The sequence below is a fragment of the Plecotus auritus genome, assembly GCF_963455305.1.
Source record: "Plecotus auritus genome assembly, chromosome: 11".
Lineage (NCBI taxonomy): Eukaryota > Metazoa > Chordata > Mammalia > Chiroptera > Vespertilionidae > Plecotus > Plecotus auritus.
In genome coordinates, this window is record NC_137777.1 from 15,285,735 (window position 1) to 15,392,285 (window position 106,551).

At 46.6% G+C, this 106,551-nt stretch overlaps 1 protein-coding gene across 4 annotated transcripts; it reads left to right on the forward strand.

Moving 5' to 3' along the window:
- Positions 1-18,641: 18,641 nt before the first annotated feature.
- On the forward strand, positions 18,642-83,503 carry BAALC (BAALC binder of MAP3K1 and KLF4). 4 transcript variants are annotated; one of them, XR_013959328.1, is made up of 5 exons: positions 18,642-18,978; positions 50,224-50,302; positions 55,620-55,787; positions 67,514-67,680; positions 81,211-83,503. XR_013959328.1 is itself a non-coding variant. In XM_080646724.1 (3 exons), exons 1-3 carry the CDS (start codon positions 18,819-18,821, stop codon positions 81,213-81,215), a joined length of 336 nt encoding a protein of 111 aa, XP_080502850.1. In that variant the 5' UTR covers positions 18,642-18,818; the 3' UTR covers positions 81,216-83,503. The 4 variants fall into 4 exon arrangements, 3 of the variants coding, with proteins under 3 accessions (XP_080502850.1, XP_080502849.1, XP_080502851.1); XM_080646724.1 differs by lacking the exons at positions 50,224-50,302; positions 55,620-55,787 and having other exon boundaries at positions 67,514-67,684; XM_080646723.1 differs by lacking the exons at positions 50,224-50,302; positions 55,620-55,787.
- The last annotated feature ends 23,048 nt before the right edge of the window (positions 83,504-106,551 follow it).

The following is a 106,551-nucleotide window of genomic DNA, read 5'->3' on the forward strand; positions in this document are numbered from 1 at the left end:
CAAGTGGCCCTAAGGTTATCCGAGTCCAGCCGCAGTGTCTGGGAAGAAGTAAACAGAAGGCTGGCCCATGGTCACACGCGGCTGGGCGCGGTGTGCGCCGAGTGCTCCTCTGGGGAGAGCCTGCACTGTCGGAAGAAGAATGTGCAGCCCACAGCCGGCGGGTTCGGGATGAATCATGATGCTTTCAGAGGAATGAGACGGCTGTGATTCACACGTGTCAACGTTGATGGGAATATTAAGGGCTCCCTTCCCCAAGAGGGTGAAATAGAAAACTCTCTCTTTAAATATTACATCTCTTTATTAAAAAAATGTCACTTCAGCTCCTCCCCACGGATGCTCTGGGAGAAATACCTGTCAGGTTTTGTATGTGGTTAAGACAAATCCTCCAGAACAAGACTGTGGGGCCAGGAAAAGCACCAGCTCTGTGTGTCCTGGAGCCATCGCTCCCGTGCAGCGAAGGAAGGTGGTGACGTGGTCCTCTGACTGGGTTTCCAACCCTCAGCAGAGGCTCAGGCAGGCGAAGAGGGGCCTGAGTTGTAATCCAGGGGGTGGAAACACGCCATGAGGCCAGCAGATATCAGAGCGGGATCCTGGAGAGGTTTTTAAGGAGGCCTTTGTGCGTTCCTGGGATTTCCATCCACCTGAGGTGTGGGCTTGCCTGAAGGCTTGGGAAGAAAGTGACAGAGCAGAGACTGGAGCGATGCATCGATAAGTCAAGGAGCACCAAGGGTTCCTGGTGGCCCCAGACGCCAGGAGAGAGGCACGGGACAGATTCGCCTTCAGAACCCTGCCGGCACCTTGATTTCAGACTTCCGGCCCCCAGAACTGTGAGCGAATACAGGGGCACTTTGCGCCAGGGGCCCTAGGAAGCTAATACAGAGGCGCGCCCAGTGTGTCTGGAGCAGGGGTGGGCAAACTTTTTGACTCGAGGGCCACAGTGGGTTCTTAAACTGGACCGGAGGGCCGGAACAAAAGCATGGATGGAGTGTTTGTGTGAACTAATATAAATTCAAAGTAAAGGAGCGGAGGGGAGAGCAAGAGAACCGGATAGAACAGCCGGATCCAGCCCGCGGGCCGTAGTTTGCCCACGGCTGGTCTGGAAGAAGGTCATGCGTGAGAAGAGGCTGCACGATCCCCTCTGGCTGGGCTGCTGTGAGCTGCACCCCGGGGACTGAGCCCATGTGGCCATGGGGGATACTCCCAACCCCAGCTAGAACTTACCAATGAAAGAGCATGCAGGCCCTCGCTGTTTGGCTCAGTGGATAGAGCATCGACCTGCGGACTAAAGGGTCCCGGGGTTTGATTCCGATCAAGGGCACATGCTTAGGTTGCGGGTTCATCTCCAGTTGGCAGCCAATCCATGATTCTCTGTCATCATTGATGCTTCTATCTCTCTCTTCCTCTCTGAAATCAATTAAAAAATAATATATATTTTAAAAGAGCATTCAGATGAGTGGAAGGAGCTGGGTTCAGCCTCCCCATCCAGCTGCTGGCAGCTGTGTAACTGGCGCTCTCTCTCTCTCTCTGCATCTGCAGCTGCTCGCAGGCTGCAGCACGGAGCAGAGGGCCTGTGGTGACTCACACCTACCCGGTGTGAGATGCCACTCCTGCTGTTTCAAGCTTCAGCAGAGACCCCAGAGGGAAAGGAAAATCAGAACATTATGAATCCGTGTGGAGACCTTTGGCTTGTCACCTACCCGCAGACTGCGGAGGAAGAAGCTGGGGGACACAGTGATGGGCGGGGTGTGGCTTAGAGTGCAAGCTGTTGGAGGAATGAGGCGGGTGCTTCTCCCCTTAGGCCCCCCCATCCCCGACTGTCCCCAGCCCCACAATTAGCCAGTGAGATTTTGAGGCTTCAAAGCACCCCCAGGGAGCTCACTCAACAGGTGCCCTCTGGAGTGGGAGGGGGCAAAGGACTGAGACTGAAGCCTCAGTTCAAGCCACCAAGGCAGAGCCTGGTGGGAGTGGCCCCTAGTGGCGGGATGAGGAGAGGGGCACATCGGGTAAGAGGGCTCAGGAACCCCATGAAAATCACAGAACCGAAAAATTGGAGATGTGAAGTAAATGAATTCAGTGATGGGCTTAACAGCGCAATGGAGATGAAAGAGGGAAACGTCTGTGAAGTGATAGATAGCCCAGTAGAAATTACTCAATTTAAAGATGGTTCCTCCTACTTGGCAAAGTTTAACGTAAGTTTATTGTCAACCAATGCCGAAAGGAAAGCCAAATGGCTGTCAACTGAGTCACTCGCCTGAAGCGTCGCCTCATTATGTTGCCAGAGGCTCTCGGAGCCGGTCCCTGCACATCCCGAAACACACCTTGTGCCAGTTATGAATCTATTGTCTCGCAGCCCCAAGGCCCCCTATGCTCTGCCCTGTGACGCTGAGGTGGGCGCTCTGCAAACTGGGTTTCCTTCTAGCTGCCTGGTCTCTTGTGGGTTGTACCTCTAGGCACCAGAGGGAGACTGGAAGGCTGGAGGATGGACAAGGGACTTCATTTTTGTTCGCTCACCATTCCAGCATTTTCCCTGGCCCTTTCACTTGGCAGTTGCAATTTCTGGTCTTCAACTTCTTTCAACACATCCCCTCCCAGGCGAGAGCTGGGCTGTGTCTCTTTCCTGGAGGTCTGTTGCTGTAGCTTTTGGGGGCCCCTCTTCTAAGCATTGAATTCCTGATAACCCCAAACTCTTTGGCGTTTTCTCCTAACCTTAGGGCTGATAGCTGCTTCCTGCATTTGCGATCTCTCTGTGACCTCCGTTTTTCCTTTTAAATTTCAAGCCTTTTAATACTTGTTTTAAATTTTCCGTCGGAACGACTCATGTGGTTTTTGTTTTCCTTCCTGGCCCCTAACTGATACACATTCCTCTGAGACTGAGCATCACGTGTAAGGCAGGCTGTGGGGGAAAGCGGTAGAAGATGAAGTTTGTTCTGGGATCCAGGGCACCTCCTTTCAAGGCTCTGACTCCCCAATACTTTCTGCAATTAACCAGTGCCCCCCGCTCCACACCACCCTGCCAGCCTCAGACTCTTTTCCTTCCATCATCCATACCCTCAGGGCCCGCATTCTGATAGGCAGCAATGCCTCGTCCTGGATTTTGGTAAAATAAACGAATCCCCTATGATGCTATCTAGTTAAGTGTTTCCCTCCCAGATAACCGATTCCTTGGTTTAGATAAACATGCTTCTCCCGCAGGCCTGTCGGGAATGTCAGAAGTGAAGGCGATCTCAGGCCCAGTGGCTGACCGCTGGTTTTCATGCCATAGACATAGCCATCTGGGTGCTCTGTCCACGTGTGAGACCACATGGGAGTGCTTGTATGTTCCTTCTTCCTTTGACACCTTCGCATCTGAGCCAGGGGGAAGGTTAAAGGGACTCACGAATAAGAGCAAAAGCGGACTGATGCCGTTCAACACTGCGTAGTAAGACAAAGGCAGGCTGCCAGAGCCGCCCAGATGCTGTTGGTTAGAAATACAGCAAATCGCCTTAGCCGGTTTGGCTCAGTGGATAGAGTGTCGGCCCGTGGACTGAAGGGTCCTGGGTTCGATTCCGGTCAAGGGCACGTACCTTGGTTGCAGGTTCCCCAGCCCTGGTCAGGGTTAGTGCAGGAGGCAACCAACTGATGTATCTCTCTCACACTGATGTTTCTCTCTCCCTCTCCCTTCCACTCTCTCTTAAAAAAAAATCAATAAAAAAATATCCTTGGGTGAGGATTAACAAACAAACAAAAAATACATCAAATCACTTTTAGCTGGTACAGATAAATTAGTTTAATTTTCTCAAGTAGTCAGTTTAAACAAAATTTGCTAAGGTTTGCTTTGAGTAATTGAATGTAATTTGAGTTATGGGTTGTTTGTAAGTCTTGTATTTTTGATAATGAATAACTATCCCCAAACCCCCTTTCTGTGGAAAAGCATTTTATTTTCTGTGGTTTATTAAGATCCTTATTTTATGTATATTTCCACACTCAGCTCCTAAGCCTACAATTTAATCAGCCAAACCAGTGCCTTAAAATATTTCAAGATAATACATTGAAGTTACAAGGCATATATATGGCAGGTGCTTAGTAAATGGAAAGTATAATAACATTGCATCCATTTGTATTTTCCAAAAAAGGTCATAACAATATTTTTCATCCCATATATTCTTTTGAAAATATATATATTTTTATTTCAGAGAGGAAGGGAGAGAGAGATAGAGATAGAAACATCAATGATGACAATCATTGATCGGTTGCCTCCTGCACGGCCCCTACTGAGCCTCAAACCTGGGCATGTGCCTAGACTGGGTATCAAACCTTGACCTCCTGGTTCATATGTTGATGCTCAACCACTGAGCCACACCTGCCGGGCCCCATATATTCTTTAGGACCTTGCCACTCTCCATCAAGAGATGAAGTTCATGTTCCCTCCCTTTACACCTGGTTGGGGTTTTGTGATTGCCTTGACCAACAGAGTATGGAGGAAGTGATGCTCTGATGCTAGGTCATATTGGCTTAGTTAATGGGAACCTCCACGAGAGAAGCCCATTTTTATTAATTATGTTACAGGATTTGCAGAGACCCAACAACAGCTCGCCTGGGACAGGCAGTGTGAGGAACAGGGAGCTGGGGTTTCATCCTCAAGGGAATAGGAAGCCTGTGGAAGCTCTCATCCGGGGGAGCGCAATGGTCAGGTGTGTCTGAGAGAGTTCGTTCACGGAGAGAGGGTTTGGAGTAGGGGTGTTGCTAGAGACAAAGAATTGTAAAGGAGGAGAAATAAGTTAGAGGCTGAACTCAGGGAGGTGCCGTTGAATGGAGAGGAGGTACAACCTGAGAAACATTTAGGTGGTAGAATTGGCTCTGGAGTTGCTTTGGAGTGGAAAGTGGAGGTGTGGTGGGGGCGGTGGGGAGAGTCCAGGGTGGCCCACGCCTCCTGGCTTGTTCAACAACAAGCTACGGTTTCCAGACAGCCTGGTACAGAGGCAACCATGCAGAATAGAGCTCAGTTCAGATCCTGGCTCTGTCAACGACTTAGTATTATAGCCGCGTGTAAGTTAACATCTCAGAGCCTTATTTTTTCATCTGTAAAATGGGATGGTAATACCCCCTCCCCCTATCTTGTGGGTATAAAGTGACTGGCACATGGTCTGTGCTTAAGAAGGGGAAGAGTGCCTGGTCAGTGTGGCTCGGTGGTTGAGTATCAACCTGTGAATCCAAAAGTCAAGATTCAATTCCTGGTCAGAGTACATGCCTGGGTTTCGGACTTGGTCCCCGATGGGGAGCATGCAGGAGGCAGCTGATCGATAATTCTCTCTCATCATTGATGTTTCTATCCCTCTATCCCTCTTCCTTCATCTCTGAAATCAAGAAAAATATTTTTTTAAAAAGAAGTGGAAATTTAGAATCAGCTTCTGCTGTATTCAAAATTAGCTCTTCTATTTGAAATGGGTTCATTTTCTTTGGACCCAACCGATGTCTGACTCTCCCTTGCTTTAGAGTGCGTTCTTCTCCCAGCCCCTCCTGGGTCCCACCTGCAAAGAGTCTCCTGACTGCCCAGCCATGGATTCTCGAAACATTTCTAAATTCCTGGTGAACACATTAAGTTATTATATTAGCTCTTATTATGGCCCCCACTTCCCATCATCTTCAATCACATTATTTTGTGCATAATAATCACTGAGCTGTGACCAGAATCCCAGCACAGCAATGGCTCCAGGGCTCAGGTCTGGACTGGGGCTGTGCTGTGTTCTGACAGGAGATAGCGGCCAAGCCAGTTCAGTTCCTGTGTCTTGTTGGCACTAGGGGGTGCTATCTTTTTAGCTACTATTTTCTTAGTTTTGCTTTAGCTTTATAATGGATGCATTGGCTGTGTTCATACCGTGATGAATGGACAAAAGCTACAGGAATATGATTGTGGAAAGGAAAGCTGGGTCTTTGTGTCCGATTTTCCCTCTGTGGGGACTGAGCATTCATACAGATTCTTAGGCTCAACCCTGAGAGGCCAGGCTCAGTAGGTCTGGAATGGGATCCAGGAGTGTGTGTTTTAGTAAACACTCAGGTGATAGTGGTACACGTGTCCCACAGGCTAGACTTGGGAAAGCAACACAAGTGTTTTATTTCCTTTTTATTTTTTTAAATATGTTTTTATTGCTTTCAGGGAGAGGAAGGGAGATGGAGAGAGATAGAAACATCCTATATAATAAAAGGCTAATATGCAAATTGTCCCCTGGACTGGGAGTACATCCAGGAGTTCAACCAGGAGTTCAACCAGGTGGTGGTGGGGGGGGGGGGTCTGCCCACCTCCTGCGGCCCCTTCCCACGACTGGCCCCTGCCCCCTGATCGGCCCCCTAACCCCCAAAAAGGGGCAGGGCCAGCCAGCCTGGCCTGACCCCACCCATGCATGAATTCGTGCACTGAGCCTCTAGTTAATGATAAGAGAGAATCATCAATCTGCTGCCTTCTGCATGCTCCCTGCTGGGAATCGAGCCTCAAACCCAGGCATATGCCCTGTCTGGGAATTGAACTGTGACCTTCTGGTTCATGGGTTGATGCCCGATCATTGAGCCATATAGGCCGGGCAGCATAGTTTCTTAATCTTCCCACTTGGTACCCCCATCTAAGGGCCTCACTGTGGGGTTTTTTGTTTGTTTGTTTGTTTGTTTGTTTGTTTGTTTGTTTGTTTTTGCAGAGAACAAATCCAGTCTTCTGCCAGATGGGGAAGAACTGCTAAAAGAATACTCAGAGTATGGTAGAGGTTCTGCAGATATAATTTCTTTTTAAACTGTTCAACCAATTTTCCTGGTTTAATGCCAATTCTTAGTTCCCTTGCCTCACCTACACTTTTTTTTAATGGGGGGTATTGTCCTGATAAATTGAAATGCCTCTTTCAAAGCCATCCTGTGTTTTTTGTTGGTGGTGGTGGTGTTGTTTTTTAAGTATTTTTATTGATTTCAGAGAGGAAGAGAAAGATAGAAACATCAATGATGAGAGGGAATCATTGATCGGCTGCCTCCTGCATGCCCCACACGGGGGATCTAGCCTGCAACCCAAGCATGTACCCTGACTAGGAATCATACCGTGACTTCCTGGTTCATAGGTCAACTCTCAACCACTAAGCCACCTTGGCCAGGCAATCAACTCCACTTTTAAAGTTTCCTGAAAACTTGAAGGTGTAAATTGTGTTGGTTTTAAGTTTCCTCACTACTGGCTTAGGATTTAGCTTTCTTCAGGCTCCTAAATAAGTTAAAACTTACCTAAATGGTGTCCAGTCCTCAAATTTTTGTTTTTGTTTTGTCCTCTCCCCATTCCACCCTCCTCGTGGATTTATGTTCAAGACAATCACTTTATTAAGTTGTTTTTGTGGGGTTTCAGGAACGAGTAAAATTAGAATCATATGCTCGCTCACTCATTAACCCACTTAACTCTGGCTCTGACTCCACCCCTCCACTGATATCCCTCTCACCAAGTCACCTGTGACCTCCATGTACTCAAATCCAGCAGGCAGAGTTTCATCTTTGACTGGCGCCAACTCTCAGCAGCCTTAGTTAGAACCGAGTACTCTCTTCTTGGCAGGCTCCCTTCTTGGCTCCTGGAACAACACATCGGTTGGGTTTGCTTCCTGCTTCTCTGATTTCCCCTTCTCAGTTTTCTCCTCAAGTTCATTTTCCTCTGTCCATTCTCTAAAGAGAAGTTCCCTTGGGGCTTGATCTCTTCTCTCCCTCCACACTTACTACTTTCTCCTTAGGGAATCTCACACTTTTGTCTGTGGCACCAACACAGACCTTCCTTTGATTTCTCGGCTTTTCTATCCGATTGCCTACTTATCTCCCAGGCATGTTTAACTTCAAGGTATCCAAAACAGAACTCCTTTGTTGGGAGATTTTTGATTACTGGTTCAATCTCCTTTCTAGTGATTGGTCTGTTCAGATTTTCATTTCTCCCCAATTTAGTCTTGGTAGGTTTTAAGTTTCTAAGAATTTTTCTGTTTCTTCTAGGTTGTCCAGGAATTTGTTGTCAGCTACTTGTCTCTAGTAGCCTCTTATGAACTTTTCTATATCTGTGATATCCGTTGCAATGTCTCCTTTTTTAAAAAAATTCCTATTTTTGTTGAGTTGCAAAACAGAACTCCTGATTTTTCCCCTCGAAGTTTATTCCTTATCAAGCCTTCCTCACCTACGCAGATATACAAGCAGAAATCAGAAAGTCATTCTCGTTTTCTCCCTCTTCCTTGCTCCCGACATCCCAAACACCAGCCCACCTTCCTGACTCTACCGCTGTACTATTTCCACTCTATCCATTTTCTTCCTCTTGACTGCCATCACTTCAGTCTATCAATCACTATCATCTTTTGCCTTGACTATTGCAACAGTCTCCAAACTGGTCTCCGACTTTTCCCCTTGGCTCCCTTAAACCTGCCCCCCAACACAAGGGGTCTTTAAAAAAAACAAAAGTCAGATTATTCCCTTTTCTTCAGATTCTTAAAATCTGAATTTGTTGCCATGATCCACATCAGATACCATGGCTTTTCTACTGGGCATCCTTGTTATTTCCCTGGTTGCTGCTTCTGGGTAGCACAGTCTCCTGCTGGGACATGGAGCCCTAGAGGTGCCTAAGCACAGATCTCTCCTGGGTGTGTGTGTGTGTGTGTGTGTGTGTGTGTGTGTGTGTGTGTGTGTGTGTGTGTGTTTGTGTGTTTCATCTGGTTAGAGTGCCAAGGGAGTGAAATTTATGCCTCATAGAAAACAGCTTTGAGTGAAACTGTTTTCTGGTTTTGCTTCTATCCTCCTCTTTTCTATAGGATTTGGACACAAGTTCACAGAGGCTGGGAGTTTGGGAGGCTGCGGGTACGAGTGGGGCAGGAGGTGAATCTGAGTAACAGCATGGGTGGCACTAAGAACCATCCCTCTTTCTGACAGCTAAGACTTTGCCTTTTGAAGGTTGCTTTTCCTAAATCTTCCTCCCAAGAGACTTTGCAGTCTCTCAAGCAAACAGAATCTTTGTCTCTAGGTGGATACCACCACCTACTTTTCTTTAATTCTGTAATTAGAACCTCCCTCACATTTTTATCTGCATATATACTGAGTGTCCAAAAGAGATACATTGTTTTTTGCTGCATGGGGCTTATTTAGTAAGGTGCTTCTTCTTCTCCTTCTCCTTCTCCCCCTCACCCCCCGCTCCTCCCAAGGATATTTTTCCCATTGATTTTTAAGAGAGTGGTAGGGAGGGAGAAAGAGAGAGAGAAACATCAACATGAGACCCATCAATTGGTTGCTTCCTGCATGAACCCCAACCAGGGCCGGGGCATGAACCCACAACCAAGGCATATGCCCTTGACCGGGAATCGAACCCTCGACCCTTGGGGTCTGTAGGCTCTAACCACTGAGACAAACCAGCCAGAGCTCTTCTTCTTCTTTCTTTAATGGTACTAAAGTTCTATTCTTATTTGAGTTGCTTTGATTTTTTTTAAAAAATATATTTTATTGATTTTTTACAGAGAGGAAGGGAGAGGGATAGAGAGTCAGAAACATAGATGAGAGAGAAACATTGATCACTCGCCTCCTGCACACTCCCCACCAGGGATGTGCCCGCAACCAAGGTACATGCCCTTGACCGGAATCGAACCTGGGACCCTTCAGTCCGCAGGCCGACGCTCCATCCACCAAGCCAAACCGGTTTCGGCTTCAGTTGCTTTGATAAGTGTGAAACCATCTACTTTCTGACCTTTGAGATGGCAGCAATTCTGAGATTCATAAGTGAGTTGCTTGCTGGTAGCTGAGAACTTGAAATGCACATCGGCTAATTTACCTTAGGAAAGGGTCTATCAGAAGATAAAACCAACAATGGCAATAATTTAAATGTTCTACCAGCCCATACAATTTTTACTAGGCCCGTTTCCCCCAGCGCTGCCAGAATAACACCCTATGCAACATAGATAATAAACACAATCAAGTCATTGTCCTATGTTCATTGCTTGTTCCTGGGTTTGGTCATATGTTTACGAGGGAGTTCCAAACTGTGGAGGAACTATTTTTCACGCTATTTCCAGTAACTGCTCTATTTTCCTCAATTCAGAATAGGATTACTCACAGCATAGATACTGCTTGAAATTGTAAGATTTCTCCCAAGGTCCTTAGTAACCTTCATTTTCCCTCCCTTGAGTAGGAGAGCACATGGAACTTTCCTCTAATGGGGTTGGCCTTGGAGAAGACTGCCTGGGCTCTCCGCTTGGGCCAGTGACATACACAGCGACTTAGATGTTTGCAGCCCCATGAGAACAGTTCTCAAGTGGGAGATTGGCATTGCGATCAATGCATGGACTTTGGTGTCATGTAGACCTGGGTTTAAATCCTGGCTTTGGTGTTATGGTTGACATGGGACGAATCACAAGTCATTTAACCTTCCTCAGGCTCAGTGTTCTCATTATGAGTTCCTCCTAGCGTTGCTGTGAAGATTAAATGAGCTGATCTAGGTTCAAAGTACTTACTATACAGAGACTGGAACATATACACTGAGTGGCCAGATTATTATGATCTCCGAATGCATAATAATCTGGCCACTCAGTGTATGTGAGAGTGTGTATGTGTGTGTGTGTGTGTGTGTGTGTGTGTGTGTGTGTGTATGTATATATATATTAGAGGCCCGGTGCATGGGTGGGGTCCGGCCAGCCTGGCCAGGGGGAGGGGACATGGGTGGTTGGCTGGCCTGCCTGCTGGTCGAACTCCTGGTCGAGGGGACAATTTGCATATTAGCCTTTTATTATATAGGATATACACTGAGTGGCCAGATTATTATGCGTTCAGAGATCATAATGATCTGGCCACTCAGTGTAAGTGCTCCACAAATGTTAGCTCTTGGTCATCAGGGCCGGGTGGAGGACCGGGCCTCCCTCTGAGGGCTCCTGTTGCAGCCTGGGAAGCCTGCTCCAGGGCACCTAGGGGCCCGCTGACTCACTGTTTATCAGAAGGAGTGTTTTTGGAGGGATGTCACCCTCCAGTGTCTCCAGTTGGTCCCCCTGGTTGACTCTGGGTGCAAAATGCAGTTGCATCTGTGCAGAAACCTGGTCCTGACTGTGACCTCTGCTTCTCTGCCTAGAGGTGGGGACACAAAGGAAGGGAGAGCTGCCTCCACACTCTTGGAGACCCTCGGGGGTTAACTCTGTCTTGCTCTGAGGGTGCCAGGACTTCAAGGACACTGAGGGAGCAGGCACAGGCAGTCCCGCAAGGTCAAAGGCAGGACAGAAGTCAGACCCTGCTGCCCCAGTCCACCAAGAAATGACAATGACAAGAATACAACGTGTTTAAAGGTTAAAATACTAGCGTGTTCAGAACTTACCATGCACTGCCCCGTCGTCCCGGCAACACCGTGAAGCAGGTTCCATACTCATTTCCACTTCATGAATGAGACTGGAAGACAGAAAGGTGCCTATGATGTTACAGATGGTAAGCATCGGAGCCAGAATTTGAACACAGGTTTGTTTGAGGGGAGAAAGAATGCAAAGAAGACTAACTTCTTGCTTTAATTACCCCCAAACACGGGCAGAGTCAGGTCTACCCCTCTAATGGGCAGTGTGCAGGGAGCTTCATGCAAAGGGACAACTTCCACCTTCAGAAATGCCCTGTGGGCACCTGTCTTCTTTTCCTCAGCTCCTGAGCCACCAGCCCCGAGCCCCGCCCCGCCCCGCCCTCCAGGCAGCATTTCACCAGGTAATTACAGATGAAAGACCTGGTTGTCTGCTCTGTTCATTTTGTTTCTTCCCCCTATTTACTATACTCAGGAAGTCATGTTTTTCATTGAGGATAAGGCAATTACTTTTCTGTCCACGGAAGACTGGCAGAAAGCAGACCGAGCCTCATTTCCACAATAATTTAGGGAGACAGGATTGAGAGGTAGCCTGCCGTCCCAGCGTCTCTACCCCTCTCGTCAGAGCTCCACCTCAATCATGGCAGCAACAGCCCAAATGGCACGGACAGTGTGAATGACTGTGGTCCCTTCCCCCTTACCTGGGAAATGATGAATGAAAGTCACCATCCGTGCCCCCGAGTTTCGCTGTGGTGTGGTCTAACTTTATACATAAGTACAGTGAACAGCCCGCCCCACCTTAGGAGCAGTATAATAAACATGAAAATAAATGTGTATTTTTATCACTTGCCTGGGACTCATTTTGATTTGCAAAGCAACTCTTTGCAAAAGGAAATGAATACGATGTACCACGTCTCGTTAATGATGGGAGGTCCAGGTTCTAATTAAGCAAACAGCAAATCAACATTGTCTGAAAGCACTCTCTTTTCTCTTTGAGAAAGAATCTCAATTATCTGGCCTACTTTGTGCCACGCAAACATTTCTGAGAACCTTCAAAAGCTCCAGGAAACTAGTTTGTCTCCATGCTTCTGGCCACGGTCAGAGGTGAGAACATTCTATTCCTCGTCTTGAGCTTTGCCTTAGAAACCCAAGCCCTGTGCTCTTGGGCTCCTGGCATTGCAAATTAGCCACCTTATGCCAAAAAGTTCCAGCCAAAATCGATTCCATCTATTTCTGTTCTTCTCTTTTCATCAGATTATACACTTACAGATGCCTGCTGAGTCTCAAACTACTCTTCAGCTTCACGTGCTATCAAAATCTTTATGGGTTCAAGGTGAAGAGACAATCCCTTCGTCTTAATGAACGTTGTAAAAGGCATTATTCAAATCCATGGAAAACCATTCCCTTTTTTCCTAAAGAGCAGTAAGACTCCATGCATGCGGACTAGGAGACCTAGGCTCTAGTCTTTCTCTCCCTGACATTTAGAGCAGCGATCGCCAGCTGGTGGTCCATGAGGTCCGAAAGGTTGGCGACTGCTGGTTTAAGGAAACCTAACCTTTGGCAAATTACTCATCCTTTCCTTGTTCCAGATGAAGAGGAAGTGCAGAGGCCAATCTTACTAATCCCCCCACTCCAGTGTTAGAAGATATAGATGATGATGGCTCTAAAGGTCCTGAAGAATATGGAATGCTGTGTGGATGTTTTATCAAAATTTCTCTGGGTTTTCACAATTCTCTTTGGAATCAGTCCTGTGGGAATATGGCTTTCTATTCTCACCTATAATCCGGTCCCCTTTTCTTCTATTATAATGCACAACTGGAAGCTGTTCTGTCATTTTAAAAACAAATTGCCCATCCACCTTATCTTCACCAGATTTCTCCCTCCAGGCCATTTCCAGCAGAAGGTGGCTCACAGTCCCTGGTGAGAGAACACATCAGTTATTCATTACATCTTCTCAGTGGAAGGAGGTATAATGAAATCAGAAACTGGAAACATCAGCAGCAGCTTTTTCCTGGATTTGCATCTGGGGAACGATAAAGTGCCACAGGACGTCAACTCATGCAGAGACAGATTCTGAAGACATTGAAAGAACTTGCTGAAGCCCTAGCTGATTTGGCTCAGTGGATAGAGTGTCAACCTGTGGACTGAAGGGTCCTGGGTTCGATTCCAGTTAAGGGCATGTACCTCAGTTGCAGGACCCCTGGTCCTGGCACCAGGCCCTCTGATCGGGGCACATGCAGGAGGCAACCAATCGATGTGTCTCTCTCACATTGATGTTTCTCTCTCTGTCTCTTCCCCTCCCTTCCACTCTCTCTAAAAATCAGTGGGAAAATATCCTGGGGTGAGGATTAACAAAGGAAGGAAGGGGAAGGGAGGGAGGAAGGAAGGACAAACTTGCTGAATCTCTTTAGAATGAACCCAAAGGAGCAGACCTCTCTTCTCATGAGAATTATTTGGTTTAAAGACTAGTGGAGCCTGACTGGCATGGCTCAGTGGTTGAGCATCGACCTGTGAACCAGGAGGTCACGGTTCAATTTCCGGTCAGGGCACATGCCCAGGTTGCAGGCTCAACCCCCAGTGTGGGGTATGCAGGAGGCAGCCGATCAATGATTCTTTCTCAATGATGTTTCTGTCTCTTTCTCCTTGTCCCTTCCTCTCTGAAATCAATATATATATATATAAATTCTCCCTAGTGGAGGGAGAATTTACTCTATAGTGTAGTTTCACATTTAAATTTCATTTCCCATATAAATGTTTCGTGGTAACATAGCCAATTACTTCCTTTTTTGTGTGTGCAAAATTTCCTCTTTCACCTTTTCTACCTTCTTAAACCAAGTCAAAAACTCATTTATCCTCTTGCCATTTTAATATTTCAGTTTCCCTTCTTTACCCTCTTTGTCTGCAATGCCAGGTGTACCGTACGTTTCCCCCAGGGGATGGAGTCACTCTTCAAAGGCGAGAGATGCATGAATGGGCCTGTGTCAAATGACACTTGCTGACTTTCTTACCCAGGTGTGGGGAGTGGGATCAGATTTTGTGCTTTGGGGTGCTAACTTCGAGCTTTCTTCCTTTACCAGAAAATTACACTTTGTAGATCAATGAGCATGTGTCAGCTAGCCAGGACTGGGGACTGGGGACTGGGGCAGGGTGTGTGTGTGGGGGCGGGGAGGGGGTGCTCAGTGGAAACTGCTTTAAAATCCTCCAGAGAGAGGGCATGGAGCACCATGGGTACTTGCAGAGGTATAGCATTAGGACCAGGGGTCTGCACCCTGTTGCCCAGAATTATTGCTGCTACTGCTCCTTATCTGTATTAGTTTTTCATGTGGAAAAAATGAAACTTATAAGGCAGTGAATCGCTCTTCACTCTTTTTTAGATGACTGGTCCTGGCAGCAGGTTTAGGGTCTGTGGAGCTTGTGTTCTGTCCTGGACACTCACTGCCTCACTGAAGGTCTCCTTCCCCGGCTCAACATAGTTGGGCAGGACCCAGTGATGCTGGGCCATAGAAATAAGCCCTGGAAGGGTCTAGACCACTGCTCCGGTTTCCATAGAAATGAGCCAGGGCGGTACTCACCACAAAGGGTCTTAAAGCCACAGATACATTATTTTGAGAATCCCATCAGGTAATAAATACCACACAGCAATAGCTTTTAAAGGCATAATGTATTGTGTTGCTCTGGATGGCTTTGGCTAAAGCGTTTCAATTCCCTGTTATAAGCTTCCCTCCTTTAGAATCATTTTTTGTTGTTGCTTTGAAAATTGGTGGAAAAAGATGAGCAATTCTTTTGCTTTTCATAAGAAAGGAGGCAAGACTGGAAACAGGAGAGATTGAGTCTGAAGAGATGGTTTAAGATCATTTATTACACTTTACATATTTGTATCTGGTTTATTGCATTTATCCCTGAAGTTTTGGGAGAAAATTCAATACCAGCTAAAGAGTTGTAATGAAAAGAATGCTGAGCCATTAGTCAGAGGCTCCGAGCTCCTGCTAAAACTTCAGCTCTGTGAGAGATAACAACTTACTCCATGACTTTGGGTGATTCTCAATTTGCGATTTTATGTAATAGCAAGAACAGATTCAATGAAAAAAAGAAAAACCCAGATGGTTGTTCCATCAATGATTATATAGCAATGGTGGTGAGAGATCTTATTTGCAGAAAGGCTGTTAGTAGCAACATCATAAAAGAAGGGGAGGGGGGAAAGGAGAGAAGAGAAAAAAGATGAACATTTACCAAATTTCTGCTGTGTGCTAAGCAAATTCACAGACATGATCTCATGTGAAAAACACTAATTTCAGGTATTTCTTCTGCTGCTCCTTGCCCCAAAAGTGCAGCAATAGCTAACACTGATTGAGGCTCTCTATGTACCAGGCACTCTTCCAAGCACTTTTCACATCCTCACACCATTTATCAGCCCCATTCACAGATGAGAAAACTGAGGCACCGAGACCTGGAGGACCTGTCAAAGCTGAGTGCTGAGTATCTTCATCAAGTCTTGGATATACCTGGAGAAAGTGTTAAGTAATGGCTGGAATATCAAACTTGGAGTCAGATGCTGAGACAGAGATAAGACTGGGGACAGGAGAGATGGAGCAGGAAGTGGGGCACTAGGAGTTGGGAAGTGTGAGCACTAGAAAAGCAAATCAGGAGAGGCCTAGCTATTTGGGAAAGGAGACATTTCTTCATGTATCTTTCATCTGATAGAAATGGAAATAGAATAGGCTGCTGCCTCCTAAATCCCCTTACTAGCTGAAACCTCTCTCTTGAGTTCCAGATTGGAAGCCATGTGATCATGAAAACTAGCATTTATAAAGCTACTTTTGCTATATTCCAGGTTCTGAGTTAATTGCTTTACATATGTGAACTCAAATTTCACAGGCATTTCAAATTCAATCAGGACAGTATTCCTCATTGACCTGCCATTTCCAGACCTCTCCACCCTGATACAATTGGCTGCTTTGCCTCCAGCATTCCTCTCCTCCGTGGCTGGCAATCCTATCTACCCAGCTCCTCCAATCCTCCACCATCATTGCCTTTCCATGGGTGTCTCATAATGCTCTCCCAGAACCCACTGCCCTCAGTGTGAGTTTGCTAAAGCTGATCTGATGCTGACGGTAGGGCTTAAAGCCCTCCCAGGTTTCTCACTGCTCTTACTGTGAAGTTCAAATTCCTTTAGCCTACCAGTGGTCGGCAAACTGCGGCTCGCGAGCCGCGGTTTGCCGCTCTGTTGACTAATGAGTTTGCCGACCACTGACCTAGACTCTCAATTCTAATAATTACAGGCTGTTGTTCCTTGTGATTAAACCCCTATCCCAGTGGTCGGCAAACGCATCAGTCAACAGAGCAGCGAACCAAGGCTCGTGAGCCGCGGTTTGCCGACCACCTGTAAAGTCCACCTCCCCAGCTCAGGCACTCTTTCTGTTTGGACTACCTCTGCAGGTGGTGACATCACAAAGAAGCTGCGTATGAAAGGTGCACTTCACCCTAAATCGGAGGGAAGCAGTGGCTCCTTCTGAGATCTTGAGAATGCTGTCCCAGAGAGCTGGTTCTTCTTCTTTAAAACAAAAAAAAATTTTTTTAATTGATTTCAGAGAGAGAAAGGGAGAGGGGGAGAGAGAGATGAAATCAATGGTGAGAGAGAATCATTGATCGGCTGCCTCCTGCACACCCCACACCAGGGATCAAGCCTGCAACCCTGACCAGAATCGAACCGTGACCTCCTGGGTCATAGGCCTACATTCAACCACTGAGCCATGCCAGCCGGGCAAGCTGGTTCTTCTTAAACCGAAATATTTAGGGGGAAAGGAGAAAGGGCACAGGCATCTGAATCCCAACGAGTTGGGGCAACTGGGACATCCTGGATGACTGCACCACCACCACCTCACACGCTGAACCCAGGCTCCCTGCTGCGGCCATCTTCCAAGGAGGAGCAATGCCTGCAGGGGAAGGGCCAGCCTGGGCTCTGGGGTGGGAGCAGGCCCAGCACGCTGGTCTTGGCTCAGAGTCTTAACTCACTTCTGCCTTCCGGATTCGGATTAGTGTCTGCCAGAGGAAAGTCTGATCTCTGCCCTGCACTGGCTTTTCTTCAGCCTAAACTGTAATCATTGAAGTGAATTGAACTATACAGAAAGATTATGTATTCAGTGGACATGTATTGAGGGCCTACTGTGTGCCAGGCAATGCCCTGGACTTGGCCTATTTCCTGGATGCTACATAATAAATGTTGTAGACAATGTGCTCTAGTCTGCATCCTATAATTTCATAGGATATAACGAATAGTATACATATCTTCTGTATATTTTATAAGGTGTATTAAACAGTACACACTACAGCCGATAGACAATGGGTAACATACACAACATAGTGTGTGGGTAAGACATCGCATACTATATTGTGTAAGTTATGGCAGTGTTTTGCCATAACGGGTATTTAGTAAACACAGGTTGGATGAATGGAACATTGAGGATTTATTCTTCTGGTCCTTCTTTTTTAGCCCTTTCTTTAGGGGTGGTTTCCTTCTCACCAGGTGTTTCCTCCTCTCACCACGTGCTCCGGCTTCTTTGGGACAGGTGAATTTGTTTTCCCACCCAAGCCTGAGCTGAGTGTGCACCAGGGAACAGGCTGAGAGCTGGGCAGTGGACCCCGGAATGCCAAGGCTGCCTTGGGGGTTTGGAGGGAAGCCAGCGTGCTCCCAGCCCCATTCAGAGAGGGTGTCCAGATGTCACAGGGCTCCTGTCTTCTCTGGCTTTCTTGAGGACCAAGTTGGGATCAGCAGGTGGCAGACCTGGAAAGGGTGGTGGTGGCAGAGCCTAGTCCAGCTCTTTGGGAAAACATAGGTGCCATTCCCTACGCCCAAACCTGCCAGGACAGGGGCTACGTGGCGTGGCTGCTCCTTCATTCTGAGCGGCAATGCTTTGCCCCCAGTTTGCAGCTCCAGGGGCCTCCTTTCCTTTTGCAGAACTTCCTGGCACCGCCCCGACTCAGGCACTCTTTCTGCTTGACCTAGGAAATGAGGAGAGCAATGGCCACTGCCCCTGAAACCGGTGGCCAGCAAGCTTGGGGGCCCTTCCTAAACGCTTAGCTTCCCTGGATGGATGAAGGAGGAAGGGAGCGAGGGAGAGGGTGGATGTTTGAATGGGTGAATGCACAGGAGCCCGAGAGCCCCAACTCCAGCCAGCGCAGGCGAAACCCCTGGTGGGATCCCCGGGGGTGGAGAGGCCTCCCCTCCGGCGCTCCGAGGGAGAGTGTGGGAGAGAAGGGATTAGGGGGGCGGGGGGCAGGGGGAGCTGAGAGATTGAAGGGAGGAGGCGGGGAAGGAGAGGTGGGGAAGGGGCGGGCCTTGGAGCCGGAGAGGAGGGGCGCTCGGGGAGGGGGCGCAGCGGAGGGCGCGGCGGGAGTGGGAGCCTCGCTGGGTGCGGGCGGCTCGGGCAGCTCGGGGACGCGATGCTGCCGCCGCCCCGGTCTCGCCGGCCCGGGCTCCGCCGCCGGGGCTGAGCCGCCGCCCCAGCCGAGCCGAGCGGCCGCGGGGTGCCCGCCGCGCAGGAGGATGGGCTGCGGCGGGAGCAGGGCCGATGCCATCGAGCCCCGCTACTACGAGAGCTGGACCCGGGAGACCGAGTCCACCTGGCTCACCTACACCGACTCGGACACGCCGCCCAGCGTCGCCGCCCCCGACAGCGGCCCCGAGGCGGGCGGCCTGCACGCGGGTGAGTGAGCTGGTCCTGCAGACCCCGGCGCAAGAGGCCGGGCCCCGGGGACGCGGGAGGATGGGGTGGCGGCGCCAGGGGCTGCGCTGTCCCCCAGAGAATTCGGGGGTGGGGCGAGGGAAGGAGGGAGAGGGGCGGGCAGGCAGACAGTAAGTGCCCGCACAGGCTGGCAAACCTAGGCCCGGGAGCGGGTCCCAGGCGGACCCCTGTGGCTGGGAAGCCCAGCACTTCTCAGCCTCCTCCGGGGATGGGAGGGGGCGGGGAGACCGGCTCAGCGCTCGGCTGGGGCGAGAGGACAGCCCACCTGGCACGCACACCTGCCCACCTGGCACGCACACCTGCCCGGCATTCCACCCACGCTCCCGGCCCCGGGCTCGCTCCGCCCCCACTTGGGTCCATGTCCCCCGCTGCCCCCTGTGTACTCAGCCGGGTCCCTCCTCCAGACATTGGCCCTCTCTCCTGGGACCTAGAGACGCAGCGCCCAACCCAGATTGTCTGGGTGGAGTCCTCCTTCGCGATTCCCCTTTCCTCCCCATTGGGAAGGTGTCCCCTCGATAGCTTCCCAAACCGGAATCCCAGCTCAGGGCAGAGGAAGCGCCCGCTGGCTCCCTCAGGAGCTCTGTCCTGAGCTCACTTTCAGGCAGTTGCTTCACCTCCCTCCCCCTGGGGCCTCAGTGCCTCATATGGGGCCAGGCAGTAAGTGGAAACACTCTTACACAGGTCACCCCCCCCCCACCCGCCCCCGCCTGCCCCCGCCCCTAGCAGGATTCCGATGGAAGGGCATGCAAAGAACTTTCTGGTCCAGTCACAAAATCAAGTTGTTTATAATTATTATTATTATTATTATTATTTTAGCAGACACTAATAATTGTAGGGTAGAGAGGAAAATAGACTTAACTGTTGCCACAGACTGAACTTTAATCATAAACCTGTTGGTGATGCAAAAAGGCAAAAATCTCACTACTTATTACACGGATGTTGTAAAAAACCAGATTAATATTTGGATTAATATGTTTTAACCACTTATTGACTCCTTGATGTTACTGGCATTTTAAAATAATGACATCTAAAATAGAAAATGAGATTACTTTGAAGTATAATGTATACTCTATGGAGGAGGAAAGACATGTGAACTGCTCTTAAAAGACCTGGAATCCTAAACCTACGCCTCCTCAAGAAGAGCTGTCACTTTACTCTTGAGAATCGGTCTATCCATCTTGTAGGACCAAAGCTGTTTCCCTTTTCACGTGAACTTTGTGATTCCCTTCTTTAAAAAAAGCGAGACCAATTATTCAATAGAACGGTTATTTTGTGTGGCTGATGCTCTCGGCAACTCTGCAGGCGACGCGCTGGCTGAATTCAGTGTCAGAAGGAGGATAAGACATAGCGAGCCTTTAAAGTGGGCCTGGGAACTGTTATACGTAACAGCCTTTCCCAAGGAGGTACGGTACCACTCAGCAGAGTCAAAGGCCAGAGCTGCACTCCAAGGAAACATGGTGAAAAAGATCTAGTCTGGAAAAGAACAAAGTGCAGCATCAGGGAATGGTTGCCTTGGTGACTGGGAGTATATGGTGTGTGTGTGTGTTGTGTGTGTGTGTTCCTATTTATGTGTATGAGAGAGTTATTGCGTGCTGGCTAAATATGTACATAGCCTTTTCTCTCCAAAGCTTATTCATTTATTGCTCTGCCATCCTGAGTCAGATCCCATCATGCATCATGAGATCTGGTCCCTGCAACAGGTGGGGCCTGGGACAAGCATGCTCATTTGTGGTACCCTGCCAAACCTCAGGCAGCCCATGAACTCAGTTCCAAGCTTGTTACGGCGGGTGGGGGGGGGGGGGACTTGCTGGCCCACAATGAATGTGTTGTATACGAAGCTGGAATGCATTTTTTCTTGTTTCGATCGACCTTTTTCTGATGGGGGACGAAAGGAAAGGCTGGATTCAGCAGAGTCCAAAAATGTCTTGGTCATTCGAATTTTAAAGCTGGAGAGGGTCTCTGGAGGTCACCTAATTCAAGGCAGATGGGACTCTGTTACATTGCCCCAGTCAAGACATTCTCTCAACTACTTCATAGCTCTTACCCCCAGTTCCCCCTGTCCTCCAAGATCCTTTCTTTCTGAGCCCCTGGCCACTCTCCTTTAGTGTCAAAGCCCTTCCTGATGGTCACCCCAACCTCAGGAGCTCTGAGCACAGGGAGCGAACCCTCATCTCTGTGTCCTCTGTGCCAGCACCCAGGGGAGCATGCCTCCCAGTAGAGGGCCTCCCCCCGCCCCCCGCCCGGCCACACACACACACACACACACACACACACACACACAGGTGTTCGGTAAATATTGACAGAACCGCACATGGTTTCCTCAGTCCCACAAAGGAAAGAGCTCATTGCCTCATCCTTACTCAAAGAGCGATCGTGAGCCTCTGGTTCCCATTTCTGGAGATCACTTCCACTAGTCAGCAGAATTCAATTACGTTTTGAGATTTAGCTGTTCTGTAGGCTGGAATGAAAGACTTAGCTGAAGCCACAGAATCGGATATCTATTGCTTCGCTGTGTCACCGAAGTGTGTCTCTGTCACAGGAGGAAATTAAATTGGTGTGGCGTGAATTACTCCTCATGAAATAGGCTTGCTGGATTGATGCTTACTTCTGTTGTCTTGATGGGGGTCTCCCGAGGAGAAGGGAGACGGAGGTTGCCTGGCTCAGCCATTCTACAGGTTAATCGCTCCCTCGCTTCACTTTGATTTAATCACAAGTCCCTCTCATTACATCCTTAAACATCCCCTTTAATACTATTGTTTTTTCTCTAATTTCTCCAGAGAATAAAACATTTCTCTACAGTGCTTCCACTTTACAGGTTTAAATTGCTATAATAATTGATTTAGTAAATGGGACATGAAAGATTGCAGAATTAGAGACTCGCAGCAAAATGATTTACCTGAATAAATTGAAAAATCAAATAAAATGAATAGCACTTAATATCACCATTAGCTAATAGGTACTGATGACTTAGTAAGGGCCAGGCACTGTATCAGTGGCACTGAATGTAAATCACCTGGGTTCATCCTCAAGCTGAGATAGGTGGGAACTATTATTATCCCCTGTTTACAAGGGAGGGGACATGGTTTAGACTTGTCCCAGTCCAGGACCAGAATCCAAAGCCCACACTCCTGAATACTACCTTCCTGATTAATGGGGGGTGAACTATAAAATTCTTGATTTTACTGTTGATGGGACTCGGAGACTAGTCTGATCTCTCTCTTTTAAAATATATTTTATTTATGTATGTATGTATGTATTTATTTATTTATAGGAAGGGAGAGAGAGATAGAAACTTCGATGAGAGAGAAACATCATCGATCGGGGCTGCCTCCTGCACACCCCCCACTGGAGATCGAGTCCGCAACCTGGGCATATGCCCTGACTGGGAATCAAACCGGTGACCTCTTGGTTCCCGGGTGGATACTCAGCTGCGGAGTCACACCAGCTGAGCTGATGATCTCTTGATAGTCTAGTCTGGTCTCAGACAGCATAGTTTTCTCCTGCAGCATCACTAAGGATGGGGTACCTCTCTGTAGGGAACAAGGCCACCCCGTACCTCCGTGGAGCAATTACCTTTGTGAGAAACTATTCCTGCTGCCTTGTAATTTCCATCTGGCCCTTGAAATCAAGTCTGCACAGACAGCTCTCGCAGTACTTGAAGACTGCTGTTGCATCTCCTCTCACCGTTGGTTCTCCAGTCATTTCTCATTTCTCATTGGTCCTCTGTGAGCTTAACCATATTCCTCCAAACACTGTTTGGTTTGTCAAAGTCTCTCTCAATTCATTGGGACCTATGGCTAGCTCCAAGCTACATATTGATGCCTCACATGAACCTTGGGATTCGTTAAACCCCTTAGGCCTTTCTTTCTAGTCCAAGTTCTATGACATCAGGGACCTTGTGTTTTCAGGGCTATGTACCCAGCACCTGAAACAGTGACTGAAATATAGGTGGCATTCCATAAATGTTTGTTGAATGAATTCTACCCACCCCCCCCCCCGCCCCCCGTAGAATCTTGCAGTTATACTCTTGAGTTCAGTAACCCAAATTTGGGATTTTTGTATTTATTCTTGTTTAAATTAATTGTGTTGGTTTCAGATTAATGTTGAAACTTGCTGACCTTGATTCATTTTGATAGTGCCATGAAGACAATATTCTAGGTCTTTATTTCCCTCTCTCGACAAACTAAGGATAAAAGACATTTGTTTGCTCTTTTGTTCATCCATACACATTTGGCACAAAGATGAGTAAGTTAATAATACAGGGGAGACAGACATAAAGGAACAGCATGAGGGAGAGGTGTGGGTGGAGTAGGGGACCGAGCAGTGTATGTCTGAGTAGTGTGTGTACGGACCCCTGCAGGCCCTCGCAGCCTGAAGAAATGAAGCAAGGCCGTCTGGATTCCTTTCCTGAGGTGGGAGCACCTGTGGAGAGCCCACCTGGGGCTTCCTGATGGCTAAGCCTCCTTCTCCCCAGCTCTCCCTACACACCGGCTACACCTGTGGTTATATCTTCAACAACAGTGCGTAGGCGGCCCGTCATTCGGTCATGCGCCTTTTTGTTGTTGTTAATCCTCACCTGAAGATTTTTTTCAATTGATTTTTTTTAATTTTTTTAGAGAGGATTTCTGTTGTCATTACCTTACACTTGTTTCTGAGATTGGATCTATTATCATTTAAATTCAAATAGCATTTAACTGAGCATCTGCTATATGTGGGGATTTCTATTTTGAATATTATTTTATATAACTCTCTAAAAACCTAAAAACCCATTATTATCACCATTCACTAAGTGAGGATACAGGCTCAGTGAGATGACGAGATTGAGCAAGGCCACCCCGCTAAGAAGGGAAGAGCTTGGCTCAGAATTCAGGTCTCTTGTTTCAAATCCAGGCCAGTGTCCATTTTACTGTAACTGCTGAGCACGAATTGACTTCCCTCCTCCACCCCATCTGCCTTTGGCTTTCTTGAAAATATGAACCACCCGGAGTGGGGGCCTCCTGCCAGCGTTTCCAAGGCTGAGGACTCGGGTCCTGAGGGACCGCCTGCAGCCCCTCCCTGTGCTGAGTGCCTGAGCAGGGCTGGAGGGGATGCTCAGAACATCACCTACATCCAGTCACCTGATGGGCTTTTTACAGGTGAACAGTCTTTGCGCAAAATAACACTTTTTCTGGTTTCACATGTAACGCATGCTCCTTATAGAACATTCAGGAAGTAGAGAGAAGCCCACAGAAGGAAACGGCGCTTCTGTCAGCATTCAAGGCCTTTCCGGCCCTGCGTCTAGGGCGCGTGGTGCTTCTTCGCTGGGGGTCATGTTTAGAGTTGGAGGGTCCTGGGAGGATCCTTTGAATTGCTTAGAAGCTCAAAGCTGGTGGAAAAAAACTTCAGTTTCTCTTTGGGTTTAGGAAAATATTTGAAGCTTGTGAGAGTGAAAGTCTAGCTTGAATGTGGAAGAGCTGGGGGAAGGCCATGTTCAGTTCTGTGTCAGTACTGAGCATCTGTTAGTTGGACTCAGGTAAATGACATACCAGGTAAATGCAAGTTGTGACTTCACTGTGTATCGTTTCCCCGTGTCCCCCCCTTCCTACCCTCCACCCTCCATATTTGGCTCGGCTGTTTATATGCTGCCCTGCTGTCTTCTGGAATTTACCATCACTTTATGGATGTAGAAACACGGCCTGGGTGTGTGCGCGCATGCGGTGTGTGATGTGTGAGTGTGTGTGTGGTGAGTGTGTGTAGGGACCAGCTCTCTGTCTGAGTCCCAGATGCCCCTGAGGCCATGCAGGCTGGCTGCCCAGTGTTCCGGTTGGTACAGCTCTGGGTGTCCCTGTCAGGTGGGATCGGGACAGACTATCTGCCTACATCTTGCTATGTGGCTTCTGTGTAACGAAGCCAAGCCAGAAACCTGGGTAGATTTTTCTTAATCCAGATCCGTCTGCTTGACAGATGGTGCCAGTTTCTCCCAGAATCTGGGGTTAGGTTGTCTGTTGTCTGTTTTGGGTGATGCTGTGGGTCTTGGTCTTCTTCTGACTTCATGGGCATTTTAGTGGAAGGTTGGGCAAGGCCGAGTCAGTGGCTCCTGACCAGATGCCCTTCAGCCTGAATGTCCAACCTGGAGCCTCTTGACCTTCTCCTCCGAACCACAGCACCACCCCTGGGACAACCCAGCCAGATCTGGGCTCTCAGTTCACAGCTTCATACACTTCCCTCCAGTGAGCCAGCTTTGTGACCATAGCACTGGCTCAAACTGGTCCTTCCTTGTTTCTAACAGTATCCAGAACTGTTTATGAGGGACACTTGTGAACACTGCTCACAAGTAATCCTTGTGAAACCTTAGCTGCTCCCCGCCATGGAGCCCAGGGACCAGGACATGCCCAGTACCCGAGTGCCTGGATACTTTCAGAAGCCAAGGGTCCATTGACCTGAATGATCTGGTGCTCAAACCCCTTAAATCTCACCTCGAACCCTGGATGGGGAGCAGATTTGAGCCTTGACTCCTGTCTCCTTGCTGGTTGAACTCCCAGTAAAAGCTCCTCCCCGCCCCAAGCCAGTGCCGTAGTATTGGCTTCTGTGTGTGTCGTCGGGCAGAGAGACCTTCCTTAGTAACAGGTTCTCACACGCATCGTGACCCCCAGTCCCTGGACCTTTTCCGCTCTTTTCATCACCATCTTCCTTGTTATTTTGCTTGGAGACAGTATGTTCAGTGGTGAAGGAAGTAGATGTTAACAACAGACATTTACCAGCCGTGTGAAAGTGAGCACGTTTCTCCGCTTTTCTGGGTTACAGTTTCTACAAGGTGGGATGGGAATCACTGGAGAATGAATGGATTCATGTGTAGGAAGGGGCAGTGTTTCAGTGCTGCCCATCCAGGATCCCCTTCCCTCCTCAGTCTTGCACTGGACTCATCTTTCCAGTCACACACCTGATCCACCCCTCCCCTCCGCTCCTTCCATCCCTGTTTCCCAGCTGCCTGCATTGCTGGAGAGAGCCAGGGTGATGGGGATGTAGGACCTCAGAGTTCTGACCACCTCTTGGAAACTGTTAATTCCTTGTTTATATGCTGTGACAGTCCCCGTGGAATAGCTCCGACACTGTCCTATTCTTCCCCTCTGAATACTAAAACATCAAAACATGTGCTGCGAAGTCACCCATCTTTTCCTCCAATTACCTTATAATTGTATTTCCTTCTGTGGCCTCGGTATTTTAAGAATATCTTTCTCCATCGCCTCTTCAAACCTGCCTGTTTGGATTCTAAGTGCGCTGGCCAGGTGGGTCCTTGTAACCACAGGTGAGGACATCACGGGCAGTGCCATCGGGGCGGCAGCTACTCTGCATCTCCACCGGCCCTGCCTCAGCCCAAGCCCCGTTTTCTTGTACTTGGACCCCTGCAATGGCTGGGTCCCTTCTTGCCCTTGACAGGTCATTCATCATGTCATAGGGAGAACAAGCTTTTAAAAACATATATGAGGTCTTGTCATTCTCTTGTTTAATTCCCCTGGTAGCTTTCCATTCTGTTATACATAGAATAACATTCCAACCCTTGGCATGCCTAACCCAGTCAGTCTCTCTCTCTCTTTCTCTATTTCTCTCTCTCTCTCTCTCTCTCTCTCTCTCTCTCTCTCTCTCTCTCTCTCTCTCTCTCCCTTCTTCTTCTACTCCCTTCCTCCTTCTCTTCCTCTCCTCCCTTCCCCACTCTCTTCCTTCCTCTCTGTGTTCCAGCCACACTGGCTTCCTCTCTGTTCTTTGAACCTCCCACTCAACCCCACCACCTTCCTGTCTCCAGGATTTTGCATTTGCCTGAGTGTGCTCTCCCTCACCCCTCTCATTACATGGGTGCGTCCACCTCACCCTTCAGCTCTCAGTTCAGATGTCAGCTCCTTAGAGAGGCCAGCCTTCCCCAGTCACTGTCTGGTTATTTCTTTCCCAATACCACAGCCTGCCATTGTCTTGTTCATCTGTTGACTCAGCACAGAGTCCGCACTCAGCGAGCATTTGTTGAATGAGGGAGCCCTCCTCACCTTTTGCATCAGGTAGGAATTGTGTTTGGTGGCATGAACAGAAACCGGGCCAATGTGGCTTAGCAAGTAGAGGGTTTATCTTTGCACTTAACAGAAAGTCGGGAGGTGGCAGCTGCACTGCTCAGGGATGCTGGCAAGGAGCTGGCTCTCTGAGTTTATTGCTTTCCATCCTTGGTGTGTGGATTTCATCCTCCAGCTGCAAGATGCTGCAGCATCTTATCTCAGATAGGAAATTCAGAGGAGAGCAATTAACAAAAATCTGTGAAACAATAGCTTTCCCAAAACCCAGTAAGCTTGCTTGAGTCTCCTGGGCCAGGACCATGTTACGTGGCTATCTGGCTGTGAGAGTGAAGGAAATCACGACAATAGCTAGACACATACCACCCTTAAAGTATTGGGTCCTTTTGGCAAGGAAAGAAAAAGAGAACAGATTTTGGGTAGGCTGTGAGAAGGGCATGACAGAGAGGAGAGAAGCTTAGCAGGAGCAAGGGAGAAAGAGGAAAGGAAGTAGGTGAGTGAGGAGGGGAGATGTTCTGCCGAAAACCATGGGGACGTGATTACTGGTATTAAGATTTTGCAATAATAGTCTATACTCATAAAAGGATAATATGCCAATTAGGGCGGACATCTTCCGGACGTCCATCAGGACAAAGCCACAGCGGCTGCGAGGCCCGGGGCTCAGGCCTCACAGCCACCGCAGCCGGCAGTGGCAGCAGCAGCGGGGTGATGGGGGTGGCGCCTTCCCCTGATCAGCCCGATCACCTCCCGCAGAGGGAGGCCAGACTACGGGGAGGGAGCCTAAGTCATCAGTAGGACATCCCCTGAGGGCTCCCGGACTGTGAGAGGGGGCAGGCCGGGCTGAGGGACCCCCCCCTCCCCAGTGCATGAATTTTCATGCACCGGGCCTCTAGTAATAATAATAACTGTGTTGATAACATTTCCATGTGTCAAGTGAGTTCATAAAGGTGGCTATTTGCTGAAAGAAACGTGTTAATATTGAACTGGTTTTAGAAATAATGCAACAACACCCTAAACTTAAATCTTTTACTAGAATGATCTGTTGACATCAGACTGATGTGTACAAGAGATACGTGGTGGACGTTCCTCTGCTTCATTTTCCTGCAGAGTTAATGCCGCAGGAAACTGACGTGCCAGCTGATACTTCGTGGCACCAAATTCTAAAGAGTAGGCACGTTTATGGAGGGTCACCATGCAGGATTGCGCTGGCGCTTCGGCCCGGGCTTCTGTCGGTGAAGCAGTAGACAGTTGGCTAATTTAAGGAGTTGACAATATTTCCTGTGGGCGTTCAAAACTATCACCCTGCTCTTGTCTCTAGGGTTATGGACTTTCAGGCATGAGAAAGCCCAAAAGAATCTGTAGAAAATAATGGGGCGTTTGGGAAACCAGTCGTCATAACAACAAGGCAGGCAGCGGTTACAATGGAAGTGGGATCGCCTGTGCACTGTAAGAGGGACGATTCCGGTTTAAGCACCTCCATAAACGATGAAATTGAGGCCTCATTAAATTATTACGTCCAATAATCACCACTTTACAAGGCCAGCCTTCCTAGCACACGCTCCTATTTGCTTGCCGGGTAACAAGCGATGTGTGCGCAGACACAGATGAACACAGCCTTGCCTCGTGAGCATGGTTCAGTTCATTGCATGCCCAGCATGTGCCAGGCATTCCATAGTTAGTACCTGATTCTGTTATTCCCATTTTACAGACGGGAAAGTCAGAAAGGTGAGGTGCTTGCCCAAGTGCATGTAGGTTGTAAGCGGGGAGAGGGGTTGGGAAGGCAGGTCTAAATTATTCTGAGCCCCGTGGTCTTTCCTCTGCCAGCCCCTTAACTGATCACTAGCTCGTGACCTCTTTGCTCTTCACCTGGTTATTTGCAATGGCTTTCTGACCGGTCCCCCCAGCTCCAGTCATTGCCACTGCAATCCCTATCACACCATTGCCAGGTGGAGATTCCTGAAGCAGAGCTGGGATCACTATTGTGTTCTTCTCCTGCTCAGAGCCTTCCTTCCATGATTTCCCTTTGCCCACTGAATGCAATTGTCTTAGCCTGGCAGTTCAGGCTTTCTCTCTAGCCTCATCTTCCACTCGCTGCCTGCAGTCCGCTCCACTCAGCCGGACTCAGGGCTGCCTTATCCCGCCGCCCCCACACTTCTGAGAGCCCTACAGCTCCTGCACACCGCCTGAGTCACCTGTTCCCTTCTAGCACTCACCTCCCAGGACCCTTATTCTGTTTTGAATTTTCTTGTTTATGGCCACGCCTTCTCTCTGCTCTCACACTGTGTCCACTCTCAAAGACAGTGTCAGGAAAGACTCTGAGATGGACTTTTACTGGGGAGAGTTCTAGGGGACACTGTGCGGGTGAGGGAGGCGGGACAGGGCAGGGGGAGAGTTGAACTGCTGTTGCAGAGGAGTCTCAGCTGATCCCCTGAGGAGCTCTGGAGCTGGGATGGCCCTTCAGCTGTGGCAGTGAGAGGTGTTTTCCCCGACATCACCCAGGTGTGAGATTCAGGCTGGCTCTAGCTAGAGCAGTGGTCGGCAAACCGAGGCTCGCCAGCCACATGCGGCTCTTTGGCCTCTTGAGTGTGGCTCTTCCACAAAATACCACGGCCTGGGCAAGTCTATTTTGAAGAAGTGGCATTAGAAGAAGTTTAAGTTTAAAAAATTTGGCTCTCAAAAGAAATGTCAATCGTTGTACTGTTGATATTTGGCTCGGTTAACTAATGAGTTTGCCGACCACTGAGCTAGAGGAAGTGACTTTGGGTGGGGCCACTTCTCCCCCAGAGGGCAGTTCCCAGAGAGGCGTTCACTCACTCAGGAGCCTTCAGTGCTCACCTCCCCTGGCCGCTGGAGGATCTGGTGTCAGGTCTGCAGGGAGGTCACCCCAGGGGCCTCGGCATCTTACTCATCTGTCAGAGGCACTTGGGGAACATACAGTAAAGGCCCCACTCTGGCGGCTTCTGATGGTAGCGTGGGGTGGGGCCAAAAAACCTGCATGTGGGTGCAGATTGGAATTCCATAGGTCCAGGTGGGGACCCACGACCCTGCTTTTCTAACAGCTCCTAAGTGATGCTGCTGCCGTTGGCCCATGGACCTCTCCCAGGTCAGAAGCTGGAACCCTGTTCTGTAAACGGCCAGATGGTAAACGTTTGAGGCTCTGCAGGCCACATGCCCAATGGCGCTACTACCCAACGTTGCTGTTTTTAGCATCGAAGCAGCCACAGACCATATATCAGTGCCTGAGCATGGCTGTGTGCCAGTGCTTGCTCCTGTTCCAGATGATTCTGAGGGACAGCCAGGTTTAGGAGCCGCTGTCTTTAACCGGGAAGGAAGTGTGGGAGAGAGGAGAGAAGGGGACGTGCAGGGACTAGTCCCAGCCCTCAAAAGCACCTGTAAGTAGCTCAGCATATAGAGCCCTCAAACAGTGTTTGTGGAATGAACAAATCAATGGGATTAAGTACATTTCTCATTTCGAAGGCAGTTTTTAAGGGTATTAAAGTATGACTGGTAACATTGGGTTATGAAGGCATTAGATATTTTATTATGCAAATCATGCTCTCGGCTTGAGTGGGGTTTGGGGAGAAGACAGTATGGCAGGATGGCATCATCAGGAGCTCTCCCGGCTTCGGCCTCGGGCTCCCAGTTGTTGGGATCCTCCTGTCTCTTCATCGCAGGTCCCTGTTGATTCAGAGGTTCCATGGCAGCTGCTGTGGCCCGAGGCGCCTTCCCAGCTGGCCCTCCACACTTGCAAGGATGGGGAGCTGCTGCCAGGAGGCGTGAGGAATCCTTGTGTCCCTGTACCTCGCTGAGCTTCTGAGCTTCACTCACCTTTCCTTAACCCTCGCTCACCGCCAGGGGCTGCAAGGCCCAAGCTGGAGTACTCCACGTTTGGTTGGTTTGGGTCTGGCGGCTGATGAATAGGTTGCTGTTACGATGTTTACTCTTCTGAATCAGGTATTCCTGTGTAGGGACAGCCTTCTAGCCATTACCCAGGCTTCAGAAAACATCCAGTGAACTTAGAGAAAAGGCATCATTTAAAGAGCACTGCCAATGCCCTAACCGGTTTGGCTCAGTGGATAGAGCGTCGGCCTGCGGACTGAAAGGTCCCAGGTTCAGTTCTGGTCAAGGGCATGTACCTTGGATGTGGGCACATCCCCAGCGGGAGGTGTGCAGGAGGCAGCTGATGGATGTTTCTCTCTCATCGATGTTTCTAACTCTCTATCCCTCTCCCTTCCTCTCTGTAAAAAATCAATAAAATGTATATTTAAAAAAAAAAAATAAATACATTAAAAAAAAAGAGCGCTGCCAAAATGTTAACAAAGGGACCCAGGGAGAGTGCCATGCCCGTAAGCCTTGTTTTTTTCTTCCTTGTGCACATGAATTGTAAGTGCAAACACTGACTATAGCATTCTTATAGAATCCCCAAATCCCATGGCCATACGCAAAAAAACAGTGGTGAATAGAACAAAAACTCCTAGGAGAAACTGATTTAAACACCCCTCCACCACACCCACACACCCACACATATGGACATACACCAGAAACTATATCTTCACGAGGATTGTCTCTTCCCAACAGACACCATGGAGTTGCAATTACTCAGAACAATTCTTGAACCCCTTAATTGTAGCCATAGGTATGTTTTAAACATAACATTTCAAACATCTATATATTTAAAAGTTTTAAAATTACACAGACACATTTTCAAACACACACACACACACACACACATACATATATATAAATTGGGAGACTAGTATAATGAACCATCATCCAGCATAAACAATTATTAGCACATGCAAATCTTGTTTCATCTCTATCTCCATTCCCCTTCACCAAATGGATTATTTTGAAACAAATTCCAGAAGTCCTGTTACCTTCATCTGTAATACTTTAGTATGGATCTAAAAGATAAGGGTAAGATTGAACCATATGAAATTATCATTTTTGTAAGTTGAAATGGTGTAATATCAGCAATTCTGTATGTTTCAAACTAACATTTAATCACAACACCATTATCCACCTGAAAAATAATGAAAATTCCTCTAAAACTGTATAACCAAAATTCAGTCATTGTCCAAATTTCACAATGTTCTCATAGGTGTCTTTTCTACAAATGGCTTGTTTGGATTGGGATACAAACAGTGTCCTCACCTCCCCCACCTCTGTTTGGTTGGTATTTATCTGGTTATCTTTCTTTTTGTGATGTCAGTATTGGCTGAGACAACCCATCCATCCATTTTCAAGTTCCTCAGCAGCTCTCAGTCATCATTAGGAATTGCAAATGGCGATGTCCTAACATTTCTCCAACATTTATCAGCTGGAATTCTTTTATAACTTCTTGTGGCCCACTCGGTTTCCCTGAAAAGGTGGCGTAAATGCCTACTTTCCCCTTCAATGATTGCTTCTGGGTTTGCTCATCTAATTGTACAAGTTCAACTCCTTTCAGAGTTCCCAGGTCTTACTGTCATCAGCCCATTATTGCTCTCTTTTCAATGATGAATATTAAGCTCCTGCCTTCTTTTCATCTGGCTCTCTTCCATGTTGTCCCGCTCTCTGCAAGAAAAACAACCGTGGGAATTCTTTACACTTAATTAGTGCATTCAGTGTAACAATAGGCTACCGGGAAATATTATTACTCCAAATGGAGAGCAACCATCCACACCCCCAGTTTTCTTTGGAGAGTTTCTGTTTACACCCGTTGCCCTGGCATCCTATCCAGGTCAACACTCATCCCAGATGTTTCATTTTATAATGAATTATCATCATCGTTGACCCCGTTGTCATTGTCAACAGTTGCATTAAAATGAGCTGGATGCTTTCTCTTCAGGCAGTTCTCCCTCACGGGCATAGCTTTTAGGTTCACAACGGTGCCCAAGAAGCTAACCAAACGGCCCTCCGGAAGAACGGTTATTGCATGCATGTAAATGTATTGATTAAAGAAGAGTGGGAGGTTGAATAGGATAAAGGGGGTCAGAAGGAGATTAGACTTTGGGTGGTGAGCACACAAGGCAATATACAGATGATGTTTTACAGAATGTACATTTGAAACTTATATAATCTTATTAGCCAGTGTCACCCCAGGAGACTTAATTTAAAAAGGTATACAGAAATAAATATAATATTGAAAGATCTGAAAAGAAAAACAACGGCAGGGTAGCTCTGCAGCGTTTCAGGAGCAGAGACTGGCAGGAACAAGTGTTGCTGTGGTTACAGAAATAAGTGAAGTCTTAGAATCAAACACGACATAGAGTGGTCAGAGTTTAAATTCTGGGTCCCTAAAGGACCTCGTACCGAGATGACCTCCTCTCGCCAAGACAGAGCTGCATCCTGTACCCACAAAGTGTCATTTCAGGGAAAAGGAAACAATGGAGATTCTACTCGGATGACAGCTAGACCTCACCTGGGCTGGTGGCCATCACTGGGCTTTTTCAGTTGCCCGGGGAACACTAATTCGAAAGGACATGTTAATAAAAGCTGGGTGACCGTCGGGACCTGTGGAAAGCAGGGAGCAACGTGAGGAAAGGGGAGCCCTGAGGAAAGATTCACTGGAAGACTTTCCACCTCCCCCACCTCTGTTTTCCCTCTCACATCAGAGTGAAAACCTGGCTGAACTCGGGCAACCCAGGCGAGATGGGCTTCCCACTGAAAACGAAGATTTCACACGAGAGAAGAGTTGACTCTGTATCAGTCCAAAGGCAGATTGTCCATACGTTAACGTGCTGGTTAGTGAATCCACTGCACACCTCCAGCTTAGGTTCTGCCTTGACTCTGCTGCCCCTGCTTGAGGTCAGCCTGCTAGCCCAGGATTCTCTTAAGTAGGAGTGACTGGGCTTCTCTGTAAATGATGTTTGTTGTCCTCACTCTGTCTTTGGACATCTGCTCAGCTCCTGTTCCTGCTCCAGCCCCGCCCCTGCCCTGCCCTGCCCTGCCCTTGTCTGCTTCTGCCTGAGACAGCGAACTTTCCTAATCTTACAACCGTGCTTAGGCGGTTGGTCATTCGGTCATGCACCTTTTTTGTTGTTGTTAATCCTCAGCTGAGGATATTTTTTCCATTGGTTTTTTAATTTTTTTAGAGAGAGAGAGTAGAAGGGAGAGGGAAAGACAGAGAGAGACACATTGTTTTGAGAGAGACATATCAATTGGTTGCCTCCCACACTGGCCCCGGGAACAAGCCAGCAACCAAGGTTCATGCCTTGACTGGAATTGAACCCAGGACCTTTCAGTCTTCAGGCCGACACTCCAACTGCTGAGCCAAACTGGGTAGGGCTTTTTTTCTTTCTTTCTTTTCTTTTTCCCCAGTGAAGACTATTTGGATAACTAGCTTTTGGCAAATTGGTCTTTCAGTGAATTGGTTTTAGGTGAATTATTATTTTTTTTTTGACAAAGTGATCCAGAGGCCAAACATCCTGTGAGAGGAAGCATCTTTAATGTCTAAGGATTAGGTAGCCTGAACTCTATTCTGGCTTGCTTTTTTTTTTTTTTTTTTCCTGAGGCAAATTTCTACATCCCCTAATCTCTAGTTTTCCTATAAAATGGGGCTATTAATGCCAACTTCCCAAGAGTAAAGATGAATTGATCCCATACATATCTTAAACAGGTTTTGTTTTTAAATTATAATCTACCTTAGATAAAGCTATTCCTTACAGCTCATAAACAGTCATAAGACAAAAAACAATTTACCAAGGAGGGACCCACTAACTAGAAAGCCAGTAACATTCTGAGCCATCGCATTAATTTGACAGATAACTTTGTGAAAACGGAATTGTAGCTGTTGGCTTTGCGATAAGAAGACGTGTTTGCTGGTTTGCCACTCACTTTTGTCCACTCGGTGCTTTTCATTTCGGAGCACCGTGGGCCGTCACGGGAGTGGTCGTCGTCATCATCGCAATTATTTTTCATCTTCACAGTGATGCCTCTTTCACCCTCCGCTACACTTACTGCAAACCCGCGCCTCCAAGGATGGGAGCTGGGACCAACCTGCGCACAACGGATATCCCCTCGCCCACAGCTCAGCACTCCTGTGCCGGGTGATTATTCAAGTCCCCCACCCTTTTCTCTACTTAAATGACATCCATGATGTCGTTTCCCCTTCACAGACTTCAGAGGTCTCGTTTATAGATTCCTTTCTTCAGATTTAAGACTTAAAAGAGTTGGTGCCAATGCAGCCTTCAAAACAATACAAACTTGGGCATCAAATCGTGGAATTCTATTAAATTGATGAGCACAAATATATGTATAATATCCCCCCCCCCATTATCCAAATGGAAGCATGAGAGTATATCCTCAGTCCCCCCAGGAGTTGGCTGGCTCTGCATTTTTAGACACATTGATCCAAATGTAGGCAAGCATCTGGCATGCAGTAGGGCCAGTGGTTCTCAACTGGTATGTTGTGGTGATCCCCAACCATAAAATCATTTTTGTTGTTACTTCATAACTGTAATTTTGCTACTGTTATGAATCGTAATGTAAATATGTGTGTTTTCCGATGGTCTTAGGCTCTACAGCAGCGGTTCTCAACCTGTGGGTCGTGACATTAGAGCCTAAGACCATCGGAAAACACAGATATTTACATTACGATTCATTAACAGTAGCAAAATTACAGTTATGAAGTAGCAACGAAAATAATTTTATGGTTGGGGGTCACCACAACATGAGGAACTGTATTAAAGGGTCGCGGCATTAGAAAGATTGAGAACCACTGCAGTAACCACTTGGTAAAGCAAAGTTGTTATGAAATGTATGTCCAAACTATCTACTAAGGCCAGACATTTCTAACCTGTATACTTACATCAACTGAGTGTCAATGATCTCATGTTTCAACATATTAAAAAGGGATTAGAAGAAATATTGCTCAACTTAAACCTTGACAAAGTTGAATTTGAATCTAAATACCGGGAACAGGGGTGGCAGAAGCGAGGAAAGGGCCCTGCAGGATGCAAAACTAGTTATGGTCCCAGCCCCCCAGTCCTGCAACCTCCCTAGGAACCAAAGGCCCCTGAGGAATTATTTTAAAAACATATCCCACGCCCTAGCCAGTGTGGTTCAGTGGATGGAGCATTGGTCTGAGGACGGAAGGGTCCTGGGTTTGATTCCAGTCAAGGGCACGTACCTTGGTTGCAGGTTGGATCCCCAGCCCTGGTTGGGGTGCCTATAGGAGGCAAGCAGTCGATGTGCCTGTCTCATATCAATGTTTCTCTCACTGTGTCTCTGCCTCTCCCTTTCACTCTCTCTAAACACCAATGGAGAAATATCCTTGGGTGAGAATTAACAACAGCAAAAACACAACAACAACAAAAACTAGAAAGGAAGGGAGGAAGGGAGGAAGGGAGGGAGGGAGGGACTGAGGGAGGGAAGGAGGGAGGAAGGAAGAAGGAAAGAAGGAAGGAGGAAGGAAGAGGCTATGCAAAAAGATACCATTCTCACAATGGGCAAGGGCTGTCCTTGCAGAGAACACTGCTGCCTTGAGCCATAAACAATCCCGAAAATGAAAGTTGCACAACCAGGACCCAGCACCACTTTTGGAGGATTCAAGCCCCGAAACTGATGCCTCGTTGGACACTGAAAGGGGCCTGGGTCCTGCATCCTCTCCTCCAACCTCCCCCGTCAGATGGACCTCTCGCAGGAAAGGACAAATACACAAATTCCAATTTGGTTGCCAGGGAAACCCCTACAGCATATAAAAAAGAAAGAAAGAAAGAAAGAAAAAAGTGCCAGTGTGTTCTGGGAATACAGGAGAAAGTCATTTGTGTGTTTGGTGAGAACAAACTGCGTCAGGGCTACAGCGTCAGGGCCTGACAGCAAAGCCAATGCGGGGCCAAGACCTGGGCAGGGCTTTCTCCCGACCCTCACAGCACAGGTGCTGCTCTTCCAAGACCTTGGGCCTCGGCCAGCTCCTAGGAACTGCCAAGATGCAGAAGAGGGCCAGAGGACACCCTGGATGAGTGTGTTTGGAAATAGATGTTCGGTCCTGGAAAAGACGTGAGATAAAGCAAAAACTGCTTCTTCCCACCAGGAAGGCACCTGTAAATAGCTCAGCACCTGTGGTTAGATTAGCTCAGGAAATGCTTCATGCTGTGAGCTCCTCTTAGAGAGTCACAATGTGCTTTCGCGTGTTAAAGGCTAAACCTCGAGGGTTTACCCGAACAGTGGCGCCAAAGCCAGGTTGACAGTCCTAATCCCCAGAACTGGTGAATATGGAAAAGGTTGACTACTATCTCATGGGACAAAAGACGTGATGAAAGTTAAGGATCCTGAGAGCAGTAGTTTATCCTGGATTATCAGGATCGGCTGTGCACGCAATCACACGTAACCTTAAAAGAGAGGCAGAGTGAGTTCCAACACTTCCTTGCTCACCGAGGAAAGCTGGCTGTGGAGGAGTGATGCGGCCACAAGCCAAGGAATGCAGAGGAATGCCAGCTCCCACCAGATGCCAGGTGAGGCAAGGAAGACCAGAGGGATGTGGCCCTGCCCTGCTGACACCTTGAATTGATGCTTCCGGCTTCCAGAACTGTGAGAGAATAAAGTTCTGTAAGTTTTAAGCCACCAAGGTTGTGCTCATTTGTTACAGTAGCCTCAGGAAATGAATATACCTTAACACAGAATTGTCCAAACTTACACACTTACCATAACTTTTTTTCCACAGGACATCAATTATCATTCTGTAAAAACTTCAGGTTCTGAGGAACCCACTCTGGGAGACAGCACTTGAGATGATTTTATGAATGACCGATCCATAATGGTGCCACTGAGGACGCTTACAAGTCTGGGTCCAACCCTAGGCCACCGGAGTCCACAGAATGGCCATGCCATGTGCCTCCTTTGGTCCTTCCATCAGAAAGGGCATCCTGACATTTCCGGCTGCCTCTTACCCATTATGTATTTGAACTATTTTATATCTACTAGAGGCCCGGTGCACGAAAATACGGGGGCAGGGGCGGGGGTCCCCTCAGCCCAGTCTGCATCCTCTCCAATCTGGGACCCCTTGGGTCCAACTTCCGGTTCAGTCGTTTGGTTGTCCCTCACTAACCCTCCTGCTGGCCTGGTTGTAGGCAGCCATCTTGTGAGGGCGTGAGAGTTATTACCTCTTTATTATATAGGATGAGATGTAATATTCAAAGCTTGCTGACATTTCCATGTACCACACAAGCTGCACATGTTTTCACAGAGGTGCCTTCTTAGCTTCTTAGGTGCTCTTGTGATCTCTCCCAGGGTCACTTTGTAGGGGGAACCCTCTTGTTAATGCTAAACTGCACCAAGAATGTCAGGAGGCCTAGGGACAGAGCTAGTCAGAAGGTCTATCTGGTCTCTTAGTCCCTTGTAGGTTCAGTGCTCACACTGTTCTCAGATATCACCCGCATTGCTTCCAGCTCTGCCTGGAGGTGGCCACTTCCAGGGACTGTGTGGTCCTACGCTCCAACGTGGTGCTGCTTTCTCAGGGGAGGAGGATCGACACCCACAGACCTTTGCAGAGGATTTCTGGGTCACCTGCTCAGCAACTCACCTATCTCAATACTAGTCTGTGGGCTACAAGGGCAGGGGTTTCGACTATTTAGCCTTCCCTCAAATCCATTCTAACCTCCATGGATCTCACCAAAGGCAATGTCCCAGGGAAATCCTTAAGGGACAAAGCTCTCTAAATAGGCTAGAAAGCATACCCTCAACAGGGAAAACTGTCAGGGTCTCTAAGGCAAGAATTTTAAAGTAGGAAATGTCCCCCTTCCATCTTCATTGCATGGGATTGTACAGGTTGATCCCTACCCAGGATAATTCTGGGACAGAGCCTGTTGTCAGAATGTGGCAGACTGCCTGACCCTCCCCACTTGCTCATCTCTCTGCCCTCCCCAAACAGTTGCAAGTCCAGAGACTCCTCTCTCTCTGCTCTGACTCAGCTCTCTTTTTCTCAAGGCGAAGCAGCAGGCCTCACATCTGTCTTCACCCTTCCTGTCTCCACAACTTCATTTCCCTTTATTAACATGACTCTTGAACAGTGTGAACTCTAGCAAAAAGCAAGGTTGTGCTTGAAGAAAAGCAAAACATTCAATATTGGAAATGTGTGCAAATCGAATTGCTCTGAAATGCTGTTTTCTCGCTTATATTTCAGCATTGTTTTGTCATCATCTCTGAAGGCTACCCTCTTGGCAATGGCTCCTGACCTGATTCCTGTCTTTCCTAGTTATGCCAGGGGAAGGAATTCATTTATCAGTCCCTTCACTTACAAGGGTCTTAGAAGTCAGCACCCGCAGGCAGATAGAGTTCAGCAGTTTGGAAGTGGTGCCTTAAATCCTTTTGATTTAATCACTCATATTTATAGTAAAGGAGTTGAACAGTGAGTTGAGATTAGCTCCTGTGAATGCCAGGAAACTGCCGTGGGTGTCCTTGGTCTGGCTTGGCCCAGCTGTTGGCAAACCCCAAGAGGGCTTTGGACAAGGCCTTGGGGAGGCCTGCCTGTGCTACCGCTGAGCCATAGTGGTGAGCGTCACTTATTCATCGAACTAAACTTACTCCGTACCAGGTCCCTGCTGTACAGAAATCACCCTCTCAAGGACTATTCTTGTTTTGTAGGTGAGGATATTAAGGCGTACAGGTATAAAGGAACTTTCCCTAGATCACACAGCTGGTAGAGCCGGACTCAAGCCAAGCCTGCCTTACTCCAAACCCTTTCCTGAGGACCTAGAGTCCCAGACTTTTAGAATGCATGGGCCAGCAAAATTTAAAAAAATAATTTGTGTAAAATTAAAAAGGAAAAAAATGTATGAATGTGTGCACATGCTAATATAGAGTTGCTAATTTTTTATTTTGCCATCAGGGCATGACAAAGGCTTGTCATTTATTATTACCATTTCATTGGAAAGGATATTTCACACACTCATGAAAAAAAAAACATTTCTAAATTAATTCAAGTATTTATGGAGCACCTATGATGTGCCAGGCATTCATTGTTCTAGGCACTGCAGAATATAATAGTGACAAAATAAACAAAAATCCATGCCCTCCGAAATAAGGCATGATGAGTTAATTAAAAAGAAGGAAAGGACACAGTACGTTAGAAATGAGTGCTATACGGGGAAAGACGGCAGGGAAGAGGGGGATATGAGTGGGGGAGGAAGCCCTTGCTGAAAAAGTGAGAAAGCATACCAGTCTTGCCGAGAAAGGACGGGGACAATCTTAGCACCCATCCATATGAACATTCCCACAATAGTAACTCCGTTTTCTCACTGTACCAGCATGTGGGCACTCATCTCTGTGGCCCAGCTTCCAGCTCCAGGGAAGGTGAGATGGGAGGGACTGGTGAGGATGGTTCAAGCTCTGCCTCTGGTTCCTTTCCTCCCAGCCTTTTCCAACTGTGAGCTTTCACTTCCTAGGCTATTGCCTGGCTGAAGTCTTACCTTGCCTAAGACATGATCCAGGAAGTTTCTTATTGTGCCTCGATTGAAATCACTATTTCTAAGGAAGAACTGTGAGTCAAAAACGTTGGCTTTTTGAGGGAGAAGGCTCTGGGGCCTCGTCTACTGCGCTGCCTTCCCTTTGCTAAATGAGTTTTGGAGCTGGTGAGTACCGGCTTCTTTTCCCCATGTGTTTCCAGCTCTGTGTGGGAAGCAAATCTAGACAAAATGTTCCTTCACTCATTTTACAAAGGCTTTCCTTTGGGTTTTTGTTGTTGAAGTTGTTGTCCCGAGGGACAGTTCTCAAAATCTAGAAATAAGAGGGTGGGGCTATTTGGATCTCAGAATTGGTTTTCCTAATAGCCACCTATTTCGTGCAAAACCCCCCACCTTCTCAGCAGCCCGGGCTCCTCTGGAACCCGAGTTTCTGGTTTTTCTTGAGTACAGCTGCCCAATATTCTCATGAAGTGAGAGACTTGAAATCACAGCGTCCAGAGTTACAATTCTAGTTTGAAACTTGGGGAAAGAGACTTGAACTTCCTTAAATGTTCCGGTTTTCTTAGCTGCTTATTGAAATAATAAGAGCACGGACCTCAGAGGGGTGTTGTGGGTATGAAATGAGAGAGCACACATACTATACTATTCTAAGTGCTTTCTGTGTATTCACCACAGACGATTCTCGACTTAAGATGGTCTGACTAAATGATTTTTTTGACTTTATAATGGTACCAAAGTGACACACATAAGAAATGTCATTAGAGATTTAACACTTTATACAAAACAGGCTTTATATTAGATGATTTTGCCCAAATATAGGCTAATGTCAGTGTTCTGGGCACATTTAAAGTAGGCTAGGCTAAGTTATGATGTTTAGTAGGTTAGGTGTATTAAACACATTTCCAACATAGTATATTTTCAACTTCCAGTGGGTTTACAAGGATATAACCCCATCGTAACTTGAGAAGCACCTGTAATTGAATTCTTCATGAGCTCCTTGAAACAGGGTCGGTTATTGTTTTAATTTTACAGAAGAAAAAACTGAATCACAAAGAAGAAAAGCAGCTTTCTAAATCACCCATGCTCCTGGCACATAGAGTGGTGGTTTTCATTAATATAGTCTCCGGTGGAGAATTAGGAACCATCTGGTCTACCCTTGTCATCAGGGCTCAGCCTGGAGCTGCTACTTAATAGGATAATTTCATTAATGCCAAAGGAATATATCAAAGTATATTCCTCAAAATGTTAAAATCTTAATGTTCATACAAAGGGTAAGCATGTGCAGCTACCTGTTTAACTCATTAATGTGGGTTCCAGCAGAATGATAAAGCCAGGTCACAAGAGAGTATGAGGGTGTGGTTATTAAACAGGCAACATGATAGCCCTGGCTGGTTTGGCTCAGCGGATGGAGCGTTGGCCTGCGGACTGAAGGATCCTGGGTTCAATTCCAGCCAGGGGCACATACCCAGGGTTGTGCTCGATCCCCAGTGAGGGGCGTGCAGGAGGCAGCTGACCAATGATTCTCATCATTGATGTTTCTGTCTCTCTCTTCCTCTCTGAAATCAATAAAAACATATTAAAAAACAAACAAAAAACAGGCAACACGAGGGGTCCTGGAGCTGGCAGAACTATTCTGTGTCGTGAACCTACACATGTGATACAATTGCATAAGACCAAATACAAATACACAAATTAGTACAAGTGAGACTTGGGGAATCTGAGTAAGATGGGTGGAGTGTACCCCTGTCAACACTGAATGTGATCTTGTCCTACAGTTCTGGGGAACCTGGGAAAGGGCATACAGATCTCTTGGTATTATTTCTTACAGGTGTGTGTGTGTGACTCTACACATGATCTTAAAATAAAAAGTTTAATTTAAAAACAAAATAAATAACTCAGATAAAAAGAAAATAAGAGGAACTGTTGTTTTGCTGTGGTGGTTTTAAGTAGGCCGTGGAAAGAAGGGAAGCTGAGATAAGATTACTAACTTAAATACAAAACTTGTTATATCCTATGAGGGGGAAAACCCATAGTCTTTGGGGTTCTCGATCAGATGGAAAAGAATGTCATCCCTCTCAGGAGTCACAGACAGCAGTACAGGAGCCTTAGAGATTCCCTATTCCTGGTCCAACCTCCTCATTTTACAGATGAGCAGTGTGAGTGGATATGGCTTCCCTAAGTGCAAGCAGATAGTTCATGGCAGAGTGTGTTCAGTTAAACCTCATCTTATTCCAAAAGTGGATCTGAGGCAGTCATTATGGAGTCATTAAAACTGTGGAGCACCAACTATGTGCCAGGCACTGTACTAGGCTCCAGGCTCGGCCGATAACTCCCATTGGGTTCCTGCCCTGAAGGAACTGATGGTCTCACTGGATGATGAGGCTGTGGGCAGATCATTACTGGAGACGAATATTCAGCAGTGAGTAGAAATGGTATGAAGGTAGGTGGAGGAAGGTAGAGGGTCCTGATGGCCTTAGGGTCCCAGGGTTTAAGGGAGTCTAATGATGGGAGTCTAATGGCCCAGAGCAGGCCTGGGCTAGGTTCTGAGATTACTGGCAGGCTCAGAAGAGAATGGTAAGAGAGGGGCTTGCAGAAATGGGATAGCCAATAAGGCCAAAGCTAGGACATGGTGGGCTAGTGCGAGGGACGTAATTGCAAGATGGAGAGCAGAAGGCAGCTGGAGCCCCAGGACCAAGGAAACACATGGGTTAAACTGTGCAGTGTTTAGAGCATATGGTGGTGCCAGTGGCTTGTTGGTACTAGTCATGACGGGTTCTCAGGGAGCTGACTGCAGAGGAATCTGAACCTGGGACTTGGGGGCTGGCTGCACCAGGGCTTGTGGGCTGGGCCCCGGGGAGGATATGGCCTCTGGAACTGAGACTTGGATGCGAACCTCAAACAGAAACTTGGCAGAGCATGAGTCCAGGCCAGGCTGGCACAGGCGCTGCTTCCAAGGTATTTTATATGCAGCGTGCCGGCCTCACTCACACACTGCAGCAGTGTAAGGAGGCGGTCTTCCAGCCTCGGCAGCCTCCAGCCCTGGCCTCCTTCCTGGGATTCCTGGCAGGGTCCAGGGAGAGTAACGTGGAAAACAGGGACCAGTGGGAATTCAGAGGAGGATCAGACAAAATAAGGGAGAGAGTGAGATGCAAGGTGGGGTGCTGCTCAAAAGTTCTTTGGTGTTTAGCAAGCTTTCCTGGGAAAACTCTTTCGTGTAATCGGCAGTGATTATCCTATACAATAAAAGGCTAATATGCAAATCAACCGAAGGGTGGAATGACCATGCACTGACCACCAGGGGGCAGATGCTCAGCGCAGGAGCTGTCCCCTGGTGATCAGTGCGCTCCCACAGGGGGAGTGCCGCTCAGCCAGAAGCCAGGCTCACAGCTGGCAGGCACAGCTGTGGTGGCGAGAGCCTCTCCCACTCCCGCTGCAGTGCTAAGGATGTCCAACTGTAGGCTTAGGCCCGCTCCCCATTGGACTTCCCCTGAGGGCTCCCGGACTGCAAGAGGGACTCCTTCTCCCCCCGCACCCCCACCCAGTGCACAAATTTCAAGCACTGGGCCTCTAGTCCTATCTAATAAAGAGGGAATATGCTGATTGACCATCACTCTGTCACAAAGATGGCTGCACCCACAGCTGAGGCCAAGTTCCCATAAGGAGCCTTAATGAGCAATCAGCAGGGACCTGAGTCTATGTCCTCCCCCTCTGCCGTGGGGCTTGACAGGGGACCTCAGGCCATGCCCCCCACCCAGCGGGGCTTGACAGGGGATCTCAGGCCGTGTCCCCTACTTGGCAGGGCTTGACAGGGGACCTCAAGGCACGCCCTTCGCCTTGGTCTGGGCTGGGGGACCTCAGGCTATGCCCCCTGCCTGGCAGGGCTTGACAAGGGTGGGACTGGCTGGGTCTGGATCTAGCCCAATGCGGGGGGAGGCCGGCTGGGTCTGGGTCTCACTCGATTTTGAGGTGCATGTGGGTGGGCGGGGACTTGACTCTGGGTCCCGTGGTGAGCCCCAGACTCTGACAGGAGGAAGGTTTTCATATACATTTTACTAATTTTCTTTCATCTCTGACACTTCTATTATAGAGAAAGGGAAAATAGCAATATTAAATTATTTCCTCTAATTATCCCCTTTTAATGTGCATGAATTTCATGCACTGGGTCACTAGTGTGAAGATAAAGGCATTAAAAATGAACCAAGACAAAGATTTCCAGATCCTCGGATTTTATCAGCCCAACTTTAAGGTGGGTGACTCTGCATAATCCAAGATGTCTGTAATGGCCCTTCTACTCATTTCCTTTCTGGATAATTAATTAGAACTCTAATCTCAATGACAGCATCCCTGAAAACAAAGCTTCGTAGGGACAGGGGAGAAGAGGTGGTTTTCCCCTCCCTGCGATAAAAGAGGGAGAGTTTAGGTTTGTCCCTGGGGTTTCAGGCCTTTTGGAATATTTAAAAGGAAGACAGACATTCTCAGGACAAAGATAGAGGTGCAGCAGCCACTGGCTTCCCCCTAAGGGTCCCTCCCTACCACTCCCCTTGTCATAGGGATGTGGGTGGTTGTAGGGATGTGGGGTGGTTGACAGGGGAGGGGCTGAGTTGGGGGAAGTTGTCATTTTAGAACATTAATTTTTGCAAAAGTTCCCTGGTGGGTCAGGCTGTGACTGGGGAGTAGCAAGAGTGGTTTGAGGTAACTCTGCCACCAACTAAAAAATTCCCCACGTGCTGGAGTTAAATCATATCTGTCTTAGTGTATATTGATTTCCCCAGGATCTAGGGGCCACAGCTATGGAGGATTTGGACCTAATAGCCAAAACAGAATAAAAGAGAATCTGGTTCACAGTAGCTGTTACATACGAACACTTCTTAGCACTTTCTAGGGGCCAGACATGCCACGTGGACTGTTTCATTTGGTCCTCACAGCCAACCTAGGAAGTAGGTGCTGTAATCACATTTTAGAGACCAGGAAACGAAGGGTTAGTGAGAATAAGCAGCTTGCCCAAGGGCCCCACCGGGTAGCTGCAGGAGGTGACTTTCCTGCTGCGTGAGGTCACACTTAGCTCTGGCTTTGTCCCACTGCTGTGTGGCCCGGCCCGCCCGGCCCAGGTTGCACCTTGTTCGGACATTGCTCTATGCTGCAGGTGGCAGGCCCACTTTGTATCAGGTTAAAGTTGTGTCCCATGACACAGCTGGGCTTTTAAGAGAACAAGTTTGCCATCGAAAAACGAATACTCTCCAGTGAGACTTAACTGTGGGTTGGAAATGACGTGGCAGGATTCACGCACTATTTTCATGACTTCTGGGATCCGGAGGTGGGGGCAGGTGGGAAATGGTTTCCATCTTCATAGCATCGGACTGCGGGGTCCTGAGAGAGGGACACCGGCTCACGGATGGTGTTGTCTGCTTAGTTCATGTGTCTCCATCAGGAGGAGCTAACTGACCAGGAACCCCTGAGGTCTGCGCTAATCCCCCAATGCTTGTCCCTGAGAGAGCTTGCAGCTGCAAGTAACAGAATTCCCACCAAGGCTGCTGGACGGTAGGGATTGTCATGTCCCCTGGCAAGCAGCTGGGAGGCAGGGTCGCTCCAGAGGAGTCAAACTCCACAGCGGTGAGGTCAGGCTTCCATCCCCTCCCCCGTGACGACGGGTCCTCACTCCGCACACAGCACCACTCATAGGCAGGAAATGCAGTTCTCACCTCTGTCTCTTTCCCAGAAGCCCCTAGAAGATGACATTTACATCTCATGGGACATGCTCACCCCAGAACAGATCATCAGGAAAGGAGAAGGCGCTACCATGACTATCTCATGTCCCCTCGGGCTGGAGAGGGGTCAGAGCTGGCATTTCAGCCTGTCATGGGAGGTGGGGGTCTGTCACAGAGGCAGGGGTCTGTCAGAAGGAAGAGAAGGGCTGCTGGGTGGGCAACCAGCAAGAGAGCCGAAGAGGATGGGACTGGGGGTAACAGGGAATGTCTTATTTCTCTTTCAGGTCCAAACTGCTTCCCTCACCAAATCCCATTGTCCTTATTCCCCTGGGTTTGGCCATCAGCCCTTTGACCTCTTGCCTTTGTAGTCACACAGACACACTGATCCAAAGGCTTTGCTGGTTCCTGAGGTGCCGCACAGGTAGCAGGCCACTCACCACGTGTGGGTGGAAGAGGAGAAATGGGAGGACCAGCTCTGGGGAGGGGCGCAGAGCAAGGGGTCCAGACCTGGGGACAGCCTCTCTGGCCCAGGTGTCATGAGGCAGGTTGCCCTGGAGCAGGTGGGTATTTAGGCCGCAGGACAGCTGCCACGGAGTTGCCAGCAGGGTCAGTTCTTTTTAAAAAGAGGTTGGGGTGAATAACTGTCCAGCCCCACCACCCCTACTCTAGTCTGTCCCACTAACCATGAGTAATACCGCCCATAATTACTCATATTGGCCCCAGGTGTAGAAGTCATGGTTGTGTCACTGGAATACCTAAATTTGCAGAGTGCTGCGAGGGACTATTTGAATTCCCATGCATGATCCCTGAAAGCAGGATAGGAAAACTCCCATCATGCGAGGTGTGTTAGTTTCCTGTTGCTGTTAAAACAAGTGACCACAAACTTAGTGGCTTAACACAATTTACGATCTTCCAGCTCTTAGGTTAGAAGCCCGATGCAGTCTCATGGGACTAAGGTGTCCGCGGAGCTGCGCTCCCTCCCGACGCTGTAGGACAGAGTCATTTCCTTGCCCTGTTCAGCTTCTGGAGGCTGCCCCCATTTCCTGGTTCGTGGCCCCTTTCTCCATCTTCAAAGCTGGCGACATTGCATCTCTCCGGGCCGCTCTTTAGCAGTCACATTGCCTTTTGATTCCCCTCTGACTCCCTCTTCCACTTTAAGGGCTCCTGTGATTACATTGGACCCATCTGGATAATCTAGGATTATCTACTTTAAAGTCAGTTTAAAATGACGACCTTAATTAGAATTAGCCACCTTAATCCATCTACAACCTTAATTCCCCTTTGCCATGTAACCTAATATATTCATAGGTTCTAGGGATTAAGATTGGCTTTTGGGGGAGAAGGCATCATTCTGCCTACCACATTATGTCACCTATAGGAGTTGTGGTCAAAATGTAGAAAACTGCAGGGGAAGAGATCTGCCATTTATTGAGCACCCACTATGTGTCAGATAAAAACTAGGTGCTTTATGGATGATTTCATTTACTCTCCCCAACATTCAGTCCCAAATTTTACAGGTGAGAAAATGCTGCTCAGAGAGAGTTAGTGACTTACCCAAAGTCACATGGCTGATGACTGGAATTCCATCTGTCTGTCCTTCAGTTCATATTCCTCCTATAGGCCCAGGGGCTGCAACATGTGAGCACCTGTAAGTGTATGTGGGGGTGAGGGACAACAACACAGTAAGAAGTCACCTCCTGAACTTGAAGCTAAGGAGAATCTTCAACTTGAAACAGTTGAGAGCAGCAAGCAAAAGTGGTGACTCCTCCGAGAACAGATGACCGGCAGAAGGCCATCAGGGTGCGCGGACTCGGGAGACCCATCTGGACCACACCACAGACAGCTGTCATTTACTCAGTCGACGTCTAACTTGCCTGATGTAGGGGTACCTTTGGAGTCGGGCCAAAGCAGGAGCTGGGTAATAAGAAGGTCGCAGTTTTGCACCCAGCCCTGTGTACACGGAGGGCACAGTGTCATGACAGATAGTAGAGCAATTGGACTGCCCCGGCGTCACCACTGCTAAGCCTGGGTGGAGCAGCCGCAAAGCCTTCTAATTCCTTCTGGTCTGATTCTCTGCTCGCCACGGACTGTGTGCCTGGTTTGGTCTTTTAGAGCTGATTGGCTCTTCCTCAAAACCACGATTGTAAACCTTGGCCAGGCCCTGATTACTCCAAGGTGATCATTTGACGCAGTCTGGACTGGCCTCTTCTCATTGCCTTCCTTTAACCACTCAGCATCTTCCCTGCACTCCTGGCCCTATCCCACCTCCTGCTCAGAAACAGACAAATTCTTCAGATTGTATTCTCCCAACTTTTCTGTGTGTGTGTGTGTGTGTGTGTTTTCTGTTTTAATCTTCTTTGGGATTTTTTCTCTCATTTCTGATGTCCCCCCCTCCCCCGAATTAGCTTGGAATTTTTGCATATTCTAGTGGTTATCCTAAAGTTTTAACACACATAGTTAATTTAACAGCCTAAAGTCTATCAATACCTTTCCTTGTTCATATGTTACCTTTATTCCTTCCTATAATAGAGACACTGGTGGTCGAGAATAACACGTGGGGCTCTGCCCAGGTCTTAAAGTTAAGTGACACCCACGACCCCATGGAGAGATTGAGGGGCGGGGATTGCAAACTGGAGTCTGTATGATATCATGCTTCTCTCCTCCCCCAAGCACGGTCATTTGCGTTTGAGAAGGATTCAGCCATCTGATTTCTGCTGGCCCTTTCTCTTGATTACTAAGTGTATTTGTTTCCTAGAGTTGCTGTAACAAGTGCTACCGACTGAGCAGCTTAAAACAACAGGAATGTATTCTCTACCAGTTCTGGGGGCTAGAAGTCCAAGATCATGGTGTGAGCAGGGTTGGTCCCCTTTGGCGGTCGTGGGGGAGAATCTGTTCCATGCTCTCTCCCAGTGCCTGGTGGTTTGCTGGCCAGTTTAGGGTTCCTTGGCTTGTAGAACATTGCATCGATCTCTGCTTTCATATGGGCTGTCCCAGTGTATGTGCATCTGAGTCCAACTTCCTCCTTTTTATAAAGAAGCCAGTCTTCTTGGATTAGGGCCCACTCTAATACCCTCATCTTAACTAATCACATCTGAAACAACCCTATCTACAGATAAGGGCGCATTTTGAGGTCCTGGGGATTGGGACTTCAACATATGAATTTGGGGGAAGAGGGACACAATTCAACCCATTCTAATGCATTTTTGGGGAAAAAAAATCACAGTGTATCTAAAGGGTACGTTTGAACCTAAGTATTTAACCCCAATGATACTAGTAAAGCATTATAATTTAACTTTTCTCCGGTTTTATTGAGATATGGTTAACATACAACTTTGGGTAAGTTTAAGGTGTACAACATGATGATTTGATATACAAGAGTATTGCAAAATGATTAACACAATAAGGTTAGTTAACGCATGCATCACCTCATATAGTGTCCCGTGTGTGTGTGTGTGTGTGTGTGTGTGTGTGTGTGTGTGTGTGTTGAGAACTTTTAAGATCTATTCTCTTAGCAACTTTTAATTATACAATACAGCACGATTTACTACAGTCGCCAAGTTGTACATTGGACCTCCAGAACTTATTCATCTTATAACCGAAAGTTTGACCAACTTCACGCCAAACCCAATCCCTGGCAACCACCATTCTAATCTGTTTCTTTTTCCTCCTCCTCCTCTTTTTTTTTTTTTATTCTACTCTGTTTCTATGAGTTCAGTTTTTAAATTTTTACTTACTTATTTTCAGAAGGCTTGATGACAATTTTCATTGTTTTTACAAAAGCAAATCTTTTGAATAATTGCAAGAGCAGACTAAAGGCTTAATCCTCTGTTTAGTTTTTGGTTTTGTTTTTAAGATTCCACATATGAGTGAGATGATACAATATTTATATTTCTCTGTCTGACTTATTGCATTTAGCATAATTCCCCCCAAATTAATCTATATTGTTGCAAATGATAGGGTTTCTTTCTTCTTATGACTGAATAATATTCCATTGTGAGCGTGTGTGTGTGTGTGTGTGTGTGTGTGTGTGTGTGTATCACATTTTCTTTATTGATTCACGTTGTTTCCATGTTTTGGCTATTACAGATGGTGCTGCAGTGAACATGGGGATGCAGATGTCTCTTTGAGATAGTGATTTCAGTTTTCTTCAGATATATACCCAGAGGTAGGATTGCTGGATCATATGGTAGTTCTAATTTTAATTTTTTGAGGAACCTCCATACTGTTTTCCATAGTGGCTGCACCAATTTATATTCCCACCAACTGTGCACAAGGGTTCCCTTTTCTCCACATCCTGGCCAACACTTTTTATCTCTTGACTTTTTGATGGTAGTCATCTTGATAAGATGAAGAGACAGAAGTAACTTCCCCAATATCACATACCCAGTAGAGGAGATTGAGGGGACTGAACCCCAGCTCTGTCTGACAGCAAAGCCAATTCTCATTAAACTCTAGCACCTCAGCATCAGCGCCCCTCCCCACCCCCAAATTGTAGTGAATAAATTAATCTGGTTTCTTTTAAAACTCCCAAAGGGTCTTGCCTGTTGTCACCAAACTCCACTTCCATTGCCCACAGGAATTATTTTCTCTCTGTCTCAGTGCCTCCTCTCACCCAAGCTAATCTTCCTGCTGCCCTAGAGACTGTTGGTTAAACTTGCCCAGGTAACATCGCCCTGTTCTCTGTCCCCAGAAATGGAGTCTGGAGTTTATTACCCTGTGGCCCTCGGTAAATTGACTTGTGACTAAGAGAATAGTAGTGGGTAATTGTGAACCAAGCTACTTAATACGGTTCAAGGTTATGGGATTTTGCAAAGTTAACCCAAATGTTCTCAGGTCTCCTTCTCTCTGGCTGCAGATGGGCTCACGTGAAGAGAAAAGCGCGTGTTTCAACACTGTGCCTTGCCACCCCCTGTTCTCCCGGGACCCGAGCCCTCTGCAGTCTCCCAAAGCGTTTCAGGGCGTCCTCGGGTGTGGCTCGCGAGTCAGTCCTGCCAGCTGCTGTTCTCTACCCGGGGTCCTGTTTTTGCTTTTTGTTTTTTTATCTTTCTGCTTAAGAAAGTGTCCCCTCTCTTGGAGCCCCCTCCCCTGCACATCCCGGGCACTGGCCGATGGTCCAGGCACATTTATTTTTGCAGCATTTATTTTGCCCACTTCCAGCGGGCAGTGAAGTGATAAAACTCTTAATTATTGCCACACCGCTGATACGCTAGAGCAGTGGTTCTGAACCAGGTGAGTTTTGCCCCCTAGGGGACATTTGGTGAATCTAGAGACATTTGGGGTTGTTACAAGTTGGGGGAGCCTGCTATTGGCATCCATGAGTGGCCAGGGGTGCAGTGCTCAGGACAGTGCTCCCCAACAAAGAACGGCCCGTCCCCAGCATCAGTGCTGTGAGGTGGAAAGCCCTGCTCTAGAGCGGCATACCCAGAATAGGCGGGTGACATTCTGAAGTCGGGAGACCTCTCCTTTTCGTGTTGTGCTGTAATTGTAGAGAGGGTCCCCCGTAGCGTTGCTTATACCCTATCGTGGATACGTTAGTGGCAAATAGCTTCCTGAGATTTTGCTTTCAGGCCCCTCCTCTCCATGGGGTCAGGTTGTGGACAGAGGGCAGATCTGAGGGACAAACGCTGGTTCTCTTTGGAGTTGTCCTCCCCGCTGACCTTGAGGCTTGGCTCTCCCACTGCTGGGTGAGGCTGCTGGGCCTGGCGCCCTTCCCTGAAGGCGAGTTATTTTCGGGGAGGCTCCTCAGTCCCTAATGCAAACACGCTGCCAACCCCACCACTCTGTCCTGACACGTCTGAACTCCAGGGCAGGTCCCAGCTTAAGCTCAAAGGAGAGGGGGAATCTTTTGTGAATCGATGTCCAGGGGCTAGGAACTTGGATGAGCGCTTATTGCAGGCACAGCTGTGGTTTACCCCTGTGTCAGCTGGACTCTCTTGTTAGCAAGTAATAAGTCAACATCCACCGAAACAGAACTGTGAGCAGCAAAAGGGACTGACTATTGGCTCAGGGAGCAGAAAGGCCAAGGGTAGGCAGACTTGGGGTGAGGCAGAGTTCAAGGCTCAGATGCTCTTAAGCACCCCTTGTCCCCCCTAAATATTTGTTTTTATTTTCCTCTTTTCTTTTTTTTAATTTAATAAATCTTTATTGTTCATATTATTACAATTGTTCCTCTTTTTTCCTCCATAGCTCCCCTCCACCCGGTTCCCATCCCACCCTCTGCCCTTACACCCCCCCACCCCCGTCCTCATCCATAGGTGTACGATTTTTGTCCAGTTTCTTCCCGCACCCCACACACCCCTTCCCCCCCGAGAATTGTCAGTCCACTCCCTTTCTATTCCCCTGATTCTATTATATTCACCAGTTTATTCTGTTCATCAGATTTTTTTATTCACTTGATTTTTAGATTCACTCGTTGATAGATATGTATTTGTTGTTCATAATTTTTATCTTTACCTTTTTCTTCTTCCTCCTCTTCTTAAAGAATACCTTTCAGCATTTCATATAATCCTGGTTTGGTGTTGATGAACTCCTTTAGCTTTTTCTTATCTGTGAAACTCTTTATCTGCCCTTCAATTCTGAATGATAGCTTTGCTGGGTAGAGTAATCTTGGTTGTAGGTTCTTGCTATTCATCACTTTGAATATTTCTTGCCACTCCCTTCTGGCCTGCATAGTTTCTGTTGAGAAATCAGCTGACAGTTGTATGTGTGCTCCCTTGTAGGTAACTAACTGTTTTTCTCTTGCTGCTTTCAATATTCTCTCTTTGTCTTTTGCTCTTGGCATTTTAATTATGATGTGTCTTGGTGTGGTCCTCTTGGATTCCTTTTGTTTGGGGTTCTGTGCGCTTCCTGAACTTGTAAGTCTATTTCTTTCACCAGATGGGGGAAGTTTTCGGTCATTATTTCTTCAAATAGGTTTTCGGTATCTTGCTCTCTCTCTTCTTCTGGCACCCCCATAATTCGGATGTTGGTACACTTGAAGTTGTCCCAGAGGCTCCTTACACTATCTTCATATTTTTGGATTCTTTTTTCTTTTTGCTTTTCTGGCTGAGTGGTTTTTGCTTCTTTGTATTTCAAATCTTTGACTTGATTCTTGCGATCCTCTAGTCTGCTGTTAGATCTCTGTATAATATTTTTTATTTCAGTCAGTGTATGCTTAATTTCTAGTTGGTCCTTTTTCATATCCTCGAGGGTCTCACTAAATTTATCGGTCTTTTCTAGAAAATTCTTGAAAAACCTTATAACCGTGGTTTTGAACTCTATATCTAGTAGTTTGCTTTCCTCAATTTCTGTCATTTGTGACCTGTTTCTTTGTCTCCGCATTTTGGTTGCTTCCCTGAGTTGATAGAGTGGCGTTGTGTCCTATAGGGCCCAATGGCTCAGCTTCCCCAGTTACCTGAGGTGGACACTCTTGGGGCACCCCTTTGTGGGCTGTGTGCACGATCTTATTGTAATTAAGCCTTGATTGTTGTTGGTATCACTGGGAGGAATTGACCTCCAGGCCAATTGGCTGTGAGGATCAGCTGTGTCTACGCTGGGAGAACTTCTGTGCTGGAGACACCCTTATGAGACAAAACTTGCAAAAGCCTCTGTGCTAAGCGTGGAAGGGGGGGAGTCTCAGGGTGGAGCAGACAGCATTGGTTTCCTGTCAGCCCTGCCCTAATAGGCTCCTGTGTCTCAGTGTCCTGTGGTAATTGCTGCAAACCCCTCTGAGAGAAAGCCGCCCTCGAGTTCCGCCCGCTGCCAGACAGTCCAGTTTCTCCCAGAATGAGTCTGGGTCCCCAGAGTCTTGCCCAGAACTGGAGTTCAGTGCAGTCAGGAGCTTTTGTCTCCCTCCCGCTTGAGAAAGCCAACCAGGTACTCAGTTGCCCGCCCTCTCTGCGCGTCTCTGTACCTCTGCCTTCTGTAGTTCCTCTGAGCCTCAGTGTGCTTTTCTCTTTCCTGACAGTCCAGTTTCACCCCATATTAGTGTGGGTCCCCAGAGTCTCGCCCAGAACTGGAGTTCAGAGAGGTTGGGAGCTTTTGTCTCCCTCCCGCTTGAGAAAGCCAGCCGCACACTCAGTTGCCAGTCCTCTCTGCGTGCACGTCTCAGTACCTCTGCCTCCTGCAGCTCCTCTGAGTCTCAGTGTGCTTTTCTCTTTCCTTCTAGTTGTAGAATTTCCACTCAGCCAGCCTTCCTGTAGTTCTGGATGATGTCCGTTTTGTCTTTTAGTTGCAGTTTTGAAATTGTTGTGCGAGGCAGCAGTTTAGGTGTTTACCTATGCCACCCTCTTGGTTTCTCTGCCCCTCTTCACATTTCAAGCCCCCTCTTCTGTGGGGCTCCACTGTCAGAGAGGCTCTGTTTTTGATGCTTACGAGATATGATACATGCAGGGTGAAGACTGTGACTTATGCTTTTGTGGGTCACAGAGCCTGGTGAAATGCCTGGGGTGTGTGATGGCCTTCAGCAAATACTGGTTGAGATGACCATCAGAAGCAGAGAGTTGGGTATCAGATGTGAGCTAAATGAGTGAAGGTGGTCATGCTCTCTGAGAGAGGACAGTATTAGAACACAGAGTGGGGAACCAGATTTGTAGAGTGGCCATCTTCTCCTCAGTGATGTTTGAACCCCCGTTTACTGATTTTTCTGGATAGGAACTATAAGGCCATGGGTCAGTGGTGTGGGGCCTGTGTGAGCCAGTCCCCGTACCCTGCGTCACCTAAGTCCCTGCATGACCTTGGCTTCATGAAGTTTTCCACAGGGCTCCCTGCCTTCTTATCAGTTCCTGAGGTCTGCCTGGCCGGTGTTGCTCAGTGGTTGAGCATTGACCCATGAACCAGGAGGTCATGGTTCAATTCCCAGCTCAGGTTGGGAGCGCAATCCCCAGTAGGGGGTGTGCAGGAGGCAAACGATCAGTGATTCTCTCATTATTGATGTTTCTATCTCTCTCTCCCTCTCTCTTTCTCTCTCTGAAATCAATTTAAAAATATATATATATATTTAAATCCCTGAGGTCAGATCTAGATGTTTAGAATGGGAAAATTGAAGAAAAAGCTGCATTAGAGGAAAACCCCTGAAAGGATATTGATTTTTCTCAGGCATCACGTCCCTGTGTCTATTACACCAAGCCCAGCAGAACTGTCTCACTATGGCATCTGTGCAGTTGGGGTGGGGTCGGGCTACACAAGCAGGTTATTGACTTTACAGATGATGCCGTCCAAATTCTTCCATCGGAAAAGCCACCTCCTTTCGTAAATATCAAGGATGGTAATATGATTTAAATCAAAGCCAACTGTACCTGCTTCCAGAACATTGCAGGAACTTGTCAAAAGTGGGAGCTTGAACTTGACTTCTCAGAAAAAAATAAAGGGAGCTTAAACTTGCTTTTAAAGCTAGCCAGGGAAAGCTGCAAAGACAGGAACTGAGGATTTGAGAGCCAATTACTGCATTCCAGAAACACAAAATCCAATCTGCCCAACTGAAGTTTTATTTATGCTTCTGGCAGAAAACCCACAGCATCTCTGTCCTGTGTGGCTGCTGCGGAAGAGATGCTGGACGCCACCAGCTACTGAGACACGAACAGCGAGTCGCAGAGTGAGAAGGCTGTCAAGCTGAATCCTGCTCATTCTGGCCGTGTCCTTTTGAAACGGTCACTGGAAACCTTTTCATCCAGGTTGTGGTTATAGATGATTATCCTAATTTATTTACTATTGTTTTACTCCCCCACCCCCACCCCCTTCTTTCCAAATACTCAATTGCACTTACTAGATGTGTATTTTGGCCAAAGCCATCTTTCTGAAGTGGCCTCGCTTCCAGCTGCAGGCTTCGGAGAGTGGTTTCCAATTTGGTGAGTCCAGCGGGGAAGACAGTCATTTCAAAAATGCACTCAGACCGCGAAGGGAACCTCTGGAGGAGGCAGATCCCCGAGAGCAAGGCTCTCTCCTTGCTGGACGCCCTGCCTCCAGGCCTGAGCCCTTCAAAGGATCCTCCACTGTCCCAGGTGCGCTGGCCCACAGGACACTGTCCAGACTCCTTAACGAGGGCCATATGACCGCTCGTGACTCGGCCTCTGCCTCTCTTTGGCTGTTTTGTTCTTTTTCACCAGCAATACCTCTTGGACATCTCTCTTCCCTGCATCCCAGATATCCTGCCAAACGGCAAGGACGGAGTCTCTGTCCTTCACGTCTGCCTCCCGGGCCTGGAACAGGGCCTGGCCCCACAGAGAGATGCAATAAATACTCAGGACGGCACCAACTGTTCCCCACGGTCTGCTTTTCCCTGGCGCTGTCCACTTCTCTTCAGCACAACAGGGGCCCAGTTGCTGGTTAAGCTCCAAATTACCTGTCCTCCTAAAGGAGGCGAGACACACTGAGGGCTTGTTACTACTATGCTTTACTTTTCATCCTTGTCACATGTCAGGCCTTGAATAACATGCAGTGAACAGACCCTGTGTAACAGCAGTCTGCCTGTAATCTGGGGCTCCTGCCTCAGCTCAACCTTCTGACCTCTTGGTTGGCCTCCTGGGTTCTCTTAGTCTCTGGCCTTAGGCCCTTTAGGGGTTGCTACACCCTGACTGGATCTGGGACAGGGCTGTGGACGTGGCGAAGGTGATCTTTGCTGATATTCTCTTATTCGTATGTCTTTTCTCTATTTTCTTTCACCCACCTAGTGCCCTTGTTGTGCCTGGCGTGGGAAGCTGTGACATGAGCCCCACTGAGGGTCAGGCTCAGAGCCAGGCTTACCTTCTCTTTTTCTTTTATCACCAATCTTTGGTGTAGATATCATAATTCTCATTGTATACCCCAGGAAATTGAGGCTTAGTGATGCTAAGTAGTGTGGCAGTGACAGAGACAGTAGTTGGGAATGGATATCTTGAAGTCACACAGAGCTGGGTGCTGAAGTCCTGGCTCCACCACTGGCTGGTTGGTTGTTTTGAGCAAGTTCTTGGCCTTTCTGAGGCACCATGTTCTCATGTGTAAAATGGTAGTAATCATTGCAGAGTTTGACACATTATAGAGCAAAATAAAGGAGGGGAGGGAAGTGTTATTACTTAGTCACTTCTGAAGGGTCACACAGCTTACAGAGTTGGAGCTGGGACTTGATCCTAGGCCTGCCTGACTCCAAGGGCAGTGCCTGCCCCACTGTAGTGCCCTCCTGCTGGGCACATAGCGAGCTGGCTGCCAGTGATGCTTGTTGAGTGAACATGAATTTAACTCACAGACACTGAGAGCCCCAAGAGGTTCAGTTTCAAAATGGAGTCAGATTCAGAGATACCGAATAAAGAATAAAAAGCTATTAACATCCTGCACTCTCCAGGAAGTGTTTCATGTCTTCTTTGATTTCATTGGTAACCCATTCATTGCTTAATAACATGCTATTTATCCTCCATGTGTTTGAAGGTTTTTGAGTGTTTTTATTGTAGTTAACTTCTTGTTTCATGCCATTGTGATCCAAGAAGATGTTTGATATGATTTCAGTCTTCTTGAACTAGTAGAGACTTAGTTTGTGTCCTAACAGGTGGTCTATCTTTGAGAATGCCGCAGGTCCACTTGAGAAGAATGTATATTCTGAAGCTTTGGGGTGAAATGTTCTGTAAATGTCAAGTCCATCTGATCTAGTATATCACTGTTCCCTTGTATATATTTTGTCTGAAAGATCTATCCAGTGAAGTCAGTGGGTGTTGAAGTTCTCTACTATGACTGTATTGCTGTCAGTCTCTTGTTATGACCTTTGCTTTAAACTCAAAATTGATATAAGATTTAAATGTAAATCATGAAATCATTAAAAATCCTGGAAGAAACCATAGGCAGCAAAATCTCAGACTTCTCTCGTAGCAATGTCTGCCGATACATTTTCTAGCGCTAGGGCAAGAAAAACAAAGGAAAAAGTGAACAAATGGGACTACATCAAAATAAAGAGCTTCTTCACAGCAAAAGAAGCCATCAGCAAAATGAAAAGGGAGCCCACAGTATGGGAGAACATATTTGCCAATGATACATCTGATAAGGACTTAATTTTCAAAAAATATAAGGAACTCATACAACCTAACAAAAGGAAGACAAACAATCCAATTAAAATATGGGCAAAGGATCTAAATAGACACTTCTCCAAAGAAGACATACAGATGGCCAAGAGACTTATGAAAAAATGCTCCAAGTCACTGATCATCGGAGAGATGCAAGTTAAAATGATAATGAGGTATCACCTCATACCTTCCAGAATGGCTACTATCAACAAATCAGCAAAGGACAAGTGCTGGCGAGGATGCGGAGAAAAGGGAACCCTCGTGCACTGTTGGTGGGAATGCAGACTGGTGCAGCCACTGTAGAAAAGCGTATGGAGTTTCTTAAAAACAAAAAAATTGAACTGCTATTTGACCCAGTGATCCCACTTCTAGGAATATATCCTAAAAATCCTGAAACACCCATCAGAAAGAATATATGCACCCCTATGTTCACAGTAGTGCTATTTACAATAGCTAAGATCTGGAATCATCTCAAGTAGATGAGTGGATAAAAAAGCTGTGGTAATTTTACACAATGGAATACTATGCAGCTGTAAAAAAGAAGGATCTCTTATCCTTTGAGACAGCATGGAGGGACCTGCAGAGTATTATGCTAAGTGAAATAAGCCAGTCAGAGAAAGACAAGGATCACATGATCTCACTCGTATGTGGAATCTAAGGAACAAAATAAACTGACAAAATAGATCCAGAGAGATGGAAGCATGACAATCTCAGAGGGAAGGGGAGAGGGACAGGAAGAGATTAACCAAAGAACTTACATGAATATATGCATAACCCATGGACAAGGACAATAGTGTGGTGAAGTCCTGGGGAGGGAGTGGGAGCAGGTTGGAGGGGGCTCCAGAAAGGTGCTGAGGGCCTGACCTCTGCCTGGAGTAGAGGCCAACTGGCTGCAGCCCTGAAACAGGAGCTGGTGGGGACCGAGCCTGGCTGTGGCTCCCAGGGGTTAGGGGAGAAACAGTGAATCTACAGTGGACGACCCGAGGGCTGAGTACCTGGCAGGAGGACCATTGCAGGGGACTGAGGGGTAGAAAACATGCCGAGGAAGTTGAATTAAATGCACTCATCTCGCTGTCTGTACCTCCGTGTGACCTACTTGCCTCTGCTGGCAAGTTACCGGGAAAGATCTGCTCCACCCTGGAGGAGGAAGACCTTTGAGCTGTGGATTAGCTTTAAAACCACAAACAAAAAGCCTTCCATTTATTTTGATGACACCAGATGTCTCTGTTCTTGCCTGGCCCTGGAAGGAAGAGTATGCTTCACTGAAGAGCTTTCTTCAATGATGTGGGTAAACCAAATGCGCGTGAAAACAAAGGCTTTAGACTCTGGCAGGCCTGCGTGGCAGCCTGACTCTGGCATCAGCTGTAGGGTCTCAAGCAGGTTACTTAACCTCTCTGAACCTCAGTTTCCTCTTCTCAAAAAAAGGGGGGCAGCAGGAGGGCGGTAGCACTTACCTACAAGGTTGATGGGACAATGAAGTGGAGCTGGGAATCAAATTCCATGCCAGGCTCTTCTCCACCAGTTGTTTCAGGAACCTTTCTTTGCATCCTTGGCTCTGAGCTTGGGGCTGGCCCTCAGCGGGAGCCCACGAGTGTGAATTTTATTTCATTTCTTCTATCAGCCTTCATGCCACACCCCCAGGCTTTCCTTTCAAGCACTGTTCAACAGTCCCCTCCTTCCTGAGGACTAACCGTGGCTGGTTTCAGTCCCGCTGGCAACCCCCAGGTTCTTATGAACAGCTATTTTGTATCCCATTCACCCATCCACCCATCCACATTATCTATTAGAGTATCTCAGTGAACGTTTCCGACTACCATACAGACGGTCAGACATTTCATCTCTTCATTTTATTGATTGATTGATTTAATAAAGTTGTATTTTTCAAAATGTACAGCTGGTGGGGCCTGTTGTTCATGCATCTTCTCCAACAGCTGGGCATGCCGGCCTTTGGTGTTTCTGGTGTAAATCACTTGAGCTCTGTGCTTTGAAACTAGTTGAATAAGTCCTTTCCTCAGGAGCTCCTGAGGGCTGCCCTGGCCAATAGGACCTTTGCTGAGGAAGCTCGGATCTTCAGTCTCTCACAGACAACAACTGGGTTATGAGCTTATGCGTAGCTGGGAACAGAGTTTGTCACATGTTGCTTTGTCAAACAAGACTAGGTTATTGAGCTTGTCCCAAACTTTGCCTTGGGACCTCTTCTTCTTTTTGGCCTTGTCCCTGGACTTGTTCACTGGGTCTTTGTCTTTCTTGGCTGACTTTCCAGCATCTTTCTCCTTCAAGTTGTCCTTGGGCAGCACAGCCAGACTCGGGGAGCAGGGCCTCCACGGCTGCCTCGCCAAGACGTTGGGCCGAGAGCTCATCTCTCTCCATTTTAAGTGATGGAACTGTCTTTGTAAATTAGGCAAATATCAAGGTATGGATTCTTGGATGTTGTTCTTGTGTATTTATATTTTATTACTATTTTTGGTAGCATAATTGATGATTAAATGTAATCTAATAACTAAAAATTACATAGGCAAATACTCTGGGTGGGTACAAAGCCTTTACTAATAAGAAGCAGAATATGACATAGCTCTATTTTTTTAAAAAAAAAATCACTTTTATTTCACAAATAATATATTTAAAAAGTAGAAATGTTACAGACAAGGCCCCATGAACCCCTCTCCCCCTCTGACTTTGGTCCCCTGTCTTTTCCTCAGAGACAAATATTATTATTACACACATACACACACATACATGTAAAATATATAACTATGATAACATGGTATATAATAGTTTTTTCCCATATGAAAGTTCTTTTTACCATCTACTTGCCTTTTTTTTTTTTTAACTGATTATTATTCATTAGATGTCTATCTATATAAAACTGCTTTATACTTTTAGGTTGTTGTGTAGTGTTGGGCAGGGGGAAGTCTCCCCTCTACCCTTCTTGAGTTCTTCTAGCTGGACTAATAATAAAATTCACACAAGACCAGATTAACAGAAAAAAAATACAATTTAATACATGTCCACAGGAGATCATAAATTAGGCTCAGAGAAATGAACAAGTTGACTTGTTATGCTTTTTATGTAGACAAAGAAACAGTAAATTTGTGAAGCATTGATAGGACAAAGACACTTAGGTTTGGGTGCTCATTAGTGAGGAATCTCAACACCGTTTGGACTTGGGTAGTAAGTCAGTAAAGGAGTAACAAGGTTTGTTTAAGTTTTTTTGGCCCTGGATTCCTTCACGCTAGCTTTTTTTCATTTTTATTAAATCTTCATTGTTGAAAGTATTGCATATGTCCCTTTTCCCCCATTGACCCCTTCTAGCCTGCCCCCACCACACACCCCAGGCCTTCACCAAAGGGTGTCTCTCTTAGTGCCCCCTGGAGCAGGGAGGGCACCTTCCCCAGGGGAGATGTATTTCCTGCATCAAGGAGACAAGGGAGGGCCGGCCTGCCCTCTGGCACTGGCTGCTTGTCAAGAAACTTTAAATCAAAGTCATCCGTATCCCACTGTGAGATCATTTGGGGTAGCCTACTCCGGACTCCAACAGTAGAATTCCATAATATAGGGAAACCACAGCTTATTTAATTATCCAACTGACGAGTGGCTACAGCGATTCCACTCTCCACTAGTCCAGTGGCCTCGAGAGTGTCCCCCACAGGCTCTGCCACGGTGGGAGGTTTTCTATGGGAGGCACGGAGGACTGGAATGCCAAGGCATAAAGGTGTGCATGTTTGCAGCTCAAATAGATTCTGCCAGTTGTCCTCCAAGATAGATAGTTCTCTTTGTACTCCCACCAGAAATATGTGAGAGGACCCATTAGCCCACACCCTTTCCACAGGTAATATTAGCAGACTTCTTAACTTCGGCCATTCTGGTGGGTAAGAAGTATATCTTGTTATTGAGAGTTTGCATGGCCCTATTTTTCCGTCATTCTTACATAACGTGTTAAGTTCCCAATTAAACTACAGAAGCAGAGGGGGTTGGGGTAAGTGTTTTGTATCCTCCCATGGCACTCAGTGCTAGGCACAGGGTAGGCTCTAGTAGATAGAGGCTAGAGGATGGATTGATTAGCTTGGGAACTTTTTAAATTTCAAGAAATAAAACAGCAGAGGTGGAAACTTCAAGAAAGGAAGGTGCCGCTGATCTGATCAAAGGGGGACAGGGAAGGTGAGCCCTCGGAGAACACGGAGAGATTCTAAGGGTGTCTGCAGGGAACAGAAAGGTGAAGTTTTGACTTTCCCTTTTGGCTGCCTCCCAGTTTATCAGCTTGTTTCTTGCCTCCTGGGTGTCTCTTTGGGTAGAAAAGACTTCAGGCCTGATTTCCCCAAGGACAGACAGGACTCTGCGTGCTCCTTCTTGCTGTCCTTTCTGTTCCAGCTGTTGCTCTCAGCAGGCGTCTTTCTTGCACGCTGCTGGGTACGAAGGGATGCCATTTCCACCACCAACCCCCACGGCCAGTGTGGATAGGACAAGTTGGTGATTCATCTCAGGGACTGTAGCCCTCCTGGTCAGGACCCATGGCCTTTGGGGACTGACAGGCTAGTGCTGCAGTTGTCCTTAACTAGACTGTATAAGTCCATTAGTCAGTTTTTCTCCCCAACTATTGCCCAGGCCACACTGAGAAGCTCTGTTCTAGACTCTTATGTGGGTTCCGGGCCCTGGAATCACCAGCCCAAATCACAGCATGCCTGTTTCCAAGTTCTTCATGGGCCTCGTCTCCTGATTCATTCTCTAGGTTTGCACACCCGTGGGCCAAGGGCCAGCTGTTAGAGGGAGCAGCAAAGATAAAGATTGAATATGTGCGCTGGGCTGTCCATACGCAGGCATTTGAGGCCCTGTTGGTGCCAGATGGAGGGGAGATGGGAAGAAAAGGTGTTCAGACTGCTGGCTGGTGGAGGAAGGGGGTGCAAAGATTTGGGGTAAGCCCAGCTGAAGGAACCCATTTCTCTGTACATCTGGAACCCATTTACAGTGTTCCCATGTACTAGGGCCTGCCAGTCAGGAACTCTGGGCCCGACAGTTTCTGCTGTGACTTTCAACGTTTTGAATTCTGATTTTTCTCCATGGCCACAATTGAGAGCCTCTTAGCAGTTTGCAGAGTAGGTGGGTAACACATGGACTCACTGGTGACATGTGACATTTGGCTCACTGTTTCCTCAGTGTTGGGACTGGAGCCTCATCAACACGGCATAGTCAGCCACCCCTCCCTCCCTCAGGATAGACACACTGTGCTTCTGATGCCCGCCTCAACACTCTGGGAAAGGATTTTGTTTGTTTTCCTTAAGTGTGATGAAAAGCAAACAAACCCAGGCAAACACCCCAAAGGAAAGATAGGCAAATGATTTGACAATTTAAAACAAACACCTAATTAGATAATAGGCATACAAATAATGTAATATCTCTAGTAAGTCAAGAAGTGTAAATCTAGGCAATGAGCTACTTTATTTTGCCTCTTAACCTGGCAAAGATGGAAACAAAAAAGGAAATATTCAGTGTTTGTGAGGGATTGGGTAATATTGCATTTCATGTGCTCTTAGCCAAAGGGCAATGGGGTAATTGGAGATTTATAGGGATAAACGTAGCAGTACATTGCAAAAGACCTTAACATGTGCTTATCCTTTGAAACCTTGAACACAGTGTTTCAGTCTCCTTACATCCATTGGTTGCTGATGCAAACTGTGATGTCAGCCTCATTCTTGATTTTTGTCCTCTTCTGAAGCTTTTCTTGTTCTCAATGACGTTCTGAAATTTCACTAAGATCTATCTAGGTTAGTTTTCTTTTTATTTATCCTGCCAAGTACTTGGTAGGCTATTTCAGTTTCACATTGTTCTTTTGTTCTGAGAAATACTTACTTAAGCCAGATAATTTGCTGGAATGACTCACAGAACCCAGGGACACTTTACTTACACTTATGGTAGAGGACAATGTAAAGGGTACAGATGAAAAGCCAGATAAAGAGGTACATAGGGCGAGGTCCAGAAGAGTCCCAAATGCAGGAGCATCTGTCCCCCTGGGGTTGAGGTGTGCCACCCTCCTGGCAAATGGGGTGCTTTCACCAACCTTAAAGCTTCCTGCACATCATCATTTAGGAGGTTTTATGGAGGTTTGATCATTAGGTGTGATCAATTATTAACTCAATCTCTAGCTCCTCTCCCCTCCCGAGAGGTGGGAGGTGAGACTGAAAGTTCCAAGCTCCTGATCAAGGTTAAGTCTTTCTGGCAACCAGCCCTCATCCTGAAGCTGTGGGAATGGGGGGCATGTGTTGCCTCATTAGAACAAATTTGTCTATTACTCCCAAAGTTCCAAGGATATTAGGAGCCAGGAGCAAAGACAAAGGTCATAACAAAGGTGCTCTATCATTCCATCACTCAGGAAATGACAAGGGTTTTAGGTGTTCTGTGCCAAGAACTAGGAATAAAGACCAAATACATATTTCTTATTATATCACATAGACTGCTCCATCCTTGCTGACTGGCCTCAGCTGGTGAAGGAGTAGAGTGGACAACACACCTGGCTGCTCCTGGCCTTCCTATCACACAGCCCCTGCCCACTTCCGGTCTCCCTCTCATACTCTCCCTTGTGCTGTATGCTGCTCTTTATCCGTGAATTCCTCACTGTAATCCTCCTCTTGTGTTTCAGTGAGGCTGTTTATTTACACTTATTCTATCATTTCTTGGCGTTTGTTATGGGAGGGACATAGTCCAACACCTTGAGATGGAATTAGTAAAAACTGTATAACCTTTGAACCAGTAATCCACTTCTAGGAATTCATCCTAAGGATGTAATTAAAAGTAAAGCTTTAAAACCAAGATGGTGGCATAGGTAAACACCTCAACTGCTGCCTCACACAACAATATCAAAACTACAACTAAAAGACAAAATGGACACCATCCAGAACCACAGGAAAGCTGGCTGAGTAGAAATTCTACAACTAGAAGAAAAGAGGAAAGCACATTGAGACTCAGAGGAGCTGCAAAAGGCTGAGGTACGGAGACTCGCACGCGGAGAGGACTGACTGCTGAATGCACGGGTGACTGTGTGCGCGGCAGGCCTTCTAAAGCAGGAGGGATATGGAAGCTCCCAACTGCACTGAACTCCAGTCCCAGGCGAGACCCTGGGAAACCAGACTCATTCGGGGGGAATCTGGACTGTCAGGAAAAGAGTAAGCACACTGAGACTCGGGAACTGCGGAAGGCAGACGTCCGGAGGCACACGCGCGCAGAGAGGACTGACTGCTGAATGCACGGGTGGCCGAGTGCGCAGCTGGCTTTCTAAAGCGGGAGGGAGACGGAAGCTCCCGACTGCGCTGAACTCCAGTTCCGGGCAAGTTTCTGGGAACCCCAACTCCTTCGGGAAGAAACTGGACTGTCTGGCAGCAAGCGAAACTCAAGGGCGGCTTTCTCTCAGAGGTGCTTGCAGTGATTACCAAGGGACACTGAGACCCAGGGGCCTCATAGGGCAGGGCTGATGGGAAACCAAGGCTGTCTGCTCCACCCTGAAACTCCGCCCCATCCAAGCTGAGCACAGAGGCTTTTGCAATTTTGCAAGTCTTGTCTCATAAGAGTGTCTCCAGCACAGAAGTTCTCCCAGCATAGAAACAGCTGATCCTCACAGCCAATTGGCCTGGAGGTCAATTCCTCCCAGTGATACCAACAACAATCAAGACTTAACTACAACAAGGCTGAGCACACAGTCCACAAAGAGGTGCCCCAAGAGTGTCCACCTCAGGTAACTGGGGAGGCTGAGCCACTGTGCCCTATAGGACACCTACCACACAAAGCTACTCTACCAACTCAGGGAAGCGAGAAAATGCGGAGACAAAGAAACAGATCACAAATGAAAGAAATGGAGGGAAACAAACGACCGGATATAGAGTTCAAAACCACGATTATAAGGTTTTTCAAGAATTTACTAGAAAAGGCCGATAAATTTAGCGAGACCCTCAAGGATATGAAAAAGGACCAACTAGAAATTAAACATACACTGACTAAAATAAAAAAATATTATACAGAGACCTAACAGCAGACTAGAGGACCGCAAGAATCAAGTCAAAGATTTGAAATACAAAGAAGCAAAAAACACTCAGCTGGAAAAGCAAAAAGAAAAAAGAATCCAAAAATTCTAGGTAGTGTAAGGAGCCTCTGGGACAACTTCAAGCGTACCAACATCCGAATTATGGGGGTGCCAGAAGAAGAGAGAGAGCAAGATACCGAAAACCTATTTGAAGAAATAATGACCGAAAACTTCTCCCACCTAGTGAAAGAAATAGACTTACAAGTCCAGGAAGCGCAGAGAACCCCAAACAAAAGGAATCCAAAGAGGACCACACCAAGACACATCATAATTAAAATGCCAAGAGCAAAAGACAAAGAGAGAATATTAAAAGCAGCAAGAGAAAAACAGTTAGTTACCTACAAGGGAGCACTCATACAACTGTCAGCTGATTTCTCAACAGAAACTATGCAGGCCAGAAGGGAGTGGCAAGAAATATTCAAAGTGATGAATAGCAAGAACCTACAACCAAGATTACTCGACCCAGCAAAGCTATCATTCAGAATTGAAGGGCAGATAAAGAGCTTCACAGATAAGAAAAAGCTAAAGGAGTTCATCACCACCAAACCAGTATTATATGAAATGCTGAAAGGTATTCTTTAAGAAGAGGGAGAAGAAGAAAAAGGTAAAGATAAAAATTATGAACAATGAATACATGTCTATCAACAAGTGAATCTAAAAATCAAGTGAATAAAAAGTCTGATGAACAGAATAAACTGGTGAATATAATAGAATCAGGGGCATAAAAAGGGAGTGGACTGACAATTCTTGGGGGGAAAGGGGTGTGGAGGGTGTGGGAAGAGACTAGACAAAAAGCGTATACCTATGGATGAGGACGGGGGGCGGGAGGTAAGGGCAGAGGGTGGGATGGGAACCGGTTGGAGGGGAGCTATGGGGGGAAAAAAGAGGAATAATTGTAATAATCTGAACAATAAAGATTTATTAAATTAAAAAAGTAAACTTTAACTACGAAGAGTTTCATCACAGTAACATTTATTTTGAAAACATATTCAACTAGGAGGGATTAGTAAAGTAAATGGTGACATATTCCCATAACAACAGACCGTGTAAAAAGTAATATGACAATATTTAATGGCATGGGGAAGTGCCATTGATGTATTAAGTAAAATTATCAGGTTATGAAATTATTTTTAAACATCTCATCTTTGTAAAACAAAACAACAACACACATGTTCTTATTGAAAAGGGTAACTTGGCATGGTGTGATTTCTGGTGACTCCCCTTTCTTCTTTTTGGCTGGAAGTTTTCCACACTCTTGGGGACTGTTTGTGGCAAGACTCTAGTGCCATTCTCTGTCTCCCTCCCCCAGGTGTGCTGGAAGATGGACTGTCCTCCAATGGTGTGCCCCGATCTACAGCCCCAGGTGGAATATCCAACCCAGAGAAGAAGATGAGCTGTGGGACCCAGTGCTCGAATCCTCAGAGCCTCAGCTCAGGCACTTTGACCCAGAAACACAACGGCCTTCGAACCACAGAGGTAGGTAGGTCACAGCCACACACCAACTTGGGCCTGGAGAAAGGGAGAGACTGTGCCCTTGGAAAAAACAGTGAAGGTTCACCTTGCTAATGGAAATTCTCTGCCTCACCCGTGTGAACATTGCTGCAAACAAAATAGCAAGACATAATACCTACCCCAACCCCTGCCTTGAGGGTTGCTAGGTTTAGTTGAATCAGCTGAAATGGGTCCTTGATGTTGGCACTCTAATGGAAGTGTGTTTGCTTAAAGACAGCTTTGTTCAAGGATCTCCTTTCCCGTGTCAGGTCTCACCATCTTGATCATGAGGACTATGCTGGCTGTAGCAACCAGTCTTAGGCCAGGTAGTCGGCAGTCTTAGGGGTTGGCAGCATGGGGAGTAGATAGGGAAAGAGAGAGAGGACTAGGTGGGCTGTGCGAAGCCCCTAGAGGCAGGGGGACTCTTGCCTCAGAATGTTGCTGTTGGAAAGGAAGTAGGACTGCGGGGTCCCTGGCCTCGCTAGCATCCTTTCTGATCCTTGCTTCCCTCTCTGAGCTCTTGTTGGAAAGTGCTCCTCCCATGGGAACGAATGCCCTTGGGAGGCCAGCCCAGACTCTGCAGCCTCTTCCTCCTTCCACTCTCTGTCTCCCTCCCACTTCCTCATCTTTCCCATCTCCCACCTCCATTCAAAGTCCACTGCTTACTACATGCTCCAAACTCATTTTTCCCCTAGCCCCTGTTATAACTTACTGGTCCTGTCCCCTCAGGCCAATGCCACCTGCTTTCTTTATTTCTTTTTTTTTTTTTAATTTATTGATTTTTTTACAGAGAGGAAGGGAGAGGGATAGAGAGTTAGAAACATCAATGAGAGAGAAACATCGATCAGCTGCCTCCTGCACACCTCCTACTGGGGATGTGCCCGCAACCAAGGTGCATGCCCTTGACCGGAATCGAACCTGGGACCTTTCAGTCTGCAGGCCGACACTCTATCCACTGAGCCAAACCGGTTAGGGCGCCACCTGCTTTCTGAGGGCACAACTGGTCATCTAATGATGGAATTCCTGCTCATATCAGTGCATTACCTCTCTAAGCTTTGGTCAAAAAACCTGTTGCAACCTCAGCTCTAACTCTCATTAAGGAAGTAGCCTTGCGGGAATCACTTAATCTCTCAGAGTCTCGGGTTCCTTATCCACACAATGAAAATAATACCAAAATGAGAGAGCAGATGCGCCTGCTCTTTGTAAACTGAGAAGCACTATAAGAAAGGCAGGATGGATTAACAGGGATGGTTAGGCACACAGTGCCATTACCCAATTGTTATTATTTTTAAAATATATTTTCATTGATTTCAGAGAGGAAGGGAGAGGGAGAGAGAGAGAGAAATATCAATGATGAGAGAGAATTATTGATCAGCTGCCTCCTGCAGACCCCACACTGGAGATTGAGCCTGCAACCCAGGCATGTGCCCCAACCAGGAATCAATCCATGATCTCCTGGTCCATAGGTCAATGCTCAACCACTGAGCAATGCTGGCCGGGCCCATAACCCAATTATGCAAAACTGATGGTGGCCATTCAGATACAGTAGACGGTAATAGGTAGGGAGAAGATCTGAGGATCATAGTGGCCCTTCCTGGGATTCCTGGTGCCTACTTTGCCTGTGAATCAGCTGGCCTTCTAGAAGCCTAATCACCATTGCTGTCTCCCAAGGCAGACTGGGCCCCACAGAACTACACTCAGAAGTTCCAGTATGGGCCCTGCCATCTGCCCCCTAGCCTCCTCCCCACACTTGTGCCTTTTCCCTTTGAGCCAGGATGTGCGTGGTAGGGAGGAAGCCGCTTTGCCTGGTGCGTGACTTGGTGCACACATTTGCTTTCCCACCTCCCTGCCTGCCCCATCATCCATCACTTTAACATTGTGTTCTGCGATTGACAGAGCGCTTTTGGATCTACTGGTTCGTTAAATCTTCCCAAGAGCATTTTGTGAAGTAAGCGTCATCCTCACTTTATAGACAAGAAAACTGGGCTGCATTTAGTAATTGTCTGACAGGAATTGGCTGTTTAAGTGCTGGAGGTGGGTGCCAGTAACTTTAAATTGAAACAGGCGACTATTAGAACGGGGGAGCATAGAGATCAGAAAGTACTTTTTTGCTGAAGAATAATGTGTATTAGTCAGCTATTGTCATATAATGCTGCATGACAAAGCACTTCAACATCCACTGGCTTAAAATAGCAATCCTTTTCCTCCTCATAATCAGCAGCAACTTGACCGATCCAGGCCTGACTTCAGGCTTCAGGCTCCAGGCTCCGGGTCTCGCCGAACCTTCTTTTCCACATGTATTGTTCTGGGAATCGGGCCAAAAGAGCAGCAGCATTCTGAGGTATATTCTCCTCAAGACTCTGACTGTGTTGGGGCTCAGGGCAGGCTGCCCCAAAATATGCCACTTGGGCATATTGATTATTTTTAATTAGAGTTACTTAAGAAACAGCTGGTGCTAAAAGAGCACCCTGACTGTCCTTGGTCTCTGAAAGCAGGAAATAAGACTCTTGTGTGAAAGGGGCCCTCCCCACCGGGAGTCAGGGAGACTCCTCATCACCGAGACAGGAAACTCGGGGCTGCGAGGGCTGTGTGAACAGCGCTGCTTAGATCTTCACTAATTGAGCAACCAAGCTTAAGTTTCTTAGTCTTGTCAGTTCTTCATGAATTTATGGTTTCTTTGTCTAAAAAATGTATAAAAGCTGCCTGCTTTGGTCATTTCTTCAGGTTGCATATCTGTGAGACCCCAATAGGTACGAACTTGATTTCCTCCTGTCAATCTGTCTCATGTCAATTTAATTCTTAAACCAGCCAGAAGAACCCGGAAGGGCGTAAGGAAAATATTTTCCTCCCTGACAGCAGAAACCCAAGAGGGCGAAATCAAACTGTTCAAACACGTTTATGTCTCTGCTCACATCCTACCAACCAACCTCCTGTTGGCCAAAGCACAACACATGGACAAGCTCTACAGCAATAGGGCAAGGAAGTATACGCTGTCCTTGGTGGAAAGATAGGAGCAATAATACAACCTACCATATATAACATACATACAGAAAAATGCACAAGTCATAGTTCAATGAATTTTATAGGGTGACACACCCATGTAACCATCTTCCATATGAAGATATTATTACTACCCCAGAAATCCTCCTATGCCCTTCCCCAGGCACTACCACCCCCTCCCCCCAACATAACCACTTTCCAGCACTGTACGCCAGTTTTGTTTATCTTCAAGATTTTTATAAAGGAAATTATACAACATGTACTCTTTGGTGTGTGGCTTCTTTTGCTCGATATTATGCCAGTGGGAATAATCCATGTTGTTGTGAGTGGCAACATTTCCTCATTTTCATATGTATATTTCATTCTACTGGAAGGACATTTGGATTATTTTCAGTTGGGGCTGTTATGAACAATGCAGCTATTAATATTTTGTTGTTTATATGTGTATTTTTTACATTTTAAGCCTTTTAAAAATTGAGATTTATTGGGGTAACATTGGTTAATACCATTATGTAAGTTTCAGGTGTACAACTTTATAATACATCTCTATACTCCATTGTGCTCACCGGCCCAAACCTAGTCTCCTTTCATCACCATACATTTGACCCCCCCTTTACCCTCTTCGTCCTCCCCATACCCCTTTCCCCTCTGTAATCACCATTCCGTTGTCTGTATCTATGAGTTTGTTTGTATGTTTGTTTGTTTATTGCTGCTTTCTGTTTTACATACCACATCTGAGTGAAATCATACGGTTCTTGTCTTTTTCCATCTGACTTATTTCACTTCGTATGATATTCTCAGGATCCACCCATGTTATCGAAAATGGCAACATTTCATTGTTTTTATGGCTGAGGAGTCTTCCCTTGTATATACCACATCCTATGTTGAAGGACACCTAGGTTGTTTCCATGTAACATTCGTGTGCATGCCCTTCTGTGGACATACACTTCTTTGGGGTATATACGTGGAGTGAAGATGCTGGCTCATAGGAGGGGGATACATGCAACTTTAATAGACACTAACAAATAGTCTTCCAAAGTGGTTACACCAGCTTACACGCTCACCAGCAGCATATGAGTTCTGGTTATGGAACATAAGAGTTTAAAGCCAGTTAGTTGTGCTTAGTCCTCCTAGACCAGTGGTTGGCAAACTGCAGCTTGTGAGCCACATGCGGCTCTTTGGCCCCTTGAGTGTGGCTCTTCCACAAAATACCACGGCCTGGGCGAGTCTATTTTGAAGAAGTGGTGTTAGAAGAAGTTTAAGTTTAAAAAATTTGGCTCTCAAAAGAAATTTCAATCGTTGTACTGTTGATATTTGGCTCTGTTGACTAATGAGTTTGCTGACCACTGTCCTAGACATAGCTTAGGCCACTAAAACATTGCAATATTATCTCACTTAATCCTCACAGTGACTCGAAATGTTGATATTGTTGTCTCCAGTCCACAAATGGAAATGGAGACTCTGAGGTAGCCAGGGAGAGCACTTCCTCAGTCCACACTCACATGCACTCTGGGATCTCATGTTGTTATTAAAGTCTGGCCAAGCTGAGCCAGACCCTGGGACCTAAGCAGCAGCGGAAACTATTGCCCGGGAGTGAGGACCACACACACAAAGCACCAGAGGGCAGATGGCTCCTACTGATAAGCCATCCAGGCTGCTTTTGTGTTCACAATTCAATGAACAATGGCTACATTGAACTATTTCCAAACTAAGATCAGGGAGCAGATAACTTTAGTTGTAAGTGCTGCTAAATGCATCAGCGGTCTTCCTATGCTGCGAGCTCACCAGCCACCAGATGTTCTGGGTCCCTGGCGTGGCGCGTGGCAAAAGTTTTCCATCTAAGGTATCAGTTTACAAGACAGGTTTACCTCGGATTTCTGTTTCTTTTCAGCAGAGCCATCTCATACCAAAACAGCTCTCAGCTACCTAGAATCTGCCCAAGGAAATTGGTTTTCCTCCTATTCCATCCAGGGCCTTGGACATACTGTTTCTTCCTGGCTTGTCTCTTAGCCTCTGGACCAAAGCTTCCTGCATTTTCAGCATCTGGCTCAGGCAGTATCCACTCACCTCTTCCTGTCTTCCTCTGCTCCCCCAAGATGACCTGTTAGCATTTCACAACTTTCCCCTGGATATCACCGGGCCCCACCTGGCTGATGGTCCTTCGTCACTTTTTTAAAGCTTCCCTTTTCCAGAGGAACCCTTCATGGAGCATGCGTCCTCATGCGCGTAGGTGCCTACTGCAGCTCCCTGTTCAGATTTCCAGCACACTTGTGCATTGCAGGTGATCCTTGCTAGGCCTGGGAATTTCCCCACCGGTTCCCGGAAGCACTCTTTGGGCTCATTCATCGAATGTTCGTTTATCGAGGACTGTCTAGGTACCAGGCACCATCCAGGTTCCAGTGCCAACCGCCTAGGAGTGGAAAAGGCACCCATGTCCTTTGCTCTGAAGTAGCTGCCGTGTTAATGTGGGGTGAGGGTGGGGACCCAGATAATATGACATAAGTGGTGCTGGGATGGAGATAAAAGGCCACTGGTAGGTAATAGCAACCACTCTGCTTAACATAGATAAAATCGCCCACACGTCCAGTCGCTCTCTGAAGGATGATGAGGGGCTGCTAATGCCTGTGAGCAAGGGCATCTCATGTTCAGAGCCCTTCTCCACTTCGGGTTCCATCAAACAAGCCACGCCTTCCCTCTGTCCGGTTTCTCTGGCCCCTGTCTTATGCCTGCTGTTCATAGGTGCTAACTGGCAAAAAGAATGTGACAAAAACGACCTTTCGCAAATTGGAACTGGCTGTCTCAGTGGGAGCTCTTGTTCTTTCTCCGTGGCACCTTGATTTCCTCTGGCCGCCTGGGACTCTTCCACTCCACGGCATCGATCAGTCATTGCCAGGGTCTCCTTCCCCAGCTCCTCCCCTGAGCTCAGCAAACAACAGGAGAGGAAGCGCGGTAGCTGCTTGCTCTCTCTTGCTAATGAATGGTTCGGGAACGCTGGCTGCCTCCCAAGATTATCCACTCCGCATCTTGAACGTGCCCTTTCCTCAAGCTTAGGACTTGTTTTCCTCTTCCAGAACAACCTCCTCAAGTATTCAACTGAGGTAGAAATCGATGTGGCTGTAGCTCCGAGTAGACGAAGCCCTGAGCATGTGCTGGCCTCCCAGTGAGCTTCATGTCATCAGGAACCGCATCTATCCAAGTTGCCTGATTATTCTTGGCAAGGTGACCAGCTCACACTAATGGAATTAGCCAGTGTCCGGACTGTTCTCACCTAAGCATGCTCCTCCGCCTCCCTCCATCCCTGCCTGTCTGCCTGCAGTGTCTGACCGCCGGCAAGGCTTGGTCCATCCAGGAAGGATGGCTGTGGCCAGAGAGGGAGGCCTGACCCAGAAAGGAGGCTAGGGCCAGCGCCGTTTCTCCTGGACCGCAGTAAGAGGAGATATCTGAGAAGAGTTTGGAAAGTAAATATGAGTGTCCCCTAGGAAAACAAAAACAAGACATTAAATGGAGGGGGAGACTAGAATAAATTATTGGGGAAAACCAAAGAGAGGGAGACCTTTAGAAGGTACTTGGGGGTACTCACTAGTTCCATCCTGGCAGTCTAGGGATGTGGGGTGTATGTGTATGTATAGGGCTGCTTCCTTATGTAGATGAAGAATTGCAAGACCCAATTCTATTAGGAACCAATTCTATTAGAAACCTCCTTCTTCTTTGTATTCTTCCCTTGCCCCCTGAGCCTACTTCCGAGTTATGCTCCTGCCTCCTATGTGCTCACTAACTACATGTTGGTTGACTGAGACCAGCCTAATACTTCACTAAAATGAGAAAGGTTTCCCACGGCTTCCCTCCCACCCCTCCCCGCTCCAGCACCACCATCACATGATTGATGGCGATTCTGTGGAAGCCCCGTTGCTTTCCCAAAGCAGGTTCTATTGCCTCCCTGCTGTTTGATCTGAGGTTCAAGTTGCACAGCATCACCTGCTTTGGACACTTGATACCTGGTAGAGAAAGCCCTCAGGCTGTCAGCCTAGGTGAGTTCCTCGCATGGGGCTGCACACTACGCAGGATTGCTCCAGGCCTGGGGAGTTCTGGAGAGATTTGCCTGCGGCATGCTCTGATCCCCGCCGCTGGAGGCTAGCAACCTGGCCCTCGGTGGACGAGCTGAGATTAAATGTTTCCTGACCAACTTCGCATGAATGCCATACAATTTATGCAGCAGCAGCAGCAAGTAAGTCATGGAATTCAGCAACAGCTAGAGGTCTGTTACCGTGTGTCTCTCTTGAACGGGATTTGACTGAAAAGAAGAAAACTCTCTTGAGTTACAGCTGACAGGGCTCAGTTGTTAACCTTCCGGGAAGGAGGAGAGGAGGAAAGTGACCTTTTCAGAGGGTCTACTCTGAGCCAAACACACTCTGTGTGGTGTTACCTTTAACCCTCAGAACTCTAAGAGGTGAGCAGGTCCCGCCCCACCTGGGAAAACAGGCGCAGAAGGTGGTATTCGGCCAGCACGGTGCAGGGAGTCGGGACGTGGCTGTGTTGGGGTATACACACCAGGTCTGACTGCCGCCAGACCCAATGCTCCTCCTTCCCAATACCTGGAACCAGATGGCGGAGGATTTAGGGTGAGCTCGGGCAGTTGTGGGAGGCTGGATGTGGGACCCGGGGCCACCGTTTTTAGTTCAGCTCACCACCTATATTGACATTGGCCTTGGGCAAATGGTACGGCCTGGGTGACTTCAGCTGCCTCGTCAGGAAAGGGGGCACCGTACCATTCCCAGTCATCCCAGGGGGCAGTGCCAGGGACAATCAGGAGCATAACTGAAACCCGGTGGGGAAGCTGAGGTTTAGTCAGGGCAATGTAAACAGGTCTATTTCTAGGGATTTTCTCTCTCTCTCTCTCGCTGAAGATTTATCTTCACACATGCGTTCTTCATCAGATTACTTGTTGGTGTCTGTTCTGCGACAGGCACTAAGTTAGACTCTGGGATACTGTGGTAAACACAACAGACTGGGTCCCTACCTTCTTGAAGTTTATAATCTCCTGAGGACATAGAAAATAAACAAGCAAGCGAATAATACATATATAATCAAGCTTCTGTTAAAAACCAGGAAGCACAGAGTGTGAGAGAAAGTGAGATGGTCCTCAGCTCCTATGTCTTAGGAAACCCAGCCACATTCCATAAAATCACGCACCAAACACCTCTGGGGAGGGAGGCCAAGGGTGGCCAGAACGCGGGAGCAAGTGTTACTTAAAAAAAAAAAAAAGTTTTTATTGATTTTAGAGAGAGAGGGAGGGAGAGGGAAAGAGAAACATCGATTCGTTGCCTCTTGTACGAACCCCAAATGGGGATCAAACCTGCAACCTAGACATGTGTCCTGACCAGGAATCGAACTGGCGACCTTTCGGTGCACGGGATGACAGTCAACCAACTGAGCCACACCGGCCTGGGCGAGCAAGTATTGCTTTTCACTGTGCCCTTCTCCACTCTGAATTTCCTTTAGCATAACTATGTATTGCTTTTATCATTAGAATACTAGTTACACAGAAAAATTGTTGTCTGATAAATTGTAATCTCAGCCTTTTTTTCTTAGTTGTCGGCAAGGGACTGAAAGGGGTCATACCATGTTAGGTATAGATATATTTGTGGAGTCAGTGTTAAGCTGAGCATGTCTGCTTCCATTTCGGGGGAAAGTGAGAAGAGGCTGAGCAGGTGTAGGCCAATCTTGAGTCCAGGCCTCCCCGGAGCAGCCAGTCCATCCCCACTTCCACCCGAATGAGCTGGGGCCTTGACTCTAAACCCCAAGGAAAGAAGTCCATCTGGGTTTGAGGTTACGGGGAAGATATCACAGTCAATCTGGTTCCCCTTGAGAAACCTCAGCCTATGAATTACTCCTCATTAAAGAGGCAGGATTAAGAGGACTAAAATCAATGATTCACAGAGGACTAAGCCTGCAGAAATTAAAATGAGGCCGGGGAAGAATGGAAAAGCTGTAAAACTGGGTGAGAAGCAGGAGGTGGCCCATTAACAAGAGTCGGTGGTGCTGAAACTCAGAAAATAAGACTTTTAGAAGTGGAAGAAGGATTGAATTAGCAGACGGCTGAAAAAGCTCAAGGTGCCAAACAGGCTTCTGCCATCACTGAGTTGGGAACAGATTTTTTTTTTTAAGCCAGTAATTACAATAAGGACACGTTTTCTTTTCCTGTCATTAAGTCAAGAGGGTGGGATGTTACATTAAAAGGTTTGGCTGGTTGGAAACCACATCAGAGGGGAAAACATACGTGATATACAAAACGCCATGGACCCGGAGGGACAGACTGGCATAATTATTTCGTGTATCTGTATTGCTTTTTTCTCATAGGAGGGCAGAGCAACGTACTTCTCAGAACTCCTAGGGAAAATAATCTGGCATTGTAGTTCCCTTTCTCGTCTTCTTTCTCTCTCTCTCATTGGGGCTTGAAACCTGAGGTGTCCATTGCAGTGACAACCGACCCCTGAATAGGGGAGCTGCTGCTAAAGAGGTGGGCACCTTCCCCCTGAGGCCTCAGACGTGAAAGCTTCTCCTTTATAAAATGCTTCCGAGAAAACGCATTGTCATCCCAGGTGTTTAATTTTCGAAATGCAATACACTGTCATCATTTGAGAATGGATTTGCTTGTGGCATGGAACCTTCTGTGCCCATCATTGGAAGACAACTCCAGTTGGTCCTTGATCCAAGTGCATGTCTTATAGAGTTGCGATTATTGATGTTATTTAAAAGTAGTAGTAGCAAGCTCAAAAAATAAATAAATAAAAATAGTAGTAGTTGTGTCTCTCTCACATCGATGTTTCTCTCTCTGTCTCTCCCCCTCCCTTCCACTCTCTCTGAAAATCAATGGGAAAATATCCTCGGGTGAAGATTACACACACACACACACAAAGAGGAAAAAGTAGTAGTAGCAATAGTCATAGTTTCAGAAGAATTAGTGTTTTCTACATAAATTTGGTCTGTTTGCCTGACATGCTTTTGCGAGTATAATTAATGTTGATGGTCTGTTTGCCTGACATCCTTTTGCGAGTATAATTAATCATTGGGGTGATTCACTGTCCTGGGGAAGCTCCCAGAATGTGGGACTGCCAGTTTTTTTAATTTTCACCCGATGATATGTTCTTATTGATTTTCAGAGAGAAGGAGGGAGGGAGGGAGTGAAGGAGGGAGGGAGGGAGGGAGGGAGAGAGAGGAGGGAGGGAGGGAGAGAAGGAGGGAGGGAGGGAGAGAAGGAGGGAGGGAGGGAGAGAAGGAGGGAGGGAGGGAGAGAAGGAGGGAGGGAGGGAGAGAAGGAGAGAAGGAGGGAGGGAGGGAGGGAGGGAGGGAGGGAGGGAGGGAGGGAGGGAGAGAGAGAAACATCGATTGGTTGCCTCCCAATACACGCTCTGACTCAGGATCAAATCCACAACCTAGGTATGTGCCCTGACCAGGAATCAAACCCCAAAACCTTTTGGTGTGCGGGACCATGCTCCAACCAACTTAGCCACCTGTCCAGGGCCTGGGACTTTCCGTTTAAAACAGGTCAGTCTTAGGTATCCCGGGAGAAGTTGGTCACCCTATTAATGCTAAGTGATATGCATAATTCTCTCAGAAAAAAACTAAGAAGCGAGCATTATTTCCCCAATTTCAGTGAAGTGGACTGACTGAGTTTCAAAGTTTAGAGCAACAGGTCTTGTGACAGCAAAGGGATGGGTGGCAAAGACTTGTGCTAAATCTAGGTCTGTCTGGCCCGAAACTTGCCCTTTGAATAGTTCCCCTGTGCGGGCTTTTGAGGTATAGATTTAAGAAACCGCCCCGTTGTACTCGAGGTTCACACCACACATATTCTCTGGCTGTTCTGGGAATGACTATTTCATAGCCTTTGACTCTTAAACAGGTTGGGAAATTAAGAATCAACTGACGATTGAATATTTGCTCAGATATTTAAGCTTAGGAAAAAACAGACTGAAACATAGAGCAGAACATTTTCTGTGTATAATCTTTACTAACCATTTGTGAAATCTTGCCAACAACTCGAAGGAAAGCAGGCCGTTCAGAAACTTTACATTTCCATTCTGGAAAGCTCTCGGCCTGCCCACCAGTTTAGGGGAACGCTGCCGTCAACTTGGCCCGCTTCAATAAGGGCTCTGTGTCTCTATGCCATGCCCAGTCCTCAACGCTTCCGTGCGAGAATACCTGAACTCAGATGGAATTAGCCTCATAATTGCTACACTTTTCTTTAGGAAACAAGTGTGGCTGTGGGACTTTATGACTTTTCTGCTTTTAGGGAAAAATAAATCCATAGACGGCACTGCTGGCCCCGGTACCAGCTCAGGCGTGAAAGAGCTGAGTGTAGACTGACTCCCTAGACAGCACTGACCACGGGTGTTAAAGCAAGGGGACACGGACACATGTGGTGCTTGTGCGTCCCTTCATTCATGTACTCAGCCAGAGTTAAACAGAGAGCCTACTGTGTCTCAGAACGGGCTGGGCACTGGGACATGAAGAGGAAAACAGTGAAATCCTTTCTCATGCAGCCAATGAATAAGGCTAAAATTGCATGTAGTCAAAATCATCCTTAAATATCCCTCAAATCACCTAGCCCGGCCGGTGTAGCTCAGTGGTTGAGCGTCGATCTATGAACCAGGAGGTCACAGTTCAATTCCCAGTCAGGGCACATGCCCAGGTTGCAGGCTCAGTCCCCAGTGGTGGGTGTCCAGGAGGCAGCTGATCAATGATTCTCATCATTGATGTTTTTATCTCTCTCCCCCTCTCCCTTCCTCTCTGAAATCAATTAAAAAAATTTTTTTAAATCACCTATAGAGTATGACCTTAGGTCAGGTTCCTTAGAAGCAGGGCCTGCGATCAGGATTCTCACCAAGTGATTGAAAGTCTCAGGTGAAACCGGTACGAGTGGGGAAGCAGGGTGGGGCCGAGGACCAAGTTCAGCAAACACATCAGCCCCGCTGAACGGCTATAGTGCAGCCTTAGCCTGATCTCACGGGAACTCCGGAGCATGAGTGGCATCCGAGATCTATACCCCTTGAGGCAAAGGGGGCGGCCTTTTGTGTCCCCTACAATCAGGCATTGGCTTGGGGCTGTCTCCAGGAATTAGGGTGAAACCTCTTGGGAATCTCTGGCGAAGTGGCTCCAATCAGATGCAGGCAGGGTGCTGCTGTGAGCAGTTAGCAGCCGAAACTCACAGCAGCCGGGGGATGGATGGACCTGCCACGTCAAGGGCCATCACCAGCAGCCACCTCGCGGGGTCTGTGTGACATGATAGAAGCCTGCACGTCATCTGTTAATAAAGACAACAGAGCAATTTCTTTTTCTCCAGGGGTGCGCAGCCCACCGTTTCCCAGGAAGCAGACTCTGCGATGATATGAGACGGGATGTTCACTGGGAAGCTCCCTGTCAACACTGTGGGAGGGAGGGCTGGAAGCAGGAGCGGGCGGAGGGAGAAGTTGAGCCACAATGCAGACCTGAGGACAGCCTCGGCCGACCCCACCGACCCCACCCCATGCGGAGCTCTGGAGATAATTGGCCTGTCGGAGCCCCCCCACTCGGTCCACCTTGGGAAGGGCAAGGCCCTGGGTGACATGGCTCTGCAGCTGAGGCCACTCCGGAGGGACAACTGGAGGCTCTTTGCTGACTGTATCCCCTGCAGCTGGACAGCAGGTCCTTCCTGGGTTGGGATTGGTGGCACGTCTCTGTCTGCCCTCGATGAAGACACTCACAGGGCGCATCTCACACTCGCTCCAAGCACATGGCCAGGGAGTGGGATGGCACAGATGCCCCTCACTAGTTAAAGTTGTTTCCTCTTGAAGGAGGGTGGGTGGGCGCATATGGTTGAAGAACTTACAGTTTAGTCAATGCCTTAGTATTTAATATGAAGTCTGGAATTTTATCCTTGGGGTATCTTCACTTAGAAGGGGATACGCTTCCTATTTTTTACTTATTATACTTAGTCTTTTTTTTTTTTTCATTTTTATTCACTTACAGGCATGGCCTAAGCACCTTACATGAATTATCTTATTTAATCCTTATAATAGCCTTCTGTGAAAGGTACTATTATTATTCCCCGTTTTACAGGCGAGGAAACTACAGGTTAGAGATGTTAGGAAAAACTTGCCCATTGTGAAATTACATAGTCAGGATTTTAGCCAAAGTCTGTCTGACTCCAAAGCTCAAACCCTTAACGACTCTACTGAAACCAACTGTGAAACCTCTCACGTTACCCTCTGATGGACCTTAGCTTATTCGTTCATTCACTCGACAATGTTTTACTGAGCACGCCTCGTGCCAGGCTCTGTGGTGGTAGAGATTCCCCAGAGAAGCCTACGAGAAGGAGCACATGTGCGTGTGTTCCCGGGGGTCATTCTTCCTGCCTCTGCGTGTGTGTGCGTGTGTGTGCGTGTGTCTGTGCGTGTGACCCTCTTGGGAGACAAATGCAAGGTGAGGCCTTTGGCTCTCTCCCAGTAACTCAATTCACTGTGCTACACTTTTTTACAGGCTAAACGAGATGCTAAGCGAATGCCTGCAAAAGAAGTCACCATCAATGTCACAGAGCAGCATCCGACAGGTGGAGGAAGTCGAGGAATCACAGAGAACTGTGCCCACTAGGGCAGATGGACTTCTTTGGTGCCCATCACATACTGGATCCCACAAGGAACCTTGAAGAGGAGGGTGCCCCTGCTGAATGTGAATGCTGCTGAGTGCCTTGAGAGACTGTCTGGCCCGGCAACCGACGGCTGCCTGAGCTCTGGGGACGTTCTCAGCCTCTTGGTTTTCGCGTAAATGTATTGGCACAGTGCTCACATAGGCTAACACGCTGCACATGAGCAGCTCAGTTTGCTGCCTTGCAATGCCTGCGCTTAGGTCTGCTTGGAAGGACTGAGCTAAAGCCACAGGCCAGGTTATGAAGCAGAGAAAGGAGAAGCGGTGGGAGAGTCACCTGTCAGCGCCACGCTCTCCTGGCCACGGGAGTGTGCATGGTTTCTGGCAAGCCTGTTCGTTCTTTCTTGTTGAATGCCGCCATCACCAAGCTTACTGTGTGCGATTAAAAGTTGGCTCTCACCTAACTTTGAGCCAAGATGCATGAGAAACCAAGGAACAGGAAAACTCCCTGTTATTCTTGTTTCCTGAGCTCAAAGCCCACCAACACCCCGGCGTGTCTTTGGGGGGTCTCTATGATGCAGTCACACCCATTGCTCAGCCTTCAATGCCCCCGCCCTCCATGCTGGTGTCCACATCGGCCTTTGAACCATAACATCACAGCCGCTGTGGTCGGTGCATCCAACCAAGGACACCCCTGCGGGCTCAGCCGGACATTGCATTTTTCATAGCTTTCCAGTTCCCTTTGCTTGTGTTCTCGAGTGTTCTCTCTCGCAATCGGGTCATTTGCAATTGTTATTGAAAGAGCAGACACTGCTCACGAGCGGGAGATGATCAGACCATGTTGGCTGCACACAGGGCTTCCCCTACCCTCTCTGTCCGCAGCCCCAGGACTTTGCCATCTGCAGAGGAATCGCTTTAGAAAGTCAGTACCTGGTGGACGTGCAATCACATTGGCATTAGATTGACATGCTCTGCGTTAGAAATCAGGTAGCTGATGCAGCAAAAAAAAAAAAAAAAAAAAAAAGGTTTTTCTAGGAATACACATTTCTAGCATTTCTTTAAATGGTTAGGTGGAGTATTTTCCTCCAAAGTCATGTAGCAAGGGCTTGGGAAAGATAGGCCTGAGGTTGTACCAAACGATACCAATAAGCTCCGTGGGTAGCAGAAACCGGCAGCCTGCTGCTTTGTGCTTGTATAACACAGTCCAGACAATGGGCATCAGCAGGTTCCAGTCCAGAGACTCAGTCTCCTTACTTGCCAGCTCTGTTACCCCTCAAACACAAATGGGCAGCGTCCCTTCCTCCTCCTCTCCGTCAGCAGATCGTATATTTATTCATTAAACATTAGATGCCACCCCGGAGCCAGGCACCTCGCAGATGCTGAGAGATTGGCGTCTGGCCAGACACCATCGTATATCCTGAGCCTGACCGTGGGCTTAATAAGCAGAGACTGACGGAGACACTGAGGTCTCGTGTGTTGTGAATCGCCCTGCAGTGTGATCTCACTTGTATATTCAGGACGGGTTTCTGTCTTAAACTCTGCGTGCGTGTCCTGATCACGCAAGACTTTCACCATCCTCAAAACGACAGTTTCCTCAAATCTCCGTTACTTTCTGATTCTTTGAGAAAGGGCTTTTCAGCAACTTCTTTGAAATGTTAAATAAAATAATAATAATAATATAATAATAATAATAATAATAATAAAAGCAAAACCTGTGACTCCTATGTCCCCACTGGCATTACCGAGCAGGAGCCCCGACTGCCACAGGTGGGCGTCGCTCCTGCAAGTTCAAGGGCTCACTGTCCCAGGGCACCTGCCTTGTGTGTGTGGAGAGGGTGTTCCTTCACCCGGCACTGCTGTCAGCCACAGGCTAAGCCTAGTTTCTCTGCACAACCTTGTTTTTCACCACTTAGCTGCTCCATGTTGCTTGGGATTGATCAACTTGAGAGGGTGTCTCCGTTTTATATAGAGACAGTTTCTCACTCCTGCGGCAGGAGGGGATAAACAGCATATATGACCCGTCCCTCTGCAGAGCAATCTGGATGTCACCAAGACCATTTCTGGAATGTTACTGGAAATTTGGCAATCTTTTCATGTGTATGTGATATGGGAACTGGTTCTTATTACCCTATTAGCATAACACTTTCTATTGCAAAGTTTGTGTCAATAAAGTCATCAATTTCAAACATATGGACAGTTACGAAGAATCTTTACTGAGACCTTACATTTGCATGTAGAGATGCTCAGATTTTTTTTCACGTTTAAGCAAAGACCTTTCACATAAGTGATCCCTCTGACTCCTCCAAAAAGCCTTGTGAGGTGGTAAAGAGAACACTGTCAGCACCAAGCTACAGCTATAAAAGTATCTATGGTCCACTCAGACGGTAAGTGACGGAGCAGATGCAAGTGAGGGAAGCTGGTCTGCAAATCCAGTGCGTTTCCCACCATATGACATGGTACCTCTCCTGGCAAGGAGGGCTGGCATGGCTGGGAGACAGCCACGTGGGGTGGGGGTGGGGGGTTGTCACGGAGCCGGACACAACACTGAGCCCAAGTCTAAGGGGGTGGCGGCAGTAACTAGAGAGGGCTGGGGAGCTCTTGGGGGGTTTTGTGTCTGGCTCAGGCTCCCTTATCCCCCCGCCCCCCAGAGGGGTGACTGACCTACTGTGACAGGCACTTTTAATGAAGATCAGAAAGAAGAGAGACTTCTATGGGATTCGAAGGATTGGGCTTGCACCCCTCAGAACTGTTGCTAAGACCTACAGGTGAGGGAAACCATGGCAACCAGGGGCCTCTCTGTTCTGCCAATGCCCCAAGCAGTCCTTGGATACACAGGCGAAGGACTGTATGCTCACCCTTTTCCTGCTGCCCAGCCCTGCCCCCCTCCCCGACCACGCTTCTGTTCGCCCTTCCTGGCTAAGCCCTGCTAACCTTCACCTCTGTGACCCTCTAATTCCTGGGGGGGTGACCGCTGAGGGATGGTGGGATGCTGGATTTTCAGTGCTAAAAGCATGGCAGGTCAACTGATCACCTATTATTCCTGGACCAATGATCTTCTAGCCGTTTTCTCCTTTGGTGATGGCCGCTGAGACGGACGGGATTACAGTCAGTGACTTTGTTTATTCTTGTCTTCAAAGGAAGATTGTTTTCATTCTGTTCAATTTTTTTTTTCTGTCAATGAAATGTTATGATTCATTTAGAAGGAGCTACAGCTTTTCCTGAGAGGAAATTACGGAGCAGTAATTGCCATCTTTTTCCTGCTCCCCCTGGAATAATCAGAGCAGCAAAGAGAGTCATTCTGATGGTACCACATGATTAACCCCGATGACAGTGTTGAAATCTAAGCTGGTAGGAGAGGGGCAGGAGACAATAAAGTTCTCCAAACAGAGCTGCCTCTCCCCACCTCAGCTACTCCTCCTGAGCAGCTACTCCTCCTGACTCTTCTGCTCATAATGCTGTAATATCCTTTCTCTCCCACCCTCTGCCTTTATCTCTCCCTTCCTAACACCACTTCCTAGCCCTGTACATTTGTCCTCCATGGCCTTGCATCTCACAGTCCATGGCCCACTCTTCACCAAACTGCTCAAAACAGAAACTCTGTTTTCAAATCCTGCCTCATCCACTTTCCACCTGTCTCTCCATCTGCCTTTTCCGCTCGGTGTCTCACAACCAACACCTTCACTTGGTCACCACACCTCCTGGATTTCTGCAGAAGTCTCCTTACCTCTCTGCCTCCTCCCAACCTGCCTCTAATCCAGACTCCACACTGCTGACAAAATTGCCTTTCTAAAATGCACATCTGACCAGAGCACTCGCTGCCCTCAAAATGTAGACTCCAATCAGCCTGGCTTCTAAATATCTGCTTCACAATCTGGTTCCTCCCATTGCCTTGGGTCAGTGTCTACATCAGATCGGAAACTGTTGTTGAATCTTCTCACTGGGAAAAGGACAGAGAACCTTCTATTTGGGATTGCTCTGTTTGTGGCAGTGACCCACGAGATGACTTAAGAAAATCCCCTTAGCGTCTGTCTCTCTCCCTCCAGTCCAGCCTACCCTGCTGCACAGTGAGTCTTCCAGAGGAGTCCCCATCCTGTGCTGGAGATATCAGGGACCAAATCTTTCATCTGTCTGAGCCTCCGTTGCATAATCTGTCAAGTAAGGGCACTTGCTAAACATCCATTAAATCTGAACCCACCCTGTTCTAAATTTTCAATAGCACTCATTGCCTGATTTAAGAATTCATTTCTGGGAGGAAAAGGGGGAAGAGAATTAAGTGCAAGCTTCCAATCATAAAATAAGTCATGGGCCTGTGATGTGGAGCATAGGAAATAGAGTCAATAACATTGTAATAACCACATACAGTGATAGATGCTAACAGACTGATTGGGGTGATCATTCTGTAAGGTATATAAATGTCGCATCCCTATGTTTTACACTGGAAAACGGATATAACATCGTCTGTCAACTATAATGAAAAATAATCGAAGAGAATCAATTTCTCAGTCTGGCTGGTCCTCCAAGACCTCCCTGCTTACAGCTCTAAACCACTTGCACATATTTTGTCCTTCAAACCAGACTACTTGCAGCCCTCTGACTGCCCATCGCACTGCCTGCCTTTGGCACCAGTCCCCGCTGGAGCATCCTCTCCCCACTGCTGTTGGGATCGCATTCCTCTCCGGAGCTCAGCCCCAGTGGTACCTCAGTCCTCAGTGAAAATTTCTTAATCCTCTTACCCAGACGTAATCTCTCTCTCCCCAGCTCTCAATGCCCAGCTCTCTCTCTCTATCCATGTCATAGTTGTATACATGGTATAGACATTCTTGTGCTTGTCTATGACATGATTATGATACCTCACTTTATTGTAAGAAGGCTCTTAACTGCATGGGACACACGATGTTGAGCATTCTATCTGCTCAGAAAATGTTTATTCGATTGAAAGCACTCGTGAGACGTAAGGCATTAGCAAAGTCCATGACCTACATGCTTAATTAGGAATCCATTCATTCCTTTGTTCATTTATGAAACATTTACTGCGTGCTTTCTAAGTTCTGGGGATATAGGGAGAATTTTAGACAGAGTTCCAACTCTGAATTATCCCCTGGCATAATCAGACAGCTACAATATAATGTGACAAATACATAATAGGGGGTCAGCAGGTGAATAAACACGAATATAAATATTTTATTACTGATTATAATAAAATGGCTTAAAAGATTTGACGTTAGTCTTTGTAAAATACCAACACTTAAATACACAAATCCAGCCATATTAGCTTAGAAAAAGAAGCAAGGAATTCTTTATTGTTGAATGCCTACTAAGGTCCAAGCAATGTATACACATTACCTCATTGTCAGAGATATTGTGGGATGTCATTACAGGTGAGGAAAGCAAAGGGTTGTTGCATAATGGTGCCATTGGGCACTGGAGGTATCAGGGGGAACACTTTGTAAAGTATATGATTGTCTAACCACTAGGCTGCACACCTGAAACGAATACAAAGTCATATATAATTGAAAAAAAATAATTGTTGCATAGCTTGGGTAAGGTCATATAATTAGCCACTTTTTAAACCCAGGACTCTGATATCAATTGGCCTGCAATCTCAACTTTCCAGGCAACAATCCGCTACCTGAGGGCCTGTGGACCCCCTCGACCAGTGGTCGGCAAACTCATTAGTCAACAGAGCCAAATATCAACAGTACAACGATTGAAATTTCTTTTGAGAGACAAATTTTTTAAACTTAAACTTCTTCTAACGCCACTTCTTCAAAATAGACTCGCCCAGGCCGTGGTATTTTGTGGAAGAGCCACACTCAAGGGGCCCAAGAGCCGCATGTGGCTCGCGAGCCGCAGTTTGCCGACCACGGCCCTAGACTGTACACAGGTTTCTAGGAACTTGAACTATTGATATGGAGCTGTGGTAATCTGCCTCTTGGCCAGAAGACCTAGCACCAAAGGAAGCAGAGCTATTTAGACCTAGAGAAATCATTCAGTGAGGAGAGAGAAGATATTCCAGGCCATAACTCAGGAAAGAAGGACCATGTAAAAGCTTCCACGCAACTACTAGTATTGGGACAAGGAAGCTGGAAGCCCAGGATGCTGCAATTGGTCGTGCTGTGATTTTAAAGAATTTAGAGCGAGAAAAAGAAGCAAAGCATTCTCCCAACTCTGTGGAAAGATGATGAAGATCGATTTCTGGAAATGTAATCATTCCTAACACAGATGTTTTCCCCATAATATAAACACAAATTATAGGATGTGAAAATGTTTTCTCCTTTGTATATAAAAATGTGAGCAGATAAAGAGCAGACTGCATTTTTCTGTTTTTACCCAAAAGCCTCTGAATTCCACTAAAGGTATGTTTCCCACAGCAGGGAGAGGCAGAGAAGCCACTGGACAGCTGGGCATCATAATAATCACGTACAGTGGCAGATTCTGAGTTCACATGGAAACATGGTGAGGCCTGTGCCTAACACCGCAGCTGGTACAAAGATCAGCCTGCAAACAGGCATTCAAGAAATGTAACAATTTTCTTTCCAAGTTCTACTTTTGGTGGCAATGTAGTCTTCATTGGTGCAGGTGGAAGATATGTAATCTCGGTCTACTCAGGGATCCCACCTTTCCTAGGAGTTGCCACACGCTGGGGTGGGGAGTGTACATGAGAGGGCATGGGGGCTTTGGGCTGCTCGATTTTCCCTTCCAGTCTGCAAGGTCCCTTCAGTGGTTCTCTTACATTCTCTTGGAAACATTCTGCGGCATCGAAGCCATGCTGGGCGCAGGAAAGCAATGCTGTGCTGCTAAGACCCTATGTGCTTGGGCGCAGCTAGGGGGCCTGTGGGCTGATTCCTCAGCTCTGTGCCAGGCTGGGCTCAGTAGCATCGGTGGGCTATTCTGGCCCCCCAGCCCAGAGGCCCAGACAGTCCATGCTGCCCCTTCTCTGTCACTGTCTGCCGTCCTCTGGGGGCTCACCTGGGAAAGAACCTCTAGTCCCCTCACCGTCTCACTTCAATCCTACCAAGGTGTCTTGGGGATCTCTGGACCCCTCCCTCTTAGGACTGCACCTTTAAAACGCCAAAGCCAGACGGAAGGAAGCCAGACGGAAGGGGTGGGGAAGCCGTGCAGGATCGGAAACTACTGGGGCGAAAAGACTAGGTGGATCCACCCCAAAAATGGACTCACCGCTTTCTGTTTTGTGGTTGAGTCTAAATGACCCCTCTTCTAACAACAAACAAACCAAAGTGTTCTTTTTTTTTTTTTTTTTTTTTCAGTTACAAAGATGTATTTCAAAGTGTTTGTTGATAGCCCATTTTATGTAGCTTTGATGGCCTATGATATTTCTGCCAGTTACAAATACTCGTTTTCTCTCGGGGGAAATCAAGATGCTTCGGGTCGTTGGGCTGTTTTCTGTTGAGCTATTGGGAGTGGGGGCAACTTACCCCGTGGGAACAGGTAGGGGAGGCGCATTTTCTTGCCTGCGGAGACAGGGCGGATGGCTCTAACTGGGCTGCCACCCTGGTCGCTAGGCCTCTCCAGCCCTGGGCTCCGGCCTGACACCTCCTGAGAGAAGGGAAGAGCCGCCCGTGACCTTCTTCTGACAGCACACCTGGCTGTACAGGAGGCAGAGCAGATGCTCCCTCGGAGATGATTGGAGGGCGATTAGGAGGCCCTGCCTGCTCCAGGCATTTTCCTCCCCAGCCTGCTGCCGCCTGGCCACCCCCTCCTCGGACTCACTCCTTTGGTTTAGAAGACATACGTTGAAGGCCCCTGCCTTCACTCCACGTGAAGACGAAGCTCTTCCAAACGCTGTTTGTCTCTTCGTGGTCCCTGCGGAGTGAAGGGCAGTCACAGGAACTGGGGGAAGACTAGGAACTGGATGCTGGCCTGGTGTTCTCTGCTCCTCGGAAGGAGTCCTCTCGTCCCCGTGGTAATTCCTCCTCCAGGCTCCCCCTGCCTGATATCTGCAGGCCGCAGAGTGGTCCCACCTCAAGGATCTTTGGCTTCTATACCCGCACGCCTTCGGAAGATCCCGAGAAGGAAAGATGACACGAGAGAAACGTCAGTACCTTCCTGCCCCCGACGACTCACACACGGCATCGTGGGGTCTTCTGCAACCAGCCTCCATCTCTGTGCACCCACCGTTGGTAGAATTCGTTAGCTCTCTCGTCCTTATCGGTACATTTTTGTTGCAAGCCGGGGCATCGTTTCCTTAGCTTTGAGTAAGCCTTTCAGAAACAGGGGTGTTGAAACAAGGTTCCGCTTGTCACTGGGAAGCCAGTCCTGCCTGGTCCCGCCTTTAAGATGCACTTGTCCGTGGTGCTTGGGAGTCAGGCTGCTGGGCCACGCCGGGCAGTGGTCAGGAGAAGCCGCGGGGCTCCGGGGATTGCACAAAAGGCTGGCAACTCTCTCTCTCTCCTGCCAAGCTCTCTGTCTCCTCCCGGAGGAAAGAGCTTCAGTTCCTACCCTGAGTTCAAGGTGGAGAAGACAATGCTGATTGCATTTCTAGCAGCAGCAAATCAAATGGGAAATAAAGCTCTTTTGGAATAAGTGTCAAAATAACTTATACTACACAAGTTGTCACAGTTAGACATACAGACTTTTGGCTCTGTAACAGGTTGTTCATTCTCCAACCTTGACATTTAACGTTAAGCTGAGCAGAGAGCACAGATTTTTCAATCTTCACTGCACATTAGAATAACCTGGGAGCTTTAAAAATGTCAGAGATCCTGTAAGTGGGTTAGAGCGGGGCTCAGGTGTCGGTATGTTCTTAGAAGCTCCCCAGGTGATAGTGGTCTGAAGCCGGGCTTGAGAGCCACCGATAGAGAAGAAAGAGCACAGGCTTTGGAGTTGGATAGACTTGGTTCAAATCCTGGCTCACCATGAACTGGTTGTATGACTTGCGGTGAGTTACTTAAAGATTTTGGGCCTAAATTTCCTCCCCTATCAAAAGGAAGATGAGGGAGAGCTTAATGGGCTACTACTGAAGATTAAGTGAGATAACATTTGTAAAATGTGAAATTGCCTGGCATGGAATAAGTTTGTTGTAAATATTTGTGCTCCTCCACCCTTTTATATTAGATGATTTTTTAAAACAGATTCAAGTGCCGAAACCGGTTTGGCTCAGTGGATAGAGCATCGGCCTGCGGACTGAAAGGTCCCGGGTTCGATTCCGGTCAAGGGCATGTACCTTGGTTGCGGGCACATCCTCGGTGGGAGGTGTGCAGGAGGCAGCTGATCGATGTTTCTCTCTCATCGATGTTTCTAGCTCTCTATCCCTCTCCCTTCCTCTCTGTGAAATATCAATAAAATATATTTAAAAAAAAAAACAGATTCAAGTGATACTGCTTCAGAGAAAGAGGGGCAAACCTTATAGAGGACCGTCTGCTTAGAATGGAAGTGAAGGCAGATTTGGAATGTCAGGCTAGACGGAAGACAGGATGAGGGCAAATCTCCGATTGCTCTGTGATGGATAATATAGAAGGGTTGCAAAGCACAGCTCCATAATCACAGCTCAGAACATTCTGGGCTTTATTGTTATTATTTTTTATTATTATTAAATCTTGTAACAACATACTATAGAATCTACATTTTAAACTAAATAATGAACAAATGTCTTCTGAGGTGTTTTAGATATCATAAGTTACTTGGATTTTATTCTTCATGTACTTTTTAAGAAATATGTTTTTACTAGAGGGCCGGTGCATGAAAATCGTGCACTGGTGGGGGGGGGGTCCCTCAGCCCGGCCTGTGCCCTCTCACAGTCCGGGAGCCCTCAGGGGATGTCTGACCACCATGGAGGCAGGAGAGGCTCCCGCCACCACCGCTGCACTCCGCCAGCTGTAAGCCCAGCTCCTGTGTTAAGAATCTGGCCCCTGGTGATTATTTGAATATTAGCCTTTTATTATATAGGATTTGGTTTTTTTAGAGTGAGAAGGGAGAGGGATAGAGAGAAACATCAATGATGGAGAGGAACATCATCAACCAGCTGCCTCCTGCACACCCCCTACTGGGGATTGAGCCTGCAACTGGGGCATGTGCCCTGACCAGGAATCAAACCTGCAACCTCTTGGTTCCAGGGTCGATGTTGAACCACTGGCCAGGCTTTTCATGTATTTTTATTTGCTTGTTCTCCAGTGGTGCCTGTCAATGGTGTTTGCAGGGGGACAATTCCCCACTCCCTTCTTTAGTTCTTATGGTTGGACTAACAATAAAATACTAAAATTGACACAAGGGTAGATTAACCAGGGGAAAAACAATTTAATACATGCACATGGGAGAATCATAATATGATATTCAGATCATAAAATGAGGCTCAAAGAAATGATTGAGCTAGGCACCTTTTTATACCTTTCAGCCAAAGAAAAATACTTTCTCGAGAAATTGTCAGGACAAAGAAAGTGAGTGCTCATTAGAAGGGAAGCTAAGCAAGGTTTGGGCTCAGGTAGTAAATTAGTAATGACGTTACAAGGTTTGCTTATACAGGCTTTTTCGACTCTGGATTTTAGAACTCTGTGATAAGGTTGCCGTCTCTCAGCCCTCACAAGTGGGGTGGGCGCCTATCACATGAGATTTATTGCCTGCTTTCGGGGGACGGAGGAGAGTCAGAGAGCTCCTTTCATTCCTGCTCCTTCTCAGGAGATTTTAGCTTGAAATAATGATATGCCATTGTGGGATATCCTGGGGCAGCCTGCCATGGGCCCCAGACAGTAGGAAGTGTACAACTTTTTATTTTTTTCACTCTTACCCAAGGATATTTTTCCATTGGTTTTTAGAGAAAGGGAAAGACAGTGAGAAAAATCTATGTGAGAGAAACACATCGATTGATTGCCTCCTGCGTGACCAGGGCCCAGGCCAGGGAGGAGCCTGCAACCACGGTATGTGCTCTTGACCGGAATCAAACTGGGGATCCTTGGGTCTGCTTGCCCCAAGTTATTTTTTGTCATGCTTTTTCTTTTCCTTCTAATTGCTCTATCCACTAAGCCAAACCAGCTAGAGCAGAAGTATACAACTTTAAAGAACAAAATGGTATTTGAAAATACCGTGTAGAACAGATACCAAACTTTTGTTCTTTCATTTTGGCAAAAGGGAACTTACCCCAGATACTGCAGCTACTCCTCCAGACTCCTGTTTCGTCCACCGAAGTGGAAATAGCTCTGAGGTTGCTCTCTAAACATCCTGGAATGAAAGCTGTGACGGGTGATGGTGCCATCCAGGCCATCAGGAAACAATGATAGCCCTGCTTGCAAGAACATGACTCACACTCCATGTTACGTCGTCGAGGGCTCAATGTGACCTTCTCTGGCAATGAACTTGAGATGCCAGAAAAACCCCTGGACAGGCTGAGGGAGGAAGAGACAAAGAATTCAAAGGGCAGAGGAGTAAGAGTGGGTTTGGAGAGAGAAGTGGGAAGAAAGAGCATGATCTGATGCTTGAGATAAATCAGGTGATGGGGAACGTGGCCCAGACGATTGTTTTGTTGGAAATCAGTTGAGCGGAGAGTCAGTTTGGTGATTCTGGGTCAGATCTTTTTCCTCTCGGCACCAAAGAATGAGAAGCTGGCCCGGCACAGGGAATGACTCATTGTGGCCTTGCTTTCCCTCCCCCTGGCTAAAGGATATAGATATTATCCGCACTTCACCTCTCAGCAGAGCAATTACCGCGGGCAATTTATTCACAAGAAATAAATCTCTAATTCATCTTTTTTAAAAGAAAAGAGGTTAAAATTTTCCTGTAAAATTTTATGTACATACAAGTATATATTTTATAGCATAGAGTGTGGTCTCAGGGTGTGGGCTCAGGAGGAGGATGGATGGCTGTTCAAATCCCAGCTCCTCAGGTACTAGGAAATAGCTAATGTGCTAAGGCTCGATTTCCTCATCTGTGGGATGAGGATGAGAAAAGTGCAAATTGACATCCTAGATTTGATGTCCGGACAAAGTGCTGGTGCTGGACACAGAGTAGTCACTCCGAGTTGACTACTAAATGGTTTCCCATTTAGAATTGATGGCATATGGTCTGCCAAGCACTTAAGACAGTGCCTGGCACATAGTGGGTGTTGATGAAGCCTCAGCCATGATCATCAATGTCTTTGCCGTCCTCCTCCTCATCACCATCGTAGCCTGGATTTCATTACCTATGATGATGTTTAGTCCCAAGTTATTTTTTGTCATGCTTTTTCTTTTCCTTCTAATTGCCAGTCAATTTTCCCTAGTATATATTATATTTATTCCACTGTTTCCCCAAAAGACTCAAAAAATATTAAGCAGCTCCACACAGCCACAAGATAATATTAAATTTATTGTAACTATTCAATATATAGGTTTGTTAATGAATATTTCAAGATGGTATCTGTAATGACAGTTACTCATTATATCCATGGCCTGACAATTGAGACTTTCCAAAATCATCTTGTCTATATTCTGTGATACAGAAATTTATTGGATTTGACCAAGGTTTGTCATCAAAGTTGTTCTTTAATCTAATTCTAGCCTAGGAACCCTACACCATGCCTTCGTTTAGAGACGGAATGAGTCTCTCCCTGGGGAGAAGCCTGCTGGGTTTCTCATTGGTGCAACGGGATGCCAGCTTTTCTCCTGCTGGTCTGCTTTCTAGAGCATCTGCTCTCAAAGAGCTTCTCTCCCTGCCGGTATTCCAGAATCTTGTAAGAATAGTACGTCCGATCTTTTTTTTTTAATTTTTCTTTTTTTTCTTTTTCTTTTTATTAATTTCTTTATTGATTAAGGTATCACATATTTGTCCTCATCCCCCCATTCCCATCCCAGACCCCTCCCCACGCATGCCCCCACCCCCCTGTTGTCCGTGACCACTGGTTAGGCTTATATGCATGCATACAAGTCCTTTGGTTGATCTCCCCCCCCGTTACCCCCACCCTCCCCCACCTTCCCTCTGAGGTTTGACAGTCTGATCGATGCTTCAGGACTGCTCCAGCCATGAAGACAGAAGAGAAACAGTCCAGAGATGGAAGACGCTGGCGACGCCTTGCCATACTAGCAGTCAGCAGCTGTGCATCGCTGCAGGTTGTACATCCGATCTTTAGCTTCTATTAAACCCTACGGAGAGTACGCTACATGGTACAGTTGTATCACATTGAGTCCAAGGCTACCTATGAATGTTAATGACTGATACTTATTGATCACTAGCTAGAACCAGGCACTACGTGAATATTCTACATTCATTATCTCGCTTAATTCTCAAAGTAATTATTTGAGGGAGAGACTCTTATTATCTCCTTATGGCTGACACTGTGGATTGGCTATTCCAAAGGAATTTACATCCCTTTCCTCCATTTCATGCCTGAAATGCTGATGTGAGGCTGATGGTGCAGCAGCCATTTTGTAACCTTGAGGCAACCAGCTCCAAGACAGAGGCCTCCGCGTGAAGAATGTCAAAGCAGAAAGACAGCGAGAGCCTGGACCCAGACGACGTTTTATGAAACAGGAAATGAGAGCTCAGTGAGTTTGTGTGATGCGACTGGTGAATTTCAGAGACAGGATTTGTACCCAAATCTGCCCAACACCAGTGCATATGCTTTAACCACAAAGGCACCTGCACTGCCCTCTCATTACTGTATTTCCAGCAGTTTACCGTGGCTCATCCTTTTCAAACCATGTGTCAGAGAAGTCTGGGATTATTCATAGGTGAACCTCAGAAGAAAAAACTTCTGTGGTAAAATAAACACTGCATCCAGTAGTCCCGTCCTCCCCCCTCCCCCTCCCACATGCACAACAATACATCCAAGTTTCCAAGAAATCCTACAACAAAAAACTGCTGGACTTAGATGAACTCAGTGGTTCCCAAACTCGTTTGAACATGACTTCTTTTTTTTTTTAATGACATTCCTAGTCATTTCCTTCAGAACATTGTTCCTTGGAACACCAATGTGGGAGGCCATTCGCTGCATTCTGATGAAGAGTTATTTCCTCAGCTTTGGTTTAAAGTAAAACAAAGTGAGTCACAGCAACTTGGTACTTTGTGAATTACTTAGAGGATTTTTTCCACTATGCAACTCAGGCCCCCATAGAGTCCCAGATGATAAATTTCTTTGAGAATCTGGTGCCAGGACAAAGCATGCACCTCCTGAGGAAGCTGTCCGCTTCCTTTCTTTAATAATGAGAATTATGTGACACGGTGCATTCTCTTTTGCTTTGGCTTTCCGGAAGCTCAGAGACAAATGGGAAACAACAATCACTGGCTCAGGTTCCTGGGGTTTATGTTCTTATATTTTCTTTGATCTGACCTTGATTTTCTTCTTTATTTTTTATCCTGATTCTGTGTTTTAATTTTATTGTTATTATTGTGTATGTTCTTGTGAGCGAAATTATATTCATTGTGGAATAGGTGGAGTATAAACATACTAATTCAACAAAAAAATCAAGACTATCCTGAAAAGATATGTCACATGGCCTCCTAGACAGCATGGTTGTGCCCATGATGTCTGATCAAAGAACCAAATCAATTTATTTACTGTAAAGCTTGAAATTATGTCTCAGGAATGTTTAATACAAGAAGTAATTTTTCAAAAGGAGGATATATTCTTTTTAAAAAATATTTTTTATTGATTTCAGAGAAGAAGGAAGAGAGAGAGAGAGATAGAAACATCAATGATGAGAGAAGAATCCTTGATCGGCTGCCTCCTGTACCCCCCACGGGGGATTGACCTTCAACCTAGGGAATTTCAATTTCCTCACAGGAAATTGAACTGTGATTTCCTGGTTCAGTGCTCAACCAATGAGCCACGCCGACTGGGCAAGAGGATATATTCTTGAAGATGAAACATAAATACCTTTACTCTTATTTGAATGTAGTCTAATATAAATTAAACTTTTATTGGAATTAATGATCTAGATTACTGAGCTAACTCAATATCTTAAACCACCAAATTAGGTAACCAAATTAATCACAACCTTGCAGAAAAAATAAAATTAAGAAAGACATACATGCCTCTGATATATACCTATTTCAGAAACTTAACTTAGTTAACCATGGTTGAATAACCATCAGTTCCTACGATGGAAAAATTTGCTATCATTGTCAACACAGAGGAGCAGTTAGTTATTCATGAAGTTGATGACTTGTGCCACTCATTAAAGGGGCATCCTGACAAGCTCCAGATCAGTAAGCAAAAGGTAACTAATGGCGCACTGTGAAATTCAGTAGGCGATACAAAGAAATATGATACAGATGTTGAGGGGAGAACACTCAGGTGTTGTGTAACAGCTGGGAGAGGCAGTTCAGAATATGTGATCCACAGCCACTATTTTCTTTTATTTATTTATTTATATTTATTGTCTAAAATTTTACATAGGTCTCCTTTTTCCCCAATTGACACTCCCCGCCCCCCAGCCATTCCCACCCCGGGCAAGCCCCCACCGCCCCAGTGTTTGTGTCCATTGGTTATGCTAAAATGCATGCATACAAGTCCTTGGGTTGCTCTCTAACCCCTCCCTCACCTACCCTTTGTCTCTAGATCAATCTATTCTTGTTCATCAAATTATGTTGATCATTATATCCCACATATGAGTGAGATCATGTGATATTTATCTTTCTCCGACTGCACAGCCACTGTTTTCAAACAAACTCCTAACGATATGCTTTCAGATACCGTCAAATGTATTGGTAATGTTTCCTTTTCCTTTCTCTGTAGGGCTTCTCTTAGATTTTTAAAGCTCTAAACTCCAGGCTTTCATCCAAGGCATGGTGGCGACTGCTTGGGTAAATTTCATGTGTAAAGATAACAGTTTGAAACTGATAATATTGGCCCTTTCCTCTCTACTCTTTCAGGCAACAGGAGGATGTCCTTCTCATGGCTCTTAGAAAAGGGTTGTTAACAATATAATTGCAAAGAAACAAAAAGAGTCTGATTTTAGCTTTTGGGTTTCAATATAGATCTTGGAAATGCATAGCAGAGAAAATAGCTTGTGAGAAAAGGATTTTCACAAAACACCCTTGTTAACCTTGTTAGATTAGTTAGGCTTCATAAAACAGAACATAAAAAGGCTTACATACAGAAATTTATTTCTCTTTCCTACAAAGGAAGGCTGGTAGGGTAGAGCTGGTATTGTGCTCAGATACTCAAACTGCATCTGCATTTCCATTCCCTCCTAGTACTAGCTTGCAGCCACAAAATTATCTCCTGGTACAAGATGGTTGCTAGAGCTGTAACCATCCTCTCCACATCTGAAACAATAGGAACTAGGAAAAGACAGAGTATCCCTTCCTGCTAAGTCAGATCACACAGCCATCACAGAAGTTCCACAAAACACTTATGCTTATATGTCACTAGAGGCCCGGTGCACAGATTCATGCACTGGTGGGGTCCCTTGGCCTGGCCTGTGGGGATGGGGCCAAAATCAGCTCTTCAACATCCCCTGAGGGGTCCCAGATTGCGAGAGGGCGCAGGCCAGGCTGAGGAACCCCACCGGTGCTGGGGAGGGGCCACAGGAGGGCTCCAGGGCATGTCCGGCCTATCTCTCTCAGTCCTGATCAGCGGGCCCCAGCAGCAAGCTAACCTACTGGTCACATCATCTATCCCCTGGTGGTCAGTGCATGTCATAGCAACTGGTCAAACGGTCGGACATTTAGCATATTAGGCTTTTATTATAGAGGATTTGCCAGTATTTAGTCATATGGGACATGCTTAGCAGCAAGGGAGCCCAGAAAATACAATCTTTTGTAGAGCACACTCTGTTATTAAAGTGGAAAGGGTGAATGGATATAGGCTATAAATAGCAATCTCTGTCACCATCCCTAAAGAACTCAGAGTATAACATTGATATCATAAATATTAATTGAGCATAGTCCTGGATTATGCAAGAGCAATTTTTTTTTTTTAATTTCAGATGAGATAAACATCCTTTGGACTGGGAGATGAGGGCAGGAAGAGAAAGGAAGTGAGGAGCAAATGGTTATTGCAGGTCCCTAAGCAGGTTCCCGTGCCCTAAGACTTACCACGAGATCCTCCAGGGAAACCTAAGATAGATTGGGGGATCCACAAGCAGAGGTTTCATGCTTTGCTCCTTGGTGAAGACCCGGAGGTGACAGCCTCAGGGATTCTCCCCTGACCTGTGTGGTGAGATATACGTAACACTAGTGGCAGCCTGACGCAACTGTGTGAGATGGCCTCTGACCCTAGAGTCGTGTGGAAGAGCATCCAAATGTATGTCCCCAAGCCCTTCCCACCCCGTTATGAAGGGTTCAACAGTAGCTGAGGGAGGCCAGCAGGCCTGAAGATGCTTTGAGATGAGATGAGAGGGATGTGGGGTGACCTTCCTAGACCAATTACCAGAAACCAGATGGAAATCCCAGGTGTCCTCGAAATTTCCTGTGGGGATGATGCATATCCCCACATGCCATCTCCTCATCCAACTGTGAAAGGTCCCTGGAATTTAGGCATAATCCAGGGCAGGGGGAGGGGAGGGGTGAAAATCCTGAATTGGCTGAAAAAGGAATCCCAATTTGAATGAGAAAACTCTGATTTGACTGAGTTTTCTCAAAAATGGCTAGGATTAAGGTATGCTACCAAGCAGATTGAGGGCTTGATATTAAATGTATTTATACCAAAGAAAAATTATTTTTTTGTATCACTGAATGGGTGACTTGCAAAAATTCATCTGCAGCACAGGCTTTCTCAGTTTGTCATATCTCATTCTGGAAAGTCATTCAGCTCAGAACTTTGGCACTTCCCTTCTTTAATGGTGTCTGAAAGGTAGTGACAAATGAGCATTTTGCTGTTTCAACTAAAGCTATTTTGAGTGATCAGAACTTCACTGTCACATTGCTTTAAGAACACTGTAGCTCAGATCTATGACTCACAAACTCCCTCCCCACTCCCCGCCAGCAAGGCCTCCTCCGATGGCCTAGGATGGACTTCCCAAACTTGAGCTGCCTCTAAGGAAAACAATGTGTTCTGTCTTGCCCAAGGGGGCTTTTCAACAGAAATCCTTTCAACCGGTCCTGAGCAAACCAGGATGGTTGGCTGGTCATCCCTCTTGAGTCAGAATCACCCTGGGCTCTACCCCAAAGCTTCTAACTCAGTAGAGGAGGCCCGAGATTGTGCAGTTGTAACAAGCTTCCAGAGAATCTAATGCTGCCAGTCTAGAACCATATTGTACTGGCCTAAGATCACAACCGCCCCACCCCCCCCCCCCCCACCTCCCCAACAGTAACATAATAGAGCAATTCTATCAATCCATATATTTAATCAATGACAAATTCATGGCAAAAGCTTTGGGCAAGATCTTATGTCTCTCTTCTCCTCTTCCTCCTTCTCCTCCTCCTTCTCCTTTTACAGAAATTCCCCAACCTGGCCAGCTCTGTGCAGCTGAACTGGAGCTCATTTCTGGGAGCTAAGCCTAGCCCTTCCAGAAGCTCTTCAAGCACTCCATGCTTTATATTAAATCCCTTTATGCTAAAATCAGTGAAAAAGTGTTGTTACATGTAACTGACTCCTGACTGATAAATCATGGGATCCTTGAACATAGGGTTTGAGAAACAGTAAAAGAAAGAGGAAAGGAGTTTGTGTGTGTTTCAGGGACCATAGGGAGAAGGAAAAGCAGAGATTTCCTACGTGCAAAAGCCTGTCTAGGCAAAGACAGCCCTGTGCACCTCACCATTTATGAGCAAAGAACACATACAGCCAGTCATAGAAAACCATATCAATACACTCCTGAACAATTACTACAGTCAGCAGAGGAATGACATCATCCTTCCTCTCAATCAGAACAGTGAGCCTGTCTCTAACTCTGTGTACAAGAAGAGCATTTCTCTAACAGGTGGAAATAAACAGGTTTGGCCTCATGGTGATCTTCCTGTTGTCTAACTAGCCTCCCCCAGTACAATGTCTTACCTCAGAAGAGTGGAAATCTGAACACTGGACACAGTGAAGTCCCCTGAGCCCCGTGAAGATGGCTAGAAGATTACTAGAACCTGGGTCCGCCATACTAAGAGGTTTAAACATAATCAGAAGAGTCCCCTAAATTCTCACATATCTCCAAAGAAATCAACTATAAAGCCATTCCTTTTGAACTTTTATTTAAGCCTTAAAAAAGTAATTCATGCCCTGACTGGTTTGGCTCAGTGGATAGAGCATCGGCCTGCAGACTGAAGGATCCCGGGTTCGATTCTGGTTAAGGACATGTACCTTGGTTGCGGGCACATCCCCAGTAGGGGGTGTGCAGGAGGCAGCTGATTGATGTTTCTCTCTCATGGATGTTTCTAGTTCTCACACTCTGTAAAAAATCAATAAAATACATATTTTTTAAAGAAGTAATTCATGCCCTGCCAGAGTGGCTCAATTGGTTGAGCATCATTCTGTGCACCAAAAAGTTGCCAGTTTGATTCCTGGTCAGGGCATGTGCCTGGGTTGTGGATTCTATCCCCAGATCAGGGCACATAGAGAGGCAACCAATCAATGTTTCTCTCTCTCTCTTCCCCCTGCTTCTTCTCCCTAAGCATGTCCTCAGGTGAGAATTTTTAAAAAAGTGTTTCATCATGTAAGGTAGAAGGAAAAAAGAGATGGCAGACATACACTCGACCACAGGGTCACTATTTACTAAACCAAGCATGGAAGGGGAAAAGTAAACCATGAATTTTCAGTGTAGATATTAACTCAACCCTGCCAGTTCCATTCTTGAAACTGGACCGTGCACGTGTAAGGACCCAGCGTTAAATATCAAAGGTGCTGTTTCTCCCAACGAAGAAGCATGTCTGCTAGAACCTGGAGAGCCAGTCAGCGGTGGCAGTGACACACTCAGGCAAGTTCCACACATTTCCATTTTATTTAATTGTATTTATTTATTTTACTTTATGTATTTTGTTTAATTTCCCAGACTTATTGCTATATAATTGAAAAATAACATTGTGCAAGTTTAAGGTGTACAATGTGATGCTTTGATACGCACATATATATTGTGAAATGGTTACCACACCCACATTACTTAGCACCTCCATCACCTTACATAATTACCACTTTTTGGTATGTGTGGTGAGAAAAATTAAGATTTACTCTCTTAGCAACTTTCAAGTTTATAATACAGTATTGTTCACTGCAGGCATCATGCTGTTTGTTAGATCCCAGGAGTCCTGCACATTGCATGAGCCTGCTTCTCTTAGGTCAGTGGTCGGCAAACTGCGGCTCGCGAGCCACGGTTTGCCGCTCTATTGACTAATGAGTTTGCCGACCACTGTCTTAGGTCATTGTGGGCACCTTACACTGCCATATTTAACTCACTTAAACCATCCTTTTCTGATTTGCAAAATCGTTCAGCTGGCCCTCTTTATGTAAGCTTGATCACTATTCTCTAAGATCCCTTTCTTATAAGATCAAAGAATCAATATAATCCTTTCCCCGTCTCATAACTTGACTTCTTATCCCAATAGAAACTTTTTTCACCCATAGAGCGTATGAAATCATCATAAGTTGCAGTTTTTACATTTTTCCTTCTGTTTTTCTCTCCTGCTGCGCTTGTAATGAAACTTACTGTAATAATTTCATCTACTTATTGGAAGGTACTTTATATACGACAGCTCTTAAGTTATGGGGTGAGAGCAAAAGGGTGGTTGAGACTGTAATGACTTCTTTGAACTCTTGTCTATCTCTGGTCCCTCCTCAACACAGCAGCAGGGCCTTTGTAAAATGGAAACTCAGTCATGTCTCTCCCTAATTAAAATCCCTCCATCGTTTTCCATTGTGCTCAAATAAGAACAAACTCCTTTACATGGCTCACAGTAACAGGCCTCTGGGCTAGAGTTGTGTGTAAGTTAATAAACGTAAAACTCTGAGAACGGTGCCAGCACATAGCAAGTGCTCAGTAAATCTTAGCTACTCTTTCCCTTCCCTCCTCACCCTCTTCCTCCTCCTCACTTTGATATGACAAGGTTCCCTGTGATCTTCCCCTTGCCTCACTCTTAGCTGTCAGCCACCAGGCTCTTTCCTTTTAGCCTCCCAATCGCAATTTGTAACTGATACTTATTTTACATATTTAGTGTCTCTCTTTCCCATTAGTCTTTACATGCTCTTAAGGAAGGAGATATCTGTTTTGTTCACTACTTATACTTAGCATATAGCACTGTGTTTGGTGCACTGAGGCAACAATAAATATTAAGAGATAAAATAAAAGATAATTTTTAAAAACTTCAAATATTTATTGAATGTTTGCTATGTGGCTAGGTATTCTGCTTGGCATGAATTAGCTCATCTAATCTTTCAAATATCCATGAGTTAGATAATTATCTCTATTTTCTATCTGCATAAAGTGGGATTCTAAGAGTTTGTAAAAGCCACACAGGTACTAAGATTCAGATTTGAACTGAGTTCGGATTTGAACTGAGGTCTGTCTGGCTCCAAATCATTTGCTCTTCCTCCTACACCAAGTTGCCTCTAGTAACATGATGGTGGGGCCCTCATGATGGGATTCGTGCCCTTATAAAAGGAAACCTGACAGAGCTCCCCCCACCTCTCTCTCCATACATACACACTGAGAAAAAGCCACACAGCAAGAATGTGACTGTCTACAAGCCAGGAAGAGAGCTCTTACCAGAAACCAGGTCAGCCAGCACCTTGATCTTGGGCTTACCAATCTCCAGAACTGTGAGAAATCAATTTGTGTTGTTTAAGCCACCCAGGCTATGGTATTTAGTATGGTAACCTGAGATGATTAATACACACCTCAAGTTATAACAGTGATTACTCAGAGAGTAAAGGCTCTTTGGCTCCTGCTACTGTGACTAAATAATATGTCAACAAACATCTGAAGTACATTATAAATTTGCTCAATACACTGACAGTGTTTGAGACAGAATTGAGGCAAAGATATAAAAGCATTTTGTTAACTGTGAAATACTGAATAAATGCCAAGTTATTACCAGTTAAACTAAGAAAGTTTTATTCACTTTTTTTTAAAGTTCATGTTGAAAAATATCAACCAATTCCCAACTCAGTCTTGTGACAGTATTTATTGGTGCCATCTGCTGGAGGTTCCTGAAGAACTGATGAGGTTAAGATGAACAAAATGATAAACAGCACACCACATTGTATTTTAAGTACCTGTATTTCTTACGTATTAAAATTAATGTAGGCCCATGTGCCCACCATTCAGATATCATTGCTGACATGTACACATAAGGAACTGTTTGACATTGAAACGGGGACTCAGAACTGTTGGACATTGAAATTGGGACTCAAACATTTTTTGCTATTATATGTTTATTTCTAGTCTGCAGAGGCAAGATTTTTTAAAGGAAAGAAATGGGGGAAAAATAGATACAGAGGCAAAGAAGCATTGAACAGACTGTCAAACTACAGTGGGAAGGCAGGGGAGGTTGGGGCAGGGGGGCTGTAAGAGATCAACCAAAGGACTTGTATGCATGCATATAAGCATAACCAATGGATACAAGACACTGGGGTGGGGGAGGCAGGTAAAGGCATGTACTGGGGGGTAGGGGAGGCCGGGGGGAGGTCAATGGGGAAAAAAAAGGAGACATATGTACTACTATCTGTAATACTTTAAACAATAAAAAAAAGTTGAAAAAAATTAATGTAGGCAAAGCTTCAGGGACGTGTATCTTATATTAACATTTGCTACGTAAAACATTTTGATGCTGAATAAATAAATGCGTTTCATGAGTTATAATAGTCATTCTTTCCTTCATTCATTCAACTAGTATGTTCTGAGCTCTTGCCATGCCTTGTAATAAGAACTAGGGATGGAAAGAGGTCTAAGTAACTGTCCCTACTCACAAAAGGTTGGGGTCCTCCATTAGTGGGGGCTGCCTGGGGGAAACTAAGAAAGAGACCTCCCCATCCAGGAGGTGATAGTTTTTCCCATAAAATATTGAAATCCACCATCTTTACAGGAGTGAAGGAGAGAAGGAAGAATTACGGAAGGAAAATCGAACTTGAACTCTACTAGAAGCCATCAGGCAAGTATAAGTAGGAATAATAATAATAATAATAATAATAATAATAATAAAAGGTGCCCTAACTGGTTTGGCTCAGTGGATAGAGTGTAGGCCTGCGGACTGAAGGGTCCCAGGTTCGATTCCGGTCAAGGGCATGTACCTTGGTTTCAGGCACATCCCCAGTAGGAGGTGTGCAGGAGGCAGCTGATCGATGTTTCTCTCTCATTGATGTTTCTGACTCCCTATCCCTCTCCCTTCCTCTCTGTAAAAAAGAAAAAAAAATCAATAAAATATATATATTAAAAAAATAATAATAATAAAGCTTCCTCCCATCCTGTGAAAATCACAGGTGTCAAGTGGTCTCCATGAACACTGAGTTAGAGCTAAATTAATCTAGCCTTCCATCTATTAAACACACCATGGATTTCAATATGCAGGGTATATATTCTGCAGATCAACATTTATCATAAAACTCCCGCATCACTTGCGCCACAATGAACTCAGACATAGCAGAACGGTGCTAAGTATTCATTCTCCTCAGCAGGCTCATCCCTATCAGTTCACTAATCCCACAATTATGCAAACCTGCATTTTACATGACTGAAATTCTGAACCCCACTTATGGAACTTTAGGGGGATTTACAGTAAGGGTAATGAAAGTTGCTTTTAGACCAGTGGTTCTCAAACTTCAGTGTGCATCAAAATCACCTAGAGGGCTTCTTAACACCTAGATTTGCTGGGCCCCACCCCTAGAGTTTCTGATTCAGAGGGTCCTCGACTGAGTCTGGTCATTCTAACAGGTTCCCAGGTGATGCTGATGGTGCTGGTCCAGGGACCACTACGTTAGACTATGACAACAAATGTAAAAGTACTGAAAGCATTTGTTAGTTTTTATAGGCATTTCAAAATAACTTACAATGTCTGTTTTAATTTAAAAAGCAGTGCAGGGCACACTGACAAAGCAAATAGAGATAATTATAAAGAAGAAAAAATAAGTCACCTAAAATCTCAAACAGAGAAATAAGCACTGTACAATTGTTATCTTTCCTTCCATATTTCTTTTGATATGTATGTGTGTGCACACACGTGCATATATTTGAAATCATTCTGTGTATAGAATATTGTATCTGATGTTTTTTCTTGTGACCATTTTTCATAAATTTAAAAATTAGCAAATACAAGGAATATTAATAATCGGGTTATTGCTATGAGCAACTAAGGATCCAATCACTGTATTGCTGGTTTGCTGAGGTAAGCAGGCGTCCTCAAACTGCGGCCCGCGGGCCACAGGCGGCCCGCCGAGGACATGTATCCGGCCCGCCGGGTGCCGCTGCCTGTCCTGACTCGTCCCGGGCCCACAGTGCGCATAGGAATTTGTTCATAGTTTTTTTTTTAAACTATAGTCCGGCCCTCCAACGGTCTGAGGGACAATGAACTGGCCCCTGTTTAAAAAGTTTGAGGACCCCTGGTAAGGGCTCCCTGAGCGCCCTGCTCCATTATTTTGGAAGTCCTGCCTTATCCTTCTTCACTTTTCCTTTCCTGAACCACAGTTGGTGGGAGGAGTATGAGTAGGTAGGCAATCAGTGGTCAAATTTATTCCTTTTTGGAAAGGTTCTCTTGAGCAAATAATAGGAGAGTTCACACTCTAGGACAGGGGTGGGCAAACTTTTTGACTCGAGGGCCACAATGGGTTCTTAAACTGGACCGGAGGGCCGGAACAAAAGCATGGATGGAGTGTTTGTGTGAACTAATATAAATTCAAAGTAAAGGAGCGGAGGGGAGAGCAAGAGAACCGGATAGAACAGCCGGATCCGGCCCGTGGGCCGTAGTTTGCCCAAGGCTGCTCTAGGACCTTCTCCTCCTCTGTATCTCAAGTTCCTTTAACCGTTAGTGAATAGTATTAACTTTGAATGTGTTTAGTAGAGTAGGTGTCTGTTATCATTGTTATTTGGACTAAGATCAACTGATGAATCAGAGACTTCACCTAATAACTTGTTTTGGCCTTTCTAAGAAATCTGGTTTTAGGTTGGTAAACAAAAATTTAGAGTGAGAGGCAAGTTCAAGGCAGATCTGTAACTTCAGAAGTTTGTATTTTTTAAAATTATGTGAGTAATAATGCGTACCATTGGAAAAGCTATTATCATTTGTTCTCAAATTATTTTGTTTAGTCACTAGTTCTAGTTAATAACCACTCTAGTTTTGGTTAAATTCTAACACTTTTTAATTTCCTTTCCACCATTCCTTAGTGGTTAAGAACTTGCCATCTACTGTTTTGTTCCCAGGGGTGATTTTTCTGATACCACTATGACATGCCAGAGGCTT

Excerpts from the sequence above, each read along its gene's own strand:
- BAALC (XM_080646723.1), top strand. The coding sequence starts at position 18,819 with ATGGGCTGCGGCGGGAGCAGGGCCGATGCCATCGAGCCCCGCTACTAC. Across the intron at positions 18,979-67,513 it reads GGCGGGCGGCCTGCACGCGG|GTGTGCTGGAAGATGGACTG; the intron begins GTGAGTGAGCTG and ends TCCCTCCCCCAG. Across the intron at positions 67,681-81,210 it reads ACGGCCTTCGAACCACAGAG|GCTAAACGAGATGCTAAGCG; the intron begins GTAGGTAGGTCA and ends ACTTTTTTACAG.